The 134,253-nt window shown below is 68.1% G+C and overlaps 4 protein-coding genes across 5 annotated transcripts; 3 read left to right on the top strand and 1 right to left on the bottom strand.

The window, feature by feature from the left end:
- The first annotated feature begins 382 nt into the window (after positions 1 to 382).
- RGS12 (regulator of G protein signaling 12) lies at positions 383 to 36,579 on the top strand. Of its 2 annotated transcripts, none has more exons than XM_054687941.1 (16): positions 383 to 2,492; positions 6,937 to 7,053; positions 16,173 to 16,194; positions 27,492 to 27,661; positions 27,747 to 27,839; positions 28,205 to 28,348; positions 28,759 to 28,938; positions 29,025 to 29,181; positions 30,108 to 30,184; positions 31,093 to 31,287; positions 31,514 to 31,587; positions 31,940 to 32,066; positions 32,905 to 33,001; positions 33,994 to 34,064; positions 34,285 to 34,438; positions 35,075 to 36,579. In XM_054687941.1, exons 1-16 carry the CDS (start codon positions 495 to 497, stop codon positions 35,488 to 35,490), a joined length of 4,092 nt encoding a protein of 1,363 aa, XP_054543916.1. In that variant the 5' UTR covers positions 383 to 494; the 3' UTR covers positions 35,491 to 36,579. The 2 variants fall into 2 exon arrangements, with proteins under 2 accessions (XP_054543916.1, XP_037385037.2); XM_037529140.2 differs by having other exon boundaries at positions 29,028 to 29,181.
- A 5,121-nt stretch (positions 36,580 to 41,700) lies between these two features.
- HGFAC (HGF activator) lies at positions 41,701 to 48,397 on the top strand. Its single transcript, XM_037530528.2, has 14 exons — positions 41,701 to 41,814; positions 42,260 to 42,413; positions 42,547 to 42,643; positions 42,870 to 42,949; positions 43,443 to 43,565; positions 43,676 to 43,807; positions 43,910 to 44,020; positions 44,088 to 44,262; positions 44,505 to 44,590; positions 45,068 to 45,329; positions 46,639 to 46,778; positions 47,117 to 47,257; positions 47,343 to 47,491; positions 48,187 to 48,397. Exons 1-14 carry the CDS (start codon positions 41,701 to 41,703, stop codon positions 48,358 to 48,360), a joined length of 1,938 nt encoding a protein of 645 aa, XP_037386425.1. The 3' UTR covers positions 48,361 to 48,397.
- A 2,925-nt stretch (positions 48,398 to 51,322) lies between these two features.
- Positions 51,323 to 67,652, top strand: DOK7 (docking protein 7). Its single transcript, XM_037530529.1, is given in 8 exon segments — positions 51,323 to 51,376; positions 51,446 to 51,491; positions 58,369 to 58,599; positions 59,283 to 59,483; positions 64,787 to 64,906; positions 65,934 to 66,053; positions 66,971 to 67,161; positions 67,164 to 67,652. Coding segments are annotated over 8 exon segments (1,452 nt in total).
- Positions 67,653 to 74,050: 6,398 nt separating this feature from the next.
- On the bottom strand, positions 74,051 to 81,534 carry LRPAP1 (LDL receptor related protein associated protein 1; the record flags this gene model as incomplete). The annotated part of the gene is made up of 8 exons (XM_037530003.2): positions 74,051 to 74,400; positions 75,443 to 75,619; positions 76,145 to 76,227; positions 76,599 to 76,760; positions 76,980 to 77,100; positions 77,682 to 77,815; positions 78,374 to 78,518; positions 81,379 to 81,534. Coding segments are annotated over 8 exons (1,041 nt in total), but the record flags the coding sequence as incomplete, so codon positions are not given.
- Positions 81,535 to 134,253: the final 52,719 nt, after the last annotated feature.

Consider the following 134,253-nt stretch of genomic DNA (forward strand, 5'->3'; position numbering starts at 1 on the left):
TCTGGACCCCCCCTGCCATGCGCCCACCCCTCTCGGAGCTTTGCTGCTCTCTTGGGTGGCGTCTTCGCCATGAGACCAGCTCCTCGCCCCACATCCTGGGGGACGCTGCGCCTGGGGTGGGCTCGGGCCGCCCTTTGTGGCAGCCAGCCCCCGGCCGTCCGCGCCCCGCCCCAGCCCTCCGGCGCCTCGCCCCGTGGGCTCGCTGGCGGCCTTGTGGGGGGTCCCTTCCCGAAGGCACCCTCCTCTGGGTGTCCTCACCTGCTGCCTCTCACCCGCTCCTCCCCGCTGCCCGTCGGCCGCCCCGAATGCAAGGTCGCGGGCTCTGGCAGGCGGGGCAGCCGGACGCTCCTGGCGCTGCGGGAGGACGGGCCGGGGCCCACCCTGGGCCTGCCGCGCTGCTCCTCGGCCACCTGGTGCGGTCCTGGCGCCCGCCAGTGCGGCGCCCTGAGTCTCCCTGTGTCTGGCCTCGTGTTGGGACAGAAAGCGCTGCAAGGATGGGCTCTAACGACGCTGCTTCTTCTTCCTTAGGGCGCCATTTCAGAGCCAGCACGGGCGCCTGGAGCCTCCCTCAAGGATGGACCCGCTGGAAGGATGACGCTGGCCCGGCCGAGCGTGGCGGCATGTTCAGGGCGGGGGGCGCGGGGGAGCGGCCCCCCCGCGTGCGCAGTGTGGAGGTGGCCCGCGGGCGCGCGGGCTACGGGTTCACGCTGTGCGGCCAGGCGCCCTGCGCGCTCAGCGGCGTCCTGCGGGGCAGCCCCGCTGACCTCGTGGGCCTGCGCGCCGGGGACCAGATCCTGGCGGTCAACGAGATCAACGTGAAGAAGGCCTCGCACGAGGACGTGGTGAAGCTGATCGGCCGCTGCCCGGGCGTCCTGCACATGGTGGTGGGCGAGGGCCGCGGCCCCCCGCAAGCCTGCTCCAGCGACGACGAGGGGGGCGCCTGTGACCGTGAGGGCTGGCCGGAGCCCAGGCTCGACTCCAAGGCCCTGGGGATCAGCCGCGCCCAGCGGGTGGTGGAGGAGATGCGCTCGGGCGGCATCTTGAGCATGATCCTGGAGAGCCCCGGCCTGCGCGCCCACGGCCCCGAGCCCCCGCGGCGCCAGCAGAGGGTGCAGTCGGAGGCGGCCGCCACGGCCCCAGCCCTCAGAGCCCAGGCCCGGAGCGGCCCCCGCGCCCGCCCGCTGTCGCAGGAGGAGGTCGCCAAGGTGGTCCAGGTCGTGAGCGACGATGCGGCATTCGGGGCCCGGTGCGAGGGCCACGAGGACGTGGGGCTGGATGCCAGCATCCTGAACGTGGCCATGGTGGTGGGCTACCTGGGCTCCATCGAGCTGCCCGCGGCCAGCGGCAGCCTGGAGTCGGACAGCCTGCAGGCCATCCGGGGCTGCCTGCGGCGCCTGCGGGCCGAGCAGAAGGTCCACTCGCTGGTGGCCCTGAAGGTCATGCACGACTGTGTGCAGCTGTGCGCCGAGCGGGCGGCCGTGCTGGCCGAGTACCCCGCCGAGAGGCTGGCCTTCAGCGCCGTGTGCCCCGACGACCGCAGGCTGTTCGGGCTGGTGACCATGCAGGCGGGCGAGGACGGGGGCCTGGCTGCCGAGGAGGAGGGCGGGCTGCGGACGTCCTGCCACGTCTTCCTGGTGGACCCGGACCTGTCTCAGCACAGGGCCCACCAGGGCCTGGCCCGGCGCTTCGGCTTCGAGTGCACGCCCGACCCCGACACGGGCGGCTGCCTCGAGTTCCCTGCGTCCTCGCTGCCAGTCCTGCAGTTCGTGTCCGTGCTGTACCGGGACATGGGCGAGCTGATGGAGGGCGTGCGGGCCCGGGCCTTCATGGACGGGGATGCGGACGCCCAGCAGAACACCAGCACCAGCAGCAACAGCGACAGCGGCATCGGCAACTTCCACCAGGAGGAGCGGGGCGGCCGTGTGCTGGTGGTGGACCTGGGTGGCGGTGGTGGCCGGCTGGGGCCTGGCAGCGGCTCCTGGGAGGCCGCAGGCGGCCGGGGCCCTCAGCCGTGGGGCGCCCCCTGGACTGGGGCCTTCTGCTACGACCCGGAGGGGGGCCCCCCTTTCGAGGCCGCGCCCCCGGCTGACAGGTGCTGGGACTTGGGCAAGCACCTGGGGCCTGCTGCCCGCGCCGAGGGCCCCCCCACGGCCTCGCGGAGCGCCGTGCCTCCCTCCAAGAGGACTGCCGCGGGCCCAGGTGGCGGCCTCGGCCAGCGGTGGCTCCCGGCACACGTCCTGCGGGAGTGGCAGTGCGGGCACGCCAGCGACCAGGAGTCCTACACAGACTCCACCGACGGCTGGTCCAGCGTCAACTGCGGCACGCTGCCCCCCCCCATGAGCAAGATTCCAGCCGACCGCTACCGCCTGGACGGCAGCCTGGCACCCCCTGCGCTGAGCGCCCCGAAAAGGGACTGGTCCAGGAAGGCTTTGGGGATGCAGAACCTTTTTGGTCCCCACCGCAATGTCAGAAAGACGAAGGAGGACAAAAAGGTGAGTCCGGGTGGTCAGGAGGAGCGGGGCGGCCGGCAGACTCCGGCCACCCCCACCAGGGAGTCCACTGCCCTGGCTTTCAAAGTCTCCATGGCCCCTCCTCTCTCCCCTTGCTCCCGGGACACCCCAGGAGACGGCGTCTGGGGAGGCGGCCACCCCGCCCAGCACTCAGCCAGGCTCTTGCCGGCATCCCGGGCCTGGCACCGCTGCGGTCCTCGGAGGGCCAAGGCTGCTGGAGCGGCCACGGCTCGCACGCCATGGACACTCGCCCACCCGCTGGCTCCTGCCCCTGCGGGGGAGACGCAGCGTCCGCCGAGCTCCTGGCGCTGACGTGGCGCGGTGTCCGACAGGCTGCCGGGAGCCGCGTGTGGCCCTGCTGGCCGTGCAGCTGGCCGTGCTCTTCAGGCGTCCACTCAGGCCGGCCCGCGGCCTGCGGGTCTCCGTGTCCCTGCTGGCGTGGACCCGCGGAGGCGGCCAAGGCTGTCCCCCTGCCCGACAATGGCCTGAGCTGACTGGAGGCCAAGGGGGCGGAGCCGCGGTCAGGCCAGCAAGTGTCCCAGAGGGGGAGGAGTCGTAGGGGTGCAGGACACCGGTGTCCTGGCTGCCCCTCAACCCTCCCGCTGCCCTGGGGCTTCAGACCCCTCATCGCCTGTGGTCAGCTGTGTCCCCGGGGCGGGGCTGCTCCCAGAGATGGGGCTGTGGGGAGCTCGCTGGAGGGGTTGCTGCTGGCCAGGAGGGCTGTGCCCAGGAAAATGGTATGGGAACCCCTCAGACCCACCATTCCCTCTCCAGCACCTCGACAGCCAGACCAGAAACTGCCTGTCCAGCCCTCTGCTGTGGGGGGATGTCAGGCCCACCGCAGGGCCCCACGGAGAAGGGGTGGCTTGACCCAAGACTGGAGGCCATCCTGGACCCCACACCCCACACACCTCTCCTGCCTGGGCCACCCCCAGCAGGACCACCCCCGCCCCAGCAGGACCCCAGCCTCTGAGCTGTGCGGCTACGGCTCATCTCTGCCGCCCCCCTTGGCCGAGGGCTCTGTGCCGGGGATGCCTTGGTGCCCGGGGGCAGCTCTGCAGACGCCTCCCTGCCTCCTCCTGCGGGCGCCCCGGTCAGCGTGAGCCTCGCGTGTGGGCCTCGGTGGGCCGGCCGCACAGACAGGGCAGCCCCAGCACCCCTGGGTCTCAGGAGCAGGGGGAGCCGGCAGCCTCGCTGGACAACGCTCCAGCCCCTCTGCTGGGTGGGCTGCGCATGGCCGGGCCTGCGACCTGCACCCTCACCAGAGCCTGCGAAGCGGGGCCCCTCCTCCCCGGCTGGTCTTTCTCGGCAGGGCAGGGCGGGGTGGGTGCCGGGGCTGTGGCCAGAGCGACCCTTTCAGAGTGTCGTCCGCGTTGTTGTGACATTCAATTCAAATTGAGGATGTTTCCTTCTGCCCCTGAAAGTTGGTGTTTTCAGAACGATAGTAATTTAGCTACCGGCTTAAACAGCAGAACTCAAATTAGTAAACTTTGCAGAAAATGATTTCTGCAAAGTTTTGGAAACGTTTTAAGTGACGTGCGATATTTATGATAACGTGTGAAGAGTTTGTTGTGACTTTGAAATGAATTAATTTATGTTTCACGATTTCCCGGGTTAGTCTTTTTTTTTTTTTTTTTTTTTTTTTTAAGATTGATTGATTTATACGAGAGCTGGGGCCCAGGCCAGAGGCGCGGAGGGTGAGAGGAGGAGCAGAACAGAGCCAGAGCGGGGAGCACAACAGGCAGATGGACCGAAAGCTCTGCTGAGGGGAGCAGCGGGGAGGCAGGAGAGGTCTGCGCGCCGTGTGGGCAGCTCCCTGGCCGGCCGGGGATCGAACCCGCGCTGCGGAGGCTGCGGGCAGCTCCACAGGCTGCGCTCAACCTGCTGCGCCCCCAGGGAGGCCCTCCCAGCTTAGTCTTTAATGCGGGACTGTAGCGAGGAAGCCCCCAGGCGAAAGTTCTCGCAGCCTCAGGAACCTTTAAGCTTGTCCAGGCTCTGGCCAGTGTGGCGGCCTGGGGCCTGGGGGCTGCCGGGCCAGGCTCAGGGAGACGGTGGCCTGGGGCACCCGCAGAGGCGGTGGAGGCTGCCTGCTGCGCCTGCCCTGACTCCCCAAGACACCCTCACCTGCTGTGCAGACCCGTGTCCACGCGTGCACCCCCGGCGTCCCTGCGGTGAGGCCCGTGGCCACCCCCACGTGGAGGCCTCCAGGGCAGCTGCCTGCTCTCTCTCACCTGAGTTTGGGGTTTTATTACGGGAATGTGAAGGCAGCGCACTGAACGTTCCTTTGGAGGGAAACCAGGTCTCTATTTAATTGTTTCAGCAGAACAAAGGGAGGTCTGGCCGGGAGGGCGCGTTTCTGGGGGCGCTGGCAGAGAGCGGTCAGCACAGGTCCCCGTGGCTTCTCAGACAATGAGAGGAAGTGGGTGGCAGAGAGCCCTGGAGAACCCCTGACGCAGACCCCACGTCTGACGCCACCAAGGGCTTCCTGCAGCCCCGCCCCTGCCGCGCCCCTGCCCCTCCCCCTGCCCTGCCCCTGCCCTCCCTCTGCCCCTGCCCCTGCCCCTGCCTCCACCCCCGCCTCTGCCCCCTGCTCCTGCCCCTGCCCGGTGGCGGTGGCACCTGCCGCGGCGTGTCCCCAGGGAGGTGGCTGCCGTGTAGACCTTCCACCCGCCGGTGGGGGTTGAGCTTGGCCCCCTTCGCAGGCGGGCGGGGCTCGCGGAGAAGCAGCCGAGGTCAGTGGGGCCAGTAGGGCCACTGGGCAGAGGGGCGGAGGCTGGAGCAGAGTCCCCGAGGTTTCGAGGCGAGGCCTTGGAGCGGAGCTGGGAGCTCTGACGGCCCCTGGCTGTGCGGGTCCCTCGGCGCCCCGGGCTCCGGGCTCAGGCTCGGCGCTGCTCCCCCTCCCCGCTGCGGCCCCTGCCCGGCCTGTGGGCTGTGCGAGGGGAGCCCTGCAGTGGGGGCTTGGGCCGCCCTCACCCTCCAGCCTGCTCGGGGCCCCTCAGGGCTGCCCCCAGGCCCCGGAGGTGCCGGGCGGCTGCCGCCGACCTTGCAGAGTGGGGCAGGGTCCGGGCGCTGGGGTCCTCCAGCCCCCTCGAGTGCAGGAGGCGCCGCCAGAGAGGGAAGCCTCTCACTCCACCCTGCTCAGCCGCCCAGTGCCCGGGCCCGGGCCGGCTGGCCCCAAGTGCGGCTCCCGCCGGCCGAGGCAGCGAGCGCGAGGGCCCGCGACACTGGCCAGGGCCCACCAGGCGGCCGGCTTCCTGCTGGGCGCCTCGCTCTGTTGCCGGCCACTGCTGGCCACCCCGCTGACCCCGCACTGCCAGGCGCCGCCTCCCTGCCCTCCAGGAGCCCGAGTGCCAGCCCCGCTGCCGTCCTTGCTCTGGCAGTTTGCGCTCCAGGGAGCGCTTGTCGCACCCCAGGTTCAGAGGCGGCCAAGCCCGTCTCGGGATTGTTGGGGCTGACTTGTGGGTGGACCAGGCGCGAGGCTGGTGGAGCTTTGCCACGCAGCTCAACGACCAGGGGCCTCTGGCTCGGGCCACGGTGTTGTGTCAACGCCGGAGGGTGTGAGCACGCGGCCCCCCACCTGGGTGCGAGCCGGGGCAGCCCCGCCCCCCCGCTCCTGCTCACAGACTTGACTGCGGGCTTGTGAGTTCTGCGGGACGCCTGCTGTCTCGTGGGCAGCTGCACTTGGGTTCTAATGGCAGCCAGTTTGCGGGACTCGCCGTCTTGGGGGTGTGGCGCCTCCTCTCCGCCCACCTGGGTTTTCTCCTCGCGCAGCAAGTCTGTCGCCCGGCTCTCAGGCAGGCCTGTCGGGGCCCGTCTGGCCAGGCGCACCCGGAGGCGCCGGTGCTCTGTCACCACGAAGGATGGCGCCTGTTGAGAACGCGCCGCTTGCTCTTGCCAGGTGAAGGCACGCCTGTCCCGTCCAGCCCCCGCCGCGGCCCTCAGCGGCCAGCGCGTGGTCCCGGCTCCCCTCTGCACGCACGGCTCCTCAGAGGCCCAAGCGGGCGTCCCCTCCACGTGCTGCTCAGGCTGGCCAGTGCCTGAGTCTCTGCTCCACGTGGTGGGATTTCGCGCATTTCTGTTTTTGTAGGATCTGGGAGTCAAGCTATTTCTAATTTTCCCTTTCCGCGTTGTCTTTGGTTTGGGTCTTACCAAACGACACAAATCCAGAACGTCTGGGCACCTTCCAGAAACGCGTAGAGAGCGTGTGCCCACGCGGCCGTGCCGGAGACTGGCCCCAGCGGCTCCTGCCCCGCGGCCGCGCTGTCCCGAGCCTGCCCGCCCTGGCCGCGGCCTGCGCCCGTGTCCCCGCCAACCCGGCCTTCGACGTGCCCCCGCGCCGGGGTGCAGGCGGCAGGACGGCCCCTCCCGCGCCACGCCGGGCCGGCCGGGGGAAAGCGACTCACCCGCTGTGTTCCTTTGTGTCTAGGGCTCGAAACTGGGCCGGGGGCTCGGACCGGCCCAGCCCGCCCAGCGCCCCTCGGCTCGGAGGCCCTTCGGCAGATCCAAGAGGTTCAGCATCACCCGGTCCCTGGACGACCTGGAGGTGACTTTCCTCTCCGTTCCCTTCCTTCCTCGGGCTGTACCGAACGGAAGCCACCTTCACGCCACGGCCCTCTGTGTCCACCCCGACCCCGCTCCTGCCCTCCCTGGTGTGGCCGCCGCCTCTGGGCCTGGTGCCCATCCCGACCCTTCTCTGCTGTGCCCCGCCCCGGCCCTGCAGGCGCCCCCAGGCCCTGCAGGACAACCTCGTTCCCTGGGAGGGGACGCCGGCCCCAGACTCAGCCCCGGCTCTCCCTGCGACCCTCTAAGGCGAAGCCTCGGCCGCGCGTCCTCTGGCAGCATTTGGGGTTCTCACCACGGTGGGGCGAGCCCGAGCCCCGACCCGCCCGGTCAGCGCCTCCCGGTCAGTGGCACCCGGTCAGCGCCGTCTCAGGAGCCGGGTTGTGCTCGCCGCCTCTGGTCTGGTGCCACAGGACAGGCCCCTGTGCTGTGGCCCGCCGATGGCCCCACTGCCCTGGACCCCCAGGCAGCGCCTGTCCCTTCCTCCCCAGGCCCTGGCGACCGGGGCCCACGCCTGCCCCTGTGTGTCTTGTCTTGGCCCTGGTCTTGCGGCGTGGGGCGCCCGGCGGGGAGAGCCGCGCCTGCCTGGCCGGCCCGGCCGGAGCCCTGGACGGCTGTGCTGGGATGGCTGGGCCCACCCTCACAGCGGGGTGTGCCCCGGGTGTTCCCCGGCCTGCTGGCCACCGGCTCCTCCTGCCTGGCGCGTAGCCATGTGCTCTGCTCTCCTGCGGGGGGTGCTGTGTGGACCCTGGAGGGTTGTCTCTCCCCTGTGGCTTCGTCAGGAGTGTCCACGGTTGTCCCTGTGCTTGTCTCTGTGTCCACTGGGCCCCGGGCTGGTGGCCTGCTGAGGTGGCCTCTACTGTTGCGTCCCCCGCAACCCCATGGCTCCCTCCGCCCCCCACCTGCTGCCCTACCCTGTGGCGTTTTCCTGTCTCCAGGGACCGGCTCCCCCAGCCACCCGGCCTGCCCTTCGGGGCTTCTCCCTGGGGAGGGTGTCCTGGGCTCCTCCGCGGTGCCAGGGCAGGGCCCGGCCTCTGTTGTCCTCTCGCCCTTGGGCGGGCAGGCGCTGGCTGGGGTGGGCCCTGGGCGCCGACAGTGGGCAGTTGACTCGGCCCAGAACACCCGTCTGCAGACGGGCTTCTGGCCACACAGCCTGCCTGTCCTGCGGCCAGCGGCCAGCGCCCCTCGCGGCCCCTGGAGGCTCCTCCCACCTCCCTGGCGCCCCCCACCCCGCTCTCCCTGGGCCCTTGCTCCATGTCGCTGCCTCAGGCACCTGCCGGGAGCCCCCCAGGTTTCCAGCCCGGACTCAAGGAGGGCGCAGGTGGGGTTTGCAGGGATGGACGGTGCCCGACCTGGACAGCAGGGGGCGCCAGGGCCACACTTGTCCCTCCCTCAGAAGCTGTGGGAAGGGGGGTGGGGGAGGAAAGGGGGGGCCTCAGTGCAGCGAGACTGGAGGGGCTCTTGCAGAGGGGTCCCGCCTGGCGTGGGGACGCTGGCCGCGGGGTGCCTGGTGTGCGGTGGCCTGACTCTGCCCGCTGGCCTGGCCCAGGGCTCCTGGCGTCTGTCCCTCTTCAGGTTCCGTCCACTGTGTGCGGGACAGGCTGGGCATCTGCACATCCGATGGGTCCGGGGCATTTAGAGAACTGTGGTGTGGCCTGGGGCAGCAGCTGGCAGGTGACCGCTGCGGGGGGGCAGGATGAGGGAGGGCTCCTTGGCCCCTTGCAGAACCTTCCAGCTGCCTGGCCTCCCTCCTGGACAGCACAGGCCTGCGGCGCTCCCTCCCCCTCCTCCAGCCCCTTCCCAGCTTCTCTCCTCTGCTGCCTGGACCCGCCCCTCACCCCTCCAGCCCCTAGCCCAGTGCTGACCTGGGTCCTGCTGGGCACCCGCCGGCAGGCATGAGGCAGGATGCAGGTCCCCTGTTGTCCAGTGGCCAGTAGAAGGGGACAGGGCTGTCTTGCTGGAGCCAGGGCTGCCGCCCGGGATCCTGGCAGCCAGGTGGAGGCTGTGCTGCCCTCGCCTGTCTTCTGCACTCTGTGGCCCCTGCCAGTACCCATCAGCAGAAGGAGGAGCAGGGGCCAGGGGTGTGCTGGGTGCGGAGGGCCGGGCCCTGGCCTTGGAGTCCCCTCCCCAGGACATGCCCTGGAGTGCGGCCGCAGGAAAGAGGAGCCGAGAAAGCAGGGCGCTGTGGCCAGAGGCGGCCCCTGTCCTCGGGCGCGAGGGCATCTCACAGAGTTGGTGAGGCTAAATGACGGGCAGCGCGGTGAGTGTGGCCGCAGGTGGGGGGGCTCCGCTCCAGGGTGGGGCTGCTGTGGCTCCGTCCTGGCGGACCTCTGGGCTGGAGCCCCCTTCGCGCCTCCCTGTCAGGTGTGCGGCCCTCGGAACTCGCCCACTGGTCAGTCCTGCTCAGCAGAGGAGGGGGCCCCCCCTGCTCTTCCCCTTTGCTCCCCGGTGCCTGGTGGGGCAGGAGCGGAGGGAAGGAGGGAGCCGGACCGGCCTCTCGGGTTGTGCTGTCCCCCAGGCTGTGCCGGGCTGCTGGGCCTCTGGCTGAGGCCTCATGAGAGGGTCTGGTGTGTAGTGGGGTCCGCTCCCCTCAGGCTTGCTCATGGGGCGGAGCCCCGGAAGGGCTGGCGGGGAGCTCAGGGTCCGGTCCTGCCGAGGAGAGGGCGGGGCGGCCTCTGGGGGCTGATGCGAGGGAAGCAGGGCTCAGGGAGCCGCCGGGCAGGTGGGGGCTGCCAGGTGCCACTCCCGCCCTGACTGCGCCCCTGCTCCCTGGCCTGCAGGGTGACCCTGCTGCAGCCGCTCCTGTGTCCCCTGCCCCTGGGCCTTCCCGCCGGGCCCCTGCCTCCTGCCCGGCCCCAGGAGCACGGCTGTCTGGGAAGCGGGAGCCGAGTCCGCCTGTCCCTGGGGTGCCCCCTCCCCGGGCGCGCCTGCCTTGGAGGCACCGCCGCCAGCCCCCTCGCTGCTCCGTGTCTCAGGAGCTCCTGCTTCTCCCGCGGAGAGCAGAAGTCAGGGTGGCCTGACTCCAGAGCCAAGCTCCCCCTCCGGACCCGGTGCTGGCTGTCGCCCCCCAACCCGTCCCGGGGCGTTGCTCAGGAGGCCGACCCCGGGAGGAGGGTGCGCAGTCAGACCCTCCAGGCGGCCGGCAAGATGCCTGCCAGCGCCTGGATTCTGGGAGCCGCTCCCTCGGAGGGCGGGTCCCTGGTCGCGCTGCGGGGGGCTGGGCAGGCGGGGCGGCGCCGGTGGGGGGGCGGGGGCTGAGTCTCAGTGACGGCTCCATCCCGCAGCTGCGGGGGCCCCCGCGCCCTGCCTCCAGTGTCAGCCTCCTGATTTGGTGCAGGAAATACTTTCAAAATGATCTCACCGCATGATTGATGTAAACGGCCCTTTTTCTCCGGAGACAATCGAGATAGCGTCTGATCCTGGCGACCGCAGCTTCCGCGGTCCCGCGGCTGCACAAGCCGGGGTGACTCAGGGCGCCGGTGCATCCCCTGGAGCCCTCGAACTTCTGACAAGCACGGGCGAGCGCCCGGAGGAGGCAGCCAGGCCCGCGGGCTTCCGCCTCCGGCCGAGATGAACTTGGAAAGAGGCTGGTCGGACGAGGCGCCCGGGGCAGGCGGCCGGCAGGTGAGTGGCGGCGTCTGTGCGGGCTGGCGCCCCGCAGAGGGTCTGAGCTCGGACCTGGGCTCCGCGGCCGCCCTCCGGTGGGGAGCGGGAGGGAGGGGAGCCCCCGCCGGTCTGCCGGGGAGCAGCCTCCCCTCACCGCCCTCCCTGCAGCGCGTGCTCAGGTCCAGGCAGTGTCCCGCCGCTCGGCCGCCTCAGGGAGCCGGTGCTCTGCGACGGACGTGGCTGCACCTCATTCCAGTCTATAGAGAAACAGGTTTGGGGGGATTTGGGGCTTGGAGCCGGTGGGCGCCCGTGCTCTGGACATGCCTGTTTACATCAGGGCTTGGGTGAGAGGCCTGATCCTGCCTCACTCGGCGTGGGCGCATCCCACCTCCCACTGGCCGCTGCCGGGTGTTGCTGCAAAGGGTGGACAGAGCTGAGTCGCCAGCGGCCGCTGCTGGTGACTGGCCCCCCATTTTAAATCCTCTCCTGTCCCGGAGGTGTCTTATCTAAGTGTCCCCAGCCCCAAGCCTCCCCTCGGGGAGCGGCCCCTGGTGTGGGTGCAGGACCTGGCTGGACCCCTTTAGGTGGAAAACGGAGACGTGTCTGTGGTGGGTCAAGAATCATCTTTATGAAATAAGCAGATTTTCATGCATTTCTGCATATTTCGCAGGTATTTTCAGAGCCCTGTGCTGACTGCAGGGGGCGCCCCGTCCCGGAGTCCCCCCCACCTGCCCGGTGGAAAGTGGCCCCAGGGGTCCCGGCCTCCTGCCCTGTCAGCTGGGCGCTGTTGGCGCACACATGGGGCTGCGTTTCTCTTCAACGGTGCCGAAGGCAACTTTTCAAAACTTGGTTTTTGTGAGCAGGTGGAAAGGTCACTGGAAAGGCCGTTGTCCTTTCTGGCCCGAGAGACCTGGAGCCCAGCGCCGTCGCAGACGCCCGGCCGGCAGGGAGCCCTGGGGTGCGTGTGACCGCTTGGCCCCACAGGGGGCTGACGGGCTGGGGCCCTGGTGCAGTGCGGTGGGGGGCCCCGGCGCTGGCCCCCCTCACCTGCCCCACGCCTGGGCCTCGGACTGACTCCTGTCGTTGGGGGTGTCGGAGGGTGCTCGGCCCGTTCGTGGGGTGCACGTGCCACTTAAAGGCAGGCCGAGCTTCTCGTCGGCGCCTCTCATCCAGCCTCTGCGGGCATCTGTGCCAGTCACGGGCGGCCGGCAGCAGGCGCTCCTGGCAGGCGGCTGACCCCGGCCCCGTCACCTTGGCGTGAGGCCCAGAGGACACGGGCCTGAGAGTGGCCGTGCCTGGCCGGACGCAGCCGGTGCCGTGCCCTTCCACACCGGGTCTGCCCCTGGCCCCAGCGAGCGCTGCGGGGGCCGCGGTGGGCCTGACGTCCGCGTGGCCGGCCGTGCCCCTGCGCCCGCCGTGTCTGCCCCTCCGGCCCTCGGCCTGGGGCAGCTCCCGAGAGGGCAGCTGAGTGGTAAGTCCCGGCCTGCCGGACTCTCAGGCGGGCGCGTTGCCCCCGGGAGCCGGCTGTCCTCCCTGGCCTGCCTGCCCGGGGCCGAGCCCTGCGGGACCAGCTCTCGGGGGCCAGGGCCCTGCGGGGAGGAGCCTGTGATGACCGGGGTGGGGGGGGTGTGTGGTGGCTGCTGCGGGGCTCCTGGGGGGCCTGTCCAGGGTGAGTCGGGTCGGGAGTGCCCGCAGGCTCCGCCCCGCCCTGGGCCTGGCAACGCTCCAGCTAATGCCCCCTCGCGCCTCCCCTGTCTCCTGGGGCGGCCCGGGCAGAGGAGAGATGCCTGGTCAGGATTTCGGGAAGGAGGGCCCTGGCGGGGGGGGCGCACGCCCCACTTCCCCTCTCAGCCCCGCGGCCCCCCGCCCTCCTTGCCAAGCCGCGGGGCTGTGTACGGGGAGCCCCGTCCCTCGAAAACGTCTTCCCTCCGTTGCCTTAGGAGTTGCCCCGAGTCAGCCCTTCCTGCCCCCGCCCTCCGGCTCCCCTCTCCCGCCGCCAGGGCAGAGGGTCCCCCACAGCGGCAGGGTCCTCCCCCCACTTGTAGGAGGCCGGGAGGCCAGAGTGACCAGACGGGACACACACCCTTCGCGTCTGCCGTCCTGTCCCCCTTCCTCGCTCGGGCCGGCCCGGGGGTGTGCCCTCCTGCCCCGCCTTGCTCTCCCGCCTGGGCCCTCGAGCCCCAGCCCCTGCTCCAGAGACCCCGAGGGGGCCCCACGCCCGCCCCCGCACCACGCGCGCTGCCCAGCCTCGCCTGCTGGCTGCCCTTCCACGTGGCCTCCAGTCCCGGCTCAGGCTCGCTGGCGGGGCCCTGGCAGCCAGGGCTCCCTGGGGCGTGGGGCCAGGCTGGGCTCCCCAAGCGCCCCTGCCCGCGGCTGTGTCCTGACCCTGCCCAGGGCCCGGCATGGGTCACGGAGGTCTCTCCGGTGCGGGCGGGCGTGTGGGCACGTGGGTGGGCAGGCGCGTGAGCTCACCGCCCAGCGGCCGGGCCGGGCCGGCACTGGGCTCCAAGATGCTGGGCACTTGCTGTCACGTTGTTCTGTCCTGTCCCATCGCGGCTCTGACCAGCTGCTCCCGGGCCCTGACTCCACCTGCCAGCCCCGTGGGGCAAGACCCCGTACGCGCTGGTGCAGAGGGCAGGCTGGCGTGGGGCCGTGACGGCTGTGGCTGGACATTGCTGTGGTCCCTTTCTTGGGGTGCCCCGGCCCCACACAACCCCTGAGCTCTTCCCCTGTCCAGTGAGGACTCGCCTTAAAACTCAGATGATCAAATACTTAAGATCAGAGGCGAGTTCCATTGTTGGATCCCCAAGGCCTCTCCCGGGGCCTCGTGCCCCCTTCCCAGAGGCCTGACCCCCTCAGGGCCACGGGCGGACACCGCCACCTCTCGGGCACCTCAAGGCCGCGTCCCGGAGCGGCCTAGCCCAGGGCTGACAGAACCTCCCAGACCCGGGTCGGGCAGCTTCTGCACAGTCACGCGCTCTCCACGCACAGACGTGGTGTCCTGTCCGCAGGCCCGAGGTCCCCCGGGGCGTCCAGCGGGCGGAGGTGGCTGGACCCTGGGTTGGTATCGCGCGCACCGCTCTGAGACAGCAGCGTTTCCCGGTGGAGCGCCCAGCTCAGGGCTCCGCAGGTCCGAGCTGCCCAGCTCGGCCTTGGTTCAGACTGTGAGCCAGGAGGCTCCCCCGCCCGCCGCGGCGTCTCCCGCAGGGGAGCCCGGTTGTGGCTGCGGCCGGCCCGGGCCGGCAGGGCGGAGGGCTGACTTGCAGGGAGCTTAACTGACAGGCTCGGACTGGAGGCTCTGGACGCCGGGCCCCAGGCCACGTGCTGGGCACTGTCCGGTGCTCTCTGAGTGCCATCCTAGGCCGCGCCCCGCCGGGGGCCAGCTCAGGAAACCAGGCCTAGGGAAAGGGTTCCGCTGGCCAGGACCCGGCGTGTCCTTGACCCCAGGCCAGCGTGGACAACTTAGCCGCCTTCCCACCCCTCCTCCTCCCTGGCGGCTCCTGCCACCGCACCCTCCCTGTGGCCGCCTGCCCTCAGCTGCTGCCCTGTCCCCCTCGAGGGCCCTCGGGCACAGGGTATGGGCCTGGTGTTGCCCGGGGGAGGGTTGATGGGGGCTGGGGGGAGATGGCGGCCCGCGAGGCCTCGCCTGTCCAGGACCCGTCGTCTTGGGGGGGCGGGTCTCACATGGGGCGTCTGCTCTGAGGGCCAGTATGGCGGGTGTGGACGGTGGGTGCTGCTTTTGTGCACTCCCTGGGGGCCACGCGGTGTCCTCACCGGCCCTCCCGGTGCCCCTGCAGCCCAGCTGGCAGCCCCGGTGCCGGAACATTCCTGGGTGGGGTGTGGAAGGAACTCTGTCCGTGCGGCTTCCCAGGCTGGGGAGGAAGGAAACGTGTCACGGGGCTGCGGCTGGGCTGGGAGCTTCCCGGACAGCGCCGAGCAGTGGCCCTGCAGCGGGTGCCTCCTCCGTGGCCGCCCAGGGCAGCGGCAGGTGCCCACGGCTATTCTCTGTGCGTCCCGGCAAGGTTTCCCGTGCCCTGGGACTCCCAGGTCTCCTGTTCCCAGGTCTCCTGTCCCCGGGTCTCCGTGGGGCTCCCTGAGCCTCCTCCCCAGCACCCCCCACCCCCGCCTCTGCCCTGTGGCCTGAGGGGGCGTCCCTGGGGCGGTGAGTGCACACCGGGGCTCCTCTGGAACTCTGTGGGCTCGGCCACTTTTTCCCCGGGAGGATGTGGGCTCATGACTGGGTGTGGGGCATCCCCAGCCCACGACCTGCCCGCTGGGGCGGCAGCGGCCACCAGGGCACGGGAGGCTGCCTGGGAGGCCCAGGGCTCAGGACTGAGGCCTTGACGCTCCTCCTGCCAAGCATATGGGGCGTGGCGGGGCCTGGCGGCAGGGGGCGATTGGGACAGCAAGTATGGTGTGTGGGCATCAGACCACGTGCATGCATGTGCACATGTACACCACCAGGGACACACGTGCACACGCCACCAGGCACGCACACGCACACGCAGGCACTTAGACGCATGCCACTGGGCACGCACCACATCGAGGTGCAGGCCCCGGGCTCACAGCCGCGGGAGGACGCGGCTGGCGGGGGCCGGGAGCGGGACCGGGAAGGCAAGCTGCTGCTCAGGTGGCCTCGTCCTGCGGCAGGGGCGCCCCGGGGGCCCGGGAAGTGGGGGCAGGAGCTCGGGCCCATCCTACCTGGGGAGCTCGGGCCTGTCCAGACAGGGGCGGTAGCAGGCCCGTCCCCCGTGCGGCTCTGTGCACCTGGGCAGTGACCTGGACGCTGGGACAAGGCGCGGGTCGTCCCTGCGCCCCCAGCACCTCCCCTGGAGGCTGCGCGTGCTGGGGTCCTCCCGCTGCCTCTGCCGCCCACCCCCCCACAAAGCCCCTGGGAGTGACCAGCCCAGGGGCTGACCTGCACCAGCAGCCCAAGCGTCCTTCTCAGATGCCCTCGGGGGCCGCGGCCGGTGTCTCCGGGCCGTCCTTCCAGCCTCACCCGCCCTCCGGGAAGGAGGACGCGTCTGCTCTTGTCCCGCGTCTCGCGCCAGCCCCTCCCCGCAGCCTCTCCCAGCTCCTTCCCGGAACCCCCTGCCTGCCTGCAGCTCCTCCGCGGGGCTGCCTGGCTGGGGTCCTCCAGCCCTGGCTGACCCCTGCCCTGCGGCTCCCGGCTGGGCCCCGTCCGCCCTGCAGGGCGGGGGGTGTGGAGGGGCCCCTGGCTGCAGGGGCTCCGAGGGACAGCGGCGGGGCCCCCCTCCTGGCGCCGCTGCTGACTCCAGGAGGCAGGGAGCGGCCCTCGGGCCGGCACGGGCTGGCTGTGAGCTGGGCTTCCTGGGACTCGCTCCTCTGAGGGGAGGTTTGGGGACTTCCGTGGGGCGGGGCGGGGCGGGCACCGGGCGGGCGGGGCGGGCACCGGGCGGGCAGCTTCCAGTCTCGCTGCCCCTGCAGGGCTGCCTGCGCCCCGAGTAACTCATGTCTCTCTCTCTTCTCTTTCAGTCTGCAGCCGTGTCTGATGGGGGTAAGTCCGTGCTCTGGCGTTTGTGTCTGTTGTTTTCAACAAGTGTCACGTCACGGGCGTGTTTGCCGTTCGGCTCAGAACCGGGTGCGGGCTCTGCCCCCTGGGCCCAGCCGGACTCCCGGCTGACGTGCTGCTGGCCGCTGCACCTGGCAAGCCCAGACCCGGCCCCTGTGGGCTCCAGCTCTGCGGGAGGCGCGGACACACTTGCCGGGCAGGCAGGAGGGGGACGGCGGTGGCCCTCCGGGGCGCGGGCCAGGCGTGGGGGGGGGCACAGGGCGTGGCTGTGTGCGGGTCCTCCCTGGGCCGTCCCCCCATGAGGCCCAGGCCATGGCGGCTCGCCCGGCTTCTGTCCAGGACACCCCTTCCCGCCGCGGCCTGTGCGCGGTCCTTTCACCCGTCCGGAGCTGCCCCGGTGTCCGCAGGGGCCTGGACCGGGGCCGGGCCGGCGGGTGGGTGGGAGGCGACCGTGTCCGCCCGGTGGCACCACGGCCTCGCCGCCGTGAGGGCTCTGCCCCGGCCGTGGGAAGAGCAGGCGCCGCCCGAGGTGCCCGGGGCTCTTATAAAAAGAAGGGCGTCATGTTACCCGCGCTGTGTGGGGTAATCCGGCCGGGAGTGGGAACTTCCTCGACGAGCAGGCACAGGACCTGCAACCCAACCGGTGCCCGCCCGCCCCTCTGCCAGCGCCTCTTGCCGCTCGCGCAGACGCTCGCATGCCAGGCGTGCCCACGCACGCCGCCTCCCCCACCCGGGGCCTCCGCCAGCCGCCCTCGGCCGTGCTGTGCGGGGGAAACGCTGCGCTCCGGGCGTGGCCGCTCAGCGCCCTCCGGGGCCGGGGCCCTTCCGAGGCGGTGGCGTCCCGCGTGGGCCCCGCGCCCGAGGGGCTGTCCGTCCCCAACCTTCCTCTCCCGACAGGACGGCGGGGCCCCCGCCCGAGCGCCCCACCTTCCCCCGGCACTGCCCCTGCGGGAGGCGGCCAGGCCGGGAAGGGGCCTGTGCGCCGCACTGTTGCGGGACCCGTGGCGTCTTGTCCCTTCTTGGGGGGCGGCCCTGGGGGGCGACGACAAACAAAGTGGGTCAAGGCCCGCTGCGGGGCGACCGACCCCCCAGCTGGACGCCGGCAGTGCAGCCACCAGGGCCCCTGAGCCCGGCTCCCTGAGCGCTGCTGAGGCTGCCCCTTGCCCTCCTCTGCCCCGCGGCTGTCTCCCGGGAGGTGGGAGCCTCGGGTGGACGCGGTGCGGCGTCCCGGCCCCTTCCCCTGGTGACGGCCACCCCAGGGGCGCTGCCTCGCGTTCCCGCGGCGACCGTGAGCTCCGGCCCTCCTCCCGTGCCTGCCGCCTCCTCCGTCCTTGGGGAGAGGCGTCCGGTCCGTGGCCCGCCGGTCTCGGAGACGCCCGTGAGGCGCGGCTTCTCTCCCCCCGGCCTCCCGGTCAGGCGCCCGCCGGTCTCCTGAAGAAGCATCTCTGGCCACTGGGCCCTGCAGGACTGGCCAGCGGGACCGAGGCAGGCCAGGAGGCGCGGTGCCCAGAGCGCTGCCCCCAGGGGGCTGCCTTGGTTTCGAGTCCGTCTTAATCACCACCCTGTTGGGCAGGTCGAGGTGTCAGCAGCAGGAAGACACCCGCGGCCGGGGCGCCCACTCGGGGCCGGCGTGGTTAGGGCGGCGGGTGGGGGCGGGCAGCCTGCAGGCGGCCGAAGGACGCGCTGGGACACATTGAGTGAGCAAAGGGAAGCAGCAAAGGTCAGCAGCGCAGGGCAGGTGGCCACGCCCGGTCCCAGAGCTGAGAGCTGCCCCCCCAAGCGCCTGTGGGCCTCTGGGGTACAGCCTCCGTCACCGGCCCGCTTCTCGGTCAGAGCTGGGGGCAGAGGCCCAGCCCCCGGCCCCTCGGTGCCTGCTCCCGGGTCCCCAGGGGGGCGGCCCCACCTGCCTGCGCTGCTGCTGCTTTGAGCACGCCCGTCGCGGCGAGCAGCTCTCCCAGCCGTCTTGCTGCGTCCTCGTGGACTTTCCGACGCCCCCTCTTTGTCAGACTTGGGCTCACCCTCCCTGTGCGCTGTCGGCTCCCCGCGCCCCTTCGTGCAGAGGCTTCGGAGTCCTCGAGCCCTGCGGGCGGTTCCCCCTCTGCCCCGCCCGAGCCCGGGGCCCCCGGACCTGCCCACGGCCCGCCTGTCTTCCCACCCTCCTTGGTGAGCTTTCACGCGTGCCGAGCGGCCTTTCTTCTCCGGGAAAGGCGTTGGCGCTCAGACGGGACAGACGCGGACCCGCTGAAGCCTCCGCGCTCTTTCCTCCCCCTGAAGCTGGCGGCGGGAGCCCTGTCTTGGGCGGGAGCAGGCGGCCTTTTGGGCCTTGAGTCGGCTGCACCTGCCGGGCTGGGCCTCTTTCCAGCTTCTGCCCGGCCTCAACCCTGCCGCGTGCGGGGAGTGACCGTGGACATGGCAGCTGAGGCCTGGTGGGGAGCCTGGGGGGGCGCCTGGAGGCGGCTTTCTAGAAGCACCTCTTCTGTCAGGCGTCTGGCCTGAGCGGCCTCTGAGCACCCGCCCTGCGCGGAGAGTGGCTGACCCCCACGAGAGAGCCGGTCTGTGGCCCTTCCCTGGCCGCTCCATCCCACCACCCCGCCGGGCCCGGGGACCCCAGCTGGGGAAAGTCGGGGTTCTGCCCCCACCTCCACAGAGCACAGGCTGACCCCTGGGCCGTGGGGGTGAGTCTGTCTCCATCTTTACCCTCGCCCGGGGACCGCCTCCTCCTGCAGGGTCACATGGGCAGCGGGCACTGAGCCCAGCGCCAGGGGCTTGCAGGCAGCTGAACTTCAGCGTGTAGCTGCCGCGATCATTGATATTTTTGGCAAAGGAATTTGCATTCTGTAAAATTGTGAAGGGGAAGTGCGAAAGGTCTCCGGGTATCTGTGCAGAGTTTCTATGGATTCATGTTCTCCTTGTCGGGAAAGCAGCGGCCTCGCTGCACGTGTTTCAGAGACGTCTGCTGAGTCGTGGCGGCGGGCCGGCGGCCTGCCGTGCGCCGCGTGAGAGGGGCCGCTCGGCCAGAGCTCCTGGGGCGTCTCAGGGCTTGCTTTGGGGGTCAAGTCACATCCCAGCTGCCGAGGAGTTCCCGGCCGTGGGCGCCGGCGTAGGGGTGCTGGGGCGCGTGGAGGCCTGCGCTCTTTGGGTTGACTTCCTTCCACTTCGACAAGGCATTTGGGGTTTTTATTAGTAATTATTTATACTGTGGACTTTTTTCCAAAAAAATTCAAAAGCAGTGAAACCAGGGAGCCCCGCCAGTGCCTCCCTCCCGCGTGCTGGCCGCAGGCCCGCGGGGGCGTCCCTCCAGCTCTCTGAGTGCTGTCGGGGTCTGCAAGGGCTGGCAGCCCCGCCCGCGGTGCACACACCGGGCCGCCAATCTGGTGGGGCTTCGTGCACCCAGCACCTGCCGCCAGTCTCCTGGGTGCGGTGCCCTCCCGTGAGCGGCCTCATGGCGCCCCCGGAGGCACAGACGAGCATCCAGCGCCTGACGTGGGGCCCTGAGGGCCCCGAACCCCCTCGAGCTCTCCCGCTGGACCCGCGCCGCCTGCCTCCTCCCCACCCAGGGGCACGGGCCTGGCTCCTGGCTGCTGCCACGCTTCTTGCGGGGCCCTTGTCCTAGGGCCCCTTTTTGTCCAGAACCCCTGCCAGGGCCCCACGGGGCAGTGCCTCCCCCTGCCAGGCGGGGCTCAGGGAGGCTCAGCAGCCGTGCAGGCAGGTGAGCGGCCGTGGTGGTGCCTGCCAGGCCTCCTGCGCCTGGGCCCCAGCGCCGTGTGCGGCTCCTCCAGGCAGTGGGCGGGCACTGGGTCCCTCCGTGGGGCCGCTCCTCTGGATGGGGCGGGTGCGGCCAGGGGCCTCGTGCTGCTGGCAGAGAGGTCCCCGCAGAGGAGGTGCCTTCAGTTCCTGCGGTGGAGACTCTCGTGGGCTCACCAGCTGCTGGGTGGACCGTTGAGGGCAGGCATGAGCTCAGGCTCCCGAGCTCGTGGCCAGGGCTGCCCAGAGCCGGAGAAGCTGTGTCAAGTGACCGGGTCCGCGGCCTGTCGCCTGCCCACCTCCTAGCCCCTGCCGCCCGGCTGGGCAGCGGGGCCCGGGTCAGGCTCCCCGCTGCATGGCCCGCTGGCCTGGGGAGCGGGCACGGCTCAGGTCCACAGGTGCCTCGTCCAGTGCTGATTTCACGCTCTCTGGCTACATGCCTGGAAGTGGGCTGCCGGGTGTGAGCGTGGCCCTCGCTCGAGTGTCTTGCGGGAACTCCACGCTGTTTTCTAGAGTGGTTGCACCAGTCACAGTCCCGCCGACAGGGAGTGGGGCTCCTGTCCCCCACTCCTGGCCAGCGCCTGCGGTTAGTGTCATTCTGATGTCAGCCATGCTCACAGGTGTGAGGTGACGGCTCATTGCTGCTTGATTAGTATTTCCCTAATAATAAGGGATATGTTTCACCTGGATGTTCTTGTTGGTGATGAGTCTGTTCAGATCTTCTCCCCAGTTTTTAAAAATTGTCATTTTTTAATGTCGAGTTGCAAGAGTTCATTATATAGCTCGTGCATTAATCTCTTATCAGATGTAGGATATGCAAATGTGTTCACCTATTCAATAGACGGTCTTCTTTCAACTGAAATTTCTTTCACTCTGAAGAAGCCTTTTAATTTGATCCGTTCATCTCTTTTTGCTTCCATTTCCCTCAACTCCAGGGGTTGAGTCCCTGGAGACATCTCTTAGGCTGATACAGGACGTATCACCTGTGTTCTTCTACATATTTTATGGTTTCGATCTTACATGAATCTTTAATTCATTTTGAATTTATTTTTGTGTGTGAGGCTAGACAGTGATTCAGTTTCATTATTTTATATGCGACCCTCCAGCTTTCCCATTTGAAGAGATTTGCCTTTCTCCGCTGTGTGGACGGCCCTTTTGTCACAGATGGAGTGTTGGTGTATGTGTGGGTTTGTCTCTGCTCTTGACTGTGTTCCATGGATTTCTTTGTCTGTTTTTAGTCCAGTACCATACTGTTTTAATAACTGTGATTCTGTGGTATAGTTTGATGTCAGATAGCATGATGCTGCCAATTTTCTTTTTTTTTCCCCCCTCAAGACTGTTTTAGCTATTCAGGGTTTTGTCCATAGAAATTTTAGTATTTTTTATTGTGCTTTCTAAAAAAAAATTGGAATTTGATAGGGATTGCACTGAATTTTTGTTTTAGGTAAGATGGACATTTTAATTATAATCTCCCTATTCATGAACAAGAGTATCTTTCCATCTGTTTGTGTCTCCTTCTAGTTCTTTTAACACTGCCTTACAGTTTTCATTGTAGAAGTCTTTCACTTTTGTTAAATTTATTCCCAGGTATTTATTTCTTTTTGATGCAATGTGAACAGGATTGTTTTCCTGTTTTTTTTTTTCCCCCTTCTAGTTCATTGTTTGCGTGTATATATAGGGATGAAGCAGATTTTCATGATTGATTTTATAGCCTGTCACTTTACTGTACTCATTTATTGTTTCTAGTGGTTTTCAGTAATGACTTTAAGGTTTTCTGTGTATATTATCATGACATCCGCATATAATGATAATTTCACATTTTTTGGCAGTCTATGTTGCTTTTATTTCTTGTTGTTTTCTAATTGCTCTACTATTGGACAACAAATACTAAATTAAATGTAAATACAGAAAGTGAGAATGGACAACCTTGTCTTGGTCTTAAAGAAAAACTTTCCTTTTCACTTGAGTAGAATGCTAGTTATGGGTTTAGGATATATGACTTTATTATGTTGAGGCATGTTCCTTCTATCCCCATTTTATTAAGTTTTCTGAAAATCATCAGTGGGTGATGAATCTTATCATGCTTTCCGTGCATCTGTTGATATGGTGGGATGATTTTTGTCCTTTTTGATGTAGCATGTTACATTAATTAATTAATTTGTGTATGTTGAACCATCCTTGCATCCCTGGAATGAATTCTACTTGGTCATAGTGTATGAAACTTCTAATATGTTGTTGGATTTGGTTTGCTAGTATTTTATTGAGAATTTTTGTGTCTATGTTTAGCAGCAATATTGGCCCGCTAGTTCCTTTCTTTGTGATGCCCTTGTCTGGGTTTGGTGTCAGGATAACGTTGGCCTCGTAAAATGTGTCAGCAAGCATTCGGTCTTCTTTAATGTTGGGGGAAAGATTTTGAGAAAAATCAGCATGAGTTTTTCATTGAAGTTTTTTTTTAAAGATTATTTATTTATTAAGATTTATTTATCTATGCATACAAGAGCTGGGGTACAGGCCAGAGGCGTGGAGAGTGAGAGGATTTACCAGAGACAGAGCGGCGAACAGAACAGGCAGACTGACGAAATACATTGCCGAGGGGAGCAGCGGGTGAGACAGGAGAGGTCTGCTGCGCCATGTGGGTAGCTCCCTGGCCGGCTGGGGATGGAACTCATGCTGCAGAAGCTGCGGACAGCTTCACCGGTTGCATCTTAACCCCTTGCGCCATTAGGGAGGTCCCTTTCATTGAAATTTTGATGGAATTTATTAATGAAGCCATCTGTCCTGGACTTTTGTTTCTAGGGATATTTTCACTGCTGTTTCAATTTCCACACTTGTGATTGCCGTATTCGGATTTTCTGTTTCTCCTTGGCCCTGTCTTGGTAGGCCTTCTTGTTCAAAGTGTGTCCATTTCTTGTAGTTTATCAGATGTGTTGGCATACAGTTGTCTAGAGTAGTCTATTTTATGGTCCTTTGTGTTTCTGTGGTATCTGTTACCATTTCTCTCATTTCTGATTCTATTTATTGGAGTTTTCTCTTTTGTGAGCCTACGGCAAGGCTTATTGATTTTCTTTCTTTTCAAAGAGCTGATCCTTGGTTTCATTGGTCTCTGGCATTGTCATTTTGCTTTCTATTTCATTTATTTTGGTTCTGATTTTTATTATTTCTTTCCTTCTGCTCAGTTTTGCCTTTGCCCCTTTCAGGTTCCTTCATGTGTGAGGTGAAGCTGTTTATTGGAGATTTTTCTTGTTTCTCAATGTCCGCCTGAGCCCTTCAAAGAAGCGTCTTCTTGGTTCATGCTGCGATTGTGGCCGGGGCTGCGCTCAGCGTGGCCCGCTGGGCGGACTGTGCGCTCTGCATGGGCGGGATCCCCCCTCTCCCTGCTGGAGAGCCCTCTGGGACTGAAAATTCAAGATACTTAGGGAAGTAAGAGTTATAAAACCTCCTGACTATAAAAGAGAAGCCCCAGGTATTATTTTCACTGCTGCTGGTTTAACGTGAAGCCATGCTGGAGCGCTCCTCGCCTGCAGGCCAGCTGGGGTTTCTCCTCCAGCGTCTGCGCCCCCAGCGTGCGTTGCTGTAGTCGCAGCCGGCTAAATAATTCACGGCCGTTAGCAACAGCAGGCCCAGCAGGCCGAAGGTCTCCCTGTAAATTATGGATGCGGCTCCTGCCGGCTTTGTGGTAAGTCACTATTGGTTTCCTCTCCACGAGCGAGCGCCAAGAGGGAGAATCGCCACTGTCAGCGGGTGCTGGGGTCGCAGGAGAGAGGGCGCCAATTTGCTTCCTGGCGCGATGCGCGTGGGTGTGGCCCGGGCCTGTGCCCGGCGCCCCTGGCGCTGGACAGGCTGACCGGCATGGGTTCAGAGGGCTGGCTGGCGGCGAGCAGCTGGAAGTACTTGGTCAGACGGCACCACAGTGGCTCGTACCAGCTGCACCCAGGTAAGGCCTCGCATCCCCGGGGCAGGCCCAGCTCTGTGGTCCAACCCGCTCGGTGCGTGCCTGCTGCCCGCTGCGCTCAGCTGTGGGTGGGGCTGGCCTTTCTGGTTTTCAGCAACTGAAACAAGCTCTGAGAACTTTCTCACCAGGAAAGCTTCTCCTGGACTCACACTGACCAGTTTCAGGGAGAGAAACCCTCCCAGTGACGGCAGAACACTTGTGGCCGGGCGCTCCAGGCACCTCCCTCTTGGGCCCAGCCTCGGGCCAGGGAGGCGTGGTGGGCTCCGCGCGTCGTCCACGCCCGCCCTCCTGTCTCCAGAGGACTCAGCGCAGGCGGAGGGGCGGCGTGTGAAACTCACAGCTGGAAGGGAGCCCCAGGATGAGTGAGCCCTGTGTGTGGCCCGGCAGCCTGCGGCCCCCTCTGGGGCTGCACCTTCTGCAGAAACACGCTGCCTGGATGCCCAGCAGAGCCACGGCGAGAGTCTGGCCCTGCCGCCCAGTGCCAGTGCTCTGGCTGTGGCGGGGCCGTGCCAGGGGGCTCCTCAGGCCCTGCATCTGCTGTCACGTGCTCAGGCCCCCGGGCGCTGGGGTGGAGGCCCAGGGGCACGATGGGGTGGGTGGGGGTCATTTCAGTTTAAAGCCAAATAGGTGGGTGAGTTTTGGGTAGGGGATGGCACGGAGACGGCAGGAGTGATCCAGGGCAGCAAGGGGCACTAACACTGGCCAAGGACATGTATAAATAGGTGACCGGTCACCGTCTGAGCTCTTGACCTGCTTGCACCATTCCAAGACCACTCAGGCTCAGAGAACAACACTGGGATTTAGTTAACAAACCAGGGAAACGCAAAGAGTTACTGAGGCCAAAAATAGCCTTTCCCTGCCCCGAAGCTGTGCCCGAATTCTCAGTCCTAAACACAAACGCTCTTGAGATGGCCTCCTCCCGCCACCGAGGCTTGGCGCAAGCGGCCGCCAGACTAGGCCGGATCCACCTCAGGAAGACAGCAGAAGACTCAGCGGGAGCTGCTCCCGGAGCGGCATGGACGTCCCCGCACAGCACCTGACAAGGACATTTAAAACAGCAGCTGCAGCGGTCGAACAGCCCGACACACGGCCCCACTCGCAGTTCAGCGAGGCTCCGCCCGGGTCTGCGCCTCCCTGCCAGGCCGTGACAGCAGCAGAACCGGGAGCGGTTTCCGTCGCTCGGCCACCTGCACAGCCTCCCGACCCTTCCTCTCTGAGGCTGGTGGCCGGAGGCCTCGCCCGTCCTGCAGAGCCCACGACAGCTTTCTGCGCGGTGGAGGCCGGAATCACGGACCCCGGTATCCCCGAAGATCCGAAAACACTGAATCCCAAACACTGAATCCTGGGGGACACTTCTGCAGTCCCTGATATTTCTTATCAGAGTCCCCCCCATACTTGGTCCACATTTCCCCCGGGGCTCCATCCTCACCAGCAACCCCTTCAGGGGTGCCACCTGTAACAGCCGTTGGCATCAGCCCCATTACAGGAGGAGGGACCCCCCCCCGCCACCGTAGGTTCAGCTGAGAAGGACTGACCAGTCCTTCCAGCCGCAGTGACTGCCCTGTGTGCTCTGACCCCCCCACCCCTCACCTGGAGAGGCCCAGCTGTGTGCCCCTGTCCTCCCGGGACCTGCCTGGACTTTTAGCACGTGCTACCCAGGGGCGGGCCAGGCTGGAGTGGACACCTGCTGTGCCCATGGGGCCTGGCCACCTCTAAATTTTGAACTTTAATTTTAGGCTTTTAAACTGTTAGTTGTTAATTTGTGAGGCTTAAAAATTAACTTGCATTTCAAGTCTTAGAGAAATCAGTTTAGCGAGGGTGCGGGTCCGTCCCGGCCTCCTCCTGCGCACACGCAGCACCGTCCGCCTGCCAGGCCTGGTGGGCACACCGGGGAGCAGGGCCCGGGTGGAAGAACTGGGGGGCTGCTGCATCTCAGCGCAGCACGGCCTCCCCACGTCCTGCCCGCGCACAGCAGGGAGGCAGGTGGTCTCAGCGCTGTGTGCAGTGTTGTGGGGTCCAGGGCTCTGTCTGCGGGCGTGGCTCCCCAGGCCCTGAGGCACCGCAGCCTGGTGCACACCTAGCTGCCGCCTCTGAGGGTCAGTGTCTCCAGGCTGTTCCCTGGTGGTCACCGGCGCCCACCCCACCCTTGTGGCCGGGCCACAGGCCTTTGCACGTGTGGGCGCCCCTCACCCCTGGCAGAGGACACGCTGCCCTGATTCCTCTGTGGCCACAGCGAGACCACCTGCCCGCATGGCAGGGAGTCTGGGTCCGGGCAGTCTCCTCTGCGGGCATCCAGGAGCCTTTTGGGCTCCACACTCCACCCCGCCGCCTGCGTGGCACCTCCTTGCCGCTCTGCTTCATGGCCCGCACAGGGCCTGTGACCTGCGTGTTCACTTGCCTGTGTGCTGGGGCCGATGTGGCTGTTTCTGGAGATTGTCCAGTCACTGCTGGCATTGCTGGTGTCACCACCCACCTGCCGTTGGGGCCTGGTTCTGGCCCTCGTGTTCCAGTCCCCCAGCCTGGATGCTGCTTCCCAGCGCGGCTTGGGCGCTCCGCTGGGCTGGTTCTAACACGGGGGTCACACACGAGTCAGGGAGGATAATATCTGTGGCTTGACCGTCACTGCTCCAGCCACTGGGCACAGGTCAGACATAAAGAGCTGAGAGTCCCCGAGCCCCAGCCCCAGAGCGTGAGTGTGGCCGTGGGAGTGCGCGTGTCTGCGTGTGGCACTGCGGGCGGCTCAGCCCTGCCTGTGGCTCTGCTTTTCCCTGCGCAGATTTAACGACCCTGAGGTGTCGCGGGCTCGTTAGGCCCAGGCGGAAGCTGGCGAGTAACTGGCAGGATGCTGCAGCGATACGCTGCAGAGGAGCTGTGAGAGTCCCCTCTCCTCTCTCAAAGCAGCTCGCTGAGCACGGTCCCCCGGGGCTGAGGTTGACGCAGGTGACGAACCAGGGGAGGAGCCGAGGACCGTGCGGGGGGCTCCCGAGGGCTTGGGGGAGCTGGGGCGTCCTTCTCCGAGCTGGCACGACCCCTGAGGGATCTGGCTCTTCCCTGTGGTAGTTCGATGACCCCTGCTTTTCCTGTCCTCCCCGGGGCGCCGTCTGGTCTGGGCCCCGGGTGGGTCTGTCTGTCCGCCCGTCTGTTTTCTGGCGCGATGCTTTTGCGCTGCGGCTGCCTGACCGACTGGCTTGGGCCATGGCCCTTCAGATGCCAGCCACACGGCTGTGCCCCCAGGGTCTGTGCTCCCTCACCGGCCTCTGCCCTGCCGGCCCCTCCCTAGCACGGGTCTCTGTGCCTGGTTGGCCGAACCGGCCCAGACCCGTCCCCACGTGCGCCTGTGGGGACTCTGGGGCGGCGTGAGGGGCGCAGGGCCCGGGACACAGGTCATACTAGCCCCTCTGCCCCTGGGAGCCGCGGCCTGCGCAGCGCTGGCCCCTGCTGCCCTCCCTGGCCGCTGTGGTGGGCCGGCCGTGGGGTGGCCAGCATCCCTCCCTGGGCCCTCTGCGGGCCTCAAGGGCCGCGGTGGACGCGGCGGCCGCTCGGGGCTGGCAGGCCGGGCGCCCCACGCAGGCTTGCTGTCCCGCAGAGCTGAGCGGCGCCGACCTGAAGGACTGCGCGAGCAGCCACAGCCTGAGCAGCAACGCCAGCCTGCCCAGCGTGCAGAGCTGCCGGCGCCTGCGCGAGCGGAGGGTGGCCAGCTGGGCCGTGTCCTTCGAGCGGCTGCTGCAGGACCCGCTGGGCGTCCGCTACTTCTCGGTGAGTGCCCGGAGGGCCCGCGGGCCGGGCGGGGGCGGGCCGGGGCGCGGGGGGCCGGGCGCGCGTGACGGCCAGGCCTCCCCAGGACTTCCTGCGGAAGGAGTTCAGCGAGGAGAACATCCTCTTCTGGCAGGCCTGCGAGCGCTTCCGCCGCGCGCCCGCGCACGACCAGCGGGAGGTGAGGCGGGAGTGTTTCCACGCGGCATGCGGCTCGCGCGTGACAGTCAGCCCGGCGCAGCTGGGACGGCGCGGGGCGGGGCGCGGCCACGGGGGGCGCCCACGGCGGGGCCACGGGGGGGGGTCACGGGGGGCGAGGCCACGGGAGGCACGGCCACAGGGGGCGGCCACGGCTGGGGCGGCCACGGGGGGCGCGGCCACGGGGGGCGCAGCTGGGCCTCGGGCGGGGCTCGGGTGGTGTGGGGCCCGGAGGCGGGGCCCGGGGGGCAGCCGGGTGGGGCCCCCCGAGTCTGCCCCGGCCTGGCCCTCACCCCCGCGGAGCTGCTTCCCGGGCTTGGACCACGTGGCTCAGCCCGGCCCCCGCAGCTCGCCCACAGGGCCCGGGAGATCTTCAGCAGGTTCCTGTGCAGCAAGGCCACCACCCCCGTCAACATCGACAGCCAGGCCCAGCTGGCCGACGACACCCTCAACGCCCCGCACCCCGACATGTTCAAGGAGCAGCAGCTGCAGGTGCCTGCCTTGGTTTCCCGCCGGGCCGGGTGGGCTCGCGTTCAGAGGCTGCAGCCCGCGGGGAGCCCCCGCTGGCCAGCGTGGAGCCAGGGCGGGTAGCGCAGCCTGGGCCTCAGCCGGCAGCGACCGGGGCTGCACACAGCGCGCGCCCGCGCCCCCCACCATTCAGCCCGCGCGTGGGCTTGGCTGTGGCCTCCGTGGACTTGCACGGTCGCTGTGAAGTCCGGGAAGCCGTTCCCAGGGCTGGTCTCACTTCCTGTGGGTGTCCAGTTGCTTTTGGTTTTGTCTGAATTAACTGAGACCCTCCAGACCCGCTGCCGGCCTTGGTGTCGGCCCCACCAGACCCTGGGCCGAGTGTCCTGCTGCTCCCGCCGCCTGGCCCTGGCCCTGACCTGCCACGTTGCTGGCAGATCTTCAACCTGATGAAGTTTGACAGCTACACCCGCTTCCTGAAGTCCCCGCTGTACCAGGAGTGCATCTTGGCGGAGGTGGAGGGCCGGCCGCTCCCCGACGCCCGGCAGGTGCCCGGCAGCCCGGCCTCCAAGCACAGCGTCGGCTCCGACCACTCCAACGTGTCCACACCCAAGAAGGTGCGGCGGGGCCCACGGGACGCCGGGGCGGGGGCGGCCTGCGGACCCGGGGCCGGTGCGTCCAACCCACACTCTCCGTCTGGCAGCAGCTAAGTGGGAAGTCACGGTCCGGTCGCTCCCTGAACGAAGACCCGGGCGACGAGGACAGCGAGAGGAGGCGCAAGGGGGCGTTTTTCTCCTGGTCCAGGACCCGGAGCACCGGCCGCTCCCAGAAGAAGAGGGGCCTCGGCGACCAGGCCAAGGGTGGGTGCGGGCAGCTCCGCGGGCGGGCGGCAGGCGGGGTCGCGGCAGGCAGGGTCTCGGCAGAGCCGGGCGCCGGGTGGAGGCGGAGCCGTCAGCCCACGGCCCTCTGCACGCCGGGTGCATCTCGGCCGTCCCTTCTGTGGCCGGATCTGAAGGGGCCCTTCCAGGCGATGCCCGTGGGCTCTCTCCGCCTGCGTTTCTGGGAGGACGCTGAGGGTCCGCTGGACCGCACCCTGGGGAGGCCTGGGGTGCTGGCCTTTTGCCGGCCCAGAAGCCGAGAGAGGCGGGGGGCAGCAGGGCTGGCGGGGGGCCAGGGCGTTGTGTAAGTAGGGGAGTCATGTTCCAAGACGTGACTTGAACACGGGGCTGAGGTGGGGCGGGGGCACCCAGAGTGGTGGGGGTTCCCGGAGCAGGCGCCCTCACGTCCAGGGCGCCAGGGGCTGGGGAGAAAGGCGAGGCTGAGGGGGAGGCCCTAGGCGCAGAAGCCCGTGGTCAGAGGGAGATGGGTGAGAGTGTACCTCACGCCACCTGTCCCCCCAGCACCCAGGGCCGGGCACCGCCCACTCCCGTGGGGCCTGTGAATCCTGATTCCAGGACTGGCCCCTGCCCGGTTGGGGCTGGGCTGGGCTGTGTCTCGAGCCCTCCTGGAGGTCCAGAGGAGCCAGTGGCTGCCACGGCCCCTGGTGACAACAGGGGTGCGGTTGGCGGCCTCCTTGGAGCTTTGTGGGAGACGTGGGGCAGCCACTGGCAGCACGACGCAGCCACTGGGGTGCCCGCAGCTGAGCTGAAATGTCCAGACTCCACCAAGGGTGGAGCGCGGGGCCGGCGGGCACGTCGGGGGTCTGCTCCGGTCTGGGGCCTGTCCGGCCGGGGCCTCTGTGCGGACAGTGAAGTCGCACGCTCTGATTTTCCGCGTCTCCCTGCAGACACCCCCCACGCCAGCGGAGGCCTCGGCCGCAGGGGGTCACAGGGCTCCGTGTCCTCTGCGGGGAGCCTGGACCTGGTGAGTGCCCGCTGCCCTGCCCGCCCCTGCGAGGTGCCCGTGCCCACGGCCCCGATGCTTGAGGCCGGTCCAGAAGAGCTGCCCCATGCTCGGGGCACCGGGGCCCCAAAATACTTCGGCGTCTATTTCTGGCGTCGACGTGTTCTCCTCCATGAGCCTCTTCCTGCGCTCCTGCAGGCGCCCGCCTCTGTCCCACGCCTGACCCTCCCTCAGCACAGACCCCGGGCTCCGCCCCGCCTCCGCTGCCCTGGCCCGTTCCCTCGAGGGGGGGTCGTGCCTGCCCACCACCGGCGCCCGCGGGGCCTTTGCATGGCACCATGGCCAGCGCCCTGGCTGCTCGGAGTGGTCAGGCAGCAGCTAAAGTGGAGTGTGGGTCCTTTTCCGTGGTGCTCGAGGACAGGATGTGCAGCAGGGATCCCGTCAGCCCTGCAGCCCCCCGAACCCAGGGCGTGGGCGAAGCGTGTCACAGTGCATCACGGGGGTGGGGGCCGCCGCCACCCGCCGACCTTTCGCAGATACCGCTGGGGAGGAGGGGGCGGTTGGACACCGGGAGGAGGTGGTGACCACGAGGCCACAGCCCAGGCCGCTCATGCCTTGGGAGGTGGGGCGACACCCGCTCAGACCAGAGCTCTGCCCATGAGCTCTCCCCGAAAAGCAGCCATTTCCTGGGCGCTGGACTTGAGCTGACGGGGTCACGCCCCCGCCGGAGGGCGGCAGAGAGTTGGCCTGGCCCAGCCCCGCGGGACACGTGACGCCCGTGCTCGAGCGGGAGCCCCTGCACGCCTGCCCGGCCCACTGCCCAGCCGGCCTGTGCCCCTGGGCCTGGCCCCGTTGTGTCTCTGGGGCCGACATGCTGCCGGCCTCCCGGCGTCCCTATGACGCCCGCCCGCCCTGTCTCCTGCTCCCAGCCCGAGGCCGGCAGGACCCCGGCGCCCGAGAGGGACAAGGCGGGCCAGCACTGCCGCGTGCAGCTCCCCGACGGCTCGTCCTGTGCGGTGCTGCTGAGGCCCGGGCTGTCGGTCAAGGAGGTGCTGGCCGGGCTCTGCGAGCGGCACGGCATCAACGGGGCCGCCGTGGACCTTTTCCTGGTGGGCGGCGACAAGGTACTGACCTGCTGACACACTCACCGACCTGTGGGCTGAGCCCGCTCCCCCTGAGGCCCTGGCCCCCTGGGCTGTGCCCCCTGTAAGAGCTGCCGGCTCTGGGCGCTGGTGTTAGTGGTGCCTGGGTGGCCCCAGACACTCTCCCTGGCGCGCAGCTGCACGGCACACGGGGCGCGAGGCGCGGGCCAGCCTGCAGCCCTGAGAGGCTGTGTCTCCTGCCCCACAGCCGCTGGTGCTGCACCAGGACAGCAGCGTCCTGGAGTCTCGGGACCTGCGTCTGGAGAAGCGGACTTTATTCCGGTGAGAGGAAAGTCCCTGTCCTCAGCTGTCCAGGGCCCCCCGCTGTCTGCCCTGCTGGCCATACCCCACCCAGTGCCTCGCAGACCCAGAGTCTGTGCCAGCGCAGCGTCCACAGCCTGCCACAGGGACGTGGGGGCGGCCACAGGCAACACCCAGACTCCAAGGGGCGGAGGGCAGCAGCCCAGGTGCTCGGGCCAGCGGAGCTCTGGCCACACGGGGGACGACCGCCCTGGGGTGGGCTCCCGGAAACCCTGGAGAGGCCCTGGGTGCCTCCTCCCACCCAGGCCTGGCCCGCCCTCCGTTCAGGGCGCACGGCCCAGCAAAACCTGCTCTGTCCTGCTGCCCCACACAGGCTGGACCTCGTCCCGATTAACCGGTCAGTGGGGCTCAAGGCCAAGCCCACCAAGCCTGTCACGGAGGTGCTGCGGCCCGTGGTGGCCAAGTACGGCCTGCACCTGAGCGAGCTGGTGGCCCGGCTGGTGAGTGCCCGCGCCCGGCGCAGGTTGGCCCTTCCAGCAGCCTCCGCGCAGGCAGGCGGCAGTGGTGTCGCCCCTGCTGTCTGCTCCTCACCTGTGGACGCCGGTCTCCTGGAGGCGGTCTAGCTGGGGTCAGGGGGCCCAGAGCGAGAACAAGCTAAAGCCCGAGATGTGCCCAGCACCTGCAGCCTCGGGCAGCCCTGCACCCGCTTGGGGTCTGGCCCGCGGAGGCCTGACCCGGCGCTGCCCAGATGTCCCTCCCCGGCTCTGGGCGTGGAGCCGCCTGGCATTTCCAGCAGGGCCGTGGGGTCTCAGGCAGTTCGCCCGGAACAGGCGCTGATGCTGGCGGTGGGGCTGGGCTGGCCACGAGCTGGCCGTGAGAGGACGCTGCAGCGCATGTGATTCCGGGGTTCTCAGGACTGTGATTGCCCTAGAATTGGCCGCCATGGTGTTCAGGGGCTTCATGTGAAGGAGGGGGCCATGGTGAGTGCCCCGAGGGGGACCCTGAGGTCGCCCGGCTCAGGAGGGCCAGCTCTCGGGCCAGCATAGTGCGGCCTGGCCTCAGGCTCCAGGGCAGGCACTGGCCCGTGATCCTCCGGGTCTCTCTGGTGTGGGGTGTGTGTGCCAATGGCAGTGGAGCTGCTGTGGCCTCCTGACCTCCCAGCCTCAGCCACGGCCCTGGCCCTTCCCAGGGAGAGTAGCCTGGCCCCTGGCTGTTGGGGGCCATGCACGCCAGGATGCCTGCAGAGGTGCCCCTGCCTGGGTGCCCGTCTGCCAGGGTGCAGCAGCTGTCCTGGGTGTTCTGGCCTGGGGACCCTCTCAGCACCACCTGTGCCTCCAGAGTGGCGAGAAGGAGCCCCTGGACCTTGGCGCCCCCATAGCGAGTCTGGATGGACAGCGGGTCATCCTGGAGGAGAGAGACCCCTCCCGAGGAAAAGGTGGGTGAGGCCTTTTCTGGCCACTGGCCCTTCCACCCTGCTCCTGAAAGCCTGGGACACCACCCATCCCACCGGCGGCCTCTTAGGGTCTTGGGCCTGGTGACCGCTGCCGCAGCAGAGCACACCCCCCGGGCGTCTGGACATCTGATGTCGCGGGGTCTCCCTGGGCTGCCCCTCCGCTGTGGCGGGAGTGCCGGGCCACTGCCCCGGGCGCTCAAGTGCCGAGTCTGGACAGAGGGCTCTGCTCCGGGGCCCGAGCCCCTGCCCTGGCTGTGGTCAGCTGGCGCCCAGTGGGGGCCAAGTGACAGGCTTGGTGGTGGTGATGCCGGCGTCCCGGGTGCAGAGGCCACTCCCCATCCTGCCGTGGCCGCAGCCCTGCCCAGAGTCCCCAACTCAGCCCCTTCCTGGCAGGGCATTAGCCAGGGTGTCTCCCGGAAGGGGCTTTCTGGAACCCGCCTGCCAGTGCTCCAGGTGCGAAGGTGGCTTCCCAGGACTGCACTGTCCTTTTTTGGGCTCAGCCCAGCGAGGAGGTGGAGAAGTTTCTCCTCTGCCCTGCGGGCCCAGGACAGCAGAGGCCCTGGGCATGTGGGTTCTGGAGAAAGCTTTTCCCTGGGCCTTGTGCCCGGGGTGGCGGGTGGCCCCCAGGGTCCCCGGGGTGGGCGGGGTGGAGGCCGGGTCTCCTGCGCGGGCCAGGTGGCCTTGGGCAGCTGAGGGAGCGGGCTGTTGTCCCGAGCCAGCAGCCTGCCTGGGAAACGTGGCAGGTGTGCAAGCTGCTGCTTTCTGGAGCGTCCGCCAGGCGCGGAGTGGGCCTGCGCCCCCCACATCCCGAGGCGGCGTGCTCCTCGGCGGCCTCCGTGGGCCGCGTCCTCGACCGCCCGGGCGGCGCTGGGCAGGGGCCGTGGCCCTGGAGACGCAGCTCTCGACCACACGGACCGGTGGGTGGTGGCGCGGCCCCGGGGGCCACGAGGCTCATCTCCTGTCCGCACCCGCAGAGAAACAGAAGAGCGCGGCCAGCAAGCAGAGCGCGGCGCCCGGAGCCGGCGCCAGAGCCCACGCGGCTGCGGTAATCCCCGGCCCCGGCCCCACCGCCCCTCCCGCCCCCCGCGCTCGCTCCGGCGCCCGCCAGCCCGCCCCGGTGGCCGCCCGGGCTGGCCCCCTCGTGCCCTCCGCGCCGGCCCGGCCGGGACTGGCCGCTGGGCGGGGCCTGGGCGGGCCGGGCCGGCGCGAGGGTGGGCAGCGGCGCGGGGTGGCGCGTGTGGACTGTGGCTTTCCTTCCGCCGCAGGGAGAGGAGCGGGCGCTGGGCAAGTCTAATTCTATTAAAATAAAAGGCGAACGCGGAAGGCACGCCAGGGAGCCGCGGCTGGCAGGGAGAGAGGGCTCCGCCGCCAAGGCTGCGGGGAAGAAGTATCAGAAGATTAACCTGGACGAAGCGGAGGGTACGTCTGCCCTTCACGGCCCCGCGCTCCGTGGCGAGTGCCGGGGCCGCGTCGTGCGCTCGGCGCGCTGCGTCCAGGGGCTGCCGTCGCCACGCCACGGGCGCTCATGCCCGTCCCTGGAGCCCCGGCTCCCAGCCGCCAGCCGCGCCCCACGGCCAGGGCCCCCTGAGGAGCGGCCCCCGGCCCCCTCGCAGACGCCCATGGCGGAGCTGTGCTCAGAGCAGCAGTGCCGCGGCCCCGACCCTGCCCGGCCGGCCTCGGGGCGCCTACCCGAGGCGGGGGCCGGCCCGGAGTCCCACGGAGACGGGCGTGTCCCCGCACCTGGCCGCCCTAACGCTGGAGCCGGGGGAGCACTAGAGACGGCTGCGTTTAGGCGCCTCCGCCCCGAGCAGCGGGCGCAGTCACAGGGCAGAAGAGGGTTCTGGACAGGTCAGCGAAGGGCCGGGCACACGGCCGGCCCCAGGGCAGCACTGGGTGGGCGCCGCTGCCCAGGACCCCGGCCAGGATGCCGGGGAGCAGAGGCCCCGTGCCTGCGGCCCCCACCCTCTCGTGGCTGTGCCTCGGGGCGGCAGGATGCTGGGCCGGGCGTCCCGGCGGGTGAGCTCAGTGCGCTGTCCCTGTGGTTTCCGTCCACAGAGTTTTTTGAGCTCATCTCCAGGGCCCAGAGCAGCCGAGCAGACGACCAGCGCGGGCTGCTGAGGAAGGAGGACCTGGAGCTGCCGGAGTTCCTGCGCCTGCCGGCCCGCGCCCCGGCCCCCGCCCCGCCCCTCTGCCGCCTGCAGAGCCCGGCCACCAGCCCCAGCTCCAGCGACAGCCCGTCTGGGGCCAGCCCGCCAGGGCCGAAGCCTCCCTTCTGCGTCCCCCTGAGCCCGACCCCCCACGAGCAGGAAGCAGCGGCCGGGGGCATCCAGACCGTGGAGGGGGGGCATGAGGCCGACCTGACGCTCACGGGGGAGGGGGACATCAGCAGCCCCAACAGCACCTTACTGCCCCCTCCCCCAGCCCCGCAGGACACAGCTGGACCTCCGAGACCAGGTACCTCTGGGTTTTGACCCCCCGCTCGCCTCGGGCTCCTCACCATTCTGCGCCCCCAGTGTCGGCCCCCGGGCGCCCGTCGGGAGCAGCCACCTGGCCAAGCCTGGCGCCCCCGAGGCCAGGCTGGGGCAGCTGACCAGGGCGGGGATGCCCATGCTCGCTCCCGCCTCCCCATGGAGCGGCTCCACCCCCAGATGTGCCCGTGTACCCCAGGCCGCCTCCGCGTGCTCGTCTTGAGGCTGAACAGAGGCAGCCTCCGTCGTGAGGCCCTGTGTGACCTGGAGCGGCAGCCTGTGGCCTTGGCAGCCATTGGGGCTGGGGCAGAGCCGAGGGTCCCTGCATGGAGCGGGCGCCCCAAGGACCGTGTTGGGGACAGCAGGAGCCCCCCAGAGGTCTGGCCTGGGTGGGCGGGGAGGGCGCCATCTGACCAAGGGCCGGACCGTCCCTTGGTCATGGCTGTCCCTGTCCCAGGAGGGCCCGGCGGCCCTGGGACGCGGGCCGATCTGCGGCGGGCTGGGGCTGCGGGCATCCAGCACGCGTGGTGGGTGGGCTCCGGGGTGGCCCCGCCGTGCGTGTGGCCCTGCAGCTCCCGCCCTGGCTCGCCGGGCCTGTGCCTCCGGGGGTAATAAACTCTGCGTCTCACCGTGCACTGGCGTAAACTTTCTTCCTTTCTTTTGAAAACTTATTTCCATCTTGGATGTGTTTTAACCCAGGGAAAGTCCTCGTTGCAGGGAGGTCCGTGGGTTGACCGGCACACGCTGTGTTTAGACTGTGCCGGCCCCTGGGCAGACTTTTTGGGCGCTCCGCTGGGGAGGACAGACAGGTAGGGTGGGGCCAGGCCTCCCCTTTATGGCACAGGTGAGCGGCCAGGCGGTCCACCCCAGAGCCCAGCCGAGCCAGTGGCCGCCCCGTGAGCCCCACCCCCCGGGCATCCAGTATCTCCCCGAACAGTGGAGCGGACGCCTGCGTGGGCGCAGAGGCCCCGTGTCCTGCCCTCAGGGTACCTCTCGTCTAGAGCAGAGACAGACCCGTGGAGCCTGGGCTCCAGAGAGAAGGGGCCGCCTCAGGCTGGCCTGTGCCCCTACATGCCCACGCCGTGCTGGCCGGCCCCCAGGCTCCGCTGCCTTCACGACAGCCTCTGCGTGGAGCCCAGCCTCGGTGCGAACTTGCGGGGTTTGGGAGGCCTTCCTCTCCCTGGACACAGGCCCACTGCCCCCCGCTGAGCACCCCGGTCCTGTCCTGGGCCAGGCTCCCACCTCTGTGCCGTGGTCACACCGGTGCGGGGGGGTGGGGGGAGGGTCCTCACAAAGCCAGCCCGGCCTGGGGTCCCTCGCGGCAGAGACGCTGCTCTCCACCCCTGGGGCTTTTCCCTGGGAGCCGCAGGCCAGCCCACGCAGGCCGCGCCCTCGCCTTGGTGGTGCGGGCTGCAGTCCCAGGAGCCCACCCGACCCGGCAGCCGGGTGCTCCGCCCAGGCCCACACAGCTCGCTCTCACGGGAGGGCGCCCACCGTCCTGGACGCAGCCGTGGGGGCTGCCCACCCCAGGAGAGTCCGCGTCTCCGCAGCCCTCAGCTCCCTGTTCCCAGGGCCGCCCAGCGTGGCCTGTCCGTGCCGGGAACTCCCTCCGGCAGAAGCCTGACCCTTTGGTCTGGGGAGGCCGGGGACGGCAGGCCCTTCCCGGGCGTGGCGGGCCCTGTGCCTCCTCCCCGGCCTGCGTGGTGCTGTCCTTCGGTCCCGTGGGGCCCAGCGCCCCTGGCCTGCATTCCCTGCTGCCACCCGGCAGCCTCCGGGGCCCCTGGCCCTGCTCTGCTCAGCCCGGCCTCTGGCTCTCCGTGATCCACCCCACGCAGGGGTCACGCGACAAAGCCGTGGCCTAGACCTCAGCTGCCCCTCCCCCAGCCCGCCGCTGGGACCCTGGCCTGCAGCCTCTTCCCGGGCGGCTCCCCCCCGCCCGGCCCTCCTCTCACGCGCTCGGAACGTATTTGCTGAACCAGGAACTTTAATTGGGTCCCCCAGCCACGGTGCCGGGCCACAGACCTCTGGGGGTACGATGGGGACTCAGACAGGGTCCGTGGAGGCTGGGATGGGCGGGGTACCCCGGCTGGCGGAGGCCTGGGGCGCCCAGCAGGGTGGGGGCTGAAGGCGGGCCACAGGGCCCCCCCCCCCAGGTTCCAGTTCAGCCACACCTGTGTGTCTCTGCGGCGGGGACACCGGGGCGCGGCCAGGGAGGCTTCGCGGAAGAGGCGTGTCTGGAAGGACACACGGGACCCGGCCGAGCAGTCAGAGCTTGGGGTGGAAGCTGCAGTGGAGGGTCTGGAGACCGGAGCGTCCCCCTGGGGCAGGGCCAGGCATGGCACCAGCAGCTGGCTGAGGGAGGGCCTGGAGGTGGTGGAGGGGTCGGCGCCCCATGCCCGGCCCCCCGGTGCACCCCCAGCCGCGGCGTGCCTGGGAGGAGGTGCTGACCTGTCCAGAGCCCTGACCCACCGGCCAGGTGAGGGGCGCCCGAGAGGTCTTGGCTGCGGCGGGGGCTCCAGGAGGCCCTGCCAGAGGGCCGTGGGGAGCCGCAGGCCCGGGGCGGGGGTGCCCGGTAGCGCGGCGGGCGCGGCCCGGAGCAGGGGGACTGGACGGCGGCTGAGCGAGCGCCGGGAGCAAGCGTGCGGCCCAGAGCAGCACCGGCCCCTTGGGAACTGGCCCCCGCCCCAGCCCCGCAGGCCGCCCGCCCTGCACCAGGTGGCTCCGGGCAGGCCTGGGCTTGGGGCCTGACGCTGCCTCTGCACCCTGGGCCCGGCCCCTGAGTCACGGCCCGGCGGCCGCGCGCCCGGGAGAGCAAGTCGGCGGCAGCAGGAAGGGCTGGGCGGCGGCCGCCCTCCACGACACCACCCTGGCCCCGGCCAGGCGGCCCCGCCCGGACACGGCGCGCCTCCACCCCGAGCCCAGCTGCCCGGGGCCCGGCCCGTCCTCCTTCACACGCCGCAGCAGGCCGCCTTCGGGAGGGCGAGCCCCGCCTTCCCACACCGGAGTCAGAGGTGGAGCCCAGCCCTGCCAGCCGCTCCTGGCCCTGCAGCACCCGCGGGCGCCAGTGGGTGGCCCCGGCAGGTTTGCTGCGAGACTAAGGGATGGCCCGGGAGGAGCTGCTTCGGGTCCTGCAGCTCCACAGAGCTCTGGGCGCTGGCAAGGGGGCGCCGTCTTCTGAAGCCTCTCCCAAGGCTCCGCCGCCACCATTGCCACCGGCCTGCGGCCACCACCATGGCCACGGCCTGTCTGAAGGTGGTGGGGCGCCGCCTGGACTTGTCCGCGGGTGGGCTGTGCCCTGGGGGCCGCACCTCTGCCCACAGCCCCAGACGCTCGCGGGAGCTCCCAGGGGGTTCCACTGTCAGATGGGAGGGGGGTCCTTCCCACCAGCCAGGCCCTGCAGGGGCAGTCAGTGAAGTGGAACCATGTCCTGGCTGGACCTCAGGTCCGGCTGGGGCGGCTCGCAGTGGGGACAGCAGGGGCACCTTCAGGCCAGGCCTGGAGGGGGTGCGGTGCCGAGACTGGGGGTGCTCCTGGGGTCACAAAATGGCAGCGTGGGGGGCACAGCCCCAGGTCATGATGGTTGTGATGGAGCAGGGGGTGCGGAACCTGGGGGAGGGGCCAGGAGGGCCTGAGCTTCTGGGCGGGCAGAGTATGTGGCCGCTGGGGCGGCCTGGGCCCCTGCTCCACCCTGACCTGTGAGGCCTGTGGGGGCAGGGCACCCCCTGAGAGTGCCTGGGGAGCCCCGGGCATGGCCCTCCACTGCCTCTGCCTGCATAGCCTTCGGCCTAAGGGGCCTCCCCGCTAGCCCTTGCGGGGGGCGGCCAGGACATGGTGGTCTTGGGGAGCCTGGGCAGGTGTCCCTGTGTCAAGTGGGGGGAAGTAGGGGGGAGGGGGGGCTCTCCTCTGGCCACCCTGAGTCCCTGAGTCCCTCGGAGTGCCCGGGGGCGGGTACCAGCCTTCTCCTTTGCCATCAACCCCACCCACCAGATGGGCGGGGCGCAGGGCATCCTTCCTGCCACCCTCACCCCACACCCCGGCAGCCCCCCTTGCAGCCCGGCTAGGGGCAGGGTGGCGGGGAGAGCTGCCCACCAGAGGTGGGGGCAAGGCTTGGGGTGCATTTCTGGAAGCTCTCCACGACCTGTGGAGGTGCCAGGGATGGCAGCGGCCCCCAGGACGGCTGCGGGGCTCCCGCGTCAGGGCGGGGCACACAGTGACCCTCTCTTCTCCTGTGGCAGGCGGCGGGGCCCGCGGCAGCAGAGGCCTCCCGGTCAGCACCATCATCGATGTGGACTGCGCTGTGGGCTCCGCACCAGGGCCGGGGGCGTGGACAGGACCCTGGAGGGCATGGGCCAGCAGGCCCCCCACGTCAGAGCCCCCCAGCCCGAGCCCCGGTGGGGGCGGGCCCGCCAAGCCCAAGGCCGGCCCGCACCGCGCAACCTTCGTCTGAGGCTGCCCGCTGCCCAACCCGCGCCCAGCCCTGCCGCCTGGACACCGGGCAGCCTGTGACCCCGGGGGGGCGGCCTGAGCCACCCAGGCCCTTGGAGGGGCCGCCTCGCCAGCACGCCCTCGAGAAGAAAGCAGGTGTGGACGGTGCGCCGCCCGCGCTGCCCCTGGCCCCGCAGTTCCCAATAAAGCTCTCTGCGGCCCCCAAGGACTGGCTTCGTGCTGGGGGTGGGCTCGAAGGCCCTGCCCGCGTGGGGCCCTGCGACAGACGCGGGAGCCGTGGTGCCAGGGGGCGCAGTCGGTGGGCCAGCCATGCCGCCAGGCCCAGGCCTGGGTCCGGCCTGCCCCGGGGTCCCGGGGTCAACGCAGGCGCTTCCCCCGGCTTGGCGACTGGAGGCTGGACTAGGGCTGCAGCTCCCTGCCAGGTCTCCTGCCTGCACCCCAGCTGGGGGCATTGGGCCACTGTGCCCCTCCCTGCCCTTGGCCTCCCTCAGAGGGGTGGCTGGCGGGGTCATCTGTGGACGGCCAGCTGGGCCGAGACCTGAGCGTGGAGACCGGGGAAGGAGCACGTCGGAGGCCCGGGGGGGCAGGGAGGGGGGGCAGGTGGGGCTGGAGCCCAGCGCAGAGGCGTGTGAGGTCAGGCCCACGTGTGGCGTGGTTGGAGTGGACGGAGATGGCAGCGGGGCCCACGTGGAGCAGTGGGGGCCTCCCCCCAGCGCTGGAGGGGCTTGCCAGGCCTGCCCGTCAGTGCAGGCGGCAAGGGCTGCCCCAGCAGGCAGTGCTCTAGGCGGGGCCAGGAGGCGGTGGGTGGGGAGAGGCGCAGCACCCGCCATGCCCCGGCCCACCTGCTTGGCACCCGCTGTGCTCCCAGCTGGGGCAGCTGCAGTGTCTGTCCCCCCCCAACACAGAGAGAGTGGCTGGGGTGTGTGGTATCCCCAGGTCAGCCCAGAGGGCCAACCTTTCTCCCCTGTGTGGGCAGGGGCTGCCTGGCACCCCCCGGGCAGCTCGGGAAGGGCACAGAAGGGCCCTGCGTGGCACTGCTCGAGCCAGGCTCCCGTGCCCAGGCAGCAAGCCCCAAGGGTGCCGTGGTGCGCGGGGTTGGGGCCCGCCCCGCTCCCAGACGAGGAGGGCCAGGCGCTTGCGGACCTGGGCGTGCCCCTTGGGCTCCACGGGGACCTGGCAGCCCCAGAGACGGCCTGGCCCACCAGGGCAGGGGTGTGAGACGGGGCAGGGCAGCTCGTCCAGGCTGCCGGGGGCCCAGGTCTGAGGGAGTCCAGGGTTGGGGTGTTTTCCTGGCAATGTCCAGCAAAGGGAGTGGACACTCCCGAGCACCTCCAATCAGGGCAGGCTTGTGGGCAGCTCCGTACCCCCGATCTGCTCCCACGAGGGTCCCCACCTCGCCCGACCTGGAAGAGTGGGCGGCGCTCACAGCCCCCCGGCACCTGGTGCCCTCCAGGGACAGTCTGGGCCTCTGAGAGCTCAGTGCGGTCAGGCAGTGGTCAGCCGAAGCCAGGCAGGCCCTGGCCTGGGAGTCATCCGGGAAGACGTCCTGTGGGAAGTTTCTGAGCCGAGTCCTGCAGTGACTCTCAGAGCCGGGACCAGCGCAGCTGAGGAGGCGACGGCGGGGCGCTTGGGCAAGGCGGGGAGCGGGCCGCAGGGGCCATGGGCCCACACGGGAGGCAGCCGGGTTAATCATTTCCCGGAGGCCTTGACCCCCACCTGCCCTGGCCGCTCTGCTCCCGCTGCCCTCACGCCTGCTCTGGGGGAGCCATGGGGTGCCGGGCCTGGGTCCCCAGCCCCTGCCTGACATCCAGGCTGTCCCTGCTGCTGCTGCTGCTGCTGCTGCTGCTGCCACTTCGAGGGGCCCAGCCCCAGGCCGGCGGGGTGAGCACTGACCCTCCCACAGTGGCCGTGGGCTGCGCGTGCCCACTCTGGAGGCCGGTGGGGGTGGCCGGGCAGGGGTGTGGACGGCGAGGGCCACTGTGGAGAGAGATGGCGCAGGGGGGCTCGCAAGGGCTGGGGACACCATCTTGCACTCACCTGGGGGCGTGGGGTCACTGCCCGCGGCCTCTGTGCTCACGGCACTCGAGGTGGGGGCAGGGGCCTCGGAGGGTGCCACGGCGGCCCTCCAGGAGTCCAGCCTCCGAGCCAGCCTGACTTACCCCTTGGGCTTGGCGGCTGGGGCAGGGGACAGGGCCCAGCCGAGGCCTGGGGTCTCCCTGGACCCTGCTCCAAGACCCAAGGGCCTGGGGCCTCGCCCAGTGCACCCTTTGGGACTTAGCCCGGAGACCGTCCCCCCCAGTGCCATCACCGCCCTCTCGGCTCCTAGAACCGGACAGAAGCTCCAGAGCCGGATGCCACCGTGACCACGGGGACCCCGACCTCAGCTTTGAGTGCTCCCGGGTCAGAGGCACCCGATGTGGTGGGACCCAGCCCCCCAGCCAGGGCCGCTCCTGGGAGGCGCAATGGCCCTAGAGACCCAGGTGGGTCCAGGGGGCTTCCTGGAGGAGATGCCCATCAGATGGGCAGGCTGGGGGGGCCGCCGTGGGGGACTGGGGCGTAAGACAGGGGGCCAGGAAGGTGCCCGAGCGAGCCCCTGACCCCGCCCCCCCGCAGTGCTCACGGAGAACGGGCAGCCCTGCAGGTTCCCCTTCCGCTACGGTGGCCGCATGCTGCACTCCTGCACCGCCGAGGGCAGCGCCCACAGGAAATGGTGGGTGGGGCCGGACGGAGCCCAGGGTGGTCGGCGCTGGGGGCGGGGCAGACCCTTCCTCCACCGCCCACCCCCAGGGCCACCCCGGAGCCCCCTCTGCGTGGGGGTGGCCAGCGGGCATGCCGCGGGAGCCGGGAAGGGGCAAATGGGGCGGTCAGAGGTGCCCTGGCGCGTGGGCAGGACGGCTCCGGCCTGGGGCCCTGGGTCACGGCCCGTGTCACCCCAGGTGCGCCACCACGCACAACTACGACCGCGACCGGGCCTGGGGCTACTGCGCGCAGCCCGCCACACCCCGCCAGGGCCCGCGTGAGTTCCCAGGCTGCAGGGCTGTGCTGGGGCGAGCTGGGGGGCCTCAGCATCAAAGAGAGGAGGGGGCGGCCAGAGCTGACAGGGGCGGGTCCTGCCCGGGGTGCAGGCGGGGTGCAGGAGGGGTGCATGCAGGCGGGGGCGGGGGAGGGGGCGCCTCCCCTGGCCTCCTGGGGTGGGGAGGCTGTGCCGCTGTTGCTGGGGACGGGGCGCCCCCTGCTGGCCAGGCCTGGTCCCACGGCCCCACGCCAACAGCTCACTCAAGGACCCCAGGGGACCCCGCCAGACTGTGCTGGCCTGATTTGGGGGGTCGTGTGGGGGTCTTCCATGGTGCCAGGGGCAAGTCAGAGATCTACTTAGCAGGGACCGGGGGCTAGAAGGCAGGACGGGAGAGGTCCGAGCCCCCCCAAGGCCCCTAAGGGGCAGTTTTAAGGCAGCCCGAGGGAGGCCCCCAGGAATATGGGGGGCTCTCAGATGTCCCCCTCCCGTGTAGCTGCCCTGGATCCCTGTGCCTCCAATCCCTGCCTCAACGGGGGCTCCTGCTCCAGTGCCCAGGACGCTGCCTACTACCACTGCACCTGCCCCCTGGCCTTCACTGGCCCCGACTGTGGCACCGGTGAGGGGGGGCGGCCTAGCCAGGCCCTGGGGGCGGGGTGCTGGGAGGGCACTGCGTGGGGGTGCTGGGAGGGCCCGTGTGCGGGACGGGGCTCACTGTGCCACCCCCAGAAAAATGCTTCGACGAGACCCGCTATGAGTACCTGGAGGCGGGAGCCAGTTGGGTGCGCGTGCACCAGGGCCGCGTGGAACAGTGCGCGTGCGAGGGGGGCCAGGTGCGGTGCGAGGCCACCCGCCACACAGGTACGGGGGGAGGGAGCCCGCCCCAGCCTCGCACCCCGGGGCCGGGCCAGGCCAGGCCCGGCAGCCCCAAGCCCAGGCCTGGCTTCTGCGCGCCGCCCACAGCGTGCCTGAGCAGCCCCTGCCTGCACGGCGGCACCTGCCACCTGGTCGTGGCCACCGGGACCAGTGTGTGCACCTGTCCCCAGGGCCGCGCCGGGCGGCTCTGCAACATCGGTGAGTGGCCCACCGGGGTGGGGGGGGGCGCAGGGGGTGCAGCCGGCTCTGAGCGCGCCCCCCACAGATCCCGCCCAGCGCTGCTTCCTGGGGAATGGCACGGATTACAGGGGCGTGGCCAGCACCGCAGCCTCGGGCCTCAGCTGCCTGGCCTGGGACTCGGACCTGCTCTACCAGGAGCTGCACGTGGACTCGGTGGACGCAGCGGCCCTGCTCGGCCTGGGCCCCCACGCCTATTGCCGGTCAGCACCCACCGGCCCACCCAGGCCGCTTGCCAGGCGGCAGGCTCTGTCTGGGGGAGACCTGCCCAACCTGGCCGGTGACCCCCACCCGCCCCGGGCTCCCAGGGGCCCCGCTCAGCCCTACTGGAGGCCTCAGTGGGCGCGGGCCGCAGGAGGCGGGGGAGGGCTGGGGACCGGGCTCGGGCCCACCCTGCCGGTGGCCCCGGTCGGTGGCCCCACGCCCCTGCCCACCTGCCCTCCAGGAACCCGGACAAGGACGCGAGGCCCTGGTGCTACGTGGTCAAGGACAGCGCGCTGTCCTGGGAGTACTGCCGCCTGCCGGCCTGCGGTGCGCAGGGTGGGGCGGCGCGCTTCCTCCCCCAGGCCCCCGGGGGTCCTCCCTGCCCCAGGCCCATCTCTGAGGGGGGGAAACTGAGGCTCCCTGGGGCCAAGCCTGCGCCAAGGCCTTAGCGGGGGGCCTGGGGTCAGCAGGTCCTCCCAGGCAGCCCGCAGGGGCGGGGCGGCGCCGGCAGGTGAATCACCTGGGCAGGAGCCGCCGCACTGAGGAGTCAGGCCCTGGTGGCGCCCCAGGAGGCCAGGCACCCCCGGGCCCCGGTGCCAGGGCCGGCCTGGCTGGCTCTGCACAGGACCGCCGGGTGCCTGACACCTACCAGGTGTGCCAGGCCGCGGGAGGAGACAGCGAGACCAGGCGCCCTGGAGGGCAGGGTCCGCCCAGGCCAGGCCCCTTCCCAGTGCTGCGGGCCGGGCGGTGCCAGGGGTCAGCCGGCCCCGGCCTGAGGGCGTGAGCCGCGACCTTTGCCCCCAGAGTCCCTCGGCAGGCGGCAGCCGGCGCCCGGGGTGCTGCTGGCCCTGCCCGAGCCCGCGCAGCCGCCCCCCGCGGGGCGCCCGAGCTGCGGCCGGCGGCACAAGAAGAGGACGTTCCTGCGGCCGCGCATCCTCGGGGGCTCGTCCGCGCTGCCCGGCTCGCACCCCTGGCTGGCGGCCGTCTACGTGGGGGGCGGCTTCTGCGCCGGGAGCCTGGTGCACACCTGCTGGGTGGTGTCCGCCGCGCACTGCTTCGCCGGCAGGTCAGGCCGCCCGCGTGCCCCCAGGCCCGGACCCCCGCCCGCCGCGCCCCCAGGCCCGGACCCCCGCCCGCCGCGCCCCCAGGCCCGGACCCCCGCGCGCGCCCGCGCCCCCAGGCCCGGATCCCCGCCCACCCGCCGCGCCCCCAGGCCCGGACCCCCGCCCACCCGCCGCGCCCCCAGGCCCGGACCCCCGCCCACGCCCGCGCCCCCAGGCCCGGACCCCCGCGCGCGCCCGCCGCGCCCCCAGGCCCGGACACCCCCCGCCCGCCGCGCCCCCAGGCCCGGACACCCCCCGCCCGCCGCGCCCCCAGGCCGGACCCCCCGCCCCGCCCGCCGCGCCCCCAGGCCCGGACTCCCGCCCGCCCGCGCGCCCCCAGGCCCGGACACCCCCCTCCGCCCGCCGCGCCCCCAGGCCCGGACACCCCCCGCCCGCCGCGCCCCCAGGCCCGGAACCCCCCGCCCGCCCCGCCCGCCGCGCCCCCAGGCCCGGACCCCCCGCCCGCCGCGCCCCCAGGCCCGGACACCCCCCGCCCAGCCGCCCGCCGCGCCCCCAGGCCCGGAACCCCCGCCCCGCCCGCCGCGCCCCCAGGCCCGGACCCCCCAGCCCGCCCGCCGCGCCCCCAGGCCCGGACCCCCCGCCCACGCCCGCGCCCCCAGATCCCCCGCCCCCGCACCCCGCCCCCGCCCCCGCCGTGCCCGTCTGCACCCCCACCGAGCTGCCCGCGCGCCCCGGCAGCCTCGCCGCCCGCGCGCCCCCACCTACCGCGGGAGACGCGGGGCGCAGCCGCCCGGGCGGGCGCGGGGCTGCGGCTCGGGGCGCGGGCAGAGCGCGCATGCGCGGCGGGGCGTGTCCCGGGCCCCGCCCAGGGGCGTGTCCCGGGCGGCCCCGCCCAGACCGCGCGAGCCGGGGCTGCGGGGGACACGGCCCGGCCCGCGGGGCTCCGGGCGGCCGGCAGGGCCCGGCCCACCGCCGCTCGCCCAGGGGCGCGAGCTCAGAGGCCGCGCCGACCACCCCGCCGCTGGCGTGGGGCAGGCCCTCCCGGGCCGGCTCGGGTGGGCGCCCGTGCGCGCGGGTGACCGCGCAGATGGGGAAACCGGGTCCGGGCTGGCGAAGGGGCCGCCCGGGAGGGCCCCGTCCAGCGGGCGCGAGGGCCTGTGTCCAGGCGTCCTTGCAGATAGGCAGGGCCGGGCCTGGGAGATGGTGCTGGCAGGACGCCTCCTCCCGCGCAGCCCGGGCGCCGGGGCTGGGGCGCCGGCCTCAGGGGCCCAGGGCAGGCCAGGTCCTGCCACCACCAGCCTCTCCCCGCAGCCCCCCCAGGGACAGCGTCTCAGTGGTGCTGGGCCAGCACTTCTTCAACCAGACGACGGACGTGACGCAGACGTTCAGCATCGAGAAGTACATCCCCTACCCCCTGTACTCCGTGTTCAACCCCAACGACCACGACCTGGGTGAGGCGGCGCGGCCGGCGTGCACCCTGTGCGGGGGACGGAGCTGGGGGCAGGGGGCAGCCGCAGGCCTGCACCAGGCCTCAGGCCTCGGGGAGGGGTGGGGTGGTCAGGACAGGGCGGCAAGAGCGCCTGGCGTCCTGGAGAAGCCTTGGCCTGGCAGGAGGACGTGGTGGTCAGCCAGCCTCTCTGGGCCCTGGACAGGCCCCCTGCCCACTCCAGGTCTCCTGGGCCCTCAGCCTGTCTGCCCGCAGGGCTGTGCTCCCAGGGAACTCCGTGGCTGCCCTCTATCCGTTCTGGACCCTCAGGCCCCAGGCTGACCTCTGATCTCTCCTAACCAGTTCTGATCCGGCTGAAGAAAAAGGGGGACCGCTGTGCTGTCCGCTCCCAGTTTGTCCAGCCCATCTGCCTGCCTGAGCCAGGCAGCTCCTTCCCCGCCGGGCAGAAGTGCCAGATCGCCGGCTGGGGCCACCAGGACGAGAGTGAGTGGGTGGGCAGCCCGGGTGTGGTGCCGGGTGCAGGGCAGCTTGGCCCTGGCCCACCCTGAGCACCCCGTGGTGTGCGTAGACGGGGGTGGCTACTCCAGCTCCCTGCGGGAGGCGCTGGTGCCCCTGGTCGCCGACCACAAGTGCAGCAGCCCCGAGGTCTACGGGGCCGACATCAGCCCCAACATGCTGTGCGCCGGCTACTTCGACTGCAAGTCTGATGCCTGCCAGGTGAGCACACGGGTCAGCGGCCCACGCGCCCCGGGAGCCCAGAGCCACAGGGGCCCAGTGTGGGGTGGGACCTCCCCCTCAGTGGCCAGCCCCCCACCCCGCAGGGCGCCCAAGACTTCTTGGGGTCCCTCCTACCCCAGCTAGATGACTCGTGTGGAGAGAGGACCCTCCTTATGTGGATGGGGAGACAAGGGCCCGGGAGAAGCAGAGTCACGAAGCCTGGTGAGGCCCCAGCTGCCCCACCCAGGCCGTCGGTGCACTCCCAGGCCGAGTCCCCCGGCGGCTGCACCCCCAGTCAGCCCTGCGTTTGGTGCTGTCCTGGCCGCCATGGCAGGGTGGCGTCAGCCCCAAGATGGGGAGCTGCTTGGCTCCCCAGCTTACAAAACCGAGGCCCGGGACAGGCCGGTCACCCCCCAGGTCACATGACAGCAATGGCAGGAGAGTGCTTGATGGCGGCCGCGTGTTACGGCGAAGCTGGGGCATCAGCACGGCCTCGTAGAGGAGGGCACATGGCCCGGGCGGGGGGCGGTGTTCCATGCGGGGAGTAGCCAGTGCTGACACGGGCCTGCGGTGCGGGGGTGCGTGTGGTGGGAGTGGAGGCAGGACCCTGCGGCTTCCTGATGGAGGAGTTGGGGAAAGTGAGTCACCTGGGCTGAGTCTCTGGGGCGCTGGCTCTGACCGGCGGCCCCACACAGGGGGACTCGGGCGGGCCTCTGGCCTGCGAGAAGGACGGGGTGGCCTACCTGACCGGCATCATCAGCTGGGGCGACGGCTGCGGGCGGCTCAACAAGCCTGGCGTCTACACCCGCGTGGCCAACTATGCAGACTGGATCAATGACAGGATTCGGCCCTCCAAGCGCCCCTCCTGAGCCCGGGGTGCCCCTCCCAAATGCAATAAAGAGCTTTCTGAGCACCTGGCTGCCTGCGTCAGCCCTGTCCCGGGGCCACAGCGGCCGAGCCTGGGGGGCCTGGGCCTGCCCCGCTGAGGGGGCGCTCTCAGGCCAACGGGGACTCGGGGACTCGTGCAGGCGCCAGGGTGGGGCTCCCGGGCAGGCATGGAGGCCCCGTCCAGATGGGGGGGGGTGCGGGGCAGAGCCTGAGCCAGGGACGCCCATTCCAGCGGGAAGACGGTTCCCTGCTGCCCCCACCTTCCCTAGGAGGAGGCAGCTGTGCTCTGGGGAGTGCAGGGAGGGAGGGGCCGGATGCCAGGGTGAGTGCAGGCAGGGGCCACCCCCATGTTGATCTCAGGGAGCCAGCCCCTGCTTCAGCTGGCTGGGCACCAGGTGTGGAAAGGGACCCCAGATGCCCAGAGGCGACCCAGCGACAGGAACCGCGGCAGAGGCCCTGGGCTTGGTGGCTTGTGTGGCTGCAGGCCGGGCTGTGGGCGGCTGGGTATGCCCAAGCTCCCCACGGGGTCTCAGCAGGGGCAGATGGGGTGAGGCGTGCTGCCCAGAAGAGGCCAGCGTGTGGGGGCAGCAGTCCCACGCGGGGGTTAGGTGCCTGGGCAGCTGCAGCCCGGTCTGGGGGCCAGGACGACAGCCCCCACGCAGTGCGTCCAGACGCTCCTGCGGCTCTGGCTCCTGCGGCTCCTGCGGCCCTCTCCATGCCTGGCCCCGAGCGCCCCTGCTTCTCGGCCCCAGCCAGCCCAGGTCGCGCCACCTCTCCGGGCCAGGGCCAGCTCCTCTCCCTGCCCCCACTCCTGCCTGATGCCCCCGGAGTCCATGCAGCCAGCCCGCTGCCGCCCGGCTGTGCTCTGCCCCCCTGACCTTCCCGTTCACCGGCTGACCGGGGCCCCGCTGGCCAGGGCCTTTTGCTCTGCGCCTGGAATATTCTCCCTGCGTCGCCCCCCGCACTTGGCCCGGTGGCCCCCCACGCTCCCACTGGGGCAAGGCCCAGCCTCCCACAGCGCCCGGCCTGCCTGCGCGCCCTCGCGTCCCCGTGGGAGGGGTGGGCTATCGACGGGGTGCTGGGGCTGCCTTGCAGTGAGCCACGCCCGCCTGGAGCCACGTGTCCCATTTGCTCCTAGGGTGTGCCCCTCTTTCCCCACCTTGCACACTGCCCCGGACTCCTCCAGGCTCCTCTGTCTTCGGGTTGTGTTGAGCCATTGGGGAGCCCCAGCAAGAGGCTGGCAGAGGGAGGAGAGCGGGCTTGGGTTGCTGGCTCCCCCCTCTTGGGGTCTTCTCAGTGTTACAGGTTCCACTCGTCGGGGTCCTGAGCCGGGGCCGCGGTGTGACTCACTGCGTGGACAGCCTGCAGGGGATGGGGGAGCGAGCGAGGCCGCTGGGGTGGGCCCGGTCGTCGGGACTGTCCCCAGAAAAGGGACTTTGGACACAGACCCTGAGGGGTGGGGGCCGGGCCTGGGAGACAGGTGCTCAGGCCTACGGTGGCCGCCGCCCGCAGGGGCACGTGGCGCAGGGGCCGTCTGCTGGACGCGCACGCTCCGGGGCCACGGCGGGAGCAGGTGCCGCGCCAGGCGTGGCCCAGCTGGCCCGGCCAGTGCTCAGGAACGCGGCACTGCCCCGCCCGGCTCGGATGAGCAAGTGCGAGGTGGCGGCTGAGGGCCTGGCAGCAGCCGCCAGCTTTGGCCCCCAGGGCCGCGCACTGGCTGTTGGGCACCCTGGCTCTCCAGGGTGGCCCCTGGCCAAGCTGCGGCGCTTGAACCAGTCCTGTGACCTGAAAACCGCTCCGGGAGGGTGGCCGGGGGGCCCAAGGGTCCCCTGGGGGCTGCAACCCTACCCTGCTCCAGCCCCGCGGGACTCACCGGCATCTTGGGGCTGCCAACCAGGGCGCACCCACCTGCGGCCTCAGGAGACGCCCGGAGTGGCGGGCGCCCCTGCCCCCAGCATCAGCTCTGGGCGTCTCCGCCCCAGCCACATGGCCCGACCCCCAGGGCTGCGATGCCACCTGCACACTGGAGCAGATAGGGGCTCCCGGGCCCCACCCACAGTGGCCCTGCCGGGTGTAGGGCTAGGGCGCTGCCTCGGCTCCCACCAGACCCGACCTCCACCTGGCACTCGCTGTCCTGCTGCCCTGGAGTTCCCCTCCCCACCGGCTCCCCAGGTTTGGGGCTCTTGACCCCTCTTACTGATGAGGGCTGACACTCGGGTGTGGACCTGCCAGGTCCCCTAACAACGGGACACCTGGCAGAGGGGAGCCCTCTACCCCTAGAAAGGGGGCCCAGGGGGCTTTGCAGAGCAGGCAGCTCCCCCTGTTCCCCCGCCGCATGTACAGGGCTGCCTGGCAGGGGCCAGAATGGCTCTCCTGGGACGACAGACAGAGAGGGGCGCAGTGGGTGCCTGGTCGTCCTGCCTGGGCGGCGGCCTGCTCTGCGTCCGGACGGGAGGGCGGTGGGGCCTCCTCCACGGCTCTGCCCGGGAAACCAAGGTCTGGGGTGGGGGTGCTGGGGGGCGGCTGGGAGTGCCCTGGCCTGGGTCATCCCCGGTGGGCCGCGGGGGTCTGGTGACAGCCCCCGGGGGGCAGTGCCGAGTGAGACACCGGGCTGGGGGAAGACAAACGGGGCGCATCCCCTGCTCTGCTGTTGGGAGGGGAGCCGCCGCCCATCCCAGGGCGGGGTGAACTTCACCTGGGGCGGCGAGGGGCCCTCGGTGCCCCTGCCGGCGCGGTCACAGCTCCCAGCGGGGGCCAGTGCGGCAGGCTGTGGGGGAGCCACGCCTGGCAGGGAGACCCCGGCCCCCACCGGCGCCCCGCCCGCCCGCCCGCCCCGCGGCCCGCCCTCCGCGCTGGCCCAGCCCAGGCCCTCGGGAGCTATTTTGAAAGTGACCCTGGGCTGGGCGGCCGCGGGGCGGCGGGCCGCGGGAACCATGACCGAAGATGACCGAGGCGGCGCTGGTGGAGGGCCAGGTCAAGCTGCGGGACGGCAAGAAGGTGGGCGCGCGGCGGGCGCGGGGCGGGCGCGGGGCGCGGGCGGCCGCTCACGCTCCCTCTGTCCCGCAGTGGAAGAGTAGGTGGCTGGTGCTGCGCAGGCCGTCGCCGGTGGCAGGTGAGTGAGCGGCCGGCGGGCGGGCGGGCGCGGGCGGAGGGGCGCGCCGGGCCGGGATGAGCGGCGCCCGGGGCCTCCTGCGCCGCCCGGCAGACCCGGAGCGCGGCCAGCTCGCCCGAAATAGCGGCGGCTCCGGCGAGGGCTGTAACCCGAGAGGCAGCCGGCGCCGGCCTGGGCGCGGGCCGAGACTGGCGCGCGGTCGCGAGCCCCCGGGGCTGCTCCCCGGGTCTGAGAAGCGCCTCCCGGCCGGCGAGGACGTGGGGGCCGCGGGCTGGCGGGGCCTGGCCAGGGGCGTGCCCCCTCCCTCATCGAGCCCAGGGAGCACCCCAGAAAGCCCTGCTCCCTGGCCCGCCGAGGGGTGGGGGCTGAGCCGCCATTGGCTCCGCGGGGCAGCGCTGACCGGGTGCCCGTCCCGCCTGCTGGCTGCAGCAGAGGCGGCCCGCTGACAGGGCTGTCGGGTGCGCCAGAGAAAAGCAGTCTCAGCGTTGGAGGGAGCCGTCCTCCAGGAGGAGCGGCGGCCCCCCAGCCCAGGCAGTCCCCCAGCCGGGAGGCACCCGCAGAGTGCCGTCGGGTCGGGCATCCTTCGGCTGGGCCTGAGGTCTGGGCGCGGGGAGCCCTGGGCGCCGCAGCTGTCAGGGAGACAGGTGTCTGGGCCCGCCGGGCGGGGTCTGTGTGGTGCTGGGGCGTGAGCCCAGACTGCCTGGCACAGGGAGGGGCTGCTGGGGGTCTCGGAGATGCCCCATCTGGGAGGGTGTGGGAGCCGCTCCTGGGCCCTCCTCGGGTCTGCGCCCCTTGTGGCCTCCCAGGCTGCACTTTGGGCCGGGGGCCTGCGCTTCCTGCCGGCCTCGGCTCCCCAGGGGCTGTGGCTCCCTTTCTGGTGGGGGGTGTCAGGGCAGCAGGGGCACCCCTGGCGGGGTGGCGGGGGAGGCACTGGCCAGCTGTGGCTGGAGGCAGACTGAGTGCTGCGTGGCGGGTGGTGGTGAGCTGGGGTGAACAGTGGCCCTGGGGTGGCCTCAGCCCTCGTGGGGCGATCTGGGACATGCACAGCACCCCCTTTCCAGAAGGGGGACTAAGCCGGGGTGCACAGTGGTGGCGGCTGGTGGGTGTGAGTGCCCCTCCTGGCCTGGAGGACACCTGCCGTGGTAGCCAGCAGCACCTCAGGAGGGCGGGTCAGCGGACGTGTGGGCGTGTGGACGCGTGGACGTCAGCCTTGCCTGGGAGCAGCTGAGAAAGCAACGTGGTGGGACCGGGCCCGAGAGCACCCTGATTCCAGTGGGGGGGCGGGGGGAAGCCTCCGCCCAAGGGTGCTGGGGCTGCCTCTGACGGGGCTTGGGTGGAGGAGAGAAGGCGGGGCACTGGGCAGGCCCTGGGACGGGCGGGGCGTGTGGGGGCCCTCTGGCCCTTCCAGGGACACCCACCCTGCCCCCAGCCCATGGCCCCCGAGATCTGGGGCAGCCACCCGCAGTGCCGGGGACCCAGCAGGCTCACCCTCACGTGGGCGATGCTCCCCCGCCTGGCCCCTCCTCTCCGTGCCCCTGCGCCCCCGCCGGGGAGCCCCTTTGGGCTCGAGTTCGCCCGGTTCCATGGGGGTGGGCGCACGGGGCATGGGGCTGTGTCCTTGAGGACGCAGAGCCAGGAGGGGCTGTGAGGGGCGGCCCTGCCCTCCCGCCGTCCCCGCCGCCGCCCCCCCGGGCCGTGTGCAGGGGCCGGGTCTTCACACCTCCCCTGAAGGCGGGTCTCCGGCCTGCTGGTGCCTGCGGCTCGGCTCCCACAGTCGAGTGCAGTGACTGCAGAACATTCTGGTCCAAGCGGCCGTGGGAAGAGTCGATGGCCCCGGCAAGCTGCTCAGTAGCAGGACCCCCAGCCCTGCCCCATGGGGGCGGCGCAGACCTCTTGGGGTCCAAGCCGTGTTCTCGGCGTGTGCACAGTGGCCTTTACCGATCGCTCAGAATGGGGCTTCCCTGGGGCTGTGTCTCCAGGCTCGGCTTCCCCCGGAGGGGCCCCCGAAAGGAGGGCGATGCGGCCAGGTCCTGGCCTCGGGCCTGCTGCTGCTGACCCGGGGCTTCGGGAGCCCCGCCAGGTGAGGAGAGATGGGCCCTCGGCTTCCCACGCCCCTGCCCGGAAGCCACCAGCCAGGCCGGGTCCTAGTGGGGGCCTTTGGGGCCAGGGGGCTGCTCTGAGGAGAGCGGGCGTGGCTTTGGTCCCGCTGCCTGCAGCAGGCTGGCGCTCCAGCCCCTGGTGGGGTTTGCGTGGCCCCCGTCCCAGTGCTGAGCTCCTGGAGGGCACAGGTCCCCACTTCCGCGCTACCCCTCCCAGGCAGCTGAGCCGGGCCGGGCCCCACCTGCGGCCGGGCTGTGCGGCGAGAGGGCTGCCCGTGGCGGTGGGGCCCTCCTGGGAACGCACCTCCTGGCTTCCGTGGAGCCGCATCCCATGGGAATGGACATGACCGCTCGGGCCCCAGACTGGGCAGGGTGCCCGAGGGCGGGGCATGGGCGGCGGCCAGCCCTCCTGCCCGAGGACACCTGGAGGAGTGGGCCAGGGCCCCGCCGAGCTTCCACCGCTGCTCCCCCCGCAGGGACCCGGCCGCCCGCCGCCTCAGAGCTGGCCTCGGGACGGCCCCGCGGAGCGGGCGGTGTGGGCCCAAGCCGGCGCCCGTCCCCGGTCGGAGGGGCCCCTCCTGGCTGGTCAGCGGGCCCCATGCCCAGCTGCCCCAGGCTGCTGCCCCTTCGGCCGGGCCCCTGGGCTCCTTTTTTTTTTTTTAGGTTTATTTATTTATGCTACAAGAGCTGGGGTGCCAACGGGGGCGTGGGGTGAGACACTCCCCAGAGACAGAGCGGGGAGCAGAAAGGGCAGGTCCACTGAAATCCCCGGCTGAGGGGAGCAGCGGGGAGACGGGAGAGGTCTGCGGCGCCCTGTGGGCAGCTCCCTGGCCGGGGACGGAACTCGCGCTGCAGAGGCTGCGGGCAGCTTCACTGGGCTGTGCTCAACCCCCTGCGCGCCAGGGAGCCGCTCCCCTGGGCTCTTGCTCTTTACGGGTCCTGCCTCAAGATCACCGTGACCTCTGCCCCGTGCCTCGGCCTCACCGTGGCCTCGCTGTGTGCGGTGGGCTAGACCTCTGGCTCCCGGGGCTCCCAGGCCTGCCTCCCCCTCATGCCAGCCTGGCCTGTGGGTTCTGAGAGAGACCACGCGCCCGCCTCTGTGCAGGCTCTTCCCTCCGGCACAATGCAGTTCCCCGCGGGGCTGGCTCCTCGGGCTGGGTTCTGCCATCCCCTTGGGTGAGTCTCGCTGATTCTGAAGGGTCTTGGTCCGGCCTCCACCGGCTCATTCCCTGCACATTTTGAAGCGCCAGCGCCTGCCCTCCACCAGCAGCGTTTGCTGCCATCGCACGCCGGGCGGGGAGGGGCCTGAGAGCAGGTCCTGGGGGTGTGGGGTCGCTGTCCGGGCCGGGAGCAGCGATGCGGGGTGTCGGCCAGCCGGGTTTTCAACAAGGGCAGGTAGCCAGGACCAGGGGCACTAGCCACTGCCAGGACCCGGCCCAGGTGGGCCCCGCCCACTTCTGTCAGAGCCCTGGACCAGTCTTGGCTCCGCCCGCCTGCTCGAGGCTGCCCCCCCTCGCTGGCAGCTCCCCGGGGCAGCCTTGTCCCCTGGGTGCCCACCTGCAGAATGGGCTGAGCGAGCGCTGCGGGGCTGTGCGGCGGACAGGCCGCAGCGAGGGGGTCTTCCTGCGAACAGGCCCGGCCCACGGCCTCTAGATGCTGTGCCAGCTGATGGCCTGAGCCCCCCTCCCTCCGCTCGCAGGCAGGGCCGCGGCCGGGCCTCCTCTCTGGGGGGCTGCGGGCGGGCTGTACGAGGTCCTGCCTGCGGCTCAGGCTTGCTGGTGCCGTGGCGCTCCGGGGCCTCTGCGTGCCAGGCCGGGCGCACCTTGCCGCGGGGGCGGGGCGCGTCACAGCTGGAAAGCAGAGGCTCGGGAGTGGGCTGACGGCTCGCCGTCCCGGAGTGAGCGTGTGGGTCCAGGCACGCTCCTGTGTGCCAGGCGTGCACGGCCTGCCCCGGTCACCACCTCCCCCCTTGCTTCAGCCCCAGCCCCCGCCCTGTGACCGCTGTGGCCACTGCCCTCCTGCCCCTGGAGCAGCGCCCCCTTGGGGCCGGGGGCCCGCCCTGGCCCCTGCCGACCAGCTGGTGCAGGCCTGGCGTCTGTCTGTCTGTCTGCCCTCCCCTGCTTTGTCTCGAGCCGTCGAAAATCCCCGTCTCTGTGGCTGCCGCAACCGGTGAAGGGTTTTAAAAATAGGGCCCATTTACTTGCTGGGGTGATGGGGAGGAGAGCGGGGCCAGCTGCCTCTCGGGCCCAGGCCCTGGCCCCACCTGCCCCCTCGACTGTAGAGCCCGCTGCGGGGCGGGGGCGCCGGGCACTGGTGGTGTCAGCTGCTCCGCACGGCTCTCCGGGCAGGCGGTGGGGGCAGCGGCAGCTGTGCGCCCGCGCGGCCAGCGCTACCAGGTGTCCTGGCGCCTGGGGCTTCCGAACAAGCCCCAGCCAGGGCCCGGCCCGGAACGGCTGCTCAGAGGCCGGAGGCCTGACCAGCGCCGCAGGGCCGTGCCGCCTGCCCCGGCAGCTCCGGGCCCTGGGGTGGGGCTGGGGCCGCGGCCTGTCCCCTCCCCTTCTCCCCTTCTCCAGACGCCTCCTCTCTGCCCATGCGGCCTCTTCTTCCTGCAAGGACAGCCGCGTCCCCAGGAGCCCCAGCCGTCTCCAGATCCCAGCGCCGCGTGTCTGCCAAGACCTGCTCCCGCACAGCCGGCGGGTGTGCGCGCCCCGGGAAGGGCCTCAGGGGCACGTGTGGGGCGTTGCACACATGCGCCAAAACCAGCTTGCCAGTGCACAGGAATGCGGGCACACGAAGTTTTATCGGAACGCGGCCGTCCCGTGCGCCCGGCTGCTCTCGGGGCCGCTGGGCCTGCGAGGTCAGGAGCAGCCACTGTGGGGCCCACACGGAAAGGCCGCGTCCTGCTCGGCTCCCCTGTGCACCTCCGGGGTGAAGGGGGGGACTCTGCCCTGCCGTGTGGGCGTGTCCACTCCGGCCTCCCCGGGGGGCCGTGGACTGTTGGGGAGGGCCGAGGCAGCCGCCACCAGGGCTCTCCTGTGGGAGAGTGGACACACAGGGTGGTGAGCTCTGCTGAGGTGCAGGCTGCAAGGCCGGGGTCTCCTCTGGGGTGCAGGAGTTCCCCGTCATCTCAGCGGGGAGCCTGAAAGGACCGTGGGGCGGTGTGGACACAGGGTGGGGATGCAGGTGGGGCCCGAGGGAAGATGTCCAGGCCCGGGCAGAAGCCGCGCTTTGATTCTGACGGAGAAGGGGGCCTCGCAGCCTCCTTGCTGCTGGGGTGGCCTGGAGGCCTGGGGGCCGGTTCTGGCCAGGCTGTGCCCAAGGGGCGAGACCTCGGGGCCCAGCGGCAGCCACAGAGGGCTGGGGCCGGTCCGTGGGGTGCGGTGGGTCCCTGGGCGGGGTCATCCCGCCTGGCTGGGGCGGCAGCGGCCGGGCGAGGCAGCAGGCAGGTCAAGTGCACTGCGTGTGCCAAGGGCCAACCCGCCGACGGCCTGGGGGTGCACGCTGAGCGGGGACCCACTGACGGCCCCAGGGGCTAGCTGGGCGCCCTGCACCTGCCGTGGAGCAGGAAGGGCCCACAGAGGCCCAGAGGTGCCGCGTGGTTTGTGGGCAAAGTGATTCTCTGGGGATGTCCTGGGGTCCCTAGAGGCGGCGGTGCGCGGAGCAGCCCCCAAAGACTGCAGCCGCGGAGGGCGGCGTCCAGGGGCAGCAGGGTGGGGGGCCGGCAGAGCGGGGCGACAGTGGGGGAGAGGGCAGGCTGTCCCTCAGAAGCTGCGCCCCCACCCTAATGACTTCTTTTTGCCCCCAGTGCCCTTTGGTTTGGGGGGCCTTTCTGTGCTCACGCCTTCCTTACTCTCTGACTGGGGACCCTGGGCGCCCCGACACCTCCATCACAGCACATGCCCTGCGCGCCTCTGACTTCCGCCTGGGTGGGGCCACCGTCTCCAGAGGGAGTTGCTGAAGCGGGGGACCTACAGCAGCCCAGGGCGGGGGCGGGGCGAGGGCGGTGGGCCCCTCCCGGACAGTCTGCGGAGGACGCCGTGAGCCCCCAGAGGGCCGGCAGCGGCCTCCTGCCCCTGGCCTCAGGGAGGGCCGCCCGGGACACGCCTGTCTCTGATCTGGTGGCAAAAACGAGGATGTGGGTCAGGTATTTGGGGGTTTGGCCCCTGCTGGGCTTCGCTGGGCCTGCTTTTCAGAGGCCGATGTGGACACCCCACCTCAGTCCTTGCTGCGGCTCCTCTGGACTTTGTCCTCTCTGCCACGGGTCCTAAAAGATGGGGCTCCTCCAGCTTCCCCTGGTCTCACCCCTAAATGTGCTGAAGTCACTGGCCCCAAGCCCCTCTCCCCTGCCCAAAGCTAGCCCGGCCCTCTGCCCTGTGGCCCCCGCAGGGGCCGTGCCGCGTCTGGAGCTGCACCCCGGGCCACCCGCCCAGAAGCCCACGGCCAGCAGTGGGGGCGGAGGGAACCCAACTCCAGTGAGACCCTGGGCACAGATGCCAGGGAGAGGTGCCCCTGGGTATGGCCGGCTGGTGCCCAGGCTGCACCTGCAGATGGTGGGGTGTGGCAGGAAGGGCCCGGGACAGGGTCAGCCCTGGGGGCCACAGTCAGGGGCCAGGCCGAGGGGAGCTCGTGGAGAGGGTGCAAGACCCCCAGGACGTGAGGCTGCTGGGCTTACTCGGTCACGACGGGCCCTGGGGCTCTCTGGCTGTGTCAGGGCCTGGGGGGGCTGCCGGGGCCCCTGGCAGGCGCCCCCGACAGCCCTGGCTTCTGCCCGCCTGCAGACTGCCTGCTGATGCTGGCCTACAAGGACAAGCTGGAGCGGGTCAAGGGCCTGCGGGAGCGCAGCAGCCTGATGCTGGAGGACATCTGTGGCCTGGAGCCGGGCCTGCCCTACGAGGGCCTGGCCCACACGCTCGCCATCGTCTGCCTGTCGCAGGCCGTCATGCTGGGCTTCGAGAGCCGCGAGGCCATGTGTGCCTGGGACACCCGGATCCGCTACGCGCTCGGGGAGGGTGAGTGATGCCGGCCAGGCCCAGGACGCTCCTGCCCCGCCCTGCCCACCCTGCCCACCCTGCCCTGCCCTGCCCGGCCCTGCCCCTGCCTGGGGCTCCCAGGGGTGCCGGGCGCGTGAGGGCGGGGCCTGCAGCCCCAGAGTGGCCCCTGCCTGGGGCGCGGGGCCTGGCTTGACCCTGAGTTGGAGCTGGAGCCTGTCGCCCAGTGGGCTGCGGCGCAGGGGTGCCTCACTGGCCAGCCCTGGGTCTAGAGCCGGTGTGGGGCTGCTGCTGTCCACACCTGCACCCCTTTCCGAGTGGCACGAGCCTGGACAGGGCCCTGAGGGGCTCCGGGGCAAGGACGAGGCCCAGGGTGGGGGAACCGAGGGGTCTGGGCCGGGAAGGGTGTCCATGGCGCGCAGCACTGGGAGAAGCCCTCGCTGCAGCTGGCCAGTCCCGAGTGTCCGGTGACCCACGCGGGGCTGTGCGGCACCCCAGACTTGGCCCCCGAGCCACTATTTCCCCCTCTGTGAAGCGGGCCCGCTCGCTGCTGGCAGGCGCGTCCCGCGGGAGGGGCTGGGGACGGGACAGCCCCGTGCCGGGTGGTTACCGGCAGCCACGGGGAGGGCAGCGGGCGGGCAGGGCCCGGGGGGGTGCGGGGCAGGCCCCCTGAGCCCCTGTGACGCCTGTCCCGCCCACCTCAGTGCACAGGTTCCCCGTGACGGTGGCCCCGGGCACCCAGCTGGAGAGCGGCCCCGCCAGCCTGCACCTCTGCAACGACCTCCTGGCGGTGGCCCGGGACGTGCCCCCGGTGGTCACCGGGCAGTGGAGGCTGCCCGACCTGCGGCGCTACGGGGCCGTGCCCAACGGCTTCATCTTCGAAGGGGGGACCAGGTGTGGGTACTGTAAGTACGGTGTGCACCCCGCGGCCTGGCCTGAGCCCGGCCCCGCTGGCGCCGCAGAAGCCCCAGGGGCCCCTGCCTGCGCTGGGCCTCTGGGCTGCCCAGGGACAGCGAAGGGAGCTGGGGGAAGCCCGGGCGGAGGGGGCGCCTGCCGCAGGGTGGCAAGGCCGGCTCCCTGGAGACCCGTTTGGTTTGCTGGGTGGGCAGGCGTGGCAGGCCTCGGGGTGCGGATGGGCTCCTGTCCGCTCAAGCCATCCCGGGCCCGAGGGCCACGCCACGAGGGCAGAGACAGATGGAGCCAGAAGGCCGGGTTGGGGCGCCCCCCTGAACGTGGCCCCACACCAGCTCCGCCCAGCAGGGCTGCTGGGGCCGTGGGCGCCCGGCCGGTGCTGCCCCGAGCAAGCCTGGGGCCCCAGGCTGTCCCGGCTGCCGACTGCTGGCCAGCGCCGCCCACACGGAAGGGGCGAAGGGACGGCGCCGTGCAGGGTGCGGTGGCTGGGCCCACCCTGTCCCTCCCGCAGGCCGCTGGGCTCCCGCCGGGCAGACTCCGCGCCCCCACTGCTCTGCGGCGTCAGCAGGGTGCTTGGACTCCGGGGAGACCTCTCGGCGGGGCAAGGACACGCTCCAGGGGCATGCTCATGGCCCAGGCTGCTCTGGACCCGGCCCCCAGAGGGGTGGAGGGCAAAGACAGCAGAAGGCCACCCCTCAGCCGCTCTGTCCTGAGTTGCGTGTGGGCAGCAGGCCTTCTCCCTGGGGCTGGGGCGGACCTGCCTGCTCGGCCGCCTCTCCCGCCTGTCCCGAGGGGCACCGGCCGCTGGGTGCCCCACACACCTGGCTGGGCTCACTCGCTTGCGGTGCAAAGGCCTTCTCCAAATAAGGTCACAGCCGCGGCCTGCTGTGGGAGCCCCCCGCAGGCCCCCTGCAGGCCCCCCGCAGGCCCCCCGCCGTCACCACGCCAGGCCACCTGGCTGGGGCAGGTGCTAGAATTTGGACCCGTGACGAGCCCTTGGCTCTGGGCACATTTGGAGCAGAGAGCAGGACGGGGTCTTCAGAAGACCCCAGAAGGACTTCACCTCTTTGCTCCCCAGCACAGGCCCAGACGACCCCATGCGGCAGGAGACTGGGAGGGGTGTGCAGGGGCGTGTGGGGCCCCTTGCACGGGGCCTTCCCAGCCCCAGAGGGCGTCAGGGGCCCAGACCCAGCCAGCTGGGGGCTTTGGGGGCTCTGCAGCGCCAGCCAGCTGTGGCGCTCAGAGGGGCGAGGCTATCCAGACACCCCCGAGGTGTGGGGCGTGACCTGCTGTGTGCACAGGGCCCTGCTGGGTGGGCTGGCCGGCGAGCTCGGGCAGGAGGACGCGCTGCCAGGTTGCAGAGAGCCGGTCCCAGGGCAGCAGGGGCCACAGGAGGGCCTTGAGCAGGAGAGGGAGGCAGTGAGCCAGGTGAGGGCCCGGGGGTGGCTGGGCTGAAGCTGAAGGAGCCCTGCCCCATGCTCTGCCCTGGGGGGGCCGTCCCAGGAGGGGCAGCCCCGCAGAGGCCCCTTTCCTTCCCGAGAGCCATGTCCACATGGGCGGGAGGAGACTGCGGCCCCCAGGCCTGGGCCACCTGTCACATTTTGGACACGTGGCGGCTGATCCCCTGCCACTGTGGAGCTGCGCGTGCCGGGGGAGCTTGGCCCAAGCTTGGCCTTCCTCCCAGGATGATTCCAGGCTCCCTGCGTGTCCAGGGCTCTGACCAGGAGGCTGCAGCTTGCCAGGGCGTGAGCTCGGGTAGGGCCAGCAGACCAGGGAGAGATGGACCGGCCACCCAGCAGGCCATACTCTTAGGGGATCTGGGCCTGCATGCCGCCCTGTGGTGTCTGTGCACCATCCCCATTGACAGGTGGGGAAATCGAGGCACGGAGCTGCGTGTGACCGGCCAGGTCTGTCCCACCAGTGCGGCGGAGCCGGGAGCCAGCCCAGGTGGCCTGGACGCATGCCCTGCTGTAGCACCCGCCTGCCCGGTGGCCCGCACTCCTTGGTCCCCAAGCCTCTGGCCCCCCAAGGGTGTTGGCCCCTGCTGGCCTCCCCCAGCAGAGAAGTGGCCCACGGGGCAGGCACAGCACCCTGCCCTCCAGGATGCCCCATGTGGCCGTGTCCCAGTTAACACTTGCCCCGTCTCCCCATGCTGGCGCCCACCCTGTCCCGTAAGTGGGGTCCCGGGGCTTGTGCTTTGTGTCTGGCTTATTTCCCTCAGCATCACGTCCTCCGGGCTCACCCACGGGGTCACTGGGGTCAGACGTCGTTCTTTAAGGCTGCGTAGTATTCCGCCGCGTGGAGGCCCTGTTTTGCCTGTGCCTCCGTCTGTTGGTGTCCTCTGGTGGCGTCCGCTCTGGGCTGTCGTGGACTCTGCTGCCCGTCCTTTTGGGCGCACCCCCACAGGTGGGACTGCTGGCTCCGTTAGTCTACTTGTAATTTACTGAGGCTCGTCCATCCCGTACCCGCAGCAGCGGCACCGTGTCAGGCCCGGCAGCAGGCGCGTGGGGCTTTTGTCCCCAGCCCCGCCCACGCTCGCTTCTCTGATTGCGTCTGTGTCTTCTGAGTGGGTGTGACGTGGTCGGGTGAGACATTTCAGTGTTGTCTGAAAATCGGGGCGGGGGGTTGTATGAACTCGTTTCATCAAACTTTGCTTCTTTCTCCTCAAATCAGAGGTGAGGAGAACAAAGTACTGGTAAGTGGCTGTTTTACTGGGAAACCCTGTGCCAGGCAGCGCCCCGAGGGGCCGGTGGGCTGTGCCAACTTCCGATTGCTGGGCTTGGCGCCAGGAAAGTCGGTGCTGTCTGGACAGAAGCTTTCTAGAAACTTCTCAGCATGACAGTCCTCCCATCCCTGAAGATGCTTCGTCCCTATCTGGCCTCTGTGGGATCTGTGTGCGCGGCAGTGGCCGTGACTGCGTGGCCCCCAAGGAGGAGCAGGGACGCGGGTGCTGGTAGAGGTGGGCCGCGGAGGCCCGCCCCTGAGTGGCCACAGGCCAGCCGCAAGCAGAGTCGCCCGCTGGACATGCAGAGAGTCTTCCCTTCACGGCGGGCGGGCTCTGGGCTGGACGCCATGGCTGTCCCACAGACAGCGGTGTCCCACAGCACCCTTACGCCCACGACGCCTGCCCACGTTGCAGTGCCCGCCGTCCTCTGTCCTGTTTCCTTGCGATCCCCTGGGTCGGGCTCGGGACAGCTGGCCCTGCTCCTGGGTGTGGGCATCACCTGGCAGTGGCGTCGGCGGGTGGCTTGGCTCAAGGTCCCCGACAGCCTCAGGAACATGTCTGGACCTTGGTGCCGACTGTAGGCCAGGGGTCAGGTCTTCTGGAGGGTTCCCTTGCCTGGGCGACCCGCTCCAGCAGGCCCCTCACCAGACCGTGGTTCCGAGAGCAAGAGCAGAAGCCGCCCTCGGGCCGGGCCCAGCCCCGGAGGGGCCTTTGGCCCCGCGGCCCCGGGTGAGCCCTGCTGGGGGAGGGCTGGGGACAGGGGGCGAGGCCACGCCGTCCGCAGGGGGAACCGACGCAGCGTGGAGAGCGGGCAGCTGCCCCCACCAGCCCCCCAAACAGACTTGCAAAGAGAAATGCCAAGATGCTTCCCTGGAGAGGAACGGGCCCCAGTGCTGGACCTGGGGGTCACAGACAACTCGGAAGTGGCCCTTGCTGCGGGGTGCTCGGCCTGCCCTGCGAAGCAGAGGCCAGTGAGCCATCAGGGGTTGGAGGTCAGGGGTCAGGAGCCGGAATGGGGAAGTTCCCTGCTGAGTCTTGACGGTGACGGGTCGGGCCAGGTGGCCGAGGGTGTCAGGGTGGGAGGCCGTTTCCGGTGGGGTGTCAGGTGGCCGGTCAGCTGGGGGCCTGGGGCGGGGGCCCCGAGAGGTCAACGAGCGCGTCCCGTGCGCCTCCTCTGCCCTCTGGGCCGGGCGCCCCCGCAGGCCGCCCGACTGGCAGGGGGCTCAGCCTGGTGACTCTGGGGAGCCCCGGCGCTGCCGCAGCGCCGCGGAGGTGCGGGCTCCGCTCCCTCTGTCATGTGGTTTTTTATAGTCAGGGACTGGCTGTGCCCGGCCGCTGCCAGCTGACCGTAAGCTGGGATTAGAGGCCCGGCTCTGTGAAGCCAGGCTGGCGGCGGGGCCGGGCTGGCCGATGAGACGCGCCTGGCGGCGCCCGGGACACGCCCGCCAGAGCCCAGCCCGGGCCTTCTGGGGAGCGCTGTCCCCGAGTGGGCACCGGTGGGGGCTGCCCCGCCTCTGGCCGCCCGAGGACACGCCCGGCAAGCTGGCCGTGCGGGCCGCGTCATGGCCCTTCTGTTCTTGGTCTCGTGTCTAAGCCAGTCGGGGGCCCGGCCGCGCTCCGTGGGAGGGTGGGACCCGCCCGAATGGGACCCGCCGGCCCCACGTTCTCCCTCCTTGCCCTCCCAGCCCCGCGCAGCCCCCGAGCCACCCCCACCTTTCCTGGGCAAAGGGCAGAGGGCACGCGGGGGAGGATTCCTGTGCGGTGACGCCAGGCCGGGCGTCCGGCCCCACGTGACCTGCTGGCCCCATTCACTCGCCGGCCGGCCCGGAGGGATTTCATTCACCTTGGCCCGGGCTCCCGGCCCAGCGGGGGCGGCACCGGGTGCTGACTCACCTCGCCCGCCCTGTGCTGCCCGCCCCCACCCTTCCCGCCACCCCAGCACCCAGCCTGAGCCCCCAGGGGCCCCACGCCCGCCCTAACTCCGCTGGGGGAGCCCCGGGGCACGCTGACCCTGCAGGCTGGGTCCCCTGCCGGAAACAGGCCCGGGGAAGAGTGGAGGGGCGCGGGCAGGGTGCGCAGGGCGTGTGGGGGCGCGCTCAGGGTCGTGGTGTGCGGCACAGTCAGGGGTGCGAGGACCTTGGTCAGCACCCTTCACTCTCAGGCGTCTGACCCCCACTTCAGCGTGCGAGGCGCCGGGGGTCCTCCAGCACCCTCCTGGGCCCCACATGGGCCCCCCTCCAGGCAGCCACCCCTCCAGCTGCTGCCCATTTGCCGTGGAGGCCGCGTTGCCTGCGTCCTGGTGCCCTCGGGGCCTCCCGGTGGCCGCCGTGCTCCAGCCGCAGCCCTTCCCCGTGCCGGCGGGCAGGGAGGACTTCCTCTCCCACCAGCTGCCGCCACGTGGCGAGGTTGCCCAGGCAGGCTGGGGCGCACAGGCCTGGGGGCAGTCCCAGACCCGGGAAGACAATCATGAGGCCTCTGGGCTCTGCCTCCTGCCAGGCTGCCTACCAGGGCCGGCTTCGGGGGTGCCCCACGTGCCCCGTCAGGCTGAGCCAGGGGTGTCCTCCTCTGCAGGGGCCGGAGTCTTCTTCCTGTCCTCGGCTGAGGGAGAGCAGATCAGCTTCCTGTTCGACTGCATCGTGCGCGGCATCTCCCCCACCAAGGGCCCCTTCGGGCTGCGGCCTGTCCTCCCAGGTGCTTGCGGCATGGGGGGGCCTGAGCCCATCAGCCGGGTCGGGGGTGGGGGCTGCCGCTCACCTGAGCTCCCAGGCACAGCCTCAGGGCCTGGAAGCTGCCCAGTGAGAGTGCTGGTGTGTGCGGTCTCAGAGCTTTTGGGGTGCACTGAGTTGGCCTCCCTTGTCCCCTGATTGTGGCCAAGAGCTCAGGGTAGGGCTGTTGCTGGGCCTTGAGGGGCCCAAAGCAGGGCTGGAGTCCAGGGTCCTGGCCCCTTCCTCCTGTGGTATGAGCTCTGTCCACCCTTGGGTGCGGCCTGGAGGCCCGAGTGTGGGAGACACCGGTGTCCTCAGCTCCCCATGTCCTTGGGTGAGGCCTACAGCAGGTGGCGGGTCCTCTTACGGTGTGTATCACCCCCCCCCCGCGCCCCCGCCCTGGGTTTGTCCAGCATGTAGGACACCACGGCCTGACCATGCAGCAGGTGGACAGAGCCTGTGGCTGCAGCCTCCTGAGGGACCACAGCCCGGGCCAGGGGCCCCCGTCTCCCAACCCAGCCCCCAAAGTCCACCCCCAGCCCCCACATGGGCTCAGGAGGGAGTCTGGGGTGGGGAAGGAGGCCGCCTGCAGGCCTCTGCTGGGCGGCTCGGCGGCGCCCTCTGCTGGCAGCCTCCTGCCTTGCAGCCGCAGGTGCGCGCTTGTGTGTGTGCAGGTGCGCGCTTGTGCGCGCAGGTGCGCCCGCGTGGGGGCAGGAGAGTGCGGAGTGGGGCAGGCTGGGGGCTCTGCCCCCTGCCCAGCAGGGTGGTATCGAAGCCCCATCACCGGGAGGTGTGGCCTCCCCGGGGCCATCCGTCTCCCCGGGGCTCCCGGGCCCGGCTGCGGGCCGCGCGCAGGCTGACCGCATGGACACGGAGGCGGGGCTGTCGCGGGGGGTTGGAGGCCAGGCCCTGGCGCCGAGCGTGGCGTCCACACTGCACGGTGCTGGGGGGCCGTGGGGCGGCCGAGGGCCTTAGACAGCGCGGACCCTTGACCAGCCGCCTTCTCTGCGCAGACCCGAGCCCCGGGGGGCCGGGCGCCCTGGAGGAGCGCGTGGCCCAGGAGGCCCTGGAGGCCCTGCAGCTGGAGAAGCGGCTCAGCCTCCTCTCGCACTCGGGCCGGCCGGGCAGCGGAGGTAGGGCGGGCTGCGGGCTGCGCGCGCGGGACCCGGCCCTCGCCCTCCCCCTCGCCCTCTGGCCCTCGCCCCTGGCCCTCGCCCTCCCCTGGCCCTCGCTGGCCTCGCCCTCCCCTGGCCCTCCTCCCCTGGGCCCTCCCCCTCCCTCCCCCTCGCCCTCCCCTGGCCCTCCCCTGGCCCTCGCTGGCCTCGCCCTCCCTGGCCCTCGCCCCTCGCCCCCTGGCCCTCGCCCTCCCCTGCCTCGCCCTCCCTGGGCCCTCGCCCCCCTGGGCCCTCCCGCTCCTCCCCTGGGCCCTCGCCCTCCCTCCCCTGGCCTCTCCCCTGGCCTCGCCCCTGGGCCTCGCCCTCCCCGCGCCCTCTGGGGGCCCTCGGGCGGCCCGGGCAGCTGGGCACCGTCTGTGCCCAGAAGAAATGGCCCAGGCCCGGTTGCTGGCCCGGAGCAGCGGCCCCTGCCGGTGACGCTGGGCACACGGTCCCTGGGGCGCGCCCGCGAGGAGCGGCTGCGGGGGGGGGGGGGGGGGGGCGCCAGGCCCCGCCTCCCTCCAGTCCCCACCCCCGCCAGGCCCCGCCTCCCTCCCTCCAGTCCCCACCCCACCAGGCCCCGCCTCCTCCAGTCCCCACCCCCACCAGGCCCCGCCTCCCTCCAGTCCCCACCCCACCAGGCCCCGCCTCCCTCCAGTCCCCACCCCCGCCAGGCCCCGCCTACCCGCCAGGCCCCGCCTCCCCCGCCAGGCCCCGCCCCGGAAGCAGGTGCCGGCTCGCACGGGGTCACTCTCGGGTCCGAGGGCGTCCAGGGCTCCAGGAGGCGGCGGGGAGAGGCGGGCGGGGAGCGGTCGCAGGGCCGGGGGCTCCAGCACCGGCACCCACGGCCGCCCGCCCCGCGCCAGGGGGTGACCGCCGCCCGCTCTCCGCCCCAGGGGATGACCGCAGCCTGTCCAGCTCGTCGTCGGAGGCCAGCCACTCGGACGTCGGCGCCGGCAGCCGGCTCCCCGCGTGGCCCGAGCCGTCCTCGTCCTCTGGCGGCGCATCCCAGGAGGGGCCCGGGCCGGCGGCAGCCCCCGCCCCCGGGGAGGCCGGGCCGGGCGCCTCCAGGCCGCCCCCCAAGCCCCGCGGCCGCGGCAGCTGCAGGAGGTCGGCCGCCAGAGCTCCTCGGACAGCGGCATCGCCACCGGCAGCCACTCCTCCTGCTCGGGCAGCTTCTCCTCCTGCGCGGGCAGCAGCCTGGACGTGTGGCGCGCCGGCGAGGAGTTCGGCTCGCTGCTCAGCCTGCCCCCGGCCGCCGGGGGCCCTGAGCCCCGCCCGTGCGCCTGCCCGCCGGGGCCCGCGGAGTACCAGGTGCCCACGGCCTGGCGGCACCACTATGACACGCCCCGCAGCCTGCGCCCGGCGCCCCGGGACCAGCCTCCTGCTGCAGCCGCCGGGGAGCCCAGTGACTCAGGTGGCCAGCCTGTGCCCACGGGGTGCCCCTCCAGCGGGCCGGGCGCACGGCCGCGCGGACAGGTGACTGAGGCCTCGGGCAGCGAGCCGGCGGGGCCGGCTCCCACCTGCTTCTCCACCTGTCCCATGTGTGGGGGTCTTAGGGTGAAGCCCCCGCCCTGAGCGGCGGCCGGGCCCATGGGGCGCTGGCCCCTGGTGGAGGGCGCCCTTTGCGCCGCAGGGTGGACCTGGCCGCAGGCGGCTCCGCAGTGGGTGGGGGTCCTCGAGGGGAGGCCACGGCAGCATGTGTGGTGCGTGCACAGGTGCCCTGGGCTGGCAGGACGCTCTCACCGGGATGGCGGGGCTGGGCTCTGCAGGGCCCTTTGGGACACCCTTCCCTGTCTTGCCCCCAGCTCCCCTGGGGACAGCTGCCTTCACCCGGCGCCCAGCACTCTGTGCAGCCCCTGCCCTAGAAATTGGCCCCACACAGCAGCAACACGCCCAGGGCCGACCTGCAGCCCCTTCCTGCTGTGCGCCCACCGCCTGCTCCCTGAGGGCACACTCAGGGCACAGCCTTCCTGTCCCTCGAGGGAGGAAACTGAGGCTCAGAGCACTGAGGACACGCGGATCTGCACCGTGTGATGCTGGGGCCCCGCTCTGCCCACGCCAGCCCTCCCTGAGCCTGGAGGCTCCGGGGCCTGGACGGGCTGGCGGGCACAGGGCCGCTGCCTTCCCCCAAGGCCCTCCCCGGGTAAAACTGAGCCGAAAGGCTTGTGTGGCATCGAGTGGCTGGGGCTCCCGCCACATGTGCAGGGCCAGCCTGGGAGGACCAGCCTGGCGGGTGCCCACCCGCGTGGTCGGCCGCATCTCGCACGCTGTGAGGGGCCTGGCCTCTGTCCGGCCCCGCAGCTCCGTCCCTGGCCGTCGGAACCGCCCGTCCGGGGAGAATGGCCTCTGTAAATATCCTGCTCTCCCTTCCCCGGTGGCTGAGGGCGTTGGTGGCTCTTTTACATTTTTCAGTCAGACACTGTGATACACTCAGACCGGAAATAAAGCGCTCTTTTCCTACCGGCTCGTCCTGTTGCATTCGGCCCGCCTTCGCCTGCCTGCCCCGCAGCGGGTACCCCCCCCCCGCCCCGGGCCAGAGCACACGTGGGGCTGCAGGCGCAGGAGCGGCCCTCAGATGGCCTGGCCCAGACGTGGTGCGTGCAGCGTGGGGTGTGCACGCGTGTGGGGCATGCAGCGTGGAGCGTTTACCTGCACGTGTGTGCAGAGCATGTATGCGTGTAGTGCACATGTATGTTGCCTGTGTGCATGTGCCGAGGTGTGAGCTCACGTGTGGCCTGTGCGCGCTGGCGCGCAAGTGGCCTGTTACAGGTGCTGTCTGTGCAGGCACACACGTGTGTGTGGTGTATACACTGTGGTGTGTGCGTGAGTGGCGTGCCTGTGCCTGTGCGCGTGTGTGTGAGCGTGCATGCGTGTGTGGTCTGTGGGGGGTGAGCTTGGGGGCTTGTGTGCTCCCTGGGCCACGGTGGGGTCCGTGCGGTCCTCGGGGCCCAGGCAGCTGGCCCGGGGTCCTGCTGGGGTGCAGTGCTCTGCTGTGGGGCCAGGGAGGGTCCCGGTTCCTAGGCAGGCGCTGGGGCCCAGGTCTCGTGCCATCCGGGGCCCTCGCGCTCCCTGCCACGCCACACACTCTCACCCTGCTGGGAGGGCAGGAGCTCTGGGCAGCCCTGCACCCCAGCATGGGGAAGGCAGGATTTAGGGCCCGAGCTGGGGACCCACCCAGTGACTGAGTGGCTCCAGGCAAGTCACCCCACCTCTCTGAGCCTCCGTTTCCTCTTTCGTGAGTGGGGATGGCTGTCCCTGCCTCCCTCGGGGCGCGAGGGTCCAGCGAGGTCACAGGCGCCCCCGTGCGGCCACTGCTGGCATCTCCGCCCCAGACGACCCTCCAGTCTCGTCTCACAGGAAACAAGGCCGTGGCCCCTGGTGCCGCTGGCCGAAGGGCCTGACCAAGTGGACAGAAGCCCAAGTGGCTGAATGAATCACCCCCATGTGTAGCGGGCGAGGGGTAGCTGGGTGCGCCGCTGGCCAGGCCCCATATGGGCATTTGGCTGAGGGCTTGGGGCCCCTGACTGAGGTGAAGGCCAGGCAATTAGGGAGGGGCCCCACGTGGGGCCAGGGGCTGGGCGGGACTGCCAGGGCAGCCGCAGCTGCAGGACATCGCTGCCCCTCCCACCTACTGGCCGGGGTCTCCGCCTGGGACTTGTGGGGTGGCAGACAGGGCCACTGTGGTCTAGCGGCGGCCTCCAGGCAGGGGGCAAAAGGGCCTGCATTTGTAGCCACCCAGAGGCAGCATCAGGGGTGATGCCGCACCCCAGCACTGGCCCCAAAGCAGGTTGTGGGGGGGCTGAGAAGCTGGGCTCTGCCCACTGGCACTGGGCAGGACCTCCGCCTTCCTGGGGAGTGGGTGGAACTCTGCACCCATACTAGCCGCAGCCCCTGTCCCTCCCCTGGACACCCTGCTACCCTCCCCAGACACAGGAGGACCCACCCCTTCCGGTGACCTGGCCCTTCCTGCCCATGGGGCCTGCTCCCCGAGGGACCTGGGCAGGAATGAATATGCCAGCTCCGCGCCCCCCCCCGCCCCCTGCAGGCAGCCCTCCCCAGCTCACAGCCCCGGGCCCTTCCGGTCCAGCAGTGGCCGAGGTCCGTGAGCCAGACCTGCTTCTACAGGAGCAGGGGAGTGGCCATGGCTGAGCTGTCCAGTCCCGCCCAGTGCCATCTGGGCCTGTGTGAGGGGTCCGTGAGATAGGCAGCCAGCCCCCCACCTGGAATTTGGGGTTGGCATCTGACACTCAGAGGGGAGCAGGATGGACAGACTGACCACTGTCCTCTGTCCTAGGGAGCAGCTGCCTCACCCCCTGGGACCCCGATGGTGTATTCAGGTAGGCACCCCTCAGCCAGACAGGAGTGGGGGTCAGGGTGTGTGGCAGGAAGATCTACCAGGCTGGGCACCGGGTGGCAGTGGACAGTGGGTGGGGGGCAGGCAGTGGCCGCGGCCCGAGTGCTGGCTGGGGGGGCAGCCATGACTAGGGATGGTGGGGCTGCGCCTGGCAGCTTGTCAAGAGGTGGGTGGACAGTGGCCTCGGAGCCCCACCAAGGGGTGGACTCCCAGCGTGGGGGTGGCTGCTGGGGGACAGGACGGGGCGGGGCCTCTGCCCTCTCCCGGGCTGACTGCTTCCCTGTGGGACCCCGGAGCCCAGGGGCAGGGGCTACACCCCGCTGTGCCCGCGCGGCACCCCAGGGGGCTGGAGTGAAGTCAGCAAGCGCAGGCCGCTGCGGGCGCGGCCGCCATCTCCTGGAGGGGGCCTTGAGGGCCGGGGCACCCGGCGGCCGGGAGGACCCCGAGGCCCGGCCGCGTGGAGGGGGGGCAGGCAGCTGGCGCCTCACCCGCTCTCCGCAGGCGCCCCGGGGCCGGCCCGGCCACGCCAACCTCCCGCTCGGCCCCGCCCCGCAAGCAGCAGCCGCTCCACCCGGGCCTGGAGCTGCCCGAGGCCATGCGCGGGTCGAGGTGGGTCAGGCGGGCCCGTTTGGGGGGCGCCCGGGGTGGGGGCGGCCCCGCCCGCAGGGGCGCCCCTCGTGCCACGGTGGCCACGCGCCCTGTCCTGCCGGGGCTGGTGCCTCGGGCTACCCGCGCATTGACTCTGCAGCCTCGGAGGCGCCCGGCGCGCAGAGGCGGGAGCAGCGGCCCGACGGGGCGCAGGGGGCCCCTGCACTGAGGCGCCGGCGGGCTGCCCGCGGGTGGACGGCGGGGCCTCTCATGGCCAGAAGGTCCCAAGGCCCGGGGCGCCGCCGGGTCCTGCCCGCGCGCCCCCCGCCGTCTAGCGTCCAGTTCCTCGGCCCAGCGAGGACTCTGCAGGGCGCGGGCCTCCCCCCGTGGCCAGGGCTGGCACAGGCCCGCAGACACAGCCCCTCGGCCAGGCGAGGGCCCGACAGCCCTGGGGGGGTGTCTGGGCTCGGGACAGGACGGGGCTCTCCGGGGAGGGCTGGGCGGCCGGCCCTCTGGGCGGGTCCAGTGGGGGCTCCCGTGCTTCCTCCTGAGCTTGTCCCCAGCCGGCCCGGGCAAGACCCTGGCGGCCTGGCCTGGCCCCGCGTCCCATCTGGTGGAGGCCGGAGCTCCAGGCCTCACAGCACCAAGGGTGGGAGGCCAGCGTCCAGCCAGCGTCCAGCCAGCTCGCTGGTCTTCAAAGTGCATCAGGGGCTGTTTCCTCGATGCCAACGCAGGGTCTGGGTGTGTGAGGCCCCAGGAAGGGTGGGGGTGAGGCCACATTCCCCCCTGCACTGCTGAGACCAAGGGGTCCCGGAAGCACCCCCTGGAGAAGTCTGGACCTGCAGGACACCCCACTGTGGGGACAGGCCAGAGAAAGTGGTGTGTGTCTGGGAGGCCTCGAGGGGCCCAGGTCAAGGTCAGGAAGGGGGGGGCCTGGGCAGTCTCCCTCCAGCCCAGGGAGGCTTCAGGCTCTGGACAGCCACCCAGGGCCTGGGCGTAGGGAGATGGACACATCTGTTCTCCAGGCTGAGGGCATCAGCAATGCTGGGGTGCCAGAGCCCAAAACGGGGTCACCCTGCAAAAGATGCTGAGGCCTGGAGAGGTGAGGCACACAGCCGTGAAGGTCCTGGCAACCCAGGACCCCAACTTGAGCTCTGGCCTGGCCACGCCCCAGCCTCCTCCAGCCTGTGAGGGCCAGACTGGGGCCTCCCGCAAGGTCCACCGGTGCGGGGGGCAGGACGCAGCCCGCAGGGCTTCTCAGCCCAGGAGGCAGGCTCGCCTGAAGAGTGGCCCAGAGGTGCCCTGCACAGGGATGCCGGGCTGCAGAGCCGCCCCGAAAGGTGGCCGTGGGGCCAGAGCAGTGTGGCTCAGGCGCCGACCCGAGGCGGTGGGCAGCGTGCAGGCCACAGGGCCTTCACACGCCTGGTCCCGCAGAGGCCGGGGCCTCCGCTCGCGACCACCTCACGGGGCGGGCGCCGGCTCTGCCTCCGCGGCGTCCCCCTCCCCGCCTCCGCCCCATGGTGTTCATCCCGGAGCCCGCTCTGAGGCGGAGCGCTCCCGCGTCACGGCTTCTGGATGCCGCCCGGCCCCAGGGCTGCCTCTTCGCGACGCTCTTCGCGTGACTCCCTCCGTGGTGGGGACCCCCCACCTGTTTCCAGGAGCCCATTATGTGGCGCCTGGCCTGGCTCAGGCATCTGATGGCTTGGAAACCCCGACCTGAGCATGGGCCCCGCCCCCGCCTGGGCCATCTCTCCAGCACGCAGTGACTGTGCCACCTCCTCTGGCTGCGAGAGGCCTCGAGCCTGGCACTGTTACGAGCCTGCCCGCCAAGGCCTCTGGATGCCCCTGCGTGGCAGCAGAGTGCCCGGGTCAGGCTGGACGTGCCTCTTTGGGGAGTTCCGGTCCTCAACAAGCTGGCTGCGCGCCCACCTTTGATCTGCCGCCTGGAGGGCGCGGGTGTCCCCCACGCTCCCTGGCATGCCTGTGGTGACCGCTACCTGGAGCCTCTCGTGAGCCAAGTGGCCACGTGGGCCTCAGTCGGGACCTGCTGCCCTCACCAGGTCTGAGTGAGGGTGTGCTCAGAGACCCCGCCCGGCCCAGAACCCCCTGGACAACGTGACGGTGTGGAGGGGCGGCTTCTAGCACGGGACGAAGCTCACCATGGAGCTAAACAACAGAAACAGGAAGTCAGGAGCCAGTGACAGGTGCCCGCGTCCAGCACCTGCCCAGCGAACACACACAGGAGCCTGAAGGGAAGGTGGCTGGGAGGGCCCCGCAGGGCCTGGACTGAGCCACACCCCAGAGAGCCCCCGGGGGAGCCTCAGCCATAGGTGCGCGCCCGCCCCGCCCGCCCCAGGGAAGGAGCCCCTCGCTGTGTAGCGGAACCAAACCTCATTAAAGGCCGAGAGTCTGAGTCGCTCCACTGAGGTAGCAGCGGACACCCCCTCGCCCGCGCGGGCCCCAGCGGAGGGATGGGTGAAGCCGGCCCCGGGGTGGAGGGCCGCAGCCCCGCCACCTCTTACAGGCCTGGGCCCCACCTCCCGACCTGATGGCCTCCCAGAGCCCCACCTCCAACCCCCACCCCAGGCGCGGCTTCCGCATGGACTTCTGGGTCCGAGGCCCTGGGGCGGGAGCCCAGGCTCGCTCTGGTCGGCGCCAACATGGGCTCCGGCGCCAACATGAGCTCTGCTCGAGCAGGACCCGCCCCGCCTCCCTAGGAGGCCCGGCCCCCGGGGCAGCTCCTCTCTGCGCTACGTGGGTCCCGCGCTGGGCCTGGGCGTGAGGTGGCCACTCGGAAAGGAAGCCTCTGCCAGGCGCAGACCTGGTGCCCCTCCCCGGAGCCTCCCTCAGGGAGCTGGGCACAGAGGGGGCCCCAAGGCTCTTCCCGACCCCACCCTGCAGAGGCCGGGAAATGAGCCCTGCGGCACCCCACACCGCGGGGAAGGCTGCGCGGCGGGGCCAGGCTCACACAGAGGGACTGCCAGGCCGGGGGCAGAGGGAGCCCCCAAGCTGCTCATGGCGCCTGAGAGGGGCTCACACCACACAGTGGGGGCAGCAGAGCGCAGGACAGAATATGGAGTGGCCACGCCGAGTGTATTGGGGGCTTCGGGCACAGCGTGACCAATAGACTCACGGGGCAACAGAGACCATGAGGCTGTGGCAGGAACCTTCCCGCAGGGGCGTGGCCTCTCCAGAGGTGACAGGCTCCCAGTGGTGAGGGCAGCCCAGCTGGATGGTGATGTTGCGTCCAGCTCTCCCCTGGGCTTCTGGGGCCGCCTGCCACCCTCGCCAAGTCCTGGCCTGTGCCTGCAGTGGGGCTCAGAGTTCGTTGTGGCGCGCTCTGGAGATTCTGCCCGACAGGTCCTGCAGGTGCTTCTTCACCTGCGGGAACAGTGGGTGAACTGGGGCCTGGCGCGGCCGCCGTGCCCTCACACCTGCTGCGCCCCTCACCGAGTGGGTGGCAGCAAGGCTGCGGGGCACCAACCAGGAGGAGCTGACGCGCAGCCCCACGGTCTCGACACGCCTGCTCCCCACGTGGCCGCAGGAGCCTGGCCAGGCGTCCTGGGCGCTGGCCCTGTGCCTGCTGACCCCCGGCCTGGCCCTTCTGCGCACATGCCTGGTTCTCGCCAAGCCCGGAGCCGGCTGCCTCCCTGACGTGGGGGGCTAGGGGGGTTGGGAAGGACCCTGCAGGGAGTCTGATGGGCGTCCACGGCCTCTCGGAGTAGAGAGTCCAGCCTGCCGGCACTTCCCACCCTCACCAGGCCGCCCACTCGTCTCGTCCACACCCGCACAGCACACCGGGACGCTAATTTCAGGATCACTCTCTGCAGGGTGGGCCCCTGCCCCCGACTTCTGCCCTGCCCCCTGGCAGACCCCAACCTGCCTTCCTGGTACTTTGCCTACTTTCGCCCTACTTAGTTTTGACTGGCCAGGGACTGGCTTGTGGTCCATAATGCAAAAGTGCTAAGGAGGCCCCGCCTGCCACCACCTGTTCTTCGCAGAGGCGTGGGCCTCCCTGCCCCGGCCGCAGGGTCCGGGCTGTGGGCGCAGCCAGGAGTCTGGGGCCCCTGCCAGTGCCATCTGGAAGGAGCCCACCCTGCGGGGGTAAGCCAGGAGCGGAGCCTACCCAGAGGCCTCGCGGGCATGGCAGTCCCTGTCTCTGATGGACATGTGCCCTCCCCCACGCCGGCGCGAGCCAGGACAATCTCCAGAGAGTCTGTGCCACTGCGCCTGGGACCACGGCGTCGACCCAAGGGCTCAGACACCAGCCGCGAGGCCGGCAGGGGCTGCCCACACCCCTGGCAGGTCGCTGGGCTAAGGACAGGACAGGCGTGTGCCTGCAACAGGCCCGCAGGCAGCCAGGGGCGAGGAGGGGCGTGGGGGGGGACTGTGCACATGGTGGGGGGGGAAGGCCCCTGCCCACCTTGTAGCCCAGCTCTTTGGTCTTCTCCTCCAGCAGGGCGTAGCGCTCCTTGCTCCGGCCGACGTGCTCCCGGTCCCCGGTGCTCTCCACGTGCTTGAGCTTCTGGTGCGAGATCTGCAGCTGCTCCTGGTAGTGCTTGTGCTTTTCAACCTTGACCTCAAAGTGCTTCAGCTCCTCCTGGAACAGGCATCAGCACTCGCTGCCCCCGCACGCCCTGATGCCAGAGTCCACAGATGCCCCTGGGTGCCCCCAGGGCAGGCCGCACGCCCTGGGCAGGGCTGGGTGCTGCTGGGGATGGGGTCCCGCAGGAGGGGGTTCCCAAAGGCTGGACATGGCAGGGATACCCACTGACCGCCCTCAGGGCCCCCCTGCACCGTCTTCCAGGTGCAGCCGTGAGAAGTGTCTCGGCAGTGTCTCCAGGCCTGCAGCCCCAGGCTGCGTCAGACCCTCCAGAACCCCCACGGGCCCAGAGAGCTCGCCTGGCCCGGGGGCTGGGTCACAACAGGGGCCCAAGATGCCCAGGCTGCCCACCAAAGCCCCGCTCCCCAAGCCCAGCAAAGGGCCCCTGTGCAGGGTCTTGCCCCCGGACTATCCCTCACCCCCCATTCCCTGCTGGCATGTCCGAGCGCCCTGGCGCACTGACCCGAGGAGCAAGGCCGAGCACAGGGCTGGCCGGGGAGCCAGGGCCGGTCCTGGCCTTACCCGCAACGACTCCAGCTCCTTCTCGGAGAAGTTGGCAGACCTGGCCAGCTCCCACAGCTCTGTCACGCGCGGCTCCTCGAACTCTGGCAGAGAAGGGTGGGCTGAGCAACCCGCAGGGAGGCGAGGCTCCCTGGTGGCCCGGGGCCTGGTGTGCACATGCGACACCCTCTGGCAGCAGCCTGGGCTCCCTGCCAGGGCATCCAGCCTGCAGCTCACAGGGCCTGCAGGGACGAGGCCTGGGATGTGGCCTCGGGGATGCCCTCACCTGCAGTCTGGCCCCAGAGAAGTGGGGAGACCCCAGCCTACCCCCAGAAAACCAGGGTAAAGCTCCCAAATGGAGCAGCCGGCTGCATGGTCAAGGGTCAGGAAGGTGGGCAGATGCCGAGGAGACTGGGGGGTGGAGCAGGACAGCAAGCCCAGCGGCAGGTGGCCTAGGCAAAGAGGGGGCGCTCACCAGCCGGCCGGGTGCCATAGCCCTGGTGGCTGACCTCCCGCAGGCGGTCGAAGCCCTGGTTGAGGGCCCGCAGCCGGTCCTTGAGCTCGGCGTGCTTGTCCCGCAGCAGCTCCTGCTGGGCTGGGCCCAGGCCCGCCGGCCTGATGTCATTCTCGTGGACGTCTGGGCAGACAGCGGCGCCCCTGAGGCCTCAGCGGCTGGGGACACCCACTCCGCCCTCCCCGATGCCGACTCAGGGAAGGGAACCGCGAGCAGGTCCCGGGCCAGAGAGCCCCAGAGGCCCGTGCAGGGTCCAGGAGGCCCCCACCCCTGCGGAGAAGCTGGAAACACCGTGGGCGCCCCAGGGCCCTGCGGCATGAGCCAGTGCAGGGGCCGCCGCACCTTCGGTCCTGCTCAGGGCCTCCAGCAGGATGTTGTACTCCTGGACCTTCTCCCTGTGGTGCTGAAACTCCCGCCACAGCTTGTCCAGGTCCTCACTGGAGAATTTCCCGGAGGTTGTAGCCTGAGGAGAAGGTGCCAGAGCCTGCCCCCGCGCCCCGCTCCGTGTTCCCCTGGGGGCACACAGGTGCCCACCACTGCCCGGCCCCTTAGGGTCAGAAAGGCCTTGCCTCCGAGTGGGCGCTGCACTTGCTGCTCACGCCCTTCACTGGGGGGGTGACAGGAAGGTGAGAACCAACACGGCTGCCGTGAGATCACCGAGGCCGATGGCATGGGGGCAGCGGCCAGTCACTGCGTGGCCACCACACCTACCCCAGGGGTGTGGCCACAGGAGGTCCCGCCCCCCCACCCCTGCTGCAGCCCTTGTGACCCAGGACGAGGGGGCTGATGGAGAATTCCAAGTCTAGACCCCACTCAATGGAGTCAAGACAGAATGTTCTGGGCCAGGACTGGGCGAGTAAGGGGACTGAAGCTGGCTTGGCCCCAACTTGAGGTCTGTACCCCCACTTGACTCCCACAGAGCTCAGCGGGAGCAAGCCCAGTTATGGTGACAGGAAGCAACGCTGCCCCCATGCCCCCCCAGTGGCTGCAGCGCAGCAAGGGCCATGGCAGAACTGGCTGGTCGCGGGCGGTGCACGGAGGTACCTTGTGCCACAGCTTCTCCAGCCGGGGGTCCCCCAGGCCGTCCTCCTGGGCGCTGTCGCCAATGGCGTTGCTGCTCACCTCGTGGGCGTCCTTTCTGTCCTTCCTCCCGTCCAGACCGTACTTGGCCACGATGACTAGGAGAGGGGCACGTCTCACCCGGGACGCCGTCCCGAGGGACAGCCACCCCACATGCTTGCCTGATGCCCGCAGGCTGGCCAGGTGCAGGGGTGTGGGGGCGCGGGAGCGCAGGCGGTCCAGGCCCCCCACTCTGCTGTCGCACTGGGCAAGCCGCGGGAGGGCCGCCAGCAGTGCCGGAGCCAGTGCCTCTGGTGGGGGCTGGGGGGCAGGAAGCAGGGCCTGCGGGGCGCCACACTGGCTCTCGCCTGGGACAGTCGGCGGAGCTGCCCCTCCGTGGACCCCCAAGAACAAGTCATCCCCCACGCCCACCTGAGCAGCTGGCCCCTGGGCCATTCCCGCTTCCTCTTCCGGGTGGCCCTGGGCATCCAGTCAGCCCCCCACCTCTTCCCTGGGTCCAGCAGCCCCAGGGTCTTCGGCTGCTGTGTTGAGGGCCAAAGTCCCCCCTGCGCTCCCCCCAGCCAGCCGACAGCCTCAGAGCACAGCCTGCAGGGGGGCCCGGCCGAGGGCGGCGCTGGCCTGGAGGCCCCGAGCGGCCTGCGGGAAAGGGACTGTACCGCTGAGGCTGCGCCGCAGTGCGGCCTCCTTCTCCCCATCTCCGTCTAAGCCTTCCAGCTTCAGCTTCTTCCAGATGAACTCGTCCCTTTCTTGCATCTTCAGGTCAGCGTGCAGCTCGGACAGCTTCACAGGAGAGAGCTGAAGCTGCGGGAGACCAGAGGGCGTGCATGCGGCCAGAGCGGCCTGACAAAGGTGAGCAAGAGGCGTCTGCACCCCACCCGGTCCCTGCTCAGGAACAACCTTCGAGGACCCCCGCTCTCCCCGCAGCTCAGGCCTGCCTGAGGAGGGCAGATTCTAAACCCGGGCCCCCGGGGAGCAGTGCTGACGCCGAGCATGGGGGCAGCAGCTCCTGCGACAGCACAACCCCGCGTGGCCGCAGCGTGTTGAAGGCAGCAGGCCGATGGGTGGGGGCCGCAGGGCCCGGACAACGGAGGGGCCCGGGGCAGAGATGCGCCCCTCTTCTGGTGTTCTGTGAGGTCCACCAGAAACGTCCACAGCACGCAGAGGAGCGGGCTGAGGGGCACCTCACGGCAAAGTGTGCCCCCCCGCTGGCTGGGACGCCACCACGCGGGCATCAGGCCCCGGCTGACAGGGACCAGACGCTGCCCGGGAGGGCGGGAGTGCCCTGGGTTGGATGTGCTGAGGTCAGGGCGCCCGGGAAGCAGCGTAAGGGTGGCCCTGAGCTGGCAGCCAGCACCCACAGGGGCGCCTCCAACCGCTGCAAGGGCAAGTTGAACATCAACACGCCCCGTGAGAAGAGCCAGTTACCGGGCGGCAGAGCGGCGGCGGCGACAGCCCAGTCAACCATCAACCGCTCGTAGGGGCGCGGCCAAGGGCAGGGGCCGCATCCAGAGGGCAGAGTCAACTCCTGGCCTGCAGGCGCTGGGGGGCCACGCTTGGGGCCGACCGCTCAGACCAGAGGGGCGAGGCTTGAGAGAGGAGCCCTCCCAGGAGTCTGGCAACCCCCGGAAGATGTCCTAAGAGCCAGGCTGGGAGAGGGCCCCTGGTTCCTGGCACAGCCCAGGGCCCTCCTGTCACAGGGACTGGTCAACCTCATGGAAGCCAGGGTCGTAGAGAGGGCTGGGGGCTCAGGCAAAGCCCCCTGGTTCCAGCTGGGCATGGAGGCCAGCCCAGGGTCCCCACTAGGAGAGGGTGGGCGGGCAAGTGGACTTCCTCTCCCCACACCTTTAAGTCCAGAGGGCGGAAAAAAACACCGCACGTTTTCACGCAGCGAAGGACAGAAAGGACCCACGAAGGGGCAGCAGCAGGTGGGCGCACACGAAGATGCTGCCCCGACAAGCTGCGCCGCCCACCTCAGGGCCTCTGGGTGAGAACCACTGCTCCAGAGGGACCCACGGCAGGAGGTGGGAGGCAGCTGGGGCCTGAGGGCTGTGCTCCGAGCCACCGTGACGTCCAGTGGAGACGCTGGGCACTGACTCTGGACCCGAGGCCATCTGAGCCACACCCCTGCCCCCCCAGGATCTCCCATCAATGCCTACAAGCTTCTGGGGTCAGGAGATGAGCAGGTGGAGTCATGGCATGGGCTGTGCAACAGGAGGCCCCCGGGACATGGGGAGGATACAGGAAACGCCGCGGTGTCCACCCGACCCGGAGGACCTGGACATCTTATTTGCATAGAGGACCGGAAAGTTTAGGACTCGGGGGGCCGCTGGGGAGGGCATCTGGGCCAGGGTGCCAGGGCGGGGGTTCCTGAGGAGCGTGGTGGTCAGGCCCTTGAGCAGATGGAGATGAGGACTGAAAGCTGGAGAGGCCGGGGGCATCCAGGTGCAAGGCCAAGGGAGTAGCTGACCAGGCCGACAGGCCACGCACCAGCTCCCCACTCCTTTCTGCTTCCTGCTGCCGCGTCCCTTCCAGGCCCCTCTCCAGGGGCAGCCTCCCTGCCTCTCCCTTACCTCTGCAGGCTGAGCCCACACCACAGGCCTGGACAGTGGGCCCAGGAGAAGCAAAATAGTGGCCTGTTGACCCAATGCCCTCGGCGTCAACCCTGGGCCCACTGCTGGTCCCTCCTACCACCCCCTGCCAGCTCTCTCTTCCTTCCCAAAGTTTCTCTTTTCTCTTCCGAGCTCAGTCTTCATCTGCAAGCAGATTCAAGAATGCTTAAATGCTGGGCCAGCACCTGACAGATGAAGATACTGAGGTGGTTCGTAAACACCCATCTGCGCACTGCACCGGGCCCACAGAGGGAAGTCCAGGCGGGTTCAGGCGAAGACCTTGGGATGCCCTTTCCAGAGGCCCTGGATCCTCAGCAGTAAATGAAGCCTCAGGGCAGCTCACCAACTGACCTCTCCCCCCAGCCCTGCCTTGCCCCCCGGGCGCAAGGGAGGGGGCTCTCCTGTCCCAAGAAGCCGCGGTAGGCAACATGGCCCACCTCCCTGCTTTCTGCACACAGGGGGACACAACTTGAGAGAGGCAAAGACCCGCAGACTGGAGACCCCACGGGCAGGCGGGCTCTGCGCCCCCACTTGAGGCCCCGTCAGAGAAGTGGCTGGGCCTGTGTGCGGGAGGGGGCTGCGGGGCGGCGCTAACTGGAATTCTCTCTCCAGAGCCGGTTCTCGGTCCTGCAGGAGGGTGTGGGGGCCTGCCCCCTCCCCCCACCTGTGCTGGGGGTGGGGGTAACACCTGACTCTACTGACCAGAGGTCAGTAGGGGGAACGGCACAGAGGCCCGGCCATCAGAGGGAAGAGTCCCCACCGGAGCCCCGTGACAGGGAACCCGGGTCTCACAGGCCACGCCTGGGGGGATCCGACCGCTGATGGGGGAGGCCCTGCCTGGCGGACCCCAGCGATGAGATGAGTCTGGGCCCCGGGATCGGAGGGCCCCGGGCCGGGTCGGAGGCCCAGGAGGGATCGGAGGGGCCGGGGCCGGGGCCCGGGCGGGGTCGGGGGGGCCGGGGCCCGGGCGGGGTCGGGGGGGTCGGGGCCCGGGCGGGGCCGGGGCCCGGGCGGGGTCGGGGGGGCCGGGGTCGGGGTCGGGGCCTTCTCACCCGCTGGGCCTTCTCCCACAGCTGGTTCAGCTTCTCCATGCGGAACTCCTCCCCGGGCGCGCGCGTCGGGGCCGGCCCCGGCTCGTTCTTCTCCCGCGAGTACTTGCCGCCGTGGCCCGCCGCCGGCCAGGGCCCGAGCAGCAGCAGCAGCAGCAGCAGCAGCCGCCGCGGGGGCGGGAGCCCGCGCCGCCCGGCCCGCGCCCTCGGCGACGCCATCTTCCTGCTCCGGCCGCCGCGACCCCGCGCGAGCCCGGGAGGCCTCGGCCCGCCCCGCCCGCCGCGCGGCCTCCTGGGAGTTGTAGTCCCGCCCCGCGCGGCAGGCCGGGCTCGGGCCGCTCGCGGACTACAAGTCCCGGGCAGCTCCGCGGAAACGCCCGCTCGTCTCCTCGGCAACCGCGGCGGCTCGTGACGCCGGGCTCCCGCGGGTTGCGGGCGGCGGCGCGCTGGCTGGGGAGGCGCCCGCCCCGCAGACCCCGGCGTCGGGCCGGCCCGGGCCCGTCGGCAACCCGGACCGAGCCTGCCCGGAGCCGTGGGGAGCCCCGGGGGGGCTCGGCCCCTGCCAGGAGGGCCGCCCCCGCCCGCCCCCGCCCGGGCCGGCCGCCTCAGCTGACCACCGCGCCCGGCGGCCGCGCGCGCGACCCGACTTTCCTGTCTTGTATTTTAAAGTTCCGTGGAGGCGCCGCGGCCTGCCCCGCCGAGCTTCCCCGCGGCTCCGCGGCTGCCCCCACCCGGCCCGGGCAGCCCGCGCCTGACCCGACCGCCCCGCGGCTGGGGCGTGGCGGGCTGTTGGGGAAACGGAGCCGGGCCTGGAGGCGGGCCGGGCGGGCGCGGGGTGCTCCGGAGCGACCCGAGGGCTGCGCTCGGCGGGGCAGCCGCGTCTTCAGGGCGTGGCCTTTCATTTCCCAGCACCTCGTTTCCCCACCTCGGCCCTCGCCCGCGCCGACCCTTCCTCCCGCGCCGCCTCAGAAGCCTCACCGCTGTGTCTGCTGCTGGTCTCTGTGCCCTGCCTTCCCCACGTGTCCGCCTCCTTGTTTTCTCACGCGTGTGTCTGAGCTCAGCATGTGTCTTTTCTGCACACCTTTCCCTCCAGCTCTTTCGTGCGGCGGGCAGCACGACACTGCCTCTTTCTGGTGGCTGCACAGGGCCCTGCGCTACGGGGACACCGGTTGACCCGGCCTGGGCCCTCAGGCTGTCCCAGGGCCTGGCTGCTGCCGACAGGCTGCAGAGGCCCATGCGAGCACTGGCCTTGGCCGGACTGTGTGGCGCTGCCCAGGCATCGGCTCAGCACACCCCATCTCTTCCGGGGATCCCCGGAGGGTGGACAGAGCAAGGAGAGGCTCTGGCACTAGAGGGGAGAGGGGCCTGTGGAACACTGGCGGGAGGCAGGGAAGTGGGAAGGCCGCCTCGCCTGGGCAGCGCTGCCGGCTCGGGGAGGGCAGCTCGGGGGAGCACAAGGCCCAGGAGGGACACGGGGAGGGGCAGCACAGGGGGGCGGGAGGAGAGCCCAGCTGTGCAGCAGCTGCCTGCCGGTGCCCGGGGCGCAGAGGCCGAGCTGGGGCCCAGGAGAAGGGGGTGCCCTGGTCGAGCAGGCCTGTGCACAAAGCCAAACAAAACTGCAGGCTTCAGCCTGATCCCTTGGGGTCTCTGGAGTGGGTCAGACCCACAGTTTGCACTTTGGGGCCCTTTGGTCCTTCCTTCCCCTCCCCCACTGGTGAGAGTCATCTGCTGGGGTCGTGGGGGTGGGATGATGGGGTTCGGCAGTCTCCATTTGACCTGCAAGTCTTCAGGGAAGTGGCGGTTGGGAGCAGCTGGGGCGGGTGGGGGTGCTGGCCTCCGGGTCTGGGTGGGCACCAAGAGCTTCACTACCCTCTGCCAGGCGGGTGAGCCCCAGGTGCCGGGATAACACGTCTTCCCAGCCGCCCCGCTTCCTGCAGGACCCCCGGGCAGGCCTGGCGGCAAGACCGCTGTGAGCCGGACTCTTCCGTCCCCTGGGCAGCTCAGCGCTCGCTGTCTCCCAGCCCTCAGGCTTCTTCTCCCTCTGCAGGTCAAGTTCAGGTCTCCCAGGCCCGCGTGTCCCATAGCTCTGTCCTCTCCGTCCCCTTCTCCTCCACTCCCTGGCTCTCCAGTCCACCCCGGTGCCCTCCTGAACCCATGAGCATCACTCCAGACCCTTGACCGAAAGCCCCTGGCCTGGCTCTGACTGGAAACGGGCCCTCGTTGTCCTGCGCCGCCCTGTGACTCTCCCTGCCTCCTCCTGGAACCCCAGGTAGCCTCAATTTCCAGGCGAGTGATTCCTCCAAAACCCACGACCTGCTCTCTTTTGAAGACCTGGGCCCCCACCTGCCCCATCCCCCGCCTCAGGGCACCCCGGGCATGGTGGACTCCGCAGCTTCCCCCCTCCAGCGAGGGGGTCCAGCCGCAGACCTTGCACATCGTTGCCGTTCAGCGTGCCCTCTCGGCCTCCTCTCCTGCCAGCTGTCACAGAGGGCACCCAGCAACGTGGCAACAATTCTCAGTCCCCCCAAGTCTTCTCTTGCACGAACACCCCCAGGAAGAGCTCCATGGTTGCCACCATCTGAGTCTTTGTCTTGCGCTTCCGCCCTGTCTTCCTCCCTCAGATGGCACCGCTGCCCTGGCGCTCTGTGGAATGGAATGGGTGGGGATGGGGAGGGTGGGGGTGGGGGATGGAGGGCTAGAGGGATGGGTACAAAATGAATTCCTCCCTGGCTTCCACATCGGTTCTAGAACTTGCCGCCTTTGAAAAAAGCCATGGCGTCAGGGGGCTCCTGGTGGTGGTGGGGCGAGGCGTCCTGGTGCCCTCACCCTCAGATCCAGGGCGGGCCCGGGAGTGCTCAGGGGGTCGGATAACGGAGGGTTTGGGGGAGAAGGCAGCTCTAACCCTCCTTTCCCAGGCTCCCGATGATTCCCCGCTGCCCCCCACCCCCCATTTCTGCAGATTCAGGCACGTGATCCCAAGGAGGGCGGCACAGCCGTGGCGGGGCGGCGGGAGCCCTGCCTCCTGGCCACCCCCGGAGCTGGCGCCCCGCTCCAGAGCCCCCGTGCTGGCAGAGCCAGGAAGCGCCTCCCAGCTACCTGGCTCACCCGGCAGGCACCTCACCCCACACAGGACAATTAACTTGTCCCTAGCACTCCTACCTCGTCGTCGACACGAAGCTCCCACCAGGCTGAAACTTGGCGCAGAACAGCAATTACTGAAAACACATTTTTAAAGAAGTTGACATTTTTGTGAGCGCTCGCCGCCCCCGCGCCCGCCTCCCCCGGAGACTGCACGGAGGAGCTTTCCGTGCGCCTCCAGCCTCGCGCGCGGCGCCACCACCCTGCACCCGGCCCTGGCTGGGCGGCCGGCCAGGCCCACCTTGCTGCCAGATGAACCGTCTCAGGCCGAGGGGCCACCACCCGGCCCCCAAACGCCTCGGGGAGCAGCCCAGCGCCCCAGCCGTGTTGGCAGGGAGCTGGTGAGCTTGGGGAAGGGCTTGCTGTTACCCCAGGCAGGTCACCGCTTCCCCAGGCTCAGCTGGGCCGAGGAATGGGGACAGGACAGAGGCTGGCGCTGATGGGGCAGATGGAAGAGCCGTTGGGGCTGGGCAGGCGCCCGGTCCCAGCCAGGACGGTCCCTAGAAGCGGGACTACCCGGGTTACAGATGGGGGAAGCGGCTCAGACGGATGGGGCCTTTTGGCCAAGGTCAACAGGCTGACCTCGCCCAGGCTGTGGGGCTGTGGGGCCTAGGCACCCTGCTCCCGCCCTCCTGGGCTGCCAAGGATGGTCTGCCTGGACTGGGCCCCAAGCCAGAGGCCTGCGTCCCCACAGCTCCACGCAGCCAAGGCCCAGCTCAGCCCACTGCCGTGCCTGTGCCCGCCGGTGCCCCTGTGTCCTCCCGCCGGCAAAGGTGCTGCTGAGGACAGGTGTGGGCAGCCGGCGCGTCCTGTCCTCGGAGAATCACCCGGGGATGGAACTGCCGCTTCTCATGCGTGAGAGGGCAGAGACCTGCACCCCAATTTGCGTCTTTTAGCAAAAGGTTGATTCCATGGTGGGGCTCCGAGGCGGGGAGGCAGCCCTCCCCCAGGCCGGGGCGACGCCTGTCCCGGTCTCAGGAAGACCCACTGTCCGCTCTTTCCACTGGAGAAGCCCAGGCCCTGCTCTGTCTCCCCCGCCCAGCTAAGCCACGCGAGGGGGATCCGGAGCTCGTGGGCCAGGTCCGGCCGGTCTCCCGTGCGGGGCGGACCTGCTCTCGCGACCTCCCTCCGCGCCTCCCTCTTGTGACCCTGGTGCTTGTTCCCTCCTCGCCGGAAGACCCCCGAGGGGAAGGGGCCTTCTCTTCAGCTTCAGCGGCTACCTGGACCCTTCCGGGGGGTGGTGGAAGGTGCCCGTGGGGGTGACGCCTGTGGGGGTGCCCGCCCAGCAGCCCCGTGCAGAGCCGCTGCCGGCCGCCCCCGACGCGTGCGCCCCGCATCAGCTGCCCGTGTTTCCTCTTTTTGGAAGTCCCCAGTCAGGCTCCTTAACCCACTTTCCCGCATTCTGCCTCTTCGTAGGATTCATCAAAGCCCTTGGCGCTTCACTCGCGCTTCAGCTGTGCCCGCGCAGACGTCGCCGAGTCCGGGGCAGCGGCAGCGGCGGCGCTCCTCGGGCGGGGTCCTGCGAGGACGGAGGCCTTCTCCCCGCTGCCCGGCTCCCCGCGCCCCGGCGCCTGACCCGGGCCTTCTCGCCGAGAGTAAAGCCCAGATGAGGCAAGACTCGTGTGGAAGACCAGCTGGAAACTCTTTTTTTCAATTGACTCAACATTTTTATTTTCTTACATTGTAATTTTTTAAAAAGATTTATTTTATTTTTTTATGCACACAAGAGCTGGGGTGTAGGACAGAGGTGTGGGGGGTGAGAGGACTCACCAGAGACAGAGTGGGGAGCAGAACAGGCAGACGGACTGAAAACGCTGCCGGGGGGAGCAGCGGGGAGCCAGGAGAGGTCTGCGGCGCCCTGTGGGTCACTCCCGGGCTGGGGATGGAACTCGCGCTGCAGAGGCTGCGGACAGCTTCATGGGTTGCGTCTTCACCCCTGGCGCCACGAGGGAGGCCCTACATGTAATGATCTTGTATATTATTCCTAGATTTTTGATCTCTTCGTGGCTGCTGGAAATTATGTTTACTGATGAAAATTTTTCTACCACTGTGGCTAACATAGAAATAAAGTTGAATCTTAGACATAGACTCTGAATCCGACAACTTTGCTTACCATTCTGTGACCCCAATTTCCCTGTGGATTCCTTAGACTCTCTTTCGTCCGTGTCGGGGTGTCTGTGAATCCAGTTCTGTTTCTTTCTCTGCAAACCTCAGCCGACGTGCTGTGCCGCCGGCCCCCCCCCGACTGGCCTGGCGTGGCAGGGGTGGCCGGCATCCCGGCCAGTCCTCTCAGCACTGCCTCGTGAGCTCCGCTTGCGGCCCCAGCGAGGTGGTCCTGATCGGATGGACGGTCTTCCCGTCCCCACGGTCTGGGGCTTTTTCTTCAGCAGAGGTCTCGCTCCTACCTGCAGTGTTTCTTCGGAGAAGTCTGATGTCCACCTGATTGGCTTTCCTTTGCGTGTTATCTGTTTCTTCCCTCTTGGCAGCTTCATTATTTTTTCCTTGTCTTGGATTCTTGGGAGCTTTACTATTATGTGTCTTGCTGCATTTTTCCTTTCATCACGGAAGTTTGGTGCAACTATAAACCAGACTCACTACGGGGTGGAGGAGGGAGTCGGATCAAAACAAGGGGGGTGGGAGTTGTACGGGGACTACAACCAAGATGAAAATGCATACATTGTGCAAAAATGAAAAATGATGTAAAAAGTATATAAAATTAAAAAAAAAAAAATAAGCGTTTATCCAAAAAAAAAAAAAAAAAAAAAGAAGACGCGGTATTGGGTTTCAGCAAGTCTGGTGGGACAATCCCGGGTTACCTCTTTGGGGAGGGAGTGGGGTGCTTGCCCCAGGGGCCTGAGGACCCTGCTGGCTTGGGACCCCGCCACGTGCTCCAGGAAGGGAGGGGCCCAGGAATAAGCACCCCAGCCCCTGCCTGCCCTCCTGAGCCTCACCCCTGCGCGCACAGCCTGCACGGAATCAGCTCAGGACATCCTCTCCCCCAACAGCCTGAGGGCGGGTCCTCACGCACCCGCTTAAAGGGGACTTACCATGAGACCCACCGCGGGCCACACAAAAAGGGCGATAAAGGGCTTATTTACAGAAAGGGCAAATGAAGAAACGAGTCACTCGGAGAAAGAGAGAGAGAGAGAAGGGTGTCTGCGTCCTGCCGCGTCCACCGCGCTGGAACCCCAGCAGCACGCTGCAAGCCAGTGATCAACCAGCCCCCCGAGGCCCACAGTCTGTTACACACCCAGCCCGGCTGCTGGGCCCCACCCTGGCTCCCAGCACCCTCCTTCTGGCGGGGACAGCATCAGGGTCCGCAGTCCTTGGCGTCTGGATCTCCCTGGTCCGGGGTGGGGCGGGGCCCAGAAATCTGTGGAGTTTGCTCGGGACATCCCTTCCCCCCAGCATTATGTGCTGGGTGTTCAAAACTTGCAATTTTGTCTTCATATTTTTCTCACCCTAAAGGAGTCTCCACCTGATGCCTGGTCCTGTGTTGTAAGTTCTCCTCAGAGAACCAAGCCCTGGGGGTGCGTGCCCCGCGCCTACCTCTGCCCGGCTGCCGTCTGATCCGTGCCCTGGGAACACAGCTGTTTCTCATCTCTGCTGCGCGGGGCACATGCCTCAGGGCTTCCAGCCCCGGGAGTGGGCAGAGGCGCTGGCCTGCTTGGGTCTGGGGGCTGGGCGCGCTGCGGCAGCCACAGGATGGCCTCGGGACAGTCTGGACTCCTTGCGGGGTCAGTGCCGCAGCTGGCAGGGTCCACAAATCTGAACTGAGTCCCGAAGGCTGTGCCTGATGGCCGGTCAGCACGGCCCGGGGACATCCTAGCTGCCTGTTCAGAGAACTCTTCTGGGTCGGTGATCGCCCTGCCCCAGGCGCATCCCCTTCGGTCCTGCCTGCCCTTCCAGGGCCAAGGAGAGGCTCCCCACAGGCAGGTAAAGCGCATGGGGTGGGGTGGGAGCTGGGCCCAGGCTGCTGCCCAGATCTGGGGTGTGCCCCCTGACCATGGAGCCAGCTCCGCCCCCAGAACCCAGGGCCCCTGAACTCTCCAGGAAGCTGATTCCACACCCTGGAGCCAGTGGGCTCGCCAGGCCACGGAGGCCGAGCTGCGGGCCTGGTTGCACTGGCCCTCCTGGGGTGCGTCTGAGCGGGACAGCCAGGCTATGGGGGAGGCCATGCCTGCGCACGGCCGCACGCGCCAGACGTGTACCACAGGCATGTACACATGTGCACAGGTGTGCAGGAATGTATGCACGTGCATGTCTACATGTGCATGCATGTTTGCAATGTTTGTGTGTACAGCAGGGCTGGGGGACAGCGGGGGTCCCCAGTGTCCACCTGTACCCCTTGGGGTCATGGCACAGCACAGGCAGGCACCTTCGCTCAGAACTGGGTCTGGGCCCGCCGCCCCAGGCAGCCTGCAGTAAGGGCCTCCTCCAAGGACTCCCATCTATTTGTCCTGGACGCGCCCCTCGGTGCCTGGACACCCACTGGGGTTGTGCCAGCCTGTCCTGCTGGACTGGGTACTCCTGGGTATAGGGCTGGGCCTTCGTAAGCAGGGGCCAACTGGTGGGCTCGGTTCCTGGCACCGTGGCTGTCGCCCAGGGCTGTGACTTTGCCTCTGAGCCTAGTTTGCTCAAGGACCAAGGGGCTTGGGGAGGCCGGTCCATGCCCCAGGCCAGGTTCTGAGCAGTGGGCAGGTAGGGCCCAGCCTGAGCTGCTGTCCGGGGAGGAGCTGGAGACAGGGGCGCAGCCTTTGGGCAGGGTGGGGCCTGGCCCTCCAGAGATGGGTGGGGACCAGGCTGGCCCCCTGGCCTTGCCTTTCACTGATGTGTCAGCTCTTAGCCCTGGGAGGCCAGAGGGAAGTGGCCACAGGGCCTGTGCTGTGGGGACATGGCCTATCCCTGTGCTCCTGCCCAAGCTCCCTCCTGGCACCCAGTGAATGGGGGGTGGCTGGCTCTGGAAGGTGGGGCTGGTGGCCGGGAAGGGGGCCGTGCTCTCTGCACAGGCTGAGGTTTAAAGCTGAGCCCTGCGCTGGGAGCCGCCCCCTCCCCTCCCAGGCAAAGGCCGGGTGGGCAGAGGCCCGTGGGCACATGGCAGCAGGGGGCTGGCGTCCTTGCCGGTGTCCCTGCACATCCTTGGCTCATGCCCTCCCGGTGTGCTGAGGGGCCCGCCCCTGAGCTGGCGCTTCGTGTGCCCGGGGAGCCCAGCGGGCAGGGCCTGTCCCGGTGTCCTAGCCTGCCCAGCGCACAGTGGACGGCGCCTGCACGGTGAGGGCGTGACCCCGCCGGGACCCCACGGCAGTCTGCCCGAGCCCCACCACAGCGACTTGAGTCCTGGGGCCAGACCCTGTGCAGTCAGGCCCCCCGAGGGAGAGCTGGCATCCGGCCGGGGCTGGCAGGGCCCAGGATTAAAGTAGGGGGTTCTCTGGGCTGCAGGGGAGTCACCCAGCATCTGGGCTTGCTGAGGAGCCACGCCTGGGCTCTGCTTGTCTGCCTGCCCCTGGCCAGGCCCCTCCCCGCAGGGATGCTCTGGCTGGCAGCGACCCATGGGGTGTGTCCCCCCTTCTCGACTGGCTTCCTGCTTTGGCCCCTTGACTCCCCACGGCTGCCTCCTGGGGCCAGTAACACTTGCATTCAATTCTGATCAAGCTCTTCTCAGTCCTGCATTTGAAGCTTCCCCTTGTCCACCGTTAGCAGGTGGCGCTCTCCGCCTGTCTCCCGGCTTGTCCTAGGTGCCCTGTGCGCCCCAGCCCCAGCCCCAGGGCAGCTCTGCGGGCAGGAGACCTGTTGGCCACGGCTCCTGAGTCCCAGCCTCCTGGCTGGGGTGGCTTGGGGTGGCCTCAGAACCCAGAGGAGACTCAGCCTGGAGGCGCGAACCTGGGAGCAGGTGTCAAAAGCCCCACTCTCCCTCGGGGGCTCCGGGCAGAGCTCAGGGCTGGGGCCGGAGCAGACCCTCGGCCACACTGGCCGTTCGCCCCCCATGGGCCACTCCAAGCTCTGAAAATCAGGCAGGAGGGGACAGATCCCCCCTCGGGAGTCGGAGTCCCCTCCCCATGGACGGACGGAGGTTGGGAGAACGACCCCCTCTCCCCACCGTGTCCAGTCGGATGGAGAACCGGGCCGTGGGAGGTGGGGAGAAGATGGCTTGACTACTGCTAAGGCTGCACTCGGCGTAGGGGGTGACCCTTGGCCTTCCCTGGGGCTGCCTGGGCAGCCTATGGGTTCCCTGCTATTGGGGTGGGGCGGCCCAGGACAGGCTGAGCCAGCCCGTCCTTCCTGGACAAAGGGAGACCCATAACCAGCTCTGGGGCTTCAGAAGGCGAACGGCTGCTGCAGGTGGGGTGTCAGGAGGGAGAGCAGGGTGCACCCTGGTTCTTGTACTCCCCGAGCTCCACGTTCTCATCGGCAGAGAGCGGGCGCCCTGCTGGCTGCAGAGCCCAGTGCATCTTCACCCTGCGGGCAGGGAGGGGCAGCTCCAGAGGCGCCCGTCCATGCCGTGGCATCTCTGACCCCGAGGGGGCCCTGCAGCTCTGGCCCCACAGCCTGGGGTGCAAACAACATCCTCCCGGCAGCGCTCACAGCGGTGACACGCGTGGGGGCAGAGCTGGGAGGAAGCGTCGCTATTTCTGGAAGGTGCATGGAGGGAGGGCTGTTGCAGGCGAGGGGCTGATCCTTGTGGCAAAATAATTGTAGTGTCACTTTCTGGCCCCCAGGGGAGAGGGGGCGCGCTGGGTGGCACCTGCCGTCTCCGTCACTCCTGGTGTGTCATCTTTCAGAGACAGAGGTTCCGGGCGGCGCCCTCCGCACCCCGGCAGGCGCGGCGGGTCTGGCCTCGGAGCCCCTCCCGCCCCACCCCCGCGCCGGGCGCTGGGGCGCTGGTCACCACGGGAGGGCCGGCTCTCTTGGACAGCAGGCTCCTCCCGCAGAGGGCCGAGGCCGGGTCTGGCCCTGGGGTGTGGAGTCAAGAGCTGTCCTGGGGGAGGGGGCTCGAGAGCCCCCGCTTCCCGGGGGAACTAGCGGTTGGAAAGCGCTCAGAACAGCCCAAGCGACCAGAACCTGCTCTGAAGGGCCCCGCGCCGGGGTCTGCCGTCCTCACCTGCACATCTGCTTGCGGCGGAAATGGAGACAGATGGGAGGGGCCGCGGGGTGCCCCAAGGTCCCGCAGGGGCGGTAGCTGGAAGGGAGGCTGGCGATGGCGACAGTGGGCTTGAGGGGCCTGTTCTGGTGGGGGTAGGCCTGGGGGTCACCTCAAACCCTCTAATGCTGCCCACGCCGGTGATGCAGAGGGGGATGGAACTTCCTGCAGAGCACGGCGCCCCGCACAGAGCTGGGGCTTCACTCTGTGATCCGTACCCCCATGGGTCACCCCACAGCCCACCCTTCACCCGTCCATTCACTCACCCACCTCCTCCCCACCCACCCACCTTCCCACCTACCCTTTCACCCATCTCCCACCCCCACGCCTCCATCCATCCATCATCCCTCATCCATCCACCACCCACCACCCACCATCCCTCACCTCTCATCCATCCATCCATCCATCATCATCCATCCCTCATCCCTCATCCTTCCACCCATCACCCACCATCCATCCACCATCCACTATCCATCCACCCACAGTCAGTTACAGCATAACTGATCTGCTAAGGTGCTGGGGGCCCAGCAGCTCCTCGGACCAGGCGTGGCCTTGCTGTCCAGCCTGGACTTCTGGCGGGACAGCAGGTAACGGGGTGGCTTCAGACAATGGTAGACGCTGTCAAGGGGGAAAAACCCCAAACGCGAGCTGGGATGGAGAGGCGCAGGATCCCGAGGGCCCATCAGATAGGCCAGCCTCCCTTCCGCATGCCAACCCCGTGGAGCCGGAGGCGAGAAGGCAGCACCTGGGGGCCCCCCAGCCAGGGCCCACTTCCCCACTGTGCACAGCAGGCTCTGCGGTGGCTTCCCGAGACTTTCGGGGCGGGGGTGAGAAAACATAACCCAGCCTGGGTTTGCAGGGACCCCGTTGGGGAGGGGACGGGAGCCATCACAGAGAAAGTGGGGCGTCTCAGGAATGTCCGGGCCCGCACTGCCATCTTGTCTCCCGGGGCGGGCTCTGTGGAGACACACCCCAGGGAAACACGGCGGTTTGTCTGGCTCAGGATTCCCGCTCACGTGGGTTTTACCCACGGGTCTGGCCGGTGGGGCCGCCTTCCCTGGGCTGCCTGTGCCTGCAGGCCCCGGGCTGGAGCCTTCGCGCCCCGACCCACGCATCTCCCCGTGTCGCCCCGTCAGGCTGGTGGGTGCTCAGGGCACACGTCTCCGGGAGCACGTCTCCAGAGGGGCGACGAGCTGGTGAAGGCCCTCAAGCCCCACCTTGTCAGGCAACCGCCCAGATGGTCACCTCCCCTGCCCTAGGCACAGGGTTTCTTAGCTTGGGGGGTGGGCTGTGCCCTGTCCCCTAAGGATGCCAGGGCCTGGTGAGGTTGTCCCCGCCTCCCATCGCAGGTGCCCTTCCTGTCCCGCAGGAACGGGTCTGAGTCCGATGTCTGGGGAGGCGGGGCCGGAGGGAAGCCGGGCTCGGCCCGCGGGTCTGGGCAGCGGCTTCCTGAGTGGCCGGGCGCCCGCAGCTTCTCCCCGCGGCCTGCAGCCCGGCCGTGCGCTGGCTGCCCGGCTCGCTCAGCTTCCTCCTCAGCCTTCGTCTCTCTGGGATATTCCTTGAGAAACCTCAGCTATAATAAACTCTAATGACTGCCCCACCTCCCTGATTGTGGGGGTGCTGCCGGATCCCCAAGCCCGCTTCGGCTCTCTGCAGCCTTCCCAGTTCCTCCAGGCCCCGCTGCGGCGAGTGGAGCGGCTCTGGCTGGGCCTCCATTCCCGCCCCACCCAGGGCGGCTGGGAGTCCTTGGAGGAGGCCCTTACTGCAGGCTGCCTGGGGCGGCGGGCCCAGACCCAGTTCTGAGCGAAGGTGCCTGCCTGTGCTGTGCCATGACCCCAAGGCGTGACTATGCCTGCGCTGCTGCCTGCTCTTCTCCACCTAAGAGGTCGGGGCGGAGTCTGGGGATGGAGCCTGGAGAGGGGTTTAGGGGGGTCTGGTCCAGAGGCAGAGTCCCGGGTGGGTCGAGGGCGGGTCCAGGGAGGGGGCTGGGGGATGAGCCCGGGGAGTCGGGGAGAGCCTTCTCTGGTTTCCGTCTGTCCGCGGAGCATGCGCTTCTTGGTCTTTGGCGGCCATTTCTGATTCCCCCTTTGCCTGCTGCTCCTTGCATGTGTGACCCTTTATTTTTATTTATTTATTTTTAAAGATTTATTCATTCATGCACACAAGAGCTGGGGTGCAGGCCACAGGTGTGGGGGTGAGAGAACTCACCAGAGACAGAGTGGGGAGCAGAACAGGCAGACTGACTGAAACACACTGCTGAGGGGAGCAGCGGGGAGACAGGAGAGGTCTGCTGCACCCTGCGGGCAGCTCCCTGGTCAGCTGGGGATCGAGCATGTGCTGCAGGCTGCAGACAGCTTCACAGCGCTGCGCTCAATCCATTGTGCCACCAGGGAGGCCCAGTACATGTGTGACCCTTTAAAGCCAATTGCACACAAACTCAAGTATTCCATGGAAAGGTGGGTGAAAGACTGAGGGTCAGTTCATTCAAAAAGTCTGACAACGGATCTTGAAGTCGCATTAGAGATGCTTGAACACATGCTCTTGGGGGGTCCTGGGAACTTGGGGGCCTGGCACCTGCGCAACTCAATGCCAGGGGGAGCGGCCCCCTCCCCCGGGGTGGGGTGGGGTGATAGCAACAAACCAGCCTCTGACTCCACTGCTCCTTGCAGGCGTTCCCTCCAGACGGCACCCCGGCCACCGGGGACGAAGCTGTTCCCGGGCTGAGCTCCTAAGAGCTAAGCGGCCCTTCCCAGGAGGGCAGCACAGCAGCCAGCGGTCTGGGAACAGCACTGCGGCAAGCATCCCAGCGAGGGGGGTTCCAGCGAGGTGGGGACCTGAATGTGTGAGTCCAGGGTGGGTTTAGTAAAGGGCCAAGGGCATCTGGGGGTGCAGCTTCTGGGCGAGGGACGGGCGCAGGGTGTAAACGCAGACCAGCCATCCGTTCCCTCCATCACGTGTCTACCCAGCCCCGCCCCCCGCTGGGGTGCAGGCCCCGGGGCCAGGGCAGGAAGGAGACCCCACTGGGTGTGCCTTTTCAATCTGATTTTGACTTTTGAATCATGTGAATGATTTTCACATTCAGAAAATAAAATTAAATCTGCAAGCATAAAAAAAGCCCAAAGATTAAATTCGCCCAGAAACCAAGCCCCTCCCTGAGTGGGTGACAGGCCCAGGCAGGACAGGGGCCCAGGAGCCTTGGCTGTGGGAGACTCAGGCTCCCTCTGCGTCCTGCCGCCGGAGCAGGGGTGGCGGGTGGTCCCGGGGAGCGGCAGTCATCTATCCTCGGGAACCCGCGCTCCCGTGGGCGGCGGAGCCAGGGACGGCGCTGCGGGGGTGGCCGAGGAGGAGCAGGTGTGTGAATTGGAAGCCGCAGCAGAACTCATGATCAGAAACAACCCCCTTCCCAGCTCCGCGCGCTGCAAGGCCTGGAGACAGAGCCACCGCAGTGGCAGCGAGCACCCCGGTTTCTGAAGCGCGGTGCACAGGCTGCGCTCCAGGCCATGTCCTGGCATCAGCAAGACAGGAGGCTGTGGCTGAAGGGCGGTGGAGGGGACGCGGGGGCAGGCCCAGGCGGCACTGAGGGAGTCACCCGGGCAGGTGAGGGGTGCCGTGCCTCCCCTCGTGGCCCCACCGCCGCCCCAGGAGCCGGAATGCAGACCCCAGCTCCCTCGTCTCCAGCTTAGGGAGCTAGGGCCCAGCGGCTGGGTCTCCCCTGGCAACGTGAACGCTGACCCGCGGACTGAGTCCCAGCTGAGGAGGGCGCCTGGTCTCCCGAGGGCCATGTCTCACTTCCTCCCCGACCTTGTGCCGTGGGCGCCCCGAGGATGACTGGGCCGTTAGCTTAGCTGATAAAATTCCTCAACACGTAGTGGCTGAACACACCACCTACTTATGGTGGCCGCAGTGGCAGACTCCCGTGGCCCTGCTGTTCTCAGGGTCACGGCTGCCAGGCCCAGGATCACCCAGAAAATGCCCCTAAATCTCTTGGTTGTTTCATTAGGGAACAAGCACATTCGAGCCCAGAGGAGTATTTAGAATTAAGTACAGGAATATTTTACAGTTTTGATGCCAGTGGTGTTTGGTGCTGGCGATCGATACTGGCATTTCCGTATGGAGGGCTCAGTCCCCCGATGCGTGAGCGTCCGGACAGGAGGAGACCCGGCTGTGATGGCCCGTCCCCTCAGAGGCACATTTATTTATTTTAGAGATTTATTTATTTATGCACACAAGAGCTGGGGCGCAGGCCAGAGGTGTGGGGGGTGAGAGGACTCCCCAGAGACAGAGTGGGGAGCAGAACAGGCAGATCCACTGAAACCCACTGCTGAGGGGAGCAGCGGGGAGACAGGAGAGGTCTGCTGCGCCCTGTGGGCATCTCCCTGGCCGGGCATCGAACTTGTGCTACAGCGGCTGCAGACAGCTTCATAGGTTGTGTCTTAACCTCATGTGCCACCAGGGAGGCCCAAGAAGGTAACTTTTTACGTTTACAAGAATTACTTAACTTGGGAAAGTTTATCAGATGAAATAAAACACATTAAGTTTGTTAATGGAGCTAAATTTTTGGAGGTGTTTTATTATTTGTGTTTGAGAGTGGGATCTCAGGCTAATCAGAGACCTTTAAAAAGAATTTTGAATTTAGAAATTTGTTAGAAATTTAAGTATAATGATAACTTGTAGATTGAAAGAATAGTTTAGGGGGAAAAACTGAGGCTTTGGGTTTTGTAACATTAATAAATGAAAATTTACTTCTTTGAAAATTTATTTCTGAATAATCTTTATCATGCATGAAAAACTGGCTTGGAGACGTAAGAACAGGCTCACAGCCGCACCGCGCCCACGCAGCGTCACATCACCCCGCAGCCGCTGGCCTTTCACCCCCTCGAGCTCGCCGCCCGCCAGCTGGCCCTCCGCCCTCTCGCCGACCGGCCCACTGTTCAGTCACCACCCGCCTGCCTGGCTCACACCCATCCACACTCCCATAGAGCCATCCGCCCCCACTCATTCACCAGCCAGCCACCCCTCACCCCCACCCCCACCTACCCCTGGCCCCCCTGCCCCCGTCCCCCCCCCCCAGCCTGGGGCCCGGCCGCCTGGAGTGAGGGCAGGAAGTTCGCTCAGGGTTGGGCCACCAAAGCCATCCCTCCCACCTGGCCAAGCCTCTCGGAGTCCCAGGGAGGCTCCCCAAAGCAGGAGGGGCTCCTCGGGAAGAAGGGCCATGGCCCCCGGGGTCTCCCGGGCCCACCGGGCAGCAAGCCGGCCCGGCCTCCTTGCACCTCCAAGCAGTGGCTCTCAGGCGCCCGACGCCCGGATGCGGCGTGGGGATCGCAAGCACGGCTCAGCTTCAGGAAGGGCCTGTGGCCTCCTGCCAGGAAGGGGAGACCCAGGCCGGGGGTGACTGGCCAGCCTGGGCCTCCTTGGCCCGCGCTCTCTTCTACTCCTCCCTGCCGAGGGGGAGGAGGCACCAGCCTGGGCAGCAGGTGGCGTGCACAGGGGTCACCCCGCTGGCCCAGAGGGAGAAGGGAAGAAGTGGGGTGTGGATTCCCACTGGCAGGCCTGGAAGTGGGGCCAGCAGGGCCCGGGCGGGCCCAGGGAAGGGGACAGGCTCCTGGTGCACCTGCCCCTCCAGGTGCGGACTCCCAGGTGCGTTTCCAGGCAGCCAGACGGAGATCACGCCCACGGGGCCCGGCTCTTCCCGGCCTTGACCTCGAGCAGGATGTTGGCTGGCGCAGGGTCAGTGGGGCACGGCTGGGCTGGCAGAAGGGCAGGCGCTGGGCAGAGGGCAGTGCTTGAGAGGAGAGGAGCGATCACCTGGCAGCAGCTGTCGTGCTCTAGCGGGAACGGGAGACGGAGGGTCCCCAGGGTGCGGGCAGGTGTGGCTACAGGCTATGCTGTGGTCCCTCCCAACATCACCCCTACGCCCCTGGCCGGTGGCTCACCACTCAGGTCGCTAGCATGGGCATGGGCGGGCACCCTGTCTCCTGGGCATGTCTGCTGCTCAGCGCCCCCCACCCCCCAGGCAGGATCAGGACCCCCATATGGAGCTTCTGGGTGCACAGGGCTAGGCGGTGGGCAGTGCCCCCTCCCCGCCTTGTGACCCCTGTGGGCCTCCCCCATGTGCTTTGTAGTTGCAGGGACCCGCCAAGGTGTGGGGAGGAGAAGGCCCCGAGGCCTCATGGCCGCTCTCACCCACTTAGCGCAGCCTCTGAGACCCGCCACCGCCAGCGGCCGCCCCGCTTCCCGCGATGTGCACATCTTCCTCTCCATCCTACCTTCTTAGAGCTCATCCCCTCTTTATTTTGGAGAACAGAAAAGTTTTTTTGGAACAGAAAAGTTGAAAGAATGGCCACAGCCGGCACTGCCCCCACTAGATCCTGCTGCTCGAGTTCTGCCCTGTGTGGTGCACGCTGCACGCTGCACGCCATGGACCCAGTGCACACGCGTGCCCGCCAGGAGCTCCCCGCGTGCAGGTGCGAGTGCGGGGCGAGGCCTCCCCTGGCTGGGGCCGTGCTGGCGGGGCCCGAGGCGCATCTCCTTGCTGCTCAGTTTGCTTCCCTGGCCGCACAGGGGCGGCCCGGCTGGGTGAGCATCTGGGCTCCCTGCTTTGCAGGAAGCCCGTCTGCTCGCGCTGTGCATGCGGTGGCGGCGCCTGCGGCCGTCCTCCTGCTCCCGCCCTGAGTGCGCTCCGGAGCGCCAGCCGGCAGGTGGACGGAGGGCCGGCCGAGGACCCTGCCAGACTGCACGGTCAGGACGCCCTTGGAGGCAAGGACAGAAATGCAGCCTGGGGGACTCCATGGGCTTCGCTCAGGCGGGAGCATGATGGGGGAGGCGCAGGCGCCTGCAGGCAGGTCTTTAGCCTTTGGAGCTGCCACTGCAAGTCACCCCCTCTCAGCGGTCTCCCTCGTGGCCTCCCCGCTTGCCAACATTCACACTCGAGCGACTCGCGGCTCCCATGGTGTCCCACCCGCCTCTGTGGTCGAGCCTGGAACGTGCAGACTACGGCCGTCTGCGCCCACGGGAAGCCAGAGCAGATGGACTGAGGAGCGGCTGCAGGGCACCGTCAACAGACGCCCACGGGGCCGCCGCGCCTGGAGGCGTGGACTCGGCGTGCTGGCCACTCAGCAGCCCTCGCCTGCTCCTGGACGTGGGCCCGACACCAGATGGCTGAGCCGCCTGGAGATCTGATCTGCAGAGAATTGCAGGTTTTTCCCCTTCATTATGGGGATTTTCATAATGGCAGAGTAGTCAGGAGGCTGGCATGGGGCCCTGGCGCCCCACGTGGGCTCCTGCCCTTCCAAGCTCTACCTGCTGTACATTTCGGTGTAAGTGGCGGACGCTGCAACCCGTCGGCCCTGCCCGTCACCTCTCGGTGCTTCAGGGACCAGAGTACGTCCCCAGGCCACCTGCCAGTGGCCGTCACCACCTTGCGAACACTGATTCCTGGATCTCAGCTCGGGCCCTGTTAGAGGTGCCCGAAGGCGCCGAGCCCTCCTGTGCTGGTGTCTGGAACCAAGACTCTCCCACTACACGCCGTCTCCTGGGTCTCTGACCTCGGAGGCCTTCGAGGCTAAATTTCAGGCGGACACGGGCGGGGTCCTGACCCCTCTTCTCTTGCGAACCTGTGTGCTTCCTCCCGCCACCCCCACGCCCTCTGAGCCTCTCTGGCGCCCACAGCCTCAGCGCGCCACTGCCTTGCTAACGCCCACCAGTGTTTACGAGGATGTGGCTCTGTTGGGTCATCTGCTATGTAAATGCCCCACTCCTGCGTCTGCCCTGACTGGCTTCACCCCAGTTCCCTCGAGTGCCCTCCTGTCGCCGTGGGAGCGGCACTGCGTCCACGAGTGGTGGGCCACGTCTCTGTCCAGTTTTGCCAGTGCCCCTAGGCCCTGGCCGTTGTGGCAGTGCTGCCTGGCCCTAGGCACCGGCTGGTCCCATGGTCAGAGGCCACACGCTGGGCAGCCCCCAACAGTGAAGCTGTTGGGTGGAGCCTCTTCTTACTAGTGTGGATTTGGGGTCCACCCACACCCTTCAATAGAAGGTCCCCACGGCCCCAGCACCCCCGCCTCCGGTAGTTTCCGGTGTGCCCGGGGCTGTCCTCTTCTGGACACTGCTCTGTGCACGGGCCTGGGTCAGCCCGAAAGCCAGGCCATGAGAAGGCCAGGCCGGGTCTTCCCGGAACTGCGACGGGGCAGCGGCTGGGAGGCGCAGAGCGTGCCCAGGAGGGAGGACGCGGGGGCAGTGGGAGGGGAGAGGAGGGTGAAGTAACTGGCCAGAAACAGAGTCCGTGGCGCTGCCGGCCTCAGGGTCCCCGGCGGGCGTTGTTGCAGCCGGCGCCCTGGACGCAGGGGCTCCGTCCTGGCCGGCGGGCCCCGTCTGCGTCCTCGCCCTCACGGCTCCTCAGACTGTCTCTGCCGGCGCTTCCTGCGGCCGGTGCTTTGGCCGGTCCCGGTGGTCCAGGCCCGTAGCGGGATCAGACCAGGCGTGTGAGGAGCCAGGGCCGGCCTGGCCCCGCCGTCCTCCTTCGGGCTTCCCTGGCCACGCTTGGGTTTTCAGCGTGACCTGAGACTCGTCTGGGAGCGGCTGGCGCTGTGCCACACACGCAGGCCAGCCCTTGAGAGTTCAGGCTTCGCCTCGTTGGCCTTCTCACACCGACGCCATCTACTGCACGGCCCTCAGAGGCCCAGCACGTCCACTCAGCGCCCGCCGGCCTGTGCTGCCCGCTGACCCTCGCGCTGCGGCCCTGTCCTCCCCCTCCTGGTGAGACCCCAAGGCCAGTCGCTGCGATGGGGTCTCTGTTACCTCCTGGTTGCCTTTTGGTGGTTCCCGAGTCCCTTCTGTACGGCCAGGCGACTGGCGGCTTCCCCGTCCTGGGGCGTGGGTCCCGGGTGCCAAGGCCTGTGCACAGGGCAGGGACGGACGCGGCCCCGCTTCCTCAATTCTCACTGACCACAAGGTCTCCGGGCCTCCGGGCTGGCGCTCCCCTGGGATGCCCGCACCTCTGCTGAGCACCTGCTCCTCTGTAGGATGCTGCTCCGAGCCACCTCCTCCAGGAGGCCTTCCCAACTCGCTGTGGGGCCCCAGCCCTCGGGTCTCGCTTTCTGCCCCGTGGCCTTCCAGAGGCAGGGCCTGGGCTGCCCCCAGGCCCCAGCCCAGTGGGGAGAGGAGCTGACCTGGCAAAGTGTCCAGGCACAATGCCCTTGGGCCTGGCCTCCCTGAAGCGGGCCCTCCGCCTGGGGGCAACCTCTTTGGTTTGTCCCTAAGACACCCTGCTCTGTCCCTTCCTGCTGCCGGGCTGCCCCTCCTGAGTCTCCCCTGAGGACCCCGTGGCGCTGGGGCTGGGGCCTGTCGCAGCCTCGGGTGTGTGAGGAGACTGCTCACAGACATGCTGGGCCAAGAAAAGAAACAGAAATGGGATTTTTTTATTTTCACACCTCTTAAAAAAGAAAACAACATGAATATGTTAAAAATAAACTATTTTTACTTTAAAAGGAAAAAAAAAGCCCCAACACACACAGCGTGAGCATCTCGGCGCCGTCGCTCCTTGCCGCCCAGTGGTGGGGGCTGCTCAGGCCGGGGCAGGCCTCGCCGGCCCACCTGCCGGGTGCGGGTGGAGAGGAGAGCCCCGGGCACGTGGTCCTGCCCAGACGGTGTCCGCGAGCCAATGCCAGGGTGTCCGCCTTGGCGGAGCCTCTGCCAGGGGGGGCATGGGCACAGCAGGCCGAGGGCTGGGAAACTGGGAGGCTTCCTGGAGGAGGCGGCTTTCTGCACGGAATCGTCTGTATTCCCTGCAGGGGGTGCGCTGCCGGCGGCAGAGCAGTGCTGGGGCAGCTGTGGGCAGAGCTGTGCTCACAAGCCAGGGACGCCTCTGCCTTAGCTGCCGGGCGCCAGCCGCCCCCTCTGGCCCCCGTCTGCTCATCCACGAAACGGGAGGGGGTGAAAGCCCCGAGCCCGGGGAGGCTCGGGCCAACCCTGGACTCCAGGCCAGTATCTGGAGACCCGGAGCAGGGTGACGGACACGCTGGGCGCGTCTGCGCTCCCCTTGAAGGCGCGGACAATCCTGGGAAAGAGGACGTTTCCGCAAGGGGAGGCTGCTGTCCGGAGGGTCTGGCGATGCAAGGACAGCCCGCGGGGTCTGGCCGGCAGCGGGGCAGCTCCGGAGGGGAGGCCTGTGTCCTGAGCCCCTCCCAGTCACCTCTTTAAAGCCCCTGCCTCCGAGCCGCCGTCCTGAGTGCCTGGGCTGGGCCTTCAGCACAGGGGTCCAAGCCATGGCCGCCCCACCACGGTCGGGGCTCCCTGCCTTGCTTCTGCTGCTGGGGTCATGGTGCCCGTGTCTCCAGGTCCTCCCGGCAGCTCTCGTCTCCACAGTTGAGCCAAGGCCAGGACACAGCCGCCCTCCCCCTACCCCACTGTGCCCCAATCTGCCTTGGCGCCTGAGCTCCCAAGCCCCAAGCTCTTGCCTTGGGTCTCGCCTGACCCCCGGGGCCTGCAGCCATCTGCCTGAGGGCCAGGCAGCTTCCGCTGCCCCCTCCCCCGTGCCTGGTGCCCGTCTGCAGCCTCTCTGAGCCCGGGGTCGGCAGCGGGCTGGGCCAGGGGTGGGCAGGCCGTGCCCTCCTCTCTCTTTTGGGAATGGAACCTGCCAGGCGAGCCACGCTGCACCCCCTGAGCTGCGCCGGGTGGTGGGCAGGCCCAGCCTCCAGCACAACCCTAAACCCCCAGGTTGTGGCAACTGAGGGGCCTGGAGGATCCTCCCTTCTTTGGGGGCACTGGGCAGGGGGCTGGGCTGGGGGTGAGAGGCGGGACAGGTGTGCCTGGAGACACAGGGAGGGTTTTCGTAGGGCGCCTCTCCCCAAATCCAGCAGGAGGGCTCCGGGCTGAGGGCGCAGGGTCCGGAGGGCAGGGCAGGCGGGGGCTGGCCTTTCCAGCCGCGGGGCCTGGTGGGCAGGGCCTGGGGGCCGTTCTCAGGCACAGAGGGGCCTTCCCCGCAGGCAGCCCCCCGCAGGAGCGCCACACAGGGGTTAGGCCCCTGCCGCCAAGGCGCCGAGCCGCGTACCCCTCTGGTTTCGGGCTGAGTTTATTTGTAGGGGTGCGGAGTGGGGAGGCATTGCTAGGGGAGCAGTTCCGCGAGACGGTGTGACGGGCGCAGCAGGACACAGTGGAACTCTGGAGGTTCTGTTTCTCCGCTCGCTCCTTAGCGTTGGAGCCCCCGGGTGCTGGGCAGCAGATGACACTGGCGCTGACTGTGACTGCTGAGGTGTCTGCGACTCCAGAGCCCAGGGGCAGGGCCAGGCCTGGGCTGGGGGCAGGGAAACTGGCCTGCACATTGCCCCGGCAACCAGCGTTTCTCTCCTCCGGGTGGTCCTCCAGGCCTGGTCCAGCCAGGGAGGTGGTTCATGCATGTGCTGGTACCCGGGCGGGGGCGGGGGCGGGAGGCGCCTGGACCGTGGCAATGAAGCGAGGTCAGCGCCTCGCACCAGCCCAGGCCGGGGGAGCAGGGCCTGGGGACGGGGAGGGGGTTCATGGGAGGGCGGCCTACAGAGACTCCACACGCACACACCCGCATACTTGTGCGCACGCACACCCCACATGCACCCCCAGGGCACACGCGTGTCAATCTCAGCCCCGCTCCTCGTGCCAGACTTAGGGAGCCCCTCTCTCCAGCTGGGCGCTGCCTCCCTGCTCCCCGGTTCTGCCGCCAGAAGTCAGCTCCACCCTCAACCCCCTGCCTCAGTCCCGGCCCCAACCGTCCCCAGCCCGGGGTTCTGCCCTCCTCCCTCCCCGGGACGGGCGGATGCCCCTCCAGCCCGTCTGCCCACTGCTCCCGGCGCCCCATGCCTGTGGGCTTCTCGGCCTCCGTGGCAGATGGTGCGCTTGGCTGAGAGCCCCACGCTGCCTGCGTCTGAGGTGAAGGCGGGACGGCACGCCTGGGGCCTGCAGGGGCTCGGCCCACTGCCTGAACTCCCGGCCACTCTGTCCTGCTTCCTCAGGTCTCAGGCCCAAGGGGTCCAGGCTGACGAGAGCCCGGCGGGGCCCTGGCATCCCCCTGGTGTCCCCGCCCCAGTGCAGTGCAGGCGCCAGGCCTGGAAGCCCTGTGGGCAGCTTCCTGAGTCGCGGGATCCTTGCCAAGGGCAGTGACTGACGGCTAGAGGTCAACGTGCGGTCACCGCCGGGCACGGGCCAACCTGGGCTGCGGATATAGGAGCATGGAGCCCATCTGTCCCCTTGGCACCTGGGGCTGAGGTCCCAGCCATGAAGACAAGGGCTGGGTTCTGGATTGTTCCACGGGAATCTCTGTGCGGCGAGCCGAGGGTGGAGCAGAGGGCGCCCGGACACTGGGCTGGACGGGGTGGGGGTGCCCTTCCCTTCCCCCGTGGCGTGGCCGGGAAGGTCCCTGCCTGGCCTCACCAAGGGTGCTCCCGCCGCAGTGCCCAGCCCCGGGTGGAGAAAGGGCTGACTCTGGCCTCTGGCTGGGTGCAGTGTCCTGTCCCCAGCAGGACAGGGCCGGGGGCTCTCCCTCTCCCTGGGGCCTGTGCCCACCTTACCTTGTTGCTGGGAGGGACCAAGCCACACGGCGAAGCCACGTGCTGAAAAGGGCACATCACCTGCGCTCTCCCCGGACACGCCCCTGCCACCCCCTTCACTCCCTGGGTCTCCAGGTCAGGCCGAGGCGGGTGGTGAGGACGGTCAGTGCACCCCCTAGACGGGGCTCTCTGGCCGGGGCCCACCAGGCCGGGTCTGGTCTCCCTGCAGCCCCGCCCCGAGGGCCAGGTGGACGGAGTCTGCCCGTGGGAGGGCGGAGGCTGCTGAGGGGCCCAGGGTCCTCTGGTCCCGGGGCACATGGTGCTGGGGCTGGTGCCTCCCGCGCCGCGCCTGCGCCCTTGCACTCTGCTGCGTCTCCTGCGTCTGCGGGTGACCGCGTTTCCAGGCCTGGGAAGCCCATTCCCGTGTGAGCCCAGCTCCGGGCTGACCTGTGTCCACCTTCTTCTCTCTCTCTGACTCGAGTCTTCCTCGGCTGGGCTCCTGGGACAGCCTGCTGTCCTGTCTCCCAGGGGCACGGGCGTCTGGCTGAAGTGTCCGCGGTGGGTGGACTGGCCAGCTTGGGCTTCAGAGCAAAGGACCATGGAGGGGCCGCCCTCCGGCTGCAGTTGACGCCCAGGGCCAGGCACAGCCAACGGCTTCCCAGGCCTCCTCCTGGGCGGGGTCGGGGGGCGCTTCCCCTCCCGTGCCCTGCGGGGTCGTCCCCCTGCCTGCCTGTCTGCACCCCCTCTTCTCTCCTCACAGGGACCCTGGGCAGGCGGGCAGGCGCTCCTTGGTGACGGCATTTTCCCTTCGTCCCCTCTGTAAAGACCTGCCCTCCAAGTGCAGTCACACCGAGGTCCTGGGGGTTAGGGCTTATCATGCAGATTTGGGGGGCACTCACGTCGCCCCATCACCACCGGGTGCAAGGCTCCTGGGCCACAGCGGCAGATGGAGGTGGAGTGAGGAGGGGCAAGGGGCTGGGTGACTCCCACCGGAAGGCCGGGCCTGTGGGAGGGGATGGGTGGGGCTGGAGCAGGCCCGGGCGGGGGCGGGGCCCACTGGGCTCCCGGCCGAGTCTGGGGTCCGCGTCAAGGGCCACCTGCCTGGACACTGGCCCAGAGGTGGATCCCAAGCCCGACGTCCAGCCGACTCATTCCTCCATGTTGCTTTCGAAAAACGTGTTTGCTGCTGGAGCGGTCGTTTCCTGCCTGGACGCCGTGCTGGACGCCGTGCTGGACGCCGTGCTGGACGCCGTGCTGGCTGGGTCTCGCGAGTCTTGAACCAGCGGCAAATGGTCAAGAGCCGGGGGTGACTTTCCCGGGGGCCCCATGTTTATTTGACGACAACGGAGACATTCCTTGAAGTCCTTCTTTTACGTCTTCACGGGGCTGGGTTTTGGTGGAAACTTTCATGGCTTGTGCGTCCTGCATCGGGGTAAGGACGAAGCGCCCGTCGTGTTGGCATGTGAGGTACTGGCTGGGGTTTACTTGTGTCTAGGTGAATGCTGTCCCTCCCCGCCAGCCTCCGAGTGTCCCCCCTCGCCCCCAGGCCCCCCCAGGACCAGCTCGCCCGCCTCCCCCCGGCTCAGCCCCGCCCCAGAGTCCGCGCCTCCCCAGCCATGGGGTCCCCTCTCCAGGGCGGGCGGTGCTCCGGCCGGCTCTGGCCACGCCGACGTCCCGTGGGCGCTGGGAGGCTGGCCCCCCATCCCGCGCTGCTGTTGTGTGATCTGTGGGACACGGGCGCGCTGCTAAGCAGCCAGAAGTCCTCTGCATGGCCAGCGACAGGCCTGCCGCGAGCTTGACGGGACGGCCTTGTCCTTCCCACGCCTCCCGCTGCCCCTTGGCGCCTGCCTCTGTCCTGCCTCTCTCTGTCCTCACACACACGCTCGTCTGCCTTGCAAGATCCCCGACGGCAGAGAAGCCAGATGCCCGTGTCCCAGCCGAGCACTTGACCAAGTCTTGAACCAGAGGCAAACGGTCGAGGGCCAGGGGTGACGTTCACGGAAGACGAGGGGCCTGGCTCTCCTCTGTCCTGTCCTCCCCTGTCCTCCTCTGCCCCCCCCGCCCTGTCCTCCCCTACCTTCCTCTGTCCTGTCCCCCTCTGCCCTCCCCCGCCTTCCTCTGTCCTCCCTTGCCAAGGGTAGCCGTTTCCTCAGTGCCCTCAAGGCACCCGTTTTGCCACCTTGGCACCCCTTGCTTCCACTTCTGCCTCCAGCAGGGTGGGGGGCCACCGCCTGCTGACTCCGGAGCAGCGGGCAGCCTGGCAGGTGCCTCGGCTTTCCCACGGTGGCCTTGCTCCCCGGCCCCTCCTGCCATCCCCAGCCCCCGGCCCCCTGGCCTGCCCGCGGATCTGCTCCCTTCTGGCGCTTTCTCCTCGGGTGGCGCCCATCTCTGTGGGACCCTGGCTGCCACCTTCTCTGCTCCTGACGTCTCCCTGCTTTGGCCCCTTGCTCGTCCCCTTCTCCCTGGCGCTCTGCTTCCCAGGGGCATCGGGCCGGCGCCCGCTCTGCAGCCAGGAGCGTCTGTGGGGCTTTGCGCTGCGTCTCGCCTGTAGAGGGCCCGTGCCCAGGTCTGCTGGCCTTGAGCTCGCCTGAGGCCTGAGCTCCGGGCACGGAGGCGCTGCCCCTGCCTGGGCTGTGGGACGCTCGGGGACTCGGGGAGCGGTCAGCGGCGCTAGCCTCTGGCCTGCTCTCTGCACTTGGCCCGGGTAGGGGCGGCCGCACCCTGGGCCGCACCCCAGCTGGCATGCGAAGGGCTCCGTGCAGAACTCCAGGTGCCAGGCACAGCCAGGCCCATGGGGAGATGCTGGGGCGCGTGAAGGCAGAGGCTGGACAAGCCAAGGAGCGCAAGACCCCGCAGCAGGAGGCCGAACAGACCCCCGGCCTGCGGACACCCCGACCGGCCTCCAGAGCCAAGGGGCAGCGCACTCAGCCTCCCGCCCGGGTGTCCTGCCCCGCGTCGGTGCTGGGTGCCCCTCGCCGGACGTGGCGGGGCTGCTCTGTGGACAGGGCCGGCTCAGCCTCCCGTGTCTCCGTTTCTAGCTTCCTGTAGCACCTCGGGGCTCCTTCCACTAGGACTGCCACCTCTCCTGCACACGCCGAGCTTGAAACGCTTGTGAAACGGAATCAGGAGACGGGCGGATTGGGGGGGCCCTGCACCTCACGTTGCCCAGGGGGCCCCACCCAGGCGCCCAGACCCGCCAGGTGTCCAGTGCCTGTGCCCCCAGAAGGGGGCTGTGCCCTGGCTTCAGGTGTGACTGGGGTGATGTTCCTGCTCGTGCCTCAGTCTCCCCGGCGTGGGGCGGCACGCCCGGCTGGCGGGAGCCGTGCTGTGGTAGGGCCAGGCCTCGCCCAGCACCGCGTTGTCTCCTGCCCGCCCCGACAGCCGGCCATGGGGGGGAGCCTTCGCTCTGTCTCTGCTCCTCCCCTCACCCTTGTGACCCCCCTTTCCTTAGTTGCTGCTTCCCGCAGTGAAGCCGGGGCCACTCTGTGCAGGTGGAGGCCCAGCCTCCACCCCGGAGTGGGCGCCCCCGCCCAGGAGCCCTTGCTGGCCGCCTCAGGAAGCTCGGGCCTGGGCGGGGTCCCCGCTCTCGCTGCGGGCTGGAGTGTGGGGTCGGTCCTGCCCTGCCCCAGGACATCTGGGCTCCGAGCCAGGCCCTCCACCCAGAACGGGGGTGGCGGGAGGCTGTGGGGGCCCATGACGCAGGGGGCGGGGATGGTTGTTGTCCCTGCGCCGTGGCTCAGGGATGCGGCCTCTGTCCCCGCCAGGGGGAGCTGCGGGCCACCCTTCGGGCTCAGTCTCCTCATCTGCAAAATGGACCCGGCACCACCAGTATGTACGCTTGCTGCAGGCCTTGGCCATCTGCTCCCCTCCGCGAGGCCCTGTCAGACCCCTGAGGGCCCGGCAGCAGCGGTGCCCCTGGAGGATGCCCGCAGCAAAGGGGTGGGTGTCTGGGGCAGGGCGAGCCCGGGAGACAGGTGGCGGCAGGGGGGCAGCTGAGGGGTCGCGGCCAGAGCAGGCCAGGGTCAGGGAGAGGGCTCAGGTCCTTGGAGGGTGGCGGGCACCCTTGCAGGGGCTGGGGCCTGGCTGCCCTGCACTGCGGGCGGGTGAGCCACGGGGAATGAACTGAGACCGGGTGATGTGGCCACCCCCAGGACAGCTGCGGCCACAGCAGCCGGTGGAGGCAGGAGGGGCCTCCCAGAGCTCGGAGGGGACTCTGGTCTGGGACTTCTGGCCTCTGGAGCTGGGAGAGAAGAGACTCCCCATGACGTCTCAGGTCCTCTGTGATGCCACCCAGGACGCCCACTGGGAGCGCGGGGGCTCCTGCCTGCAGCTGCGGCCACCCCAGAGTGCGGGGACCCATGGGAGGAGCTTGTGACTCGGGAACATTCCTGGGGGTGGTGGCTGGCCCTGGGGGAGGTGCTGGGCGCCCCAGCTGAGCCGCTCCTGGCCAACCACAGGGCACCCCCTTTCTGTGTGTTGCCCAGGCCCCTCAGGGCTCCTTGGGGGAGGATGCTTTGAGCACCCGTGTGGGTCGCAGCCTGACTGCTTTTGAAAAATGGCTCTGCGTGTTATTAGGTTTTGCAAGACATCAGAGGAAGTGGAAAACCCATTACAAGTACCAGGAGATGCTGCTGGCCAGTGCCGAGCAGGGCAGGCCTGGTCCCCACCCGCTCTTCTCCCCACCCGCCCGCTGGGACCTCGGCCGGGACCTTGCAGCGCCCTCGGGGCTGGCGCTGGCCGGCCTCTGGCTCTGCCGTCCTGCTGCGGACCTGCGGCTGGCCCTCCGGGTCAGTGAGGCAGCTGTAGGGCCCAGTGGCTTGGGGGAGAACAATGAGGTCAAGCTGGGGGTGCAGGGGGCTTGAGAGGGGCCTGTGACCTCGAGCAGGCCGCTCCGCTGCTGCTCCCCACCTCGGTTTCCCTCTGTGCCCCTCTCAGCCCCATCCCTGAGCCCTGTCTACCTCTCCCACTGGGCTCCCCAGCTCACCACGGAGACCCGACCGAGCCGGACGCTTTGGTGGCCGGCGAGAAGCCCCAGAGGGCCCCCTTCTCTCCCCCAAGCCCTCACCCTGCTGTACGGGTGCCCAGCTTCCCGCATGAAAGAAGGGGCTGCCGGGGCTGTGGCGGGGGCGGGGCCTGCCAGCGGGCTGTGGCCGAGCTTGGGCGCCCCACGCGTCCTCCCAGCTGTTAACAAGGTCCCAGCACTGGGCTCGGCCAGCGGGAGCCCTGGGGCGGCTGAGCTCAGAACAGGCCTGAGTGGCCGCGTCGGGGAGTGCCTGACGACCCAAGGCCCCTGGCCCCCATGCACACACGAGCGCACACCCGCAGCCCACCCACGGACGCTCGCAGGCACACGCATGCGTGCAAAGAGGAAGCCATGCACACGTGCCGGCCAGTGGACGTGCATCATGCAGCCACGCGGCACACGAGCACGTTCCTCACGGACACAGAGGGCTGCAGGCCCGCACCCGGCACCCGGGGGGTACAGTCCCGCTCCCTGGGCTGTCTGCTCCCTGGGGTGCCTGCGCCCTCTGTGTGCTGGGGGGCCCTGAGCCTGGGGTCGTGGGAGGCCTTGTTTGGAGGTGTGACGGGCAGCGAGTGGGGGCCGTGGGAGGAGAGAGAGGGAGGCGGGGCTGCAGACCGTGGAACTCCCCTGACCGCCCTGGGCTCTGGGGACCCCTGTCCTGCTGGGGCGAGGGGCAGCTGGGGAGCAGGTCTGGGTCTCGCCTGGCAGGGAGGGGGTCGCCTGGCGCCAGGAGCAGGCAGGGGCTGGGGCAGCTTCCTCCCCAGTTGGGGTTATTTTCTGCAGCTTAGAGGCTGGAAGTGGAGTCCAGCACCTTTTGGGGTCCTGGTGCTCAAGCCCCTGCTTACTTGGTTTGATCAGAATCTCTTTCTGTCCCCAAGGAGGTGGCCGCCAGGTGTCCCGTCACAAACCACAGCCCTGGGGACAGAGTAGGGGTCTGGGGGGGCCAGGGAGCTTGGTTGGGCTGCCGGGCTCCAGCTGGCCCCGCTGAGTGGGCAGCGAGGGGGCCCCGAGGGGTGCTTCCGGGGTCAGGTGAGCATCGGAGGGGTTGTGGGGAGGTGGGGGGCTGACACTGCACCCCTGAAGCTGGTGTGGGTGGGAAGCGAATCGCACCTCCATTGAGAAAAGCTCTCGTGGCCGGGGCCGGACAAGGGCTGCATCTGCCGCTGCTGTCCGCCGGAGGGGCCTTTGCTGCCCAGAGCTGCCCAGCACTGGCGTGGGACCCTCGGGTGCTGGCTGCACGGGGCGCCTGCAGCCTGACGGCGTCTCCAGAGGGAGGGAAGCGGAGTCAGAGCTCGGCTCTCCAGAGGCGGTGGGCAGAGAGTGGGAGGAGGCTGGTGAAGCAAGACTAGGGGGTTGGTGTCATCTGGGGAAAGTGCATAATTTAAAGCAAAGATGGTGCTCAGCGGCCTGAGGCGGGACCGGAACGGGGTCCACCAGCAGCAGGGCAGGGGGGCGGGGCCTGAGACCCCGTGGACACAGCCCCCCCTCTGCCGGCGACACCCCCGCATGCCCTCCAGAGCAGAGGAAGGAAGAGATTTTGATCAAACCAAGTAAACAAGTTCAAAAATAAAAGCTCCCAGGAAGCGGTAATTAACCCCGGAGCAAGTTCTCTGGAATCGCTTCGTGAGATGAACGAGCCCCTTGGAAACAGGACGGGCTGGGCGGCAGGAGCAGGCGGGGTCAGGTAACCGCACCGGAGACTCCACGCGAGGCCCCTCCGCCCCGCCCCCCACCGGGGGTCCCCGCGTGATGTTGCGAGGTGGACAGAGAGGACGCGGGGAGAGGACGCGGGGCCAGGAGCGCAGGCCCTTCCCCACAGTCTGGTGTCCCTGCCCCGGGGGCTTCTGGGACATTAGCAGCTGCAACAGATCTGGGGGGCAGATCGAGGACCCCAAGCCAAGGGGAACTGGCCTTCCTTCACGGAGGCTGGGGGGGCATGCCTGGGGAACCAGGCGGGAGGGGGTGCCTGCCCAGGGGTGTGGGTGAAGGCCTGGGGGCCCCCGGAGGGCAGAGGCCCACGGGGATCCCCCTTGCTCTGCTGTGCCTTGGAGGCGGGCAGGGAAGGAGCTGCGCCCCGGGAACCCCAGGCCTTGCCCAGGCCCACCCTTCCCAGAGCCTGTCCCTCGTGCGCCGACCGCCCCCGGGACCAGCCGCGTTGGCGCACCGGGGCACCCGCCCGCCGATGCCGGTGCCAGGGGCCGGACTTCAGGGTGGCCGCGGAGAGCCCGGTCTCCTGTCAGCAGCAGCTACTGGCCAGGAACAGACGGCAGACGCCGCTGTCTGCAGGAGGCCGGAGGCGGCGAACAAGCAAGGCTGCTCCCTTGGCCTTGGCGAGCAGGGACGCCAGCAGCGCCCGGCGAGGGCTGCGGAGCTGGTTCAGGGGCTCGAGATGGGCGGCAGGCCCCGGGGCGAGGGGCAGAGCGGGCTGCGGGGGCGCGTGTTGGGCGGAGGCCTTATCAGGACAACAGGGCATTGGGCATCGGTGTGGGTGAGAGCTGGGCCTGGCAGGTCGGTCAGCTTGCAGAAAGGGGCGCCAGCCGAGCTGGCAGAGCAACCCACCGTCACGGAGGATCAAACCCTGCTCGGGGGCTCGGGTTTCTGACACAGCGCAGCCGCAAGGGCAGCCGGCATGCGGCCTTGCAGGGCTCTGGGCCTTGCAGGGTTCTGGGGCCCGGGTGGGGGTGCTGCGGACAGGATCTTGAGGGGGAACAGGGGTGGCAGAGGGGCTCCTGGCCCCGGGCCCCGAGTCCAGCAGTCAGCAGCAGGAGCCCAGCTGGGGCCGGCTAGGGCAGGTCTGCCGTGACTGTGTGTGCCCGGCCCTCCCGCCCGCTCCTTGCCTGCCCTACCCGGCAGCCCGGGAGCCCCCACACCTGGGCTGGGGTGGACAACAGTGCTTTGCCCAGCACCTCCTGGGGCTCCGGGCTTGATCCGAGAGCCGCCCTGGGGCGCATCCAGCCCTGTGTCCCCAGGGACAGAGCCCAGGTGGCTGGGGGCAGGGGCCAGGCTGGGGTGGAGCCTGCCGGTCCCAGCCCCCGGGCACATGAAGGGGCTGGATGGACCTCTCTGGGCGAGGGAAGGAGAGGTGGGGAGAGGTCGCCCTCCAAGGTCAAGCTCCTGCCCTTGACCTCCAGACTCCCTCGGGGAGGCCAGAGTGGACACTGCAGCCGTCTTCATCGCCACCCTCTCAAGGGCAGCTCCGTCCACTTCGAAGGGGGCCATTTAATCATCCAACTTCCTGGCAGCTGCTGCAGCTGTGGGGAGACCAAATTGGCTATTCATTCTGGGGGCCGGAAGGCCAGCGAGGTCACCGGGTGGGCATCACACACAAGGATGGCCCGAGCCCGCACTGGGCGGCCCATGCGCGGAGCACCGAGCCCAGCCCCGGCGAAGCCTCCATCTTCTAAGCTGGGCTGCTGGAGCGGACAGGGCCGTCCCAGGCGGGTCCCCTCTGATCAGGGCCCGAGGGGAGGGAGCCCCGCTCAGCGCAGGCCACAGACCCTCCTCCTGGGGACCCAGCCGGGTGGCGAAGCAGAGTGGGGCCTGGCTCATGTCGCCCCTGCGATGACTGGTGGGGGGGGAGGGCCGGGGGAGGGGGCCGGGGGGGGCCTCCCAGCTGCCGGCCGGCGCTTGCTGCTGATTAGCTTGGAGTGAAAATGCACGTTAGCTCATTGCAGCCTCGGACGTGAGCTCAGAAATCCCGTCTCAGCAAAGCGCTGAGGAGGATGACTAAGCAGGCACTTCACGGAACAGCCATCAGGGTAATTTGACGCTCCATTTTGATTCAGGGCACAATATCCTCTTAACAAGAAACAGCCTCTGCTTTCCCGAGTGCTTCCAGAGGCTGAGCGCTGAGCCTCGGCCCGGGAGCAGCGGCCTGGCTCCGTCTTGTGCCACAGCGGGGGCCGGGGGCAGCCTCCACAGCCAGGGCTTGATGCCTAGGAAATGGCCGGTGTTTACGGAGGGTCTTTCCCAGACCCGTACAGAGGCCAGCACTGGGGGGGACGGGCAGCGGGGTTTGCCTGGGGCCACCTCCAGACTGGGGAGCCTCAGCGAAGCTGGGGGGCAGGAGAGGAAGGCGGGGGGCGGGGAAGCCAGCAGACAGCCAGACCTGCCCTTCGGTCCTCCGTGTCCCGCTGCCTGCCCGCAGGCCCCAGGACCCGACCTCCTCAGCAGCTCCTCTAGCCGGCATCCCCTCTGCCGCTTCCCTCCAACCCAGGTCTGAGGTCCATCAGCCGCCCGGGGGGCCCAGCCTGACCCTCCGTGCAGCCGGAGATGCCAAGGCCCCCGGGGGCGCCCCCGCCACCTCACTGGGACCAGGCTCATGCCCGTCACCCGTGCCACCCTGATGGCGCTGCCCGCTCTGTCTCCACCTGGACCAGGGGTGGGGGCAGGACTGGGGGGACTCAGGCCTGTTCCCTGGAGCCATGGCCGGAGCTAGCCTTGCTGGGGCGGGGGAGGGGATGTCCAAAAGGCCATCTTGCCCCTTGCGTCCGGTCACATTTCCCTGCTTTTTTGACCCGTGGACAGCTTGTCTTTAAGTTTGGAGCCTGGTGACATCTTTCTTAGAGAGGGGTGTTTCTTTCTTTCTTTCTTTATGCATACAAGAGCTGCTGCACGGGTCAGAGGTGTGGGAGCGAGAGGACCCACCAGAGACAGAGTGGGGAGCAGAACAGGCAGACTGACTGAAACACACTGCTGAGGGGAGCAGCGGGGAGACAGGAGAGGTCTGCTGTGCCATGTGGGTAGCTCCCTGGCCGGGGATCGAACTTGTGCTGCAGGGGCTGCGGATTGCTTCATAGTGCTGCGTCTTAACCTCTTGCGCCACCAGGGAGGCCCCCAAGGGGTGTTTCTTTAGAACAGTTTCAGGCTTATAGAAAAATTGAGGACTGGCTCAGACTCACCAGCGCTAGTGCCAGGCTTGCGTGTGAGGGAAGCCGGGGTGCAGCACCCGTGTGCCCCAGAGTGCGCCCTGGGTGGCTAGGGGCAGGCTGGGTGCCGAGAGCCAGAGGGGAGGCCCTCCCTGTTGCTTACCCCCATGGGCATTCCCACGGGCAGTGAGGGCTGCAGGTGGGGCCCCCCAGGTGTCCAAGTGAGCCACCTCCATGCATCTCTTGCCTCCAACCTTCTAATGCCTTCGTGGGCCCGTCCCCTCTTACCTCTTGCCCACGATTCCTGCAGAACCAGACCCCAGGGCATCCCCTCCAAAGGACAGCTCATGTTCAGGCTGCAGAGGGACCCTTGAAGACTCCCCAGCCAAGGCTGTTCTGAAAGCGCAGTGAGAGCAGAGTCAGGGAGTCAGCAGGAACAGAGCACGAGGGGTTGGGGTCGACTTATCCCGGAAATGGCAGGAGCCGTGATACCCGCACAGGACTCGTCCTCATGTGCGGCCACACGCACCCACCCTCTCTGAGACAGACAATGTTCATCCAATTTAAACAAGAAAAAACTTAAATAGCAAAGAGAAAATTAATGTAAAAATTCAGACGAAATAGGTTTACTTGGAAAACATGCACTATCAAAATTATCTCAAGAGCAGGAAATCAGACTACGTGAGGAAACTATTGAAAAGCTGTCATCATCATCTCTCCCCACGTGTCCAGGGGCCAGTGGTTTTTCCAGCGAGTTCTTTATAACTATCAAGGAAATGATCACAATATGGTATAAATTTTTCCAGCAGAGAGAAAAAGATGGGAAAATATCCAATTAAATTTGATGAAGCTGAGTTGACATGAGAACCCGTGAGCTGTGGCCCACACGTGCACACAGACCACAGAACTTGTGTCCTTGTGAATTCAGATGTAAAATCTCAATGAAAATGGGAGCAAGTACAACTCAGCCTTATTTTACATGGAAAGATGAACCCATGAGAGCTAATCCTGGAAATGTGAAGCTTTCACCAGAAAAACAGTAAATCACACAAGAGGAAAATAAAAACAAATTTTTCCAAAATATTCATTGAGCACTTACAGAGACTATAAGTTGCTAAGGATTAGATTGTGGGGTAAACATACTCATTAATTAACTCCAAATCTTAGCAAGCTAGAAAAGAAAGTATCTCCTTAACATGATGAAGGATCGTTTGTCTAATATGGCAACCAAGTTAGACGGGCCCCTGAGACATCAGACATTCCACTAAAACCAGTAATGCACAGAACCGCCTGGTGCTGTCAAGGCAAGGGAGCAGCCGAGGGGAAAGAAGACCTCAACACTGGAGGTCCAGCAAGATGGTGGCAGAGTGCAGACCTCAGGTTCACCTCCTCCAGATGCAACGCCACTCCTGCGATTGAGCTCCCCAGGGGGGGTGGGGGCTGGACAGCCACAGCACCCACGGGGAGCACTGGTCTGTCAGGAAGGGGGAGGAAAAATGTCCTGTGCCCTGGGTTTAGAGTGATCGCTGGGGCAGCACAACCCGCAAGAAGGAGGCCTGGCTGCAGTGCAGGAGGCTGGGGCAGACCAGCACTGTGGCTGTCAGAACCGTCAGTGACCAGGCCGCCCGAGGGGTCACATAAATAGCCTATCACATACTAGCCTCAAACCGAAAATAATGGAAATAACACATAAGGCAACAGAAATGGAAGTTAAAATGTAACAGGAAGCTCTCAAAAAGTAAAGACAAGACAAACCGAACAGTAAAAACAAAAAACAAAAACACAATAAAACGGCAATGAGCACTTATGTCTCAATCATGACCTTAAGTATAAATGGCCTGAACTTACCAGTCAACAGATGCAGAGTGGCCGAATGGATTTCAGAGTGAAGTCAGCTTTCTGCTGTTTACAGGAAGCCCACCTCATCCATGAAGACTGACACAGACTAGAGTTATGCAAGCGAATGGCAATCAACAAAGTCAGAAGTTTCACTTATACTGATAAAATGGACTTCCAACTAAGAAAGGTAATACGAGTTAGAGAGGGGTATTTTAATAAGATTACGGGGTCTAGTGCAACATGAGGAAATACCATCCTTACATATATGGAGCACCAAGGTACTTAAGCCAATAACAGAACTTAGAGAGAGACTGGCAACAAGACAATACTAGGGGACTTTAACACCCACCCTAACAATAATGCCAGGTCAGCAAGCAAAGCATAAATAAGGAAATAATCCCTTTAAATGAGGAGCTAACCCAGAGAGGCCTGTCCAACATCTACAGCACCCCCACCCACCCACTCATCGGCGTTTGTCTGAAGCGCACACGGGACATTTTCAAGAATAGACCGTATCTGGGCACACAAGTCATTTGTCAGTAAAACTACAGAAATGGAAATTATGCCTAATACCTTCTCTGGCCAGAATACTATAAAATTAGAAGCAACTGTAAGAAAAGAAAAAAATGCAAAAACCATGATTACATGGAGACTAAACAACATGCTGCTTAGTAGCAATTTGATAAAAGAGAAAATCAAAGCAGAAATTAAAAAATATCTGGAGACAAATGAAGATGGTGATACAAGCTACCCAAACCTATGGGGTGCTGCAAAAATGGTCTTAAGGGGCAGAAACTTCAATACAGGCCCACATTAAGAAGAAAGAAAACTCCCAAATAAACAATCTAATATCACACCAAAAGCAACTTAAAAAGGTGGAACAAACAAGATCCGAATTTAGTGAAAGGAAGGAATGTGGAAATAAATGAACTAGAGATCAAAAAAACTATACAAGAGGACCTCCCCTGGCGGCGCAGCGGTTGAGCGCTGGGCTGCGAGGCTGCCTGCAGCCTCTGCAGCTTCAGTTCGTTCCCCGGCCGCCGGCGAGGGTCCCACAAAAAAAAAAACAAAACACAAAACTATACAAGAAACCAATGAAACCAAGACCTGTTTTTTGTTTGTTTGTTTGTTTGTTTGTTTGTTTTTGAGAAGATAAAATAGATAAACCCCTAGCTAGGCTAAAAGAAAACATTAAAAAAACAGAATCAGGGCCTCCCCGGTGGCACAGCGGTTGAGCGCTGGGTTGCGAAGCTGCCCGCAGCCTCTGCGGCGCCGGTTCGATCCCCGGCTGCTCCCCGGCCACCGGAGGAGGGTCCCACATGGCACGCAGACCTCTCCTGCCGCCTGCTGCTCCGCTCAGCAGTGTACTTGGGTCCTTCTGCCTGCTCTGCTCCCCGCTCTGGCTCTGGTGAATCCTCTCACCCTCCCGCGCTTCTGACTGTACCCAGTGCATGTATAAACAAAACAAACAAATAAATAAATAAATAAAGCATGCCTCTATAAAAAAAAAAAAAAAAAAAAAAACAGAATCACCACAGACAGCACAGAAAGACACAAGACACAAAAAAATCGTCAGGGATGACTATGAAAAACTATGTCAATAAATTCAATAACCTTGTAAAACGCATACATTTCTTGTTCAGGTAGTCTACCAAGACTCACCCACGAACTAAGCAAACTAATCACCAATAAGGAAATTGGAAAAAATCACACGCCAATGAAAAGCCCAGCCCCAGATGACTTACAAATGGCTTTTATTAAGCTTTTTAAGAAGAACTAATGTCCACCTTGCTCAAATGGTTTTTAAAAATTCAAGAAGCAGGGGTGCCCCCTAATCCATTTTATGATGCCAACATACCCTAATCCCAAAACCAGATGGAGATAACACAAGAAGTTTATAGACCAATATGCCAGATGGACACTGAAGCAAATATTTTCAACAAAATACTAGCAAGCCAAACTCAGCAGAATAACACAAGGAGGGACACCATGACCAAGTGGATTTGTCCCAAGGATGCAATCATGGTTTTTATATATGTATATTTATATATATATATGAAATTATATATCAACTTATGCAAGAACATATCAACAAAAGTTAAGACAGTAATCAAATGATAATATCAATAGTTGCAGAGAAAGCATTTAATAAGATTCAGTGCCTGTTTATGATAAAAACTCTAAAGATGTGAACATGAAAACTCACAGTATTTCCCCAGACACTCACGACTATTCACATACCTCCTCATATACTAATGGGTACTCCCAGGTCCTCACAGATACTCCCAGGGCCTCACAGATACTCCCAGGGCCTCACAGATACTCCCAGGGCCCCACAGATACTCCCAGGGCCCCACAGATACAGCACCTCTGCAGGTGCCCACACTTCGCCAGGCACTCACAGCTGCTGACACTATCTCTACAAATGCTCACAGGTGCTCATAGTACCTCCATATGGGAAGCTGGATATGGCCAGACATGGACAAGGGACCTGCTGGCCAGTTATGTGGGGAGGGAGGGACACGGCCACAGAAATAGCTGGTTCAATGACAGAGTGGGGGGACACGGCCAGGAAGCCTGCTGGCCAGTGACATGTCCTTCTGGACAGCAGCCCGGGAGCAGCGCCGGGGTCTCTGTCAGCCTGGACCTTAGTGCTGTGAGCACAGAGCCCCGCCTTCTGTCTGCAGCCAGGCGCCTTAGCTTCTCCCGGCCTGTCTCTGGTCTGGGTGCAGCAGGACGAGGGCAGAAGTGACGGAGCAGCTGAAACTCACGCAGGTGGAGCAGGTTGGGGGCATGAGATCTGGAGACTGTGCCTTCAAGTACTCAGTGGGCCTCAGAGCCGGGGCTTGGGGAGGGACCCACAAGGGCACCAGAGGTGGACACTGCTTAGACTCTCAATCCTCCAGAGGCGCACAGGCAGGAAGGTCAGGTCTGTGGGAAGCCCCGCGGCACAGGTGAGTCCATGGTCCCATTTCACTGGTCAGGAAACTGGGGCCGAGGAGGGGAACAAGATGGCTGAGGTCGCCCCTGCTCGTGACTGGCTTTGGGGGGCAAGGCTAGCACAGGGGGTGTCCCTGGGGACACAGGCCCCATGTCCCCCACTTGGGAGCTGAAAGCTGACGGGCGCGGCGTGACCCGGCCCACCCACCGCCGGCTCCAGCTGTGCCTTTCCACCACGGCAGGAGTCCCGGCGTCTTTATGGGGCTCTCTTTGTGGGGAAAATAGAACTCCCAGAGGCGAGGCGGGGAGCCAGGGGGGCAGATGGTGGCGCACAAAAGCCTGCGCCCATTAGGCTGATTGCGCTGCGCTCATAAAGGAGCAGGTGTTGCCAGCCCACTTGAAAAACAATGCGAGCGTGTGAGTGATGCCTCCACCGCGGCCAGCGCAGCGACCCGCCTGCCTTGCAGGGTCCTGGAGCGAAATACCTACAGGCCCGAGGCTTCCTGGCCCACCCCGCCCCGCACTCCTGTCCCAACCGGTGCTGGGACCACCATGCTTCTGCAGGACCCCAAAGCCCGAGCCCTGGGGGTGAAGTGAGGAGCTGCGCGGAGGCCCCAGCACGGTGGAGGCTGTGGGGAGGGTCAGTGCAGAGCCGCAGGCGCAGGCCGGGTCACCGTGGACGCGGGCAGGCGGATGAAGGGAGCGCGGGGCCCTCGGTGGGTATTTCAGGCTTCAGTGCCGGAGCAGGTGCACAGGCAGGGGGACCAGGCAGACACGGGCCGGGCATGGAGGGCTGGGGATCCCCTGAATCTCTGTGCTGTTCCTCTGGTGTTCCTCTGGTGCTCCTCGCTCTGGTGTTCTCAGTCCCGTGTGGTCGTGTGGCCTTGCCTCAGAGTGGCCCCCTCTCCGCTTGTTGCCCGCTCCTCTGGGCCCAGGTGTGAGCGCTTGCACGCACGTGTGCCCAGCGACGCTCCTGGGCCAGGTGTCCACAGTCACAGTGTGTGCACGCCAACGGCGGGACGCACAAGAGCCAGACACCTCTTCCACCCGACGGTCAGGCGCACCCCCAGGCCAAGTGCAGCCCCTGCATCTGGGGGTGCCCAGGCGGGTCTCGGGGCGCCCATGCTCTCTTGTGTTTCCTGATTTGCGTGGAGGGTGGGGGTGGGGGTGAGTGTCTGCCCCCAGGTGCTGCCTTCACCCACTTGGCTGTGGCATCTCTTCAGCCTCTTGCTGGCTCTGAGGAGGCCCGTGGGTGCCGTCTTTCCAGATTTGACCCTTGGGTGCTGCTTCAGTTGGTTCCTGTGGCCCCCTGACTAACCCTCTGTCTCATGCGTGTGGGGTGTGGGGTGTGTGTGTGGGGTGTGGGTGTGTGTGACATGGGCACAGAGCCCCTGAAGCTGGGCTGCGTGGTGGGGCGGTGGGGCATGAGGGATGAGGACCAGCGAGCGGGCGAAAGAGTCGCCAATAGCAGGTCCCAGGGTCACGGCCTCGGGGGGCTCCTGGCCTGTGAGACAGGCTGCGAGGAGAGGAGCACTGGACGCAGGCTCTGGGGTGTTTAAGGGGAACACGCAACCGGGCAGGTCTGGAAGGGATTCTGGGGTCTGGGGCCACGTCAGGGACAGGCCATTGAGGGGTTGGCGGGGCCGACAGAGAGGGGCAGGACCCTGTCCCGCCGCTCCCAGGCTCTGGGGCTCTGTCCTGCTCCCCGCCTGCCCTGGCACCCCGTGTCCACATCTGTCCCCCGGGGAAGGGCACCCTTGGGTGGGGCAGGGCCTCCAACTGCCCCTGCCCCCGCATTCCCCGTGCGGTGACCTTCAGAGGTGCCAGGGCTCCGAAGTGGACAAGCCTTCTGGGGGGACCTCACTGGCCCCTAATAGTCCTCCCTCAAACCCGCGTGAGGTGGCCGTGAGGACAGCAGACGGCAGTGTCGGCGCTGGGGGGCCTTCCCGGGGCTGCGCGGTCCGTTCTCGTATGTTCGGAAATTTCCACAATAAGGATTTTAAAAAATCATGCTCTCAATGAATATTTAATAAACTGAAAAATGTGACGTGAAGAAGCTCGCAGACTCCGCGCTGGAGGGGGGAGTCTCAGGCCGGCTGCCCGGGGGGCTCCTCTCCCTGCCGGGACCTGGCGCCCAGACGGTCTGTGTGGCCCTGAAGTCGGCCCCACCCGCTCATCTCACGACAGCGGCCTGGCTGGACCGGCCTCCGCCCGGCGGCGATCCCGCCCCAAGGCCCAGCGGCCCGCAGGGTCAGCATCGCCGGGCGGATGACCGCGTGGGAGGCTGGAAGCGCCGGGCCCGCCGGCATCTTGAGAATTGTCCGCGGTCTTGATGGAAGCCCCGCCAAGGCCGTCAAGGTTGTAGGGGCAGTGCGGGCCAGGGGCAGTCCCCGCGAGGGGGACTCATGGGCATGGCCGATGCGCGGTGCCCCCGGTGTGGGAGGGCTGGTGGGGCGCCCTGGGAGGGGCGGCGGGTTAGGGTGGAGGAGAGGGGCTCCGGGAGCGGCCCAGCAACCCTGGGCTTGAGCTGGGGCCCCGCCTGGCAGGGAGGCTTCGGGCAGCAGGGCAGACAGTAGGGCAGGCGGCGGGCGCTGGGGGCCGCCGGCCAGCCTGGGGTCCGCTCCCGGAGGGGACGCCACCAGCCAGTGTCTCCTGCACCCGGCCCCGCTGAGTGGGCCACGTGGGGCCGTGAGGCGGGACGGGGTGTGGAAAGTGCTCGTCCATCCCGCCACCGCGTCGGGGCTCCTGCAAGTGGGGGTGGTGGAGACGCAGTGCCCACGAGGGGGCAGGAGGCAAAGAAGAAGAACAGGCGACGGGACGAGGCTGAAGAAGGTGGACATGAGAGAGGCGGGGTGGGGGTGGGGGTGCAGGGACCACAGGACCCCGATCTTGCTGCAGGTGCCCCGTTTGCAGGGGAGGGGGGCGGGGTGCATGCTGAAGGGCGGTGGCGGCCGGCACGGTTTTGTGGAGAGCGTGGAAGGCCCCAGGAGGCGGTGCGTAGATTAGGGGGAGCTGCGCTTTGGTCGGGTCGTGTTGAAAGGAACTGAAATAACCTGGGGCTTCTCTGGAGCTGGCCGGACGGTGTGAGACGGGATGGAGTCAATTAGATCCGGGCGGCGGCGGCCTAAGCAGAATTGGCACCTGGGACTGGAATCTGGACGCTGCGAACCCCGTTCCTGCTGGCCCTGGGCCCCTGTTCTGGCCGCCCGGGGTCCTGGAGGCCCCAAGTGGGCGAGACGCTGGTCTCAGGCCGAGTGGGAGGCCCAGCACACCCTGCGCATCGGCTGTGGGTGCACGGCCAGCGAGAGGCTCCGGGGCGCCTGGCGTGAGCCCGCCCCACCTGCCGCAGGTGGTGAAGGTGTGGTCCCAGCACCAGGTCTGTCTGGGTCAGGGGATTTGGGCCAGTCCCGGGGTCGTCCTCTACCGAAGGGTGTTGACAGCGGCTCTGGGTTGCCATGGAGACAGGAAAGCCTGGCTCCCAGCTCGCAGCCTCACAGTCTGGGCCTCCCCAGAGCCTCCGCCCCTGGCCGAGGGGGAGGGCCGCGCAGCGGCCTGGGTGGGGGTCCTGCCCCACAGGCAGCCTGGCACCCCGGCACCGCAGGGCCGTGCTCCAGGGCCCCTCCTGTGTAAAACCCCCCGCGTGCTCGGTGCTGGGGTGGGGGAGATGCCTGCAGCAGGATCCCCACTGCCTTGGCTGTCTGCGCGGCTCTGGGCCCACGTCAGACCATCCAGCCCCGGTCTCCCTGCTCACAGACGAGCGAGGACGGTGGGGAGCACGGTGCTGTCCCACCTTGTGCCCTGCCCCTCCCCCCTCCAGCCACCCGCCCCACAACGCTGTGGTCAGGAGGCCCAGCTGCCCCCAGGGGCTGGGTGCCATGCCAAGGGGCTAGTGCCCTGGGGACTAGCCGACAGACGGCCAGGGCAGAGGGGCAGTGGGACCGAGGCCATGGGGCGGGTGAGGACACGAGGATCAGGGGCAGGTCCCCAGGCTGTGGGCGGTCAGGAGGCCGCCACCACGTGACACCCGGCCTGGCGCGTGACCGCAGGGCCCTGCAGGAGTTTGGGCTACTCGGCCAGGGTGGAGCCCCATCCTGCCGCCCAGACCCCTCCCCACTGCCCGTCCTGCCCGCTCGGGTCCCCTCAGCCTGCGGCCGGTGAGCGCCCAGAGTGGGAGGAGGCCCTGCGGGCGGCACGTGAGGGCGGGTCGTGTGTGTGTCCCAGCCTGGGGGAGCCCCGAGCGGCCCCATGAGGGCAGAGCTCAAAACAGGGCGTCCACACCAACGGGGGGCTGGGGGCAGGCGGCTCCTGGGCAGGGCTCCGGGCTCCGGCCTCCGCTGCCTCTCACCTCCGGGCGTCGGGTGGGGCCCGGGCTGCCGCTCCACTGCCTGGCGTGAGCCCGGCAGTGCGTGTCCCCTGGGCTCCAGCCCACCCCGCGCCGGGTCCCTGGGGCCTGGCCCCCACAGACCTGGGTGTAGGGTAAGGAAAAATGTCAGGCTTTTCCGCCCTCCCGCCATCAGGATAGATGACGGATCCTCGTGGTCCTGAGTGCCTGAGGGCGGCACCTGGAGCGGGCGTGGGCCTAGGGAGATGGGCTTCACCTGGGCTGAGACTGGGCTTTTGAGGGCGGCGTCACGGGGACGCCAATAGAAGCCGAGAGAGAAGCCGAGAGAGAAGCAAGAGCAGCAGAAGCTGAGAGAAGGCTGCAGAGCACAGAGTGAGGATTTGCTGGGGGCTGGGAGGCCTGCAGCCTCCCGGCCCCCCAGCACCCCTGCCTGCCCTGTGCCTGGTAAATCTAAATAAAAGACCCGCACTAGCCACTGAGGACTCTGACTCCTCCTTGACCCGGTCTGCTGGGTCAGAAAACCTGCCCCGTGGCCTGTCCTGACCCTACACTGGGTCAAAGGGGTTTGGTGCTGGGGCCCTGGGCAGAGGGGCCGGGAGGGGTGGTGAGTGGGCCCGACTGGGCGGGAGCCCCCCCGGGGCCTCACTGCCGCCTGGCCTGTGGCTGGACGCCTGAGCCCCGTCAGGGCTGAGTCCCCAGACGGACCTGCTGTCCAACTGGCCTGGGCCAGCGCCAGCCCCGGCGGCTGAGATCGATGGAAGAAAGATAATACTTCGGGAAATGATTTTCTTTTGTTTTTTTCCCCTCAAAGAAATTGAAGACACCTGTGGCCTGCGAGCCCGCTGAGCCAGCAGGGATTTGATTCGAACCGCGGTCAGGACGTGGCCAGGGGGCTGGAAATACCGGGCAGATTCCAGCTGCTTTGGGGAGAAGGCGGGTCAGGCCCCGCGGAGGGCGGGCAGGGAAGGGGCAGGGAGCTGTCCCCTCTGGAGAAGCGCCGCCTCCTGTCCCACGGGCCTCCTCCGTCCACTCCTGCAGCCGCCGTCGTGGGCTGCCATGGGGGTCACTCCCTGGAGCGGGTCGAGCCTCTCCCCTCCGCCACCCCGTCTCTGGGCCGCCGTGGGGGCTGGCCGAGTGATTCTGGTCGGGGGCTGGAGGCGAGTAGGCCCCGGCCCTCTTGGGGGTGCAGCAAGGGCCACCCTGGGCTCTGGGGCAGGCTGCCTGCCTCCCGAGTGACCACACCGTGGGGAGGGAGGGCTGCACTGCCCACCGCCCACTGCTCTGCCTGAGGAGAGAACAGGGGATGGAAAGGAGGGTCCTCTCCCAGCGGCTCCCCAGCTGTGGATGCACATTTTGGGGAGCAGGAGATGGCGTTAATGGGGTGTTTACTAGGGAAGGGCAGCCGAGAGCTGCTGGCCTCAGCCCGGGTGAGGGCGGGGCTGGGCTGAGGCCTCGTGTGCTGCCCCAGGACCCGGCAGGCGGCACAGGGAAGGGGCTGGGTGGGTGTCGCGGCGCTGCTGCCCCCCGCCCAGACCAGAGACATGGTGCGTGTGGACAGAGCACATGTGTAAAGTGTGCCTGTGAGTGCGTGAGCACGTACGGGTGTGTGCACAGATGTGTGCATGGGAGCACAGGCGTGTGAGCGTGTGTGATGTGCGTGTGCGCACGCGTGGGCATGGCATGGGTGTGGGCGTGGGCACACGTGTGCGCGTGGCATGGCTGGGCTGCCCCAGGGACGGGACCCACCTTGGGGCGCAGCGTTACTCTGACCTGAACTTGACCCCGTGTTCCAGTTCACTTGCGGGGCTGGAAAAGTTTCCTGACTTTGAACAAAACAAGCCCAGGACGGGCGGAGGGGCCGGGGCAGGCTTGGCTGGCCACCCGCTCGCAGATCAGAACCAAATGGCCTGTGGCTCTTGAGTTTCCGCAGACTCCGGCGCAACGGGGGAGCGAGGGGAAGGGGTGTGCACCAGCCTCTGCCCTTGGGGCCTTCCTGGGCCTTGGGGCTGCACTCTGCTGCAGTTGCCCTCCTGGGCCAGGGCGGGGGGCAGCCACCCTCCGTCCCCCTCCAGGTGTCCTGCCCTCCTGCTCCGGAGACCCAGCCTGCCTCCTCGGAGCGCTGGCCCAAGCTCAGCCCCCCACTGCGGTCCCTGAACCCCGTCCACTGGGCCCCACTGGGCGGCCCTCAAGCCCCTGACCACCCACCTCCTCTGGTCGGGGACTGCGTGGGCTGCTCCTGCCTGCTGGGCTCCCCTCCTCCCGGTCTCAGCTGAGCTCTGGAAAGCAGAACCTGAGGCAAGGATTACAGGCCAGTGGATTATTTAGGAGGGAAATCTGGGGGAGCCCAGAGGAGAAGGAAGGACTTGGGGGTGCCCTGCGGCACTGCCACCTGGGAGGCGGAGGGCGGTGCCGGACGGGCCGTGCTGGGGAGTCTCTGGGGAGGGGGCAGCCGGCCCTTGGCCCCCTGGGGGGGCACTGAGGTCGCCTCTCCCGCCCCTTTGGCAGCTGATGGGGGAGCTGGCCCCGTGCCTGAGGCTCCAGCCATCGCCCGGAGAGGTGGACTGGAGATTCCAGGGCACCCAGGCGGAAGTCTGCTGACCTTGAGCTGTGGGCCGTCCTGGCACCAGCCGGCCGGGCTGAGAGCTGGCACTGCCCTGCTTCTCCTTGCCCGGCCAGCGTTCTGGTTCACCCAGCACAGACCCCCGCTCTAGGGGCAGACGTACCTGAGTGGACGCCGGGGTCAGAGGGCGCTCTGGCATGGCTCGGGTGCCTCGCCCCACCCCAGCGTCTACAGGCTGATCTGGTGACGCGGCCTCCCTCGCCCAGTGCAGAGGCCACTGGCCAGTGCTCACGCCCACACGCACGTGCAGGCAGCGGGGCTGGGTGGCAGCCCTGCAGCTAAGGACGAGCGCGATGGGGGCTGGGGAGGCCGAGCCGCCTCCTCCTGGCTGGGGCCCGTGTCCTGTTCCCTGCGCGCTGACGGGGACAGCGAAGCCAGAGGGACGGGCGAGGAGCCTCCCGGGACGGCCCAGGACCCGCAGCAGGCGGGCGGCCGAGGGAGTGCGGCTGTGAGCGAGAATGCTTGTGTCTTCTGTGGAGACAAGGAAGAATGTGCTAGAACAGCGGTGGTGCAATTAAGTAGACGTTTAAGAATAGGCCTGCCGCTGAGTAAGGACGGGTTGTTTATCTGAGAAATTGGTGCTTTCCTTAACTAGGCGTAGCGGCTGCGGGGAGCAGGAACTAATTGTTGAGCGCCCTGATGTAATGTGTGTAAACACCGCGCCACTGCTGAGCCCCGCGCGTGGAGGGAGGCAACTTGGCGTCTGCTTCCCCGTCGCCTCCCCTCTGGGGACGCCTGGCTGATGGGGATCCACACGCAGGTCTCTCTGGGCGGCCTCGCAGTGACGGGCCTGCTTCGGCAGCTGGCGTCCCCCGGGTGCCACGCCCGTGGCTAAGCGACAGCTGCCGTGAGGAAGGGTCTTATTTGAGCTCCCACTTGCGCCCTGGGTCAACTTGCAGAGTCTCCCGAAGCTTCCTCCTCCCGAAGCCAGTTGAGGCCTCAGTTGAGGCCTGGGGGTGTCCTGCCACCTGCCCACTGGCCCTGGGGAGGGGCTGGAGAGCGGACACACTGGTCTCCCCCAGGGCAGGCTGAGGGCGGGGCCCTGAGCCCCCGGGGCCATGTCCCCCACTACTCTGAAACGGACACTTGACTTTGCTGGGTCCCAAAGGGATCCCGGGAGGGGCTGCTGGAGGTAAAGCCGGCCCTGCCGCCCAAAGCAGGAGGACCCTGTTGCCAAGGAAACGGCCTTCTTGGTGCTGGGGGAGCCTGCCCGCGCCCCCCCCACCACCCACGGGTGGGAGCAGAGGGCGGGGCGGGGGAGCAGCGTCTGAATGACAGGCCCGAGCCTCCTTTTCCTCGCTAAGTGGGGGCAGCGCCTTGGGGTTGGGCCGGAGGAGGAGGAGGGGGAACCGCTGAGTGGGCTGGGGTGCACCCTGCACGGCTTGTGGCCCTCGCTCGCTTCCGGCCATGGGGGGGTCATCTGCTGCGGGGGGTGACGTTTGACCTTGTAGCACCGGCCTGGCATCCATGGGGTGCCGCCAAAGCACCCCAAACATCATACTGAGGACAAAATTGGGCACGATCCCGCCCGAGCCCCTGGGAGGTGCCCCAAGTGTGGGCAGGCGCTTACGGGGGGTCTAAGAGCAGCCCAAAGCCATTCGGTGCAATTTATGAGGATGGTCCAGCCCTGGCGGCCGCCCCCTGCTGTCCCTCTGCGGGAGGGAGGTGCCGGCTACTGCGGCCAGGTTCTGGCAGAAGCTGGGGGCCGAGGGGGGGCCCAGGAGACCCCGGAGCCCGCTGGGGGAGACTGAGGCACCGGTGCTCAGGGCATTTGCTGAGGCCGTGCAGAAGCAGGAGGTAGAACCAGCCCAGCTCAGGCTTTTCCCAGCGCCTGCGGCCACACGTGCTCCTCCCAGAGACACGTCCACGTCCCTCAGGGTGTGTCCCTCCCAGGGACACCCCACCCCACCCTGAGGAGCGCCCTGGCTGTCTGTCTGCCTGGGTCGCTGGCTGGCCAGGAGCGTGGCCAGGGCGCAGCTGGGCAGAGGCTCGGTGGGCGCTGGCGGGTCCGCTCTGGCCTTACCCTCCCAGGAGCCCCTCGGCGAGAGGACAGGACAGAGGGGGCCGGGAGGCGGCGGGGAAGGCACACTGAGCAGCCCTGGCTGGGAGAAGCCTCTTGGAGGGAAACCGAGGCACAGGGTGCTGAGCAGTGTCTGATCAGGGACGTGGCCGGAGCCCAGCTCAGGAGCCAGAGGCCCAATAGCCAGCCCCCGCCAGCCGGGCCAGGCGGGCTCAGAGCGTAGGGCACAGCTGCCGCTCCCCACCCAGTCCGGGCACTCCCAGGGTGATCTGGACGGTCGTGTGGGGCTCATCCTGGGAAAGTCAGCATCCCTGGGTCCCCAACTTATGTCTTTTTTTTTTTTTTTAAAGATTTATTTTTGTTTATTTATACAAGCACTGGGTACAGTCAGAAGCGCGGGAGGGTGAGAGAATTCACCAGAGCCAAAGCGGGGAGCAGAGCAGGCAGAAGGACCGAAGTACACTGCTGAGGGGAGCAGCGGGCGGCAGGAGAGGTCTGCGCGCCATGTGGGACCCTCCTCCGGTGGGCGGGGAGCAGCCGGGAACGAACCGGCGCTGCAGAGGCTGTGGGCAGCTTCGGAACCCAGCGCTCAACTGCTGCGCCACTGGGGAGGCCCCCCAACTTATGTCTTGAAGCAGCAAAGAAACGTTGTTACTCCCGGCCACTCCACGCAGCATTGCACACTCACTGCTCACCCACCCTCATCCTTCCACCCACGCCCACCCACCGCCCACCCACGCATCCACCCCGCACGGGTGCACTCGGCCTCTGCCCAAGCCCTCCATCCACCTGTCATCCACGCACGCACCCACCAGCCACTCATCCTGCCGTGCCCCCTTCTCTCCTGCGCTGCTAGCCGTTCGCCCACTGCCACCCCCTCCCCCAGGTGTCAGGGGGTGATGAACTAGCCGGGCCTGTTCTCTCCCGAGGCCACAGAACCATCTACAGCCCCCTGGTCCCCACACCTCCCTGCTCTCCTGCAGTCAGCTCAGGAGGAAGGCTGTTTGTTGGCTGACCCCCTCCCTTCGTGTCAGCAGCTGCTTCACCTAATCTGAAGTGTTGGCCTTGGAGAGATTGATTTCAGAGAAGGAAATAATATTCCATTAAAGTCACTGAAAAATTGATCACCCAGGCTCCGTGAGCGCGCGGTGCGGGGATGCTAATGCCCGTTTGGGCTGACTTCCCGTCCCCGCAGCATCCACCCGCCGCCGGCTGCTGCAAGACCTGCAGGCCTCGATGCCAGGAGGCCGGCAGGCAAATGAACGCTCGCGCTCTGGGGTCCCCTGTGTGCCCCGTCTTCATTCCCGGCACCGGGAGGCGGCGGGCTCGTGCTGAGCTCCTGCGTGGAAAGCAAAAGAGCTCAATCAAAAAAGCCGCAGCAGCCCTGCGGCGGGGCTCGGCTAGCGGGGCTCCAGGAGGCCGGCAGGGCCCCGGGCCAGAGGGCCCCGGGCAGGGGCCGGGGGCGGGGGTGACGGGGAGCATGCCTTCTGCGGCCAGCCCCCGGACCGGGGTTTCTTTCCTCGTCCTCTCAAACCACTGCTGGCTCTTGGAACATTGGGGAGTTTCCCTGCGTCCAGGTCAGACGCTGGGACCCCACCCCTGTGTCGCGGTCTTGAAGACCACGGCACTCAGACCCCCTCAGTAGACAAGCCGGGTACGGACGCCAGGGCTCTGCACCTGCACTTACATAATGTCATAGACCAAGTTTACTCCGTCAATGTTTATTTAAAAAAGAAACAAATTGGGGAGGCAGATGGGATCCTAGTTTTTATGGGTTTCCAGCCTGCCCCAGCCTCTGCCTCCAGACTCAGGGGCTCCTGAATTCTGGGGGGCACTGGTGCCTTCAGTCCAGACCCTCGGTGCCGCTGAGGCCTGACTGATCCCACCCAGCCAAGACCCTGTCACTCACAGGGGGTCATCGGCCTCAGCTTCTTGGGACTTGGGGTGCAGCTACACGTTTTTCCACTTCTACCAGCACCAACTAGAATATGCGAGCAGGGGTGTCACTGGTGGGGGGCAGAGGCTTATGTGAGCAGGGGTGTCACTGGGGGGGGCAGAGGCTTATGTGAGCAGGGGTGTCACTGGGGGGGCAGAGGCTTATGTGAGCAGGGGTGTCACTGGTGGGGGGGCAGAGGCTTATGTGAGCAGGGGTGTCACTGGTGGGGGGCAGAGGCTTATGTGAGCAGGGGTGTCACGGGGGGGCAGAGGCTTATGTGAGCAGGGGTGTCACTGGGGGGGCAGAGGCTTATGTGAGCAGGGGTGTCACGGGGGGGCAGAGGCTTATGTGAGCAGGGGTGTCACTGGTGGGGGGCAGAGGCTTATGTGAGCAGGGGTGTCACTGGGGGGGCAGAGGCTTATGTGAGCAGGGGTGTCACTGGGGGGGGCAGAGGCTTATGTGAGCAGGGGTGTCACTGGTGGGGGGCAGAGGCTTATGTGAGCAGGGGTGTCACTGGTGGGGGGGGCAGAGGCGTGCGAGAAATCTCCATCGTCTCAGTTTGCTGTGACCCTGGAGCTGCTCTGGAAAACCAAACGCCCACGCCAAGGCCGGCCGGGACCAGCACAGCTCCGGGGCTGCTCCCCCTCGCCCTCGACCTTGGCGTTTCTTCCCCCAGCCACCGCAGGGAGGGAGTCGCTGGGCCACAGCCCCTGCCGTGGCCCAGAAGGCCAGCCCTGGTCCTGCCGTGGGGTCACGGCCCGGAGAGCGCTGCCACGTTCCGCCCTGCGTGCACCCCGCCTCTCCTCTAAAGGAAGCGAAGACAGCACGTCTTTACAGAGCAAGGTGGGCTTCGACCGAGCACCCCAAGTGTCAGTGACCCAGCGACGTGGCTGCCCAGGCCCTGCCCTGGCCCTGGAGGCTCCCCGGACAGTGAGGCGCAGGCCGGGCTTGGGTGTCGATGCGGCGAGGCCCACAGGGCCCCCAGCGGCCTGCGGCGTGTGGAGAGCAGCCCGGGGGCCAGAGCAGGGCGCGGGGCCCCACGGAGGTCACGCAGCCGACACGCTTGCGCGGGACTGGGAGATGCCCTCGTGAGAACACGCAGGTAAAGGCGGGGCGGGGCGCGGAACGTACGTGGGGGCCTTTCTCAAGGAGGACAGTGCTTGTTCAGCGGACACACCCCCAGGCTCCTGGGCCCACAGCGGCCGCGGGGAGGAAGCTGGGGCGAGACTAGGGCGGGGAGCCCGGACGCGCTGGGTGGCTGGAGGGAGGGTTCAGCGCAGGTGCAGCTGCACCCAGGGAAGCAGGCAGGTGAGAGCTGGCACCAGGGTCGCCTGGACGGGAGGTGGCCTGGCCACAGCTGGGGTTCGCGACTTCCCGCTGGTTGACAGTCTGTGGGTTCAATTCAATCCCGTTCAGTTGGATAAAGACCAGCCCACGGCATTTCCCACGGCCGCAGCCAGACTGACAGGAGGGAGGCAAGGGTGGCTCTGCGCGCCAGGAAGGCCTGAGGGGCTGAGCAGAGACCTGGGCCGGGGGCGGGGTGGGGGGCTTCCCGAGGGGATGGGGCTGCCGTGCCGCTGTGCAGGCCGGGGAAGACCCTCTGAGGGCTCAGTCAGAGCCCTGTGTGGACTCGGGGCTCCTCGGAGGTGCAGCTGGCGTGTCTGTGTGTGTGCACGCGCCTGGCTGTGCGTGTGATGGCACCAAGGGTGCGTGCACAGGACCCAGGGCAGTCTGCGAGGGGCCCAGCCTGTGTCTGCGCCCATTCATCTAAGGTGGCTCCCTCTACATGGAGCTGGGGCTTCTTGGAGAATGGCGGACTTCAGGGCTGCGGCAGGGGGTACCTGAATGGGCCTGGAGTGTCTTGCTGTGCCTGAAACAAGAAGATGAAAGAAAAGCAGCAGGTCGCGGGGACTCGGGACCGGGCAACGTTGTTCCAAGTGATCAGGGCATCAAGATAATGGTGCAAAGCAATGACTCATGAAGGCTCCTCCAGGGAGAGAGAGAGAGAGAGAGAATGATCATGGACAGTGGATGGGAGGAGGCGTGGTGGATGGGTGGGGGGTGGAGGGATGGTGGAGGGTGAGGGGGTGGGCTGGGGGTGCAATTGCATCTAATGGCACATGCACGCCCAGGCGCGGCCCTGCTGGTTAGCCGGGGCAGAGCTGTCCCTGCAGTAGAGCTGGATGCCTCCCTCAAGGGTGGGGGCGGTGCTGGGTTTGCAATTAACATTTTGCAGGCAAGATGGGGTCAGCCGGGGTCTTCAGCAGCTGCTGACCGGGGGAGAGTCCGGTGAGGGGCAGGTGGCCCTGTGGTCTTCTGGTGTCTCAGGGAAGGAAGAGCACACGGAAGAGGCACCGAGCGCCAACCCAGCAGCTCGCCACGCACTGCGCCATGGGGCATGGGCACCCGGAAACAAGTCACCTGCCCGGAGGCCAGCTGAGAGTGGACGCTGGGCCCCCTCGGGGGGGACATCGAGAGACCCCCATGAAGGCCAGAGACTGGACATGTCCCAGGAGAAAGTGGACTCTGCGGGGAAGACACGCCTTCCCTGACCCCCCAGGGCTGAGTGGGACGTGGGGACCAGTGTTTGCACAAACTGGGGGTGCAGGCTGTCCTCTACTCGGGGAGCTGCATGGGGTCAGCAGTTGAGAGCAGAGCACCCGGCCATGCAGGCAGCCACGGGGGAGGGAGGGAGGCCGGGCCTGCTCTGGGTGCTGGGGGCCCTGCCTCTTCTGCCCTCCCTGGTGCCCCCAGGCCTGTCTCTGCAGACTAGATGGGCTCAGGCACGGTCCCTCCCACCCCACAAGGCCTCCACGGCAGCCGCTCTGCTGTGTCCACTCTGCTGTTCAAAACATAACAGTCCTTATTGCAGTCGTTGTGTTTCCCTTCCCTGGGCCTCGTGCAGACTCTAGTTCACAATCCCTGTTCTTGTTGTAGAACGGCCTGCTCCTGTTTTGTGGTGCTGTGCCTTCCCCTGTTCCGGGATCGGAGAAGCGGGCCTGGGCTGCAGGGGACCTCTCCCTCCCTGCCGTGGCCCACAGCTCACTGCTGAAACCCAGCCCCCGGGGTGTTAGTAGGTGGGGCCTCTGGGAGGCCACTTGGTCCTGAGGGTGGAGCCCCAGGATGGGATGAGGGGCCTCACCTCAGAGGCCCTGGGACTCTCTCCCCCTCTGCACAGAGTGAATAGGAGGCGGAGGCACTGGAGCCGCTGCCCGCCTGCACCTGCCCGTGGGGTCCATGCCACCTGGCTGGGCTGAGCAGGCGCTATAGGCAGACCCCGTGGCCGGGGCTGGCAGGGCTGCGGGTCCTGGGGCTGCCGGCTGGCGCGGCTGGGGTGGCAGATACCCGTCCTGCAGCCCGGAGCCATGCCGCAGGTGTGGACAGAGCTCTGGGTCCGTACTCCACCTGTGCTCACTCACGGGGTCCATCTGTGCTCACTTGTGGGGGTCGCCCGCCTCTGAGCCTTCCTGGGTCCCTGCACGGGGGGTTGCTGTGATGCTGAGGCCGGGTCCCCTGAAGGGCCATCTCTCCAAAGCTTGAGTCTCGCGCCTGCAGGACGCCCAGGCTCCCCGCACCCCACGCCTACTAATTGAATAAACATCTCTCCCTGCTGAGTCTGAGTCCCCTGGTTTCCATGGATACCACTGTCAGGCTGGGCCAGCCACCGCGGGCTCTTGGAGGCCTGCACGCATGCCCACATGCTGTGGCATCCCCGCCCATGCTGCCTGCCACCCCAAAACATGGGGGGGCGCTCACACACAGCCCTGCCCATGTCCCTCCACGGCCACGGCGAGCGCGGAGCCCATGCGTCCTGGGCACCCCCACCCCCTCGCCGCCCTGCATTGTCCCTGTCCTGTCCCTTGCATCACGCTGGCTGGGCCCAGGCCTCCGCTGACCACGCGGCACCACACTGCTCCGCCTGCCGTGGCCGGACCCGCTGGGGTCTCCGGCCCTCCCAGTGGACGCCAGAGCACCCTGGGCCCGGTGCCTCAGGGACAGGAGCCACGAGCGGGTGTGGCCGCGGGGCCCGGTCACCTCTGGGAGCCGGCACTGCTGCGGCCTGTGCCTTGTCAGGGGCGAGCTGACTCGGAGCCCCAAGAGCCGAGGACGCACCCCGAAAAGTGCAGAGGTGGGCTTAGACCACGTGCTCCCCTGCTCCCCTGCTCCCCTCTCGTGCGGGGCGGGGCAGGCGGTGGGTCGGGTTAGGGTCGGGGTTTGAACGGGGGCGGGGAGTGCAAGGAGGACCCGTGGAGTGGTCAGGGCTGGCCCTGGAGCAGGGGCCAGTGCTGGCGGTGTGTGGGGCCATCAGGTGGGTGGGGTGAGGCGGGGCGGCTCAGGTGGGGCAGACGTGGGAACCAGGCCAATCCGTCTCCTCACGAAGCCACAGCTGAGCCTCCCCCAGCTCGCCTTGTCCGGCCCCAAACTCCTGGGCCTCACCTGAATCTGCTGTCCTGTAACTTCTGGCACTTGGCCGGGAGCAGGCCTCAGTTTACCCCCTGATG

The sequence above is a fragment of the Talpa occidentalis genome, unplaced genomic scaffold (assembly GCF_014898055.3).
Source record: "Talpa occidentalis isolate TD23 unplaced genomic scaffold, MPIMG_talOcc4v2.1 talOcc4.6, whole genome shotgun sequence".
Classification (NCBI taxonomy): domain Eukaryota; kingdom Metazoa; phylum Chordata; class Mammalia; order Eulipotyphla; family Talpidae; genus Talpa; species Talpa occidentalis.

Bases quoted from the DNA above. Each gene is read 5' to 3' on its own strand.
- RGS12 (XM_054687941.1), top strand. From the start codon at position 495: ATGGGCTCTAACGACGCTGCTTCTTCTTCCTTAGGGCGCCATTTCAGA. The intron at 2,493-6,936 runs GTGAGTCCGGGT...CTTTGTGTCTAG, and splicing joins AGACGAAGGAGGACAAAAAG to GGCTCGAAACTGGGCCGGGG. The intron at 33,002-33,993 runs GTGGGTGAGGCC...CCGCACCCGCAG, and splicing joins AGACCCCTCCCGAGGAAAAG to AGAAACAGAAGAGCGCGGCC.
- HGFAC (XM_037530528.2), top strand. From the start codon at position 41,701: ATGGGGTGCCGGGCCTGGGTCCCCAGCCCCTGCCTGACATCCAGGCTG. The intron at 42,644-42,869 runs GTGGGTGGGGCC...GTGTCACCCCAG, and splicing joins GGCAGCGCCCACAGGAAATG to GTGCGCCACCACGCACAACT. The intron at 43,566-43,675 runs GTGAGGGGGGGC...TGCCACCCCCAG, and splicing joins TGGCCCCGACTGTGGCACCG to AAAAATGCTTCGACGAGACC.